This window comes from Rattus norvegicus, chromosome 5 (assembly GCF_036323735.1).
Source record: "Rattus norvegicus strain BN/NHsdMcwi chromosome 5, GRCr8, whole genome shotgun sequence".
In the NCBI taxonomy this organism is placed as follows: domain Eukaryota; kingdom Metazoa; phylum Chordata; class Mammalia; order Rodentia; family Muridae; genus Rattus; species Rattus norvegicus.
This window is the reverse complement of record NC_086023.1, coordinates 170016565-170158997: the sequence shown is the minus strand read 5'-3', so window position 1 is coordinate 170158997 and position 142433 is coordinate 170016565. Positions and strand designations below refer to the sequence as shown.

General features: G+C 53.8%; 2 protein-coding genes across 4 annotated transcripts; one reads left to right on the top strand and one right to left on the bottom strand.

The window, feature by feature from the left end:
• The first annotated feature begins 10373 nt into the window (after positions 1-10373).
• Positions 10374-32425, top strand: Arhgef16 (Rho guanine nucleotide exchange factor 16). The gene is made up of 16 exons (NM_001127591.1): positions 10374-10397; positions 17154-17263; positions 18545-19156; positions 21789-21828; positions 22676-22845; positions 24625-24681; positions 25156-25316; positions 27532-27684; positions 27786-27915; positions 28370-28444; positions 28621-28713; positions 29160-29311; positions 29601-29789; positions 30259-30332; positions 31168-31269; positions 31837-32425. The coding sequence occupies exons 3-16, from the start codon at positions 18563-18565 to the stop codon at positions 31974-31976; spliced, it is 2130 nt and encodes a 709-aa protein (NP_001121063.1). The 5' UTR covers positions 10374-10397; positions 17154-17263; positions 18545-18562; the 3' UTR covers positions 31977-32425.
• Positions 32426-37440: 5015 nt separating this feature from the next.
• On the bottom strand, positions 37441-138299 carry Megf6 (multiple EGF-like-domains 6). Of its 3 annotated transcripts, NM_022955.1 has the most exon segments (37): positions 37444-38075; positions 40462-40590; positions 41265-41393; positions 41486-41614; positions 41991-42119; positions 42271-42399; positions 43372-43500; positions 44006-44134; positions 44274-44405; positions 44500-44628; positions 44756-44884; positions 45466-45594; positions 45789-45917; positions 46254-46382; positions 46609-46737; positions 46808-46936; positions 47950-48081; positions 48194-48322; positions 48414-48545; positions 49051-49176; positions 52059-52193; positions 52285-52419; positions 53032-53160; positions 54711-54839; positions 55944-56075; positions 56314-56487; positions 56771-56893; positions 57449-57568; positions 58006-58143; positions 58305-58427; positions 59125-59247; positions 60328-60453; positions 68573-68695; positions 87585-87707; positions 126668-126777; positions 131523-131660; positions 137868-138220. In NM_022955.1, coding segments are annotated over 37 exon segments (4725 nt in total). In that variant the 5' UTR covers positions 137987-138220; the 3' UTR covers positions 37444-38007.
• Between the last annotated feature and the right edge of the window lie 4134 nt (positions 138300-142433).

Genomic DNA, 142433 nt, shown 5'->3' with positions numbered 1-142433 from the left:
CCCAGTCATGAGCCTAGACTGCAGCCCTGCTGGGGAAAAACCTCATGTCTCCCCTCCAGGCTGGACGAGGCCATTCCACAACTCCACCTATTCCAAAAGGCAAAGGGTAGAGGAGAAAGTGTGTGTTGGCGGAGGAGGCTAGAACCAGATCCCACAAATCCAAGATAGAACCAATGGCCCTGCAGAGGGGCTGGAGCCCCCATGACCTGGTGAAAGGAGTAGACCCTAGGTGGGTTTTGTAGTTCTTGTGTTCTTAGCCCACACCCCAGAAAAACAGGCGGTTATAGAAAGGCAGAGGTGGCAGCGTGGATCAGGGACCAGGCTTTACAATGTGAATTCTTCAGTCAAAGCTACCCAATGCAGTGTGCTGTGTGTGCATGACCCCAGGCTCTGCAGGGCAGTGTGCTGTGTGTGCATGACCCCAGGCTCTGCAGGGCAGTGTGCTGTGTGTGCATGACCCCAGGCTCTGCAGGGCAGTGTGCTGTGTGTGCATGACCACAAAGCTCTGTAGCACTATGAATTGAACTTGGGTCCTCTGCAAGAACAAGTGCTCTTAAGCACAACCATCTCTCCAGCCCCAAGAATTAATATTTTTAGAGCTGTTTTAGTCTTACAACAAAGTTGCCCAGAAATAAGAGAGATTTAGCTCATACCCAGGCCCCTGAACCATTCCCAGAATGGACACAAGACCTATCAGTGACTAGTTTGTCACAAACACTGCCACGATGTCACCTGTACTTACTGTAGGGTTCTGCTGCTTATGTAAGACCTGTGGACAACTGTTTCAGGGCCATCCTTTCTGGGAACCCTATAGCAATTCCTCTCCATAATTTCTGATGACACCGGTCTTTTCACTTTCTCTATGATTCCATTGTTTCAGACTGTCGCGGTGTGATGTTCACGCAGCGTGCAGCCAAGCAGCCCGGCCTCTTGCACTTAGCAGCATGCACTTAAGATCCCCTGGTATTTCCCATAGTTGGACTATGCATATCTTTTGAGCACTGAATGATATTCCACACTGTGAGAGACCACAGTTTATTCAGCCTCCTGACTGTTGAAGGACACCTCGGCTGCCTCCCATTAGGGCAATATAAATAATGATAACATAAACGCCTGAGAACTGGGGTTTACGTGGAATGGAAGTTTCCAACACCCTTGGGTAAATGACGAGGGTCACAACCGCTAGATCAAACGGTGGATGGATGCTTCCCATCATGGTTGCACAGACTGGCTCTCATCTGCAGCATGGGAGTCTCTACTGGCCCACACCCTCGCCAGCACTTGGTTTTGTCGGCTCTGACTTTGGCCATTTGGCAGCATACAAAGCTATCTCCCCGTCGGTGTGATTTTCAGTCTCCTTTTCTCCAGCGGAATGGAGCCAGTGTGAGTCACTGCAGTGTGGCTGACCCTCTCACATGGTGCTGAGTTGAAGGAGAGGGGCAATGCTATTTAGCTGACCCTCTGAAAAGGGCACACAAACGGGGCCTAGGTCCCCACCCCTAGGAACAGTGTGTGCCACCCAGTCCTGCCATAGAAAATGAGTCCAGAATTCACAGAGGTTCTAGTGTGACTACAAGGTTTGTGTCAGGTTGTCAGGGGCCTGCTGAGCCTTGGTCTTGTACCAGCCTCCCCTAGCAAGCCATCCAGCCCTCTGTGGAGGATCCCTGCGCCCCTCAACACTCAAGCTGCCCAGAAACGAATCAGAAGTCTCTTGAGAGAAACCGTGGAAAGGATAAAAAAGGGCAGAGGCGATGGGGAAGGGACAAGGGAAGAGGAAAGTGTGAAGAAGAAGACGGGAGATCGAGACCATGGGAGGAAGGAAGGGTGATCGGTTGGGCATATGATTCTGAGAAGTCGGCTCGGCAGCACCCCAGAATCGCTCACCCTTGGCTACCCATGTTCTGCTCAGATTCAGCCAGCACAGGGTTTGTGTGCAGGGATTTTTTCCATCTGGTATCATCCACAGAGTTCCAGAACAGTCCAGACGAGAACATAGACTTTATGGGTATGTGTGCAAGATGCCTAAGAACAAAGCCATATGTGAGATGGATATGTTTAATGTAGAGGGGAGAAAAGGAGAGAGGTTGAAACTGGAGAGTTGGGGCTGGAGAGATGGCTCAGCGGTTAAGAGCACTGACTGCTCTTCCAGAGGTTCTGAGTTCAAATCCCAGCAACCACATGGTGGCCCACACCCATCTGTAATGAGATCTGATGCTTCTTCTGGCCTGTCTGAAGATAGCTACAGTGTAGTCATATACATAAAATAAATAAATCTTAAAAAAAAAAAAAACAAAAACTGGAGAGTCTGGGGGGGCGGGGTTCAAAGTCACCTGCAATGCTTTTAGGGCATGGGGGAAGGAGAGGGAGGACTTTTCTCACATTTGCTTCATCGTGTTGTAAAACAGCTATAAAAATTCCCCAGTAGTCAAAAATGGCCTGCAGACCTCTCGGTTTTGTCCAGAGCCTAAGAACGCAGCCAGCCTTTTGTCACTATTTGATGTTAGCTATGCTCGCCCTCATCTGGATCCCCTTCTGTTCACATATCGACGAGATTTCCATTACTAATAGCTCCTGGGTCCGATAGAATGCCTTTTCTCCACCTATGTGAAATAGCTCACGGCCAGCCTCCTTTATTGTGAATATGGTGAATGACATTTTTTTAAGACATGGAACTACCCTTGCATTTGAAAAACAAAGCCCGACTTGATTATTATCATCTACCGCACACATCACCAGATTTGACTCATTGATATTTTGTAAAAGCCTCTATGTTCATGAAATCTATTAGCCTGCAGTTCCTTGGGGGTTCTCACGATGTGGCTAATATTGACTTTAGGGTGATAGCAGGCACGTGAAGTGTAATCTGCTTCCTGGAGTCCTTGACACATTCTATACAAGGTGAGTATTATCTCTTCCCTTGGATCGGATGTTAAGTCGGATCCGCCAGCAATGTCTTCAGGGACTGGAGGTTTCTCTGCAAAAATTGTGTGTTTGTTTCTTTGCTCTTTGAGTACAGGTGCTTGCTGACAAGCCTGACAACTGAGTTGGGGCCATAGGGCCAACATGGCGGAAGGAAAGAACTGACTCCCACAACATGTATGTTCCCCACACTAAGTAAACAAATAAATGCAATTTAACTTCTAACTCTAATTCTTCAATAGATACAATTCCATTTAGATCAATTATTTGTGCTTGGGCCCAGTTTGATGGATAGCACCTTTAGAGGGGCTTGGCCATTTTCTATAAGCTGTTGAATCTACTGTAGTGATGTAAGATCTGTAGTGATGGCTCTCTCTTTCTCTGTCTCTGTCTCTGTCTCTTTCTCTCTGTCTCTGTCCCTCCCTCCTTTCCTCCCTCCCTCCCCTCTTTTTGAGAGGTCTCGGGATATCAATTCTATTGAGCTTTTCAAATCATATCTCTGCAGTTTGTTGGCTTGTTTTTTATCTTGTAGATCAATTTCCTATCATACTAGCCTCTGATAATTTATTATTTGTTTTCTTCTACCTATTTCAGTTTTATTTTATGTTGATTTTTAAAAATCTTTGAAGATAAAAGGGTAGACCATGGATTTCAAATATGTCTTATTTCTCAAATACAAGCATTTGAAACTAAGCATTTCCTTGGAGATCCAGGTGATATGGTTCCTGTCTTGGTTGGGTTTTCTATTCTGATAAAACACCATGTGACCAAAAGCATCTTGGGGAATGGAGAGTTTAGTTTCTTTTGCAGATTATAGTCCAGGGAAGTCGGGGCTGGCCCTCAATCGGCACAGGCCCTCTCTTGCATTTGGAACTTCTGCTGTGATTCAATTTATCGTACTTCCCAGATACCGGAGTTATTTTTGTCTTTAAATTAATATTATTTACATTTTTAAAAAATACCATTATTTTTGTTTTTAAAAGCATTCTTCAAAAAAATTTAAAGCACAGAAAAAAGATTACTTAATATTTATGCACATGCTTGCGTTACCTGGAGGGCTCCTATCCCGGTGCGGATCTGAGATTACATGCAGCATTTTAGTCTGAAAAACACTCCCACCAGCTCTTGCCCAGAGGGTGTGATGAGATAACTTCTCTCAACTTCCGTCTTTAAAAAAAAAATGATATTTTTTGAAGGATATCTTCACCAGAAACAGACAACACGGATGACAAGATTGTTCTTTTCCGCGTGAGAGGTGTCCATCCTGCCCCTGGTGTGCAGACTCTGACACCCGATTGAGTTTTTTTCTCTACCCCTAATGACGCTCTGCCTGGCTTTTTATAAGTCTACCCAGCATGCATTGCTCTGAACGTCTGCTGTTCTGGGGCTCTTTGATTGGAGGATCTGTGATCTTTCCTGTTTCGATTGATGCCATCACTTGGAAAAGCCAGGAGGCACTTAGAGGCAGGCCCGTGCGCATGCGTGTGAGGATGCTTCTAGACTGGATTGACAGTGTGAGGAAGACCACTCTGGGCATGGAGGCGCCATGCGATTTACTGGGATCCCAGCGTAACAAAAGAGAAAGGGGGTTGAAGACCAGCATTCATTGCTCTCTGCTTGTGACTGTGGTTGTAATATGATGCTGCCTCGCATCCCTCCCGCCATGACTTCTCCACCATGACAAACTGTCCCCCAAAACTGTGAGCCAAAGTAGGTCCTTCGTTCCTTATGTTGCTTTTATTGGGCATTTTGTCCAGAAACAAGGACAGTAACTAATGCAATTGTAATTTGGAGTGTTTAGAAGAATGTGTGTGTGTGTGTGTGTGTGTGTGTGTGTGTGTGTGTGCCCTCAGGAACTAGAGAAGGGGATTGAGTCTCTTGGAATTGATGTTTCAAGCACCCCAACACTGGTGCTGGGACCCAAACTCAGGTCCTCTGGAAGAGCAGCAAGTGATCTTAATCGCAGAGCCATCTCTCCAGGCCCCAAATTTTGAAAGTCTTCTCATATGTATTGAAAAATATATTATTTTATACAATACATATCCATCACAGCTTTCTCTCCCTCCACTCCTCCCAGCTTCCCCCTCACCCGCCCTCTCCCCCTCTACCTCCTGTGATGGTTTGTATATGCTTCGCCCAGGGAGTGGCTCTATTAGAAGGTGTCGCCTTGTAGGAGTAGATGTGTCACTGTGGGTGTGGGCTATAAGACCCTCACTCTAGCTACCTGGAAGCCAGTCTTCTCTTAGTAGCCTTCAGATGAAGATGTAGAACTCTCAGCTCCTCCTGCTCCATGCCTTCCTGGAGGCTGCCATGTTCCCACCTTGATGATAATGGACTGAACCTCTGAACCTGTAAGCCAGCCCCAGTTAAATGTTGTCCTTATAAGAGGTGCCTTGGTCATGGTGTCTGTTCACCAAGGTTAAACCCTAAGACAGAAGTTGGTACTGGGGACTGGGGTATTGGCTGTGATAGGCCTGATTATGTTTTCGTTTGGAAGAATGTGGATTTGGGGACTTTCGATTTGGAAAGCAATTGAACGTTTTAAGTGGGACTTAATGAGCCATCCTAGTAGGATAGGATTATGGAAGACTTTGTTGCTTAGGGTGATTTGAAATGTGTAAACATGGCCCAAGAGATTTCAGTAAAGAAGAATTTCGGTATGTGGCCTAGAGACTGTTTTTGTGTTATTTTGGTGAAGAAATATGGCTGCTTTTTGCCCTTGTCTGAAAAGTCTGCCTGAGGCTAAAGTGAAGAGACTCAGATTAATTGCATTGACAAAGGAAGTCTCAGAAACGCCTATCACAGACTTTGTTCTCTGGTTAAGTCTCGTGACGAGTGTTTTAAGCAAGTGTAGCAAACTAAGAAAGGAAAAATACAAAATACATGATTTGAGTATTAAAGGGGCTCTAGGAAGTGAAACGGAGCTGAATCCTGTGTTGGAGGATATTAAATTGAATTAAGGGAGAAGTGACCTTGGGGCAAGATCCCACCCAGCTAAGTTTAGGTCCAGGCGTGATGGTACACACCTTTAATCCCAGGAGGCAAAGGGAAGCAGATCTGTGAGTTCAAGGCCTGGGACAGAGCAGGTTCTAGGTGAAGAAAAGCTTAAGTCCAGGCATAGTGTTACACTCCTGTTAATCCCAGGAGATAGACATGCAGATCTCTGAGTTCAAATCAGTCTACAGAGCAGCCAAGCTTAGGCAATGAAGGAGCTGGAGAGCAGAAAGTGATAGTGTAAAAGAACAAGGAGGGCAAGCAGCAAAACTCAGCAACTTTGGCCACGTGGCTCTGGCTTTAGAGTCAAGAATAGAAGGGACGACTGGGACAATTGATGCTTGGTCAGCTTGAGCTAAGAAATTAGTGGTGATTAACAAGAGACCAGCATCACTGAGGTGAAATCTTCAGGGAAGTGTTTTCTGAGAGCACAGAGAAGCTGTGTTCCAGAGACGGCCAAGTTTGTACCTCGTGCTGCAGCTGTCCTTGGTGATGTGTAAGAGTCACCCAGGTGGGACTGGTTTTGAAGGTATGAAGGGGTCATGGAAAGCAGCTGAGGCTGGGCACTGTGAGAGGCCAGGGAAGGCCATTGGTGGAGGTGCAGCCTCAGTTGCAGTTGATGGCCCAGGACTGAAGGGGTCATGCAAAGAAGTTGAGGCCTCACACCATGAAGAGACCCTATGAGAGGCTATTGGTGAAGCCTTCTTTTGGCAGAAGACCCCAGGGTTTTGGAGATGACAGTACCATGAATGACCACCAAGAACAGCAGCAGCAGTGGAGTGGAGTCAACCAGAGCCTAGAGTCCTACAGAGGCTAGAGCTGGAGATGTGACCCGAGTCCTTTGGAGAAGCCCAGAAGCTCGTGTGTCGATCCCAGACATTGGAACAAGAAGCCATGAGACTGAAGTTCCCTTGGAGACCTCAAGATGTTAGAGATGCCAGAGCCGTGAGCTATCTGCTGAGGGAAGCTGCTAACGGGGAGTGGAACCAGCCCAGGAGAAAGAAGTGTGTTGCAGTCAACAAAGATGAAAAGGAGTTGAGATCTGAAGACGGCTTTGACATCAGACACGGAGATGGCAGAGTTTGGAGTTTGCCCAGCTGGGTTCCTGTCTGGCTTTGGGGATTATGGTTAAGCGATTGGATAGATCTATCTCAGAAGAGACTTTGAACTTCAGACTTATAACATTGGTGAGACTGATATAGACTATGTGGCTTTGACAGTTGTAGTAAATGTATTTTTGCATCATGCTATGTTTAGGTATGGCCCCTTAGATTCATGTGTTTGAACAAGCCTACGGGGGCCAGGGAGTGGAATGTTATGGTTTATATATGCTCAGCCCAGTGAGGGGCACTATTAGGTGTGGCCTTGTTGGAGTGGGTGTGGCCTTGTTGGAATGGGTATGGCCTTGTTAGAGTGGGTGTGGCCTTGTTGGAGTGGGTGTGGCCTTGTTGGAGTGGGTGTGGCCTTGTTGGAGTAGGTGTTTCACTGTGGGCTTGGGCTTTAAGACCCTCCTTAGCTTCCTGGAAGCCAGTATTCTTTTAGCAGCTTTCAGATGAAGATGTAGAACTCTCAGCTCTGCCTGCACCATGCCTGCCTGGATGCTGCTATGTTCCTGCCTTGATGATAATGGACTGAACCTCTGAACCTGTAAGCCAGCCCCAGTGAAATGTCCTTATAAGAGGTGCCTTGGTCATGGTGTCTCTGTTCACAGCAGTAAAACCCTGACTAAGACACTCCTAAAGACTCTTCAACTTTTCAAAAATGGTGCTTGAACATTACGGTTGAGTCATAAATGTAAGATGTACATCTCTATACAAACATATACATATATACAGACAGACACACAGATGACACACATAGACACACACAACTGGGCTCAGACACACGTGCACGCACACACGCCTGACAGACAGACAGACTGAGAGGGATAGGCACACCTGGCTATTGCCAGGTAACTGTGGGGCAGAGCCTAGAAGGAATGCTAACACAGATGTGTGCGTGCACACACACCTGGGCCCCAGACGCACATGCAGGGATAGTTTCAGGCTTCTTCCTTGCCCTCCTGACCTGAGACAAAGGCATGCAAGTCTTTTCCTAAAGAGAGAAAGGTGACCTCAATTCCAGCCTAATATCCTTAAAACACCACAGTCCTCCAGGAGAAGGCTAGACTTCAACTTCTGAGTCGTCGTCGTCGTCGTCATTGTGCGTCCCCCCCCACCCCCGTCACCCTCCCCCGCCTCCAGCCCCCAGCTCCCAGCCCTGGTCTGTTTTTCTGGGGATCTTTCTCAGTGCATGCCTTGCTATGCGCATTTCTGTCAGGCGTGGCGCTGAACACCTTTGGTCCCAGCACTTTCGAGTTAGAAGCAGCCAGATCTCTATGAGTTTGAGCCAGATTGATGTGCACAATGATTCCAGGTCAGCCTGGACTACACAATGAGATCCTGCCGCTAGAAAAAAAGGGGGGGGTGTTTTTCATCTGCTGATTCTGCCTGCAGAGTCTGCATTTTTCCCTGACGTTAACTGCCATCTTTTAACTCTTTAGGAGTCAGATACTAAGGGGGCAGCGATGAAACAGTGCCAAGCAAGAGCTGACCTGCGAGATCTTGCTGGGGAGGATGAGTTTGGTGGGTGCAGTACCACATAATGGCCTCGAGGGGTCAGCAACGAGCCGCTTTTCCCAGGAGCCGTCTAGCAATGTACCACCTGAGACCAGGGGAGTTCTTCCTCCAGTGTGACTGACACCCGTTTGGGCCTGGCCCTGTGGCCAACTCATGCCCTGCCCGGGTGATATCACACCGGAAAGAGCAGAGGATGGCACAAGCAAACCACCCAGCTTCAGAGCTGAGGTCGGAGGCTGAGGGCATAGGAAGACCAGGGCACAGGTAGTAGCTAGGCAGGAGTGTGAGCAGGGCATACTCCCCACACTGTTGGCCAATAAAATGCCAACCCAGAGTCCCCGGCACCACCTGTCAGAGGACCGATGTGTGAGGTCACAGGTCTTTCCTGAAAAACAGATGACAGAGATGAGTCAGGACAGGGACTAGTACTGACTGTGTCTCAGGACCTCAGGTTACAGCCAGGTCACCAGACATCCACTGTGTCCCTGTCATACACAGCCCAGGGCTCTGCCTGAGGGAGCCACAGTAAGAGGTGGCTGTATTAACAGATAAGGTCTCCATGGACAAGCTTCTCGCCGTTTTCTCCTCTTGTTCCAGCATGGTTGAGGTTCTGCTCTGATGGCCATGCTCTGAGGTGTCTTGCAGATATCAAACCAAAATAAAATGCCAGTTGTAATGGTGTCTGCCTTTAACCCCGGCTCTCTCGGGAACCTCGAACAGCCTGGGGAGGGTGAGTCTGACTGACCATACCCGGCAGAGGCAGGATGATCAAGGGTCGGGTCATTTCAGTCCTGATCATCCTGCCTCTAAAAGGACCCAGCTCTGGGATGGGAGCTGGACGCTCCCACCCTCTGCCTCCACCCCACCCTGCTCTGTGCTCTGTTCCCCACCTCACCCCCCCCCCCCACACACACACATGATTCTTGGCCCTTGCACTCACTGTGACTCTTGCCTGCCCAACTCCTCTCTCCCTTGATCTGAGCCACCCTTGGGAGCTCAGGTTTGATGCCACTTTGGAGGGTAATGGTGCAGGCCCCATCTTCTCCCACACAAGGAGCCGGACCCCTAAAGTCCACACGGGGGACGTTGTTATGTCCTCATTCTTTTTTTTTTTTTTCTTTCTTTTCTTTTCTTTTTTCGGAGCTGGGGACCGAACCCAGGGCCTTGCGCTTGCTAGGCAAGCGCTCTACCACGGAGCTAAATCCCCAACCCCTACGCTCTCATTCTTGAGGACACTACAAAGACTTGGTATCCAATTTCCTGAGCTCAGGAGAATCACGGCTGGATCCGTGTGGCTAGCAGAATTTCCAGCCGTCAGAGTTCTCTGTAAAATGGGGTGGTAGTGGTGGATAGGGTAGACCACGAAGGGTGTTCTGGAAGATCCTGGCCAGAGCTGCCCTGAAGCAGCCGGGAGCAAAGAATGCAGTGGGTGGGGCCTTCTTTCAACAAACAGGTTCCCGCAGGCCTGGGATTTCTCCGAAGGCTTCCTGGAGGAGGCGTCTGAGCTGGGAGAGAGGCGCAGGAAGGAAACGGGCGAAGAAGCCAGAGGGAGGAGGGTAGACAGTACCCGAGGGCGGACTCCGGCCTGAACCGCCAGAGGGGTCACGTGAACGCAGGCGGACCCAGGTAGTGCAGTGACGCAGCTGGCGCGGCCAGGTGAGGCGGCGGCGGTGCTGCAGGTGCGGAGCAGCCACCAGCGGAACCCACCTGGCTGCGGCTCCGCCCGCCAGTTCGCTCGCTCGCCGGCTCGCCCGCCAGCCTGCCGCGCAGGAAGTAGAGAGGGCGGGACCGGCTGGCCCCGGGACGCAGGGACCCAGCAGCACTACAGGCTGCACCCTCCCGGCCGCCCTTCCGCGGCGCGCACAGGTGAGCCTGGGGACCGAGAGTCAGTCGAGGGGAAGACCACCTGGGGCGCCCGGAGCACCTCTGCTCCACTCTCCCTCTCCGTTCCAGCTCCTCCCGACCTCGGGGACAGCGTCGCGCCCCGCCCTCTCGCTGGGGCTGCAAGCCGGGGATCTGGAGCCTAGCTGCCTGAGCCACGGTCCAAGGGACACTTCGCAGCGGACCTGGTTAGACGCTAGAACGCAGAGAATCCTGGGAAGTCCTGGGGGGCGTGGAAGTGACTCTTCCGGGAGCTAGAAAGACGATCTGTTTAGATGGGCTCCAAACAGGAGGGGTCTGACCCCCTCTTGCCCTTTCCCCACCTTGGTGGCTAGTCCTCTAGCCAGATTCCACAGTGCCTTCCAGTGGGAGAGGGCTTCCCCGGAAAGCAGCGGGTGTCACTTACAGACTGGTCCGTGGTGGGCACCTGTCCCCAACCCCCTACCTTGGTCCCCATATCTGTAAATCAGGAGCAGAGATCTATTTTGAGGTTGAGCAAGAAAGATGAACCCTGGCATGAGCCGGGATCTGAGTTGGTAGCCGCCGAGATGAGATCTTAGCGCCCTTCACATCACGCCTGGAGCCCAGACAGGAGCTGGTGGCCCCTAAGTGGATGCTTCCGTTTGTCACTTGAGTGACCAGCCGCAGGGTCCCAGCTACCGTGTGGGGCCATTCGTGACTATATGCTGGTTTGCCCTGATAGCATTGACTTCCTATTCAGGTGTGTGGGCACCCGGCTTGAAAGTTGCTATTTGTGAATTCAGACAAGCAGCTTCAGCCTCCGGTGGTGGGCCTTGGGTGGGCCTCGGGGCCTCGGTTTATCCATCGAATTCGTTAGTTGAACGTGCCGCTGTTTTGTTCCCATAGGCTCACAGAACGCCTGGTAGAGGGAAGGGTCTTAGGGCTTCTTTGAAAAAGTAAGAACTCAGCCAGCCAGAGAACAAAAAATGGAGAGAGCTAGGTAGATGCTCCCTGACATGCCCTTCTCCAAGCACCTAAAGCCAGAAAACCCTGGTTGGTTGGTTGGGTTTTTTGTTGTTGTTTTGTTTTGTTTTTTAAAGATTTATGTATCTGAGTACATTGTATGTCGCTGTCTTCAGACACACCAGAAGAGGGCATCAGATCCCATTACAGATGGTTGTGAGCCACCATGTGGTTGCTGGGAATTGAACTCAGAACCTCTGGAAGAGCAGCCAGTGCTCTTAACTGCTGAGCCATCTCTTCAGCCCTGGTTTTTTTTTTTTTTTAAAGATGTATTCATTTTATGTGTTTAAGTGTTGTGCACATATGTATGTGCACCATGGGTGTGCCCATGGAAGTCTTAAGAGGTCATTGGATCCCCCTGGGGTTAGGATGAGTTATAAGCTAAGCATGCGGGTGCTGGGACTTGAACCCAGGTCCTCTGCACGAGCAGCTGGTGCTCTTCTCTGTTGAGCCATCTCTCCAGCCCAGTAGCAAGAAACTTGTTAGGGTTATTCCAGGATGAGTATTCAGTGTTATACTTCCCACAGGGCAGTTACTCTTCACCCCCCATGTAAAGAAACTGAGTCCAGAGGTGAGACAGTTGCAGACAGACTGTAGCCACCTAGGTATGCTACATGGAAGGTGGTAGCTGCGTTTCTGTTTGACCACCTGGTCTGGAGGTTTTGGTTTGGTTTTAGTTTTGGTTTCCAGATCCATCTGCCATTGCCTGAGTTCTTTCGATCTCTGTGGCATCTTGCTCAGGTGACTGCCCCCACACACCCCCTCCCCCACTCCCAGCATCCTGAGTCCAGAATCCTGTCATCCACATCCAGTTCCTGGTTTGAGGACAACCATCTAGGTCAAGATAGGGCCTCAGAGCTTGGCTCCTCCCCTTGTGCTCTCACCGGCTGGGGCTTGACCCAGGCAGGTTACATTCCCTCCTCTAATACCCTCCTCGGGCTTCTAACTGCCTGTGGGAGAAGTTTGGGGAGGGGCTGAAGACACAGCTGGCTAGAGGGCACCTTTTGTGGGCCCGCTTTTTTTTCAAGCTGGTGAGCTGGGCAGCGGAGGCCCTGGCCGTAGGCTCCTATCAGGTCAAGACTCTGCTGCCCCAGAGTCAGGAAGCCTGCCCTGAGCTTAGGCTACTTGGGCTTTATGGAACATGCAGGGGATGATAGGTGGGTATCTTGGGCTAAGACTGGATGCGCCAGCTAGGCGAAGAGTGGCTAGCTATGATCGGGTTTTCCCCACTTCAGCTCCGGGAGCATTTGTTCCACTTGACTGTTACCGGCTGCTTTGTGCTCTGCAGTATCCTGGCCTCTGGCCTCAGACTGCCAGTGGGTGTAATCAACAGAGATGTTACAAGTTGACTCCAGGTGGGCAAACTGCTCAGATGAGCCTCTGAGCTCAGCCCCCGCCCCGCCCCGCTACCGCCCGCCCCCGCCCCGTCCCGCCCCGCCCCGCCCCCAGTATACACCTGACAAATGGAGCTAGCTGGTGTGGGTTACAAACAAATTGCGACTCCAAGTCTCCTGCTCAGCCACGAAGGATCACCCATACACAAGGCCATCATTGTGGGTTGGCTGAGGCTGATCTTGCCAGGTAGATTGCCCAGCCTCGGAGCTGGTGATGGAGGGGCCTCCAGCAGGGCTTAAAGTCTCAGATCCAAGGTGGTTTGGGTTCCTATGACCAGCTGTAACCAGCTGCAACAGGCTCAGGCTAGGAAGAAATCAGGCTTAGGGGATTAGAAGGCAGCATAGGTACCCACAACATTTATAGGAAGCTGATCTGCCTGAAAGGGGAAGGGGGCAGTGGACCAGGTGCAGAGAGACAGAGCCATCCAGGACCACGCCCACAGCGGTCCCCTGAGCTGTCTGTCAAGATCTCACTGGGCTATAGGTTCTGAGGCCTCAGTCATGGGTCCATTTCCTGCCCACTCTGAGGAGAAACAGCTCGGAGTCACCTTCCTAAGGCACGTGGGTCTGCTGAGTGGCTCTGACCCAGTTTCTGCTCATTTTGATCAGAACCTCTGGGCAAGTTGGTTCTCACAGTGCACCAGAGCCTCTTCAGTGAGACACAAGGTGGGCCCAGGACAGAAAGTGCCAACATCTGTTCGGGAATTGAACTCCGGTGTTTGTGGGGGTACATGGAAGAAATTGTCCCTGCCTCCCAAAAGCTCAGGCTTAGGGAGGGAGTGGCCAGGTACCCAGTTAGAGCTTCTGTAGAAGGTGTCTTTGGGGGTGCTACCATGCTCCCTATCCCCTGAGCCTGGGGTGCTTTGGAAAGGGAGAAGACATGCCCCTGGCCCATAAGGAGCCTGCAAGACCTTACGTCTGGCTACTGGTGGGCAGCCATGGATGGTATTTTCCTGGAGCCCACTAGAAGAATCTGAGGCCCCTGTGTGCGAGGGTCTTGGTGAACCGAGAATAAGAAGCCAGCCAGTCTGGAGGAAAGGCTACCCCTCAGAGGCATGGGCTGGAGCAAGGAGTCTATGACACACACAACCCCACCCCACCCCCAAGGACAGAGCCTATGCTCTTGGGTCCCATGGGCCTCCCATCGGCAGCAGGAGAAGCCAAAGCAGCTTTTTGAAAGTTTCATGTCTGAGAGAGCAAGGCCAAGGGGAGACAAGACAAAGCAAGACAGGGAGTAGCCAGCTGACGCCAACACTGTGCAAAAGAGAGCGGTTAACGGGAGGTGTTGCACCTGTGAAACAAGAACAGGATGTTTGGACTGAAGTGCAGTGAGGGGTGCGAGGGTGCGAGAAAGGTGGACAGGGAAAGTAAGTAAGAAACTGGGGCCGTCGATCAATTCGTGCTACAGAAAGGAAGGACAGTGCAAGGGGTTGCCTTTAAAAAAGAAAAATAGCCAGGCCCGGTGGCCTGGTGGGCAGGGCCGGAATCCCAGCACTTGAGAGGTTCAAGCAGGAGGAGCAGAGATTCAAAAGCTGCTTGGGCTACAGAGTGGGTTTAAGACCAAGCTGGGCAACCTAGCAAGACCTCGTCTCAACCAAACCAAAATTAAATCGTCATAAGGTGAGGAGGGCCTGGGGATTTAAATAGATCAGTGGTCTGGCAGGTTTCTGGCATGGGTGCCGTCCCAGGGTCGTCTCCCTTTGGAGGTGCGGTGAGGGAAGGGAATTAAACTGTATGCAGACACGGGCAGAAAAAATAGGGACATGCTGGCTAAGAAGTCTACCTGGCACCTCAGTCAGTCAGTAGATGGAGGACCCATTTACAAGGCTGGGTAGGGTACAGAGGACAGGTCACCGTCCAAGGAAGAGAAGTCCGGAGGGTACCAAGAGGCCTTAACAACAGCAAGAAGAGTAGAGGATGCTTCCAGATTCTAGAGGGAAGTTTAAGGCTAAACCTTCCCAGCCGCCAGTCCAGAGAGGAGGAGAGAAAGCCCCCTTCTGACAGTCAAAAATCTACCCCCCCCCCCCGCCCGGCCAGGCTTGGTGGCACACACCTTTACTCCCAGCACTCAGGAGGGAGGGGAAGGCGGATAATCAGGGATGGATACACAGTGAAACCTTATCTCAAAAATTCAAAAAAAAAAAATCTGGGGCTGGAGAGATGATTCAGTAGTTAAGGTCACCCCTTCTTGCAAAGGACCTGGGTTTGGTTCCTGGCACAGACGTGGTGGTTCACAACTATCTTTACCTCCAGTTTCAGCGGCTCTTAACCACCCCTCCTCCCCCATTTCTGGTCTCTGCAGGCACTGAGCTTGCATGTGGTGCCCAGACGTGTATACATAGCATGCGTACATGTGTGCACACTCACCTAAAATAAGTAAATATTTTCCAAAAGTATTTAAAGTCATCAAAAATCCGCCCCCAACTCCTTCCTGAGACAACGCCTGGGTTTGCTTTAGAGGGTAGCTCCTGGTGGCCAGATAGCCAGAGCCAAGCCTAAGGAACACTACCCACCCACCCAACCCCCACCCTGAGCTACGAGAGCGCCTGGGAAGGCCCTGAAGTGTCATCCACACAAAGGGGCCAGACTCTCAAGGAGCATGGAGCTGAAAAACCGGACGGCGGGGGTGTGGGGGGAGGCAGAAATTAACAAGGGAGCTGGCTGGAGAAGGAGTAGGAATGGTTAACAACCAGGTCAGCCTCAGGTCCCCTGAGCGTAGAGCGTACAGCTATGCAGCCCAGCCCCCTCCAGACAGTAGTGATCAGAAGAGCTGCCTGGGGACTGGGCAGCTTTAGGATGTGTCCAGCAGGTATTTCACTGCTGTTTGACAAGACAGGTACCGGAAGTCACCAGTCCTACTCTCTGGGGTCCCAGACAGACTGTTTACCAGGCCTATGGGTGTGGGTGTGGTGCCAGCCTGGGAACAAAAGCCACTCCCAGGAATGGCTCACCCAACTGGTTCCCTTTGGGCACCTTCTGGCCCAGGAATGGACTTTGCCCTCCGCTGGGTGAGGCCACCGCCTGCCAGGGGCCACACTGTCCTGCAAGCATGAGCTCAGGAAGGATGGGTGTTTGCTGGTAGGAGAGGAGGCAAACCCTTCTGTGTGGTCTGTTCTTTCTTATTGAAAATGATCCCTGTGTAAGCGGATCGGCGGCGAGGAGTCCCGTTCTAGGCCATCCGAAGACAGCTAAGCTAACCTCTCCAGGCTTCGGTAAACCAGACAAATTTAATAAGGGCGTGGGACCCACACGTGTGTGACAGATGCCAGCTCCCGGGGGAGGCCTGGTGTGACTGGGACTTCGACTTGGAATGTCCTTAGGAATGCAACCTCCCTTGGGGTACTAGGCCCCAGCCTGCCCCTCCCTGGGGCCAGCTAGGCTCAGCTGCACACAACTTCTTGGGATAATTTTAGCCGAGAGCTAAATGCTAGAAGAACCGGGGGCTTCCGGGGGTGAGCTGCGACATGACCAGCCTCCTGGGTGCTTGCGGCTTGCTCTAGCTGTGTGGCTCAGTATGAGCAGCGTGGCCAGTCCTGCCCTGTCCCCTTCAAGGAGGGACTATGGGGCAGTCTTGGCACCGTTCTGGGGTCTGGAATGTGGGGTAGGATGGAGCTGGGTGACCTACCTGGAGCTCCAGGGTGGGTATGAGCTTCCTGAAGGCCTGAGAGTCCCTGAACCCATCCAAACAGCCCTGGTCCCCACCTGACTCAGGTCGGGTAAGGGGTTACTGTCCCTTCCCATCTAGTTCAGTCTGTCTGTCAGGCAGGGCAGGTAGGCACACCCCGCAAGCTGATCCTGGGACAGTGCCCAGGGCAAATGACAAGGGGTCATCGTGGCCAACGTGAGCCTAGATCCTCACTTGTGATGTAGGCAAGTGACGTGGGTTCCTTTAACCAAGACTCTTTATCAATTGGGCCTTGGGGTCGCGGGTTTTGATGAGATGGTCTCACTGTGTATGTGACCCAGGCTGGCCTCTAACTCAAGAGCCTCCTGCCCCAGCCTCTTTGGTGCTGAGATTTTGTGGGGTACCTCTAGGCTCAAGTCATTTCAACCTATACAGAGTTCTGAGCGCATAAAAGGCTTCCTGTGATGGCTCCTTTGTTTTTAGGGAAAAGGGGGTAGAGGGATTCTCTTTTCAAAAGGAAGTTTTCCCATGGAAACTCCCACAGAGTCTCTTGAGTGCTGGCCTGTCTTATCAGGGCAGTGTCAGACACCAGGGATGCTGTTTGGTTCAGAAAAGCTTTAGCTGCTGTCTTATGGCTCCTTGCAGCCACTTGGAGATGTTTTAATGGATGTCTGCATTTAGGAACCCGTTAGGATATCCTCAGGTGAGGACATTGTTCTTACTGAACCCATTTTACAGATTTGAAGATTGAAACCGAGAGGTGGCGTCTTTAATCATTGAGGACACCAGGTTTCCAGCCCCCCAACAGGGCAGCTCCTGACAAGTGTGGAGGACCCCCAGTCACGGAGGTAAGTGGTAGCGCTGTGGACAGTTGACCCTCAGCAGATTGGTCAGTGTCAATGACTGGTCTCCACACAATGCTTCCAGAACAGCCTTTATGCTGGTTCCTGCTGTATCCAGACCATAGCTCTGTTCACCTCAGTCTCTGGGATTCCCTGCCCAGGAGGGGCACTTCTTCCTCCCAGTCACCTCTCTCCTGTTAGCCAAAGGCAGCCGTAGACTGTGTTGTACCAAAGGAACAGAAAACGTTAGTGCTGAAGGAAATAGAACATTCTGGAAGCCACTGCTCAGGAAAGCCTGCAATTGGTAGGTTAGGGTGGCAGGCTTGGGGCAAGTCAATGCTGGAGTCAGAGACAGGCCTCTGTACATGGGCTGCTGGGATGGACCGGTGGAGTGGCTGAGGAAACACATGTCAGCGGTGGCTGTCTCCAGGCAGTGAGCCCCCACAGCCATGACACTCAGGCTCCTACTGTCTCACCTGTTCTCTGACCCAGGGTTCACCTTGGGTCTCCCAAGACCAGGATTGTGGACCCCAACTCCAGAAAGTACAAATGTGTATTGGAGAGCACAGTGAGGGTAGGCTTCGGAGCCAGCCTTGGCACTGTGGAAACTGCTTGGCCAGGAGAAGGGGAAGTAGCCAGGCTTTGCTTGGATCCTAGCTCTGCTGCTTCTGTTGTGAAAAGCCACTGAGCGGAAGGCCACGGTTGGGTGGAGAGTCCTCTCTTTCTACCGTCCATCCTGCTTGCTCTTTCTCATGTTCTCAGGGTTGGCGTTCCCTTGGCAAGAGTGCAGAGCCAGGCAGGGCCACGGTCACATCCACGGCATCTGCCACAGTCTCAGGAGACCATAGTTGAGCCAGGACCCCGTTACACATACACAAAGTGCCTATGTACAAGTAAGGGGCCCAGCCGGAATTCTGGTCCTGGTCTATGTAGCTTCTGGGCCCAGCCACAGATCTGCCCTGATTCGTACCCCTGCCCAGGACCTAGTAGTTGTATCAGGGATATCAGGGTGGTCCCTGAGGCGCATTCCAGCCACACAGCAGCAGGCCCTTCATCTCACAGAATACCTGTCTGCCTGAGGCATATAACCTCCATCCTCAGGTAAAGCCCAGCTATGCCATCTCCCAGGAGAAGGGTCCCGGTAACCAGCCACAGCGAGCCCTGTTCTCCCTGTCCTTGCCTGGGAGCTGTTAGGTGAGGATGTTAAACAGAATCAGGATTGGACACAGATAGGCTGCATGCAGAAGGCCCCTCTGAGCCTTTCACCTCTTGCTTGCCTCTCTCTAGGCCTCCTCTGTCACCAGCATGTCCCAGAGGCATTCTGACAGCTCCCTGGATGAGAAACTACTGGAGTACCGCTTCCACGCGGAGCTGCGACTCGACGCCAACGGGAACCCCGTGCCTGGACTCCCCATGGTCCGGGGTTCCTTAAAAGCCAGAGCCAACGCTGCCTTTGAGCCCGATGCCCCAGAATCCTTACAGCCGCCACCGCCTGGAGATGAGGAGCCTCGGCCCATCATCCTCAGCACACAAAGCCCTGCGGCCCTCAAGATGGGCACGCAGCAGCTCATCCCCAAGAGCTTGGCGGTGGCCAGCAAGGCCAAGACCAAGTCGCCCGCCCGCCACCAGAGCTTTGGGGCAGCTGTGCTCAGTAAGGAGGCCGCGAGGCGGACTCCTCAGCTCCTCCCAGCCCCCAGTTTCTCTCTGGATGATATGGACATGGACGCCGTCACAGGTGGGAACCTGAAACGCAACCTGAGGAACCAATCCTACAGGGCAGCCATGAAGGGCCTGGGGCCACCCAGTAGCAAGGAAGACTCAGTCCGCCTCGGCCCCAAGCTCCAGGCCCTCGCTGAGGAGGCTGCTCAGCCTCCTGCCCGGCACCCAGCCAAAAATAAGGTACGTAGGGGTCTGGCCTGACAGCAGGATGGGCAGTGTGTCTAGGGGCTCTGGGGTTCACAGGCAGGGAGCCAGCCTGGTCCTGCGTCCCTCACACTTGGCATCATGAATGGCCACTGTTACTGAGCCTTGCTGGGTACAGGCTCCTGGGCATCTTAGTTTAACGGAATCCACGCGAATCTCATTGCTGCGGCTGGAGGAGGTTGAGTCAGGTTCTTGGGACTCTACCATCCCTGTTTCCATCCAGAGTGGACAACAGAGGGAACCAGCCATTCTTGAACCCAAGCAGGGAGCCAGTCTGTCTAATGACATTTTCAGCGAGGCCAGGCTCAGGCTGCCAGTGGGATAAGGAGGGTCAGTGGGTGGCCTGCTGCTTCCCTGCCTGCCCCTGGTGGGCACAGCTCGTCCCCTAACTATCGGGTAGACCAGGCTGTTCAGAAATAATGGGGTCCTGACTCTTTGGGTCTCCAGGTATCTGTCAGACAGACAGCCACTGGGCAGGAAGGCCATGGTCAGATAGTGCCCCCCTCCAACCTCCTGCCCCCTCATCCTGCTCATTGGGGTCAGATGGGAGAATCTCTGTTTAACAGTCATTCAAGGCTTCCCAGGATATAGAACTAAGAGGCTTCTGGGCCTCTCTGCCAGGTGTTTCCCTCGGATTTGCTCAGGGACATCCCAGGCACAGGGCTCAGCCAACTTCCATGAAGGGCCTAAGATGGGCCTTTTTGGCTTTTTTTTTTCTTTTTTAAATTATATGTCTATGAGTACACTGTCGCTGTCTTCAGACACACCAGAAGAAGGCATCAGATCTCATTACAGATGGTTGTGAGCCACCATGTTGCTGGGAATTGAACTCAGGATCTCTGGAAGAGCAGGCAGTGCTCTTAACCACTGAGCCATCTCTCCAGCCCCCTTTGTGGCTTTTGGACCCCTCACAGATTCCTAACACTTCTGAGTCTCAGTTTCCCCATACCTAAGTGAAGATGGCCGCCATCTAGCTGTAGCGTGCTCCAAAGACGAGTATGTGCCCTCTGTTGCCTAGAGCTACACACAGCATCATGGGAAGAACATGCTTAGAGCTGTTTGCAGCAACATGGGAAAACTATGTTTAGAGCTGCACTTGGCATCATGGGAAGTGTACACTTAGAGCTGTATGTGGCATCATGGGAAGAGCACACTTACAACCGCATACAGCATCATGGGAAGAGCATGCTTACAGCTGCACACAGCATCATGGGAAGACCATGGGAACAGCATGCTTAGAGCTATATGCAGAATCATGGGAGAGCATGCTTAGAGCTGCACTCGGCATCATGGGAAGAGCATGCTTACTTGGGCATCAGAACGATAGCCGCCAGCACACAGCTTCTATGAAAGCCAATAATGGCCAAGGCAAGGCCTCTGTCTGTGGTGCTGGCCACCATTCTTTCTCACACATCCCGTGCCACATCTATCCACGATGCCTGGATCCGCAGGAGTGGGATCAGTGGCACCACCAGGCCTGCCAAGGTCTCACTCATCCATGGCTCAACTCAGTAATGAGTCCATCTTCAGCACCCAACCCTGAGCGTCTGCTGCCTGCCTCAGACTGGGGTGCCAACCTGGGACTGCCCCACGCCAAGAGGGCTGTGCAAGGGTGTTGAGGGCTGGCAGGTGACTGAGCAGGAGGCACAAGGATGAGAGGGCTCCCCATGGTCTCAGAACCAGGAGGGCTTAGGTAGGGACTGGGAAGGATTCAGAAGGGAAGAGAGAAGGGGTTTGGCGATGGGTGAAAAGGAGCTAAGCTAGGCTCAGCTGGGAGTGTCGCACACATAGAGACACGTACACAACACATAGAGACACACACATGGAGACACAACATACACAGAGACACTCATATGGAGACACTCAGACACATAGACATAACACACACACACACAGAGAGACACAACACAGAGACACATACATAACACATAGAGACACACACTCACACAGACACTCATACCAAGAGACACACAGACACATAGACATAACACATACACACACACAGAGACACACAGAGACATAGAGTCAGAGGCTCACACAAAGACACACAAAGACACATAGGCACACAGAGACATAGACACACACAAACATGTACACACAGATAGAGACACACAGACACATAGACACAACACACACAGAAACACACGCATACATGAATACATGTGTAAGCGGAGTGTTTTAGGCCCCAACTGGTTCTAAGGAACCAGAAGCAACTTTCTTTCCTGGAACCAGTGTGCCTCTGAAAACCTAGTGTCCCAGCCAAGAGTGGGGATTCCCTAGAGCTCAGTCCTTCCAATTCCCTCCCTCAGTTTCTGAGGCCTCAACCTATACCAGAGCCAGACTAATCAGCAGCAGTCTGCATACTTTGGTTTTCTCCAGTCCCCTGCTCTATTCCCATCATGCCCCATTGTCAGGCAACTCCTGAGCTCCAACTTTTACCCATCATGGTCTCTACTTTGTGAAGCTAACGTTTAATGAGCACTCTCGTCAGCAAAGCCCACTCCCATTGGGCACTCTCTTACCATCTGGGCTACCATAGCAACAGAAAGGAAGCTGACCCACACCTCCTTCTCTACTGACTGCTGGGGTTTCTATTTCTTGTCTGCAGAAAACTTGGAAACGCGCAAACAAGGGCTCGTTCAAAGATGGTAAGTGGTTCCTGAGGAAGCCGAGGGCTGAGTGTGGCCAGGAAGGGCCAACCTGGGGACCGCATGGGTCTGAGAAGGTGAAGTCAGACTGGGCAGGACATTGAACACAGACCCCAGTTGTTGATGTGACTAGTAGAATTCCCTTGGGTCCCTATGTGACCCAAGGACAGACCAGCTCCCCACTATCTCGAGTATCTGATGAGACCTGGGTTCGATTATAGGCATCAGGCCTCCAGAGAGGCAGACGCTCATCTCTGTTCTTGGCATGGAATATTCCCAGTCTGAGGAACGCATCCTGGGTGCTGCAGCTTATGGGGAAGTAATAGCCTGGTTTGTTGTGTCTACCTGGTCCCACCAAGGCTGTGAGGCTTAGAGCCTGAGAGGTTCCAAGACACAGTGACTCCAGTAAGAATGTCCCTCCCTCCTGGTCATCTCTGGGAAACTCCCTGTGTGGAGCTGCAGTACTGTTCGGGTCTCAGAACCATTGCAACTGCACGGGCTCAGAGGTGCCCTCAACCAGGTTGGCCCATGCCAGACTAGGCTGGTGGTATTGTTGGCTTTGGGCGGCAACCAGCATACTCAGGCCCCACCTGAGTACCCCAGCCTTCCTTCCTCTGTCAGACCAGGCATAGCTGGCCGCACAGGGCTCTGGTTGGTCCGCTTGGCCCTGACCTGCAGTGCTACATTCTACACCGGGCTGCTACACTCTTCCAGGCTGGTCTCGCACCACTGTAGGACCCAGTGGGTCACGGCGGAGCCTGCATGTTTTTGAGAACTTTGTGGGGCCTTTGGGAGGGTCATGCCACCCCCAGACCCTCCTGCAGACAGGTGGCTCTTCTCTCCCCAGACCCCCAACTTTACCAGGAGATCCGAGAGCGGGGTTTGAATACTAGTCACGAGTCTGATGATGACATACTGGACGAGCCCTCCAGCTCTGGGGGCACTCAGAGAGGGGACACCACCATTGTGGTTAAGACCTATCGCCCTGCTCAGCTCACCTGGAGCCAGCTCCCAGAGGTAAGGAGTCCCACACCCATCCTGAACACCCAAGAGGACCCAGGTACAGCAGGGGGCCCCCTGGCTTTCCTTCTCCCACCTCATGGTGGCCCAGGTCCTTAGAGGGAGTTCAAACAGATTCTAGAGCCCCAGGGATACACAGCTTACCCTCCACTAGAAGTAGAGCTGTAAAGTGAGTGTCCTCTGTCTGTGTGGCAGGAGGCCCTGCTCAGTCTGACCCAAAAGGAGCCCCTTTCCTAGGACCGTCATCTCTCTTGGGCAGGAAAGGGTCACAGAGAAACAGAGACTTAAGGAGGGTAGCCTCTCCACTCTCCCCACGTTTCCCCGCATCTGAAAATGGAGTCCTGTCCAAGCTTTGAGGGCTCAGTCAAAAGCAGGATCAGGGTGGTAGTCCCCAGCACACAGGGGCTACTGCACGAGGGATGTGGTAGCTGCCTACCACATGAGGCATGAGAGGCCTGTCCCCTGCAGCCTGTGGGTGTGGCAGGCAAAGGGATGGTAGACCTAGCTTTCCCTTCATTTCAATACAACAGAGTGTCTTTGCCTGCCTGTGGCTCATGAAGGTGCGGGACCCCAGCTGGGGAGGGCTACAGCAGGGCAGACTGTGTGCCTCACGAGTTTAAATAAACGTGCACAAGTATACATTTATTATTGTAGGTTGGTGCCAAGGCGATACATGATTGGACAGTAAAGAGTGGGTCGGGGACAAAATTTTTGTAAGGAAGGAGAGAGATCAAGATGGAGTCTACGGAGGGAGGATGGTTCTGATTTAGGTAAACTAGATTGATCTTTATTTTGTCTAGGTCAGCAGTTTGTATCTTTATCAAGTTGGCAGTGAATTTATTGGGTAGATGAATTGCGGATTGAAAAATTAACATGTAAACCTGCTTGCTAAATTACAAGTTTCTGGAACTTTGATTCTACCGGGCTAAAGAGGACAGACAGTGTGTGAAAGAAATGATTGAGAGGCAGTTGGGGCGTGCAGATCTGGTTCTGTTTCCTGCTTGGAGTGAGAACTGGCAGGGCCCGCAGAACGAGGTGTGTGTGTGTATGTGTGTGTGCGTGTAGCTTGCGGACTGTGTAGCAGAGTAGCAGCTGGGGTGAGCAGAAAACGTTCCTCAATAAATTTTAGTGCAACGTATTATCCTGCTAGGTGCTAGGAACCGGGAGCAGGGAGGAGGTGATTTCCCCCCACATCTGGGATGGGGCCCAGCACACTGTACCCCATAACATGGCCCAGTATTTCAAGCCTGACTTACCCAAGCTCGAAAGCTTCAGAGGGCCCACACATCGTTGACAGCACCTCTCTCCAGCCTGTGGGTAGGAGAGTACAAATGGATCCAGTTCTCTGTTCCGCAGACACATTGTGTCAATCCAGCCTGCCCTGGCTTGCTGTACTGCGATAGGTATGAAGGAGCCACTCTAAGGCAGTCTGGGACCACTGGCCCCACGGGTGTGCAGAGTGCAAGTGATAACAGTCTGTACCTTCCCCTGACAAGACTCTGACTCAGCTGCCCAGGTGGAGTCTGACTCACTGTTCCTCTGGACTCCCTGTCCACCTTCCTGACCTGGCCTAGGGCTCTATAGATGGAGTAGCATTATCCCAGGAAGATAAGCTGAGGCAACATAGTTGAAAGTTTCTGATGGCGGCTGCTCTGCCTGGGGCTCCTCTCTCCGTCCCTCCAGTCTGCTCTGTCCTCCTGGGGGATGGGTGGAGGTGGGGACCACTTCATCTGTAGGACCTGTGACACACAGCTCATTGGCCCATGCTCTCCTCAGGTGCTGGAGTCAGGTATCCTGGACACACTGTCAGTGGAAGAGCGGAAGAGACAGGAGGTAAGGCCACCAGGTGCGGTGTGCTGAACAGGCTACAGCCCGAGCCCTTGTCCCTAGACAGGGAGCGGGCCACACAGTGCCCTGGAAATTAGAAACAAGAGTGGTAAACCCACCATCACCACACTACGTTGGCCAGGTACAACGATGGCTGAGGGCCGAACCCCTTCACTGCCTTCTAAGTCCTCAAGCAGCATCAGGGAAGGACTAGAGTCCTGGCCAGGGATGAGGAAAATGGTTCCATGGTAGAATGTTCACCCCTGTGTTCACTCCTCCCCACTTCCCCCCAAAGCAAAGTCCTGGCCACTTCTGTGCAGCTTGAGTTGGTGAGGCAGCAAACACAGAGATGTGGACTTGTAGCCTATGTGGGCAGCCATCATGGTAGCCCTCTGAAGGAGCCCCACACCTCAGTCTCCCCTCCCTCCTAGAGCAAGCATATCCATCATTCTGAGCACCGTCTTCTGTCTTCCCCCGCAGGCCATCTTCGAGATCCTCACGTCTGAGTTCTCCTATCTGCACAGCCTGAAGATCCTGGTGAATGAATTCCTACAGTCCCAAGAGCTGAAGACCACCATGACGCAGACAGAACACCACCACCTCTTCTCCAACATCTCGGATGTGCTGGCTGCCAGTCAGAAGTGAGCTTTCCTGTCCTTCCACACCTATGTCCCCTGGGTCCTCAAAGATGCTACTTTACCCTGCCTCAAAGATGCCTTTATCCCTGCAGTGATATCAGTGAGCTCTGGGTGTGCCCTGGGTTGCACCCGTCATGGGAAGCTTGGAGCAGCCGTTGGCCTGAGAGAAGGCATAACAACCTATAAAAGCCCTGGAGGGTTGGCTGTGGGGACACCATGATAGTGGGCATCCTAGACTCTCTCTCAGGAGAAGGGGAACACTTCTCTTGTGTATAACCCCATACTACCCATGGGTATCTCTCCCCAGCCCTGGGCAGCAAGAGAACCCACAGAATCCTCACCCACTCAGCCTGGTGAAAGCCTCAAGTTGCAACCCCAGGTCATGTTCTTCCCAGCAGTGTTTGGTGGCCAAACTGGGCTCTGGTTCGAGGGCTTATAATCAGAGGAGGTCCAAGCATGCAGCTGCAGGCTGATGAGGGTGTGTGTATCTTGTATGTACGTGCAAGCACGTCTGCATGCTCTGTACATGTGCATGCATGCGTATGTATGCTTGCATACTACCAGTGGCTCTCTTGCCTCAACACCAGGCATAATGACTTCTTATATGTGTTTGCACACACTTGTGTGCATGCGACCTTGCTACTGCTTCGACCCAGGAGACCCCAGACCTCCCAATTCCTTTAGCCTTGGCTTCACTGTTTGTCCAATGAGGCTGGTGCCTGGGCCTCGGTGGGGTCAAAAAGAGTAGGTCACTGGGTGTTAGTTCACAGGCTGGGCCTTCCAAACAGGATGCTGGCTCCTGGGTGTCAGGGTCAGGCCCACTCAGCCTGCTGCTGTGGGTGCCTTCTCCCTCAGGAAGTTTCTGAGAAATTTAGACAGGGGACGGGACTGTCACATCCCTGGAGACAGAGGCTTCCTGTAAGGGATTCAGCAGCTGGCTCTGGGAATTACCCACACATGACTCATTGGAGGGGAAGGGTCCCGGGAAGTGGGTGACCCTCATGCAGATTCCTGCCCCCAGTGTGGTCCTTTGATGCTGTGCAGCCTCTTGATTGTCCAGCATGGCCATCGCTGTCCTGGGCTGCAACTCTCTAGCCTCCTCCCTAGCCGTTCACAGTGGTCTCCTCTGAGAATTGGCGCTATTTCGGGCCAGTGGTGGGAGGCTGGCCCTTGTAGACCTTTCCAGGAAACCCTAGGAATTAATTCATTTCGGCTGAGTGGACTAGCCTGCCAACTTGTGCATGGTGGGCCTGTGTCCAGGTAGCCTTATCTTCTGTTCATTTATGGGGCCATGTGCTTCTGAGCCTCCCTACTAGAGTTTCCCAAGGGCCAGTGGCTCTCAGAGTGTACTTCCTTATAGGAAATGAGATCTGAGGATCTGTCAGGTCCAAAGGGCCCATGCCCATATCCAAGCCTGGGAAAGGTCTTCTTAGACACATGGAGTTCTCCCAGCTGCCTGAGCCAGGGCCTAGAGAGTTGGACATAGCTAAGGATCGGCCACTGACCCCACACACCAGGCAGCCAAGACCTAGAGATCCTGGGCAAACCTCTGAAGTCACTTGTTCACCTTGTTACCATCCTGCCTGACTCACTGGAGTCAGGCTAGAGGTTTCTCTGGGACCTCCGCCAAGAGCACAGGCCTCTCAGCTTGTTCCCGTATGGGCTGGACTCCGTGCGCGTGGACAGTTTGTGAAACCTTGCAGGGAACCTGGCTGGCAGAACCACCTCAGTTTCAAGAGCCATCCCTAGAGAGAGGTGGCTCTCCCTGGGTCCCTTAGGGCCCCAGCATATCATAGGATTGCTTGAGCTCACACCCAGGGACACGCATAGGGGTGGGTGTTAACAAAGGCAGTATGAAGAGCTGATCTGTCACAGGGTCCCCTCAGGGTTGCGGGACAGCCCTCTGAAGGAAAATGTGACCTAGCCTACACAAGGTTCTGCCTGACCCACTAGGCACCTGCTACATACTGCCTCCGAGAGTGGCCTGTGCGGCCATTTTTGTCTATATATGTGAGTCTGTGTAGGTGTGTGCACACGCCCACCAAAACTGAGGCTTGGGGCTGGGGATTTAGCTCAGTGTTAGAGCGCTTACCTAGGAAGTGCAAGGCCCTGGGTTCGGTCCCCAGCTCCGAAAAAAGAACCAAAAAAAAAAAAAACAAAACAAAAAAAAACTGAGGCTTGGCTTCCCCAACCTCGCCTCACTTCGACGCTGCTGCAGGTTCTTTGAATCCCTGGAGCAGCGGCACAAAGCTCAGGTGTGTGTGGAGGACATCAGCGACATCTTGGAGGACCATGCCGAGAACCACTTCCACCCTTACATCGCCTACTGCTCCAACGAGGTCTATCAGCAGCGCACCCTGCAGAAGCTGTCGTGAGTGGGCCCTCTGTGCTCCCAGCCCACCCCACACAGGTCCGTCCCACCCACCCGACCTCCGCCCAAAAGTCGGAGTGACTCAGTGCCCCGTGTTGCAGGAACAGCAACACAGCCTTCCGGGAAGTTCTGAGGGAGATAGAGAAACTGCCTGCGTGTGGGGGCCTGCCCATGATCTCCTTCCTGATTCTCCCCATGCAGAGGGTGACCCGGCTGCCTCTGTTGACGGATGTGAGTACCGGGGAGGCTTGGGTGTTGCTGTTGCCGTGGGAACCCACCTGGAGGCTCCGCCTTCAGTGTTGCCTCTCTGACCTCTTTCCTCACACTCCCAGATCTGTCACTGGGTAATTACAACTCAGGCGGTGTGATTAATCTTGCTCACATGGCGGTCGCTCACATGATACTGTAGCCTGCAGACACACACTTAGGCATGTACACGTACACCCCGCACCCTACAGAAAGAGTGCTTCTGGGTCCCACACTGTGATTCCCCAGAATGGCAGGGGCAATATGTGTGGTACCAGCTCTCCTTGCCTGGCTTGGCCCCAGAGGTTCAGAGGCCACCTGTGGGCTGAGGACATACTGGTGGGCCCCAACAGGACCCTCTCTCACACTTCCAGATTCTGCCCCACATAGGGCCTTCCTGGGAGGGGCTCGGGTGCTTCCCAACTACTCTCTCCTCCAGACACTCTGCCTGAAGACACAAGGCCATCCCGAACGGTATAAAGCCGCCAGCCGCGCCCTGAAGGCCATCAGCAAGGTAAGGCAGCTTCTCTGACATGAGAGACCCTGGGTGGGGCAGGTCTGTGGTGCTGAGAGGAAAAGGGACTAGATCCAGGGAAGGAGGGGAGGCACCCTGAGGACTAATCCCTGTAAACTCAACCCTGGCACCCTGTGGACCAATCCGTGTAAACTAAACCCCGCTCCCGCATACAGCTGGTGAAACAATGTAACGAGGGGGCCCACAAAATGGAGCGCACAGAGCAGATGTACACACTGCACATGCAGCTGGACTTCGGTAAGGTCAAGGTAGGTGCCCCGCCAACCCCACACCTCACTCTGCAGTCTACTTCTTAGGAGTCACAGGCTAGTGCAAGAGGCCTTGCGGGGAGTTGGGGAGGGTGGGGTCTGCAGGGGGAGGGAGGGCAGCTAGGGCTGTTGATCTTCTTGGGCCTTGGACTCCATGTAGGAAATGAGGCCTAAGCATCCCTGACTAAGAGCCTCTCCAGGACTGTCCCGGCCCCCAGCTTAGGCAGAACATTCCACAAATGCCCAGAAAATCAGGGCTGGCCCCGGCTGTCCTGTTATAGGTAGAACACAGTACCTTTGGGACAACTCAGTGGCCATCCATTAAGGTTCCGTCCTAACAGGGACAACAATCTCAATTCAGGGAGGCAGGGACTATCTCTGCCACACTACCCCCACCTCACTGTGCCCATTTCCTTCATCTGTCTGTCTGTCCGCTCTATCCCCAGTCCCTCCCACTCATCTCTGCCTCTCGCTGGTTACTGAAACGTGGAGAGCTCCTCCTCTTGGAAGAATCCAGTATCTTTAGGAAAATTGCTAGCCGACCCACGTGCTACCTGTTCCTATTCAATGACGTCCTGGTTGTCACCAAGAAGAAAAGGTAGGCACTGTTCTGCGGGTGTCAGGCTAGAGAACGGCTGGGATTTAGGACGAATGGAGAGCGGCTCTGAACCCCTCCGACCTTGGCATTCAGTGCCATACCTCAGTTGATCTGAGGTGGCTAGGGACTCTATCAGGTCTCCGCCTTCTGCAGGCTGGGGTTTCCCTCCTTGGCCTCGGAAGCTCCCGACAGTTCCGTCTCCAGGCCCAGGAGACAAGCATTAGGAGCACTTTTGTGGTCAACCGACCCTGGCAGAAAAGGCCCTGATGAGTCTCCTGTGCCCCCACAGTGAGGAAAGTTACTTGGTCCAAGACTACGCGCAGCTAGACCACGTGCAGGTCAGGAAGGTGGAACCCTCGGAGCTCCCACTGCCAGGAGGCAGCAGCCGCAGCTCTTCCGTGCCCTACCCTTTCCAAGTGAACCTGCTACACAACAGCGAGGGCCGCCAGGAGCAGATACTGCTGTCTTCTGACTCCGCGTAAGATACGGGGCCTACCTGGAGAGGAGCGCATGCGCAGGGGTGGGACATGCCGAGCTGTTTTCTGAGGGCTTTACTAGTCGGCCAGGCAGGGCCGGTAAGCAAAACGCAGCAAAGAAATGAATGGCTGTACTGTCCAGTAATCAGAGAGGAAGCTTCAAGCAGAAAAAGGGACGGCCGTGCACGTTACTGATGGGCGCATTGTGGAGGTAGCGCTTTGGTCTAGACCCCAAGGGAGGGAGGCAATGGGGCAGCAAACACAGAGGAACAGTGTTCAGCCAGAGCACACCAGGCAAAGGCCCCCAGGCAGGAGCATCCTGCTATCAGGCACCAACATTGATGCCAGGGGCTGAAGCACAGCAAACCTCAGGACAGTAGGCGAGGTCAGAACAGGCAGTGATCATAGAGCAGGGGCTCATGGACCCCGAGAAGGAAGGAGGGCATCAACTACACTCTCTGTGCCCTCCAGGAGTGACCGGGCCCGGTGGATCACAGCACTCAGCTACAAGGAGAGACAGTGGCAGGGCATCAGCAACAAAGGAGGTGAGTGTGGGTTACACCACAGCCTGAGGTCCAAGGAACCATCTAGAACAAGACTGGGCCATCACAATGTCACCTCTGCTCCTGGGTGTACTCTTAAGGGGGAGAAGTCTATCTGTGGGTACCAGGTGCCTAGCCTTGGAAGGCCAGTTATCGTCCTAGGGAAGCTGTCCATCTTGTGCTGGGACAGCTGGTGCCCTGCGTCTACAGGAGGACTGCAGCGGGAGGGCTGCAGCGGGAGGAGTACTGCGGGGGTTGAGGGATGACTGCCTCAGGAGGAGTGCTGCGGGAGGACTGCAGCAGGAGGAGTACCACAGGGGTTGAGGGAGGACTGTAGCAGGAGGAGTACCATGGGAGGACTAATGGAGGAGGAGTACTACCACGGGAGGAGTACCACAGGGGTTGTGGGAAGAGTACCATGGGAGGACTGCAGTGGGAGGAGTACTGAGGGAGGAGTGCCATGGGGGTTGAAAGAGGACTGCAGCAGGACTGCCACAGAGGAGTACCATGGGAGGACTGCAATGGAAGGACTGCAGCAGGAGGAGTACCGTGGGGGTTGAAGGATGACTGCCTCAGGAGGAGTGCTATGGGAGGACTGCAATGGGAGGACTACCACGGGAGGAGTACCACCACGAGAGGAGTACCACCATGGGAGGAGTACCATAGGGGTTATGGGAAGAGTACCATGGGAGGACTGTAGCGGAGGGAATACTGAGGGAGGAGGGGTTGAGGGAGGACTGCCAAGGGAGCACTGCTCCGGGAAGAGTACCGTGGGAGGATCACTGCCTTCCCAGGGCAATAGAGTACTCTTGGCCTAGCTCTCTCCATTTCCCCCCAGAACTGCCCCAGGTGGAGGTCACCAAGGCATACTTTGCCAAGCAGGCTGATGAGATCACACTGCAACAGGCAGACGTCGTCCTGGTCCTGCAGGAAGAGGATGGTGAGTGTGGGTGGGGCCACACCTGACACGGCTGCAGAGTGTAGGTTGGCATAAGGACCTGATTTGGGGTGTGGCGGCACACGGCCGGTGGCATCCCATTGCCGGAGAAGCAGAGACATGCAAGTCTTAAGGGACCCTTCATCAGCCAGCCTAGCACCATTGGCAAGCTCCAATGGTGACAGAAACGGTCTCAAAAGACAGAGTGGACTGTACCTGAGGAATCGACCACAGGTGCACATGTGTGTGAATCCACACGCATCCTCCACACATATACACCACAGTCAGTTTCTCCAAAGGGAGGAACCACTACAGACAGGTACTGAAACCATGGGATCAAAATGAGTTCATCACTCTGGTCCCTAAGTGAAGCAAACAGATGTCTACTCCCCGAGTGGTGCAGTCCCCAACCCCCTCAGGAGCCCGTGTGGCCTTGAGCAAGGCCCTCCCTCCTTGGTCAGGAGTCAGGAGAGGTGGTCAGTTCCAACCATCACCCACACCCTAAAGCCCTCGAGAGCAGAGGCAGAGACGAGAAGGCTCCCTCTCTCATATCTTCCTGTCTGCATTCAGGCTGGCTTTATGGTGAGCGGCTTCGGGACGGAGAGACCGGCTGGTTTCCCGAGAGCTTTGCTCACTGCATCACCAGCCGTGTGGCCGTGGAAGGCAATGTGCGCAGGATGGAGCGGCTGCGGGTGGAGACAGATGTGTAGCTGGACAGCTCGGAAGCCAAGCTGTGGCAGACACACCTTCAATCCTCCAACCAGCAAGCCGAGCGGTCCTGCCTGCCCCCAGGAGTGGGCGGGGTTCATCATGGGACGCAGATCCTTCTCATGGGCTCACGGTTGAGTGCAGAACACTGAACTTGTATACATTCGCTTGCCTAAACACCTCTGAGGCAAGCTCCAGGGGCCCACATTCTGGAAAGAGCCTTAGCCTGGCCTCTCACTGGACACCTGAGCTACACCAGCTAACAGTGATACAGGACTGTTGCCTTCATTGAAGACACCATAGGGCCACCTGACAGCTGCACCCCTCCATCCCAGGTGGGACCAAAAGGGGCCGGTGCTCTGAGAGGACAGTGCTGGTGACAGGTGACCTGAGGTACCAGCAGGGATGTTGTGATTTACAGAGTTCAATAACATTAAAATATTTCTTTTAAGATTTTGTTTTACATGTGAGCCACCTGTCCCAGTGAAATCCAAGGAGACTGGTCTCATGTCTGTCCTAAGCTCTGGTGTCTACCACCCACAGCAAGGCTCTACTTGTGTGGTCAGGGATGGTGACAGCCAGACCTTGCCAGCTTAGCCTGGACCGGGCTCGACCTTGCTACAGAAGTGACAGGTACAGGTGAATCTCCCCTCAGTGCAAGGCACAGACAGTGATGACCCTCAGGCCTGGGGAAGAGCTGTGCACCCCGACATCTAGGGCCAGCCCCTCCCCATGGCCCAAGGCAGCCAGAAGAGCCCCAGGCTCAGCCTGACAGGAGTCCTCAGCAGGACAAGTCCTCACCCACTCACAAAAGTCTTTGCTTTGAAAGGAAGGCCAGGCCAGGCCAGAGTTCAGTGAGTAGGCATGGCTGAGTTGACGCTCTTGGGGGGGGGGGGGTAGTACCTACCACCTCCTTCAACCTGAAAGAGATAAAAATCTCCATCTTCCTCACCCCCGTGCCATGTTTTCTTAGAGCTGCTGTGTGTGTGCGCATGTGTATGACAGCACACCGGTGGCTGGGGAGGGGTGTGTGTGTGCGCACGCAGATGCTGTGTGTACGCTGATGGGTGCCTGTGGCAGAAGCCAAGGCTCCCTGGTGTAAACCCACTTCCTGTGGCCTCTGGTTTGTTCCCTCTACTGACCCCCGAGGAGGAACAGGTCAAGGAGAAGCAGGCTGGCTATCACCAGGCACACTCAGTGGCTACAGATAGGTAGACTGGAAGGCTGAGGCTCTGACTCTGAAACCATTGTTACTACAGCCACCTGGGGCAGGTGACCCGCAAGTGGTGATGCCGAGGGACAAAGACAGTGCAGCCCCTGGGGGAGGGTGGCCAAGGCTAGCAGACAGTGGGCAGTAGGCAGACATCTCATACTAGCAGGTTATCTGGTATAGGCCCAGGTCAGGAAACCTTCTCCCAGTGACGGACAGCACCAGCCTCCTCCCCAGTTGCAGACAGCACATTCTCTGTGTTGTGGTGATACATTTCCACACTCCTCTCCAATATGGGGGTCATATGGGATACCCTTCCCACCTACTCAACTGGGGAGACTCTCCACCCCTCCTGTCCATCCGGGCTGCAGGGATTGCATATCACAGACTAAGAAGACCCCCTACCCACTCAGGGTCAGGTGCTTGCAGGAGGCCATCAAGGCTTCTAATATCCTAGCCATCTCTAGAGAGGCCTGTGCCCTGGTTGGGGATAAGTAGGACCAGATCAGGACCCCCGGGTGTCCTGAGCCACCTGCAGTGACTTTGCCAGTCATGGGTGCTTTGACGACTGCTGGCCTGAGAGAGTGGAAGACCAGAGCGCTGGCCCTTCATCTCAGCAAACCACGGTGCCCAGCCTGATATGAGCAGTGTATTGCGGGGTAGGACCTGAGGGGACACCTTCGCTTTCTGAGGAGACCAGAGTAAGAGGCATGTGATGCACAGAGATGGTTTGAATGCTGTAGACTATTTCCAGAGACAGGCCAGGCCTCTAGCCTTTCCTCCAGGGAGTGTGGGAAATGGTCCGGCCATAAAGGTGTGCGTACAACTTCATCTTCAGCCTCAGGACTGCTGTTCCCCCCTGCACATCAGTCCTTCAAGTCCTTCCAGAACATTCCTGACTCTGCCCTGCTCCCTAACTCCTATCACCAGCGTACACAGGGCAAGGGTGTGTTTCTCTTTCAGGCCTCCTGGTGGCTACGAGAGGCACTAACATGCGGGCCTAGACCCCAGGAGCCCGGCATTCCTGCCTCACTTAAGACTCTGGCTTTGAGGGGTTGGGAATTTAGCTCAGTGGTAGAGCGCTTGCAAGCGCAAGGCCCTGGGTTCGGTCCCCAGCTCCAAAAAAAAAAGAAAAAAAAAAAAAAAAAAAAGAAAAAGAAAAAGAAAGAAAAAAAAAAGAAAAGACTCTGGCTTTGACCCCAAGAAAGTGAAGCTATAGTCAGGACTCCCACGCCCTTAGCCAGTTAGTGTGTAGGAGCTCTCGTTCCTGGACTTCTAACCTCTGCTTGTCCAATGACAGCTGCCACCTGACCCTAATGCCTCACCTGTCCCCAATGCCCTACCTGTCCCCAATGCTGTACCTATGCTGGGCCTCTGAATAAAGGCTGAAGTCAACTCCGTTCAGTTTAGCAATTATTCCTTCAATCACGCCACAGTGACCCACTATCTCTCTTTTTTTTTTTTTTTACTTTTTAAGAATATATGTTATGTGAAGAGGTGGGGCGCTTTGCCTAAATGCCTGGTACCCTGCTGAAGCCAGAAGAGGGTGTCAGAGCCTCTGGGACTGGGGTTGTGGAGGGTTGTGGTCCCCCATGTAATTGCCTCGGCAATTACTGAACCCAGGACCTCTGAGCGTCTACAAGAGCAGCGTGTGCTCTTAATGGCGGAGCCAGCTCTTCCGTGTCCTATATTTCCCCCATGTGGGTCCTGGGCCCAAACTCAAGTCACCAAGCACCGTTACCCACACTACCCACTGAGCCATCTCATCAGCCCTCAAGTTCCTTTAACCTCTACTTACACCGACCCTAGCATTTTTTTTCTTTTCCCAATTTGTGCCCACATTCCTGCTGCAAAGGTACTAGCACACAGCTGCCCGCCACATTCTTTGTTAAGTCTCTGCACTGTCTGTAGCTGCTTCTCCCTAATTCTTCCCACTTCACATTTAAAAACACATCAGTCCGGTCAGGCACGTGGCGCATGTCTGTAAGTAATCCCAGCACTTGGGAAGCAGAGACAGGACCTGAGTCCAAGGTTTACATAGCAAACTGGATTAGCCAGGGCTAACAGCAAGGCCTCTCTCAACCAATCATCAATCAATTAGGCAATCAACCAACCATGGTTCGATGGGCTTGTTAATCTTCAAATATCGGCTTTCTTACCCGTCGCTAGTGATAAGAGCATCTGCCTAGTGTGTGAAGGGCCTGAGTTGGATCCCTCCCCTTTATACACATGTGTGTGTATGTGTGTGCGCCCATGTGTGTGTTCATGCATGCCTATGTGTGTATGTGTATGCATGAATGTGTATATATGCCTGTGCATGCAAGTGTGTGTGTCCATGTGTGTGTGTCCATGTGTGTTCATACATGTGTACATGTATATTTGTGTGTGCATGTTCATGCATGTGTATATATGCGTGCATGTGTTCTCATGTGTGCATTGTGTTCATGCATGTGTACATGAGTGTGTGCCTGTGCATGTGCATCCATGTGTGCATGTGTGTGTGTGTGTGTGTGTGTGTGTGTAGCTACAGTGATTTGCACCTTGACAACAGTAAAACTCCTTCCTCATGGGCTGAAGAGATTTCCCAGTGGTTAGAGCAATACTACACTTCCAGAGGACCTGCAGTCAATTCTCAGCGCCCATATCAGGCAGCTCATACCCTGTAATTCCAGTTTCATGGGATCTGATGCCTCTGGCCTCCACAGGGAGCCTTGCGCGAGTGTGTGTGTGTGCGCGCGCGCGCGCGCACACACACACACACACACACACACACACACACACACACACACACACCCTTCCCAGATCTTCTTGCTATGGTTGTATTTCTACCCAGCTGAGTCTTACAGGATAGATCCTGTGACTTTCTTTTTTAAAAAATGTAATTACATGATTTGTTGGGGAGTATATATGAGGAGGTCGGAAGACAACCGATGGAAGTCACCACGGGGGAAACAAACTCATGTTTTTAGGCTTGGTGGCAAGGGCCTTACCCCCCTGAACCACCTTGCCAGCCAAGATCATATGACTCTAAGCAAAGTCTGCTTTTTCTTTCCCTGTTTCTCTCTCCCTTCCTGTTCCTGGTGGACCCTGGTCCTCAGGAGGGCTAAAGTGGGCCATTCCATCTGTTACTTCTGCTGGCTACAACTGCTGCCTCCCAGCCTGTCACTCACAGCACCAGTGATACCCTGTCTCCAACTTCCCTTGCGCCTACCCTGTGGTGAGCCAGTCTGAGTTTGACCTGTGGTTTAGAAGGACAATTTCAGTTCTCCTCATGATGGCCATGTAGGAAATGTGCTGTGAGCTTTCCCATGGCTCCCTCCTGGCCTCTTCCTAGGAATATTTCCAAATTAGACAATGGGTGAAACTGTGGGTATGGTGATAGTTTAGCTGGGCATAAAAACCGTTTGGTTTTTCAATACCGGTGACAACATCTCCATTTCCTGGCTGTCAGCCTTTCCCTTGTAGAATTTCTGGCCAGTCTTGGTTCATAATCCCTTTGGGAAACTTTAGAATTCCTCCTCTGCTCCCATACTGCCTGCTTCACATTCACACAAAACTCTTCCCCATTCCATTCTCTGCTCTGCCGTCCCTCTGCCTTTACTCAAGTATCTGTACAGTGACCAACTGACCTGCTCCCACTACTGACCATCCCACTGAAACCCTTGAAGTGTCCCTGGAGGTTTCAGCTACCTTGGATGCAGCGGGAGAGGGAGGAGGCAGCCACCACCCAAATCCAAAACAAGGGGCTTCTTTGGGTGGAGCAGAGGCTCAGGTCTAAATCCAGCTCTCCTCTGATTTCTGCTGTTCTCAGGGCCCTTCAGCCAACCCTCCTGCAGGGTTCTGTGCTCTGAGCTACAGTTTGAGGTATCAGCCTCAATCCACAGGGAGCCCCAGCTCCTATGATGCTGTCTGCCCATCACCCTATTAAGGTGAGGGCAGGCTGTTCAGGTTAAGCATGAATTTCCTTCCACACCAGGCCTGCCCTGCTCCCAGTAGAACATTCTCCCTTAGTCTCTGGACAAGCCACCTTCTAGGTCTCAGAGGTCTCTCAGGCACCAGTGTGTTCTCTGGGACAATTCACCTTGACCAGTCACTGCCTCATGCCTCAGAGCCAGAAGCCAGGAAGAACCCCAATGTAACCAGAGTGGCACTCCCGCCATTAGAGAGGGGATACAGGAGGTTCCCATCCAAGAGCCCTCATGCCAGCTGCTCTTGGAAAGACCCACAGAGTCTACAGAAAGCACAGAAACGCAGGCCATGAGGACACCACTGTGCCTTTAACTCACTGGGTTTTACAAAACCCTTAATCCCACTTGCTGGCAAAGCCCCCCACCCCACCCCAAAGCCTTCTGCCTGAGTTCTGAGATCAGGCAGCTTCCAGCTGACCAGGGTCATAACGGCATGTGGAATTGCCCATAAATACCTTACATAAATACAGACTGGACTACATTTCCAGGTAAACAGTTGGCTGGCCGCAGCAGTCCATGGCTTAGCACCAGAAGGACCTAGCAGGCAGGTGGGGCCTTGCTTATCCCCACCCCAGATCCCTGAAGAGAGCCAGGATTCCACAGCGCAGCCTGCAGGGTCCCCATGTAAACAGCGGCCTGAGGCCCAGTCCACTTCCCTGGATTCCTTATGTTCAAAGGAGGCCTTCTTCCCCATGACCACAGAGCCCTGATGTGTGGCTGCGTCCACAGAGATCCATGGCTTTCCAGGAGAGGCATGGACTCAGATGTCCCACCTGCGTCTTCTCAGTCTCCAGCAGAGGCCTGGGTCCCTTGGGCTGGAACACAGTAGTGGACATCTGTGGGTGTTCCTCTGATTTAGTGCTTCATGGCCCTGCTGCTGGGGTGCTGGGGTGCTGGTCTGCTAGAGGATATCTGTGTGGGCACTGAGGACATGTGAAGAAAAAAAGGGTCAGCAACCAGGTGGGGTGGGAACAGCCACCCTCCAGGCTGACATTGTCTTCTTCACTCATCAACGAAGCCTGGTTAAGGCAGTAGCCTATACCCCCACGCCCCATGGTCCAGCCCCATCTCCAAGGTTCAGGTTCGGAAGGTATAGGGAAGCAGAAATGTTCACCCTCGTATGGGTCTCCTCCTCCGGTCTTAACCAAAGAGCAGCCCCTGGGCAAGCACCTATTGTCTAAACTCTGGGCTGGGAATGGGCTCCCAGGGATCTGCGTGACAGATAGCTGCCCCCAGTAATGGGGCAGTAAGGCCTCAGTCACCTACACTCACAGGAACCAGCACAACCTTCTCCATCCTACTATAAGCAGTGGGAGTGGGGGTTGAGGTCTGAGCAGCTCCGATCCTGCCAACTTCCAAGAGGGGTGGGAGCAGGGCTCTGAGGCTGGTGGGAAAGGCTTCATCAAAGGTTAATCTAATGCCACCCCAGGGAAAATGGCTGGCCCAGGAATCCCAATGGCCACAGTACCCTCCCCACAGTCCTATTTTCAGAGACGTGCTAAATGTCTATGCTCAATGCACGTGGGATACCCTAGGGTGTAGTACCACATTTGACCACCGGGGGTCACTGTGGGTAGCATTATGTACCCAGGCACCAGTCAGCAAACTACACCCTAACCCCAAACAGCTCCCTTGCATAGTGGCTGTTAACAGTTTGAGGCCGTGACCACCTTGGAGAGCCTAAAAGTAATTCACTTATACACAGTATGCAGTCTACACTGGGGGTCGCCAAGCTGAGGACTCCTGAGTCTGGGTCCTCACCTCTACCATGACCCACACTGTAGAGAACCATAGCTAGCCTCCCTCCTCCCTCTGCAGAGATCCTTCTCAACACCTTCAGCAGACCATGGAGAGCCAACAAGAGAGCCAATAAGGGCTTGGGCTATCCGCAGGGGTGTGGTATTCCCAGCTCTGCCTTGCAGGTGGGAGGTACAGTGCTGCAGAGCCTTGGGGACAATGAGGGTCGAGGAAATACTGTCTCAGCTCTGCATGTGGATACACACAGGCACAAGTACATAATAAGTCATAAGTACACACATGGACTGGAGCATACGTGCCTGGCACAGGCATCCACAGGTAACACATGCATTTGAATTCAACCCAGTACACATACCTGGTGCATAGACATCACTGGAACATGCATATGTTCATGATGCACAAAAAAATGTTGGCACACACATAGACCTGAAGTCATGTACACATGGAGCATACACATACCTAAAGCACGCATATGCCTGAAGAATGTATACATGGGAAACATACCCAGAAAATGCATAACTGAAGCCCATGCACAACCCATAGAACATGTACCGTGAGCACACACCAGGAATATGCATATCTGCTCTGAGGGACTGTAAGGTATGGAGGTTGGGGTACTGCACCCCTGTGGATAGCCTAAGCCCTTATGGTATCTCTTGTTGGCTCCCCTGGCCCAGTTTGCTGAGGTTTTGGGAAGGATCATGCATGTACCAAGAGGATATGTGTATACACATCTGGAGTGCACACACACCTGGAGTAGGCACACACCTGGAGCATGCACACACCTGGAGTACACACATATCTGGAGTACACGCACACACCCGGAGTAAACACATACACCTGAGTGTGCACACACCTGGAGTGCACACACCTGGAGTATGCACACCTGGAGTGGACACACCTGGAATGTACAAATATCTGGAGTGCACACATACCTGGCGTACACACACACCTGGAGAATGCACACACCCGGAGTGCACACATACATACCTAAAGTGCACTTACACCTGGAGTGCACACACACCTTGAGTGCACACACCAGCAGGACACATATCCAGAGCGCGCGTGCGCGCGCGCACACACACACACACACACACACACACTCATAGTGCATGCATAGTTGCCCCACATGCTTGTGTCACTGCTCTGATGTGCTGGCACATGTGCACATGAAATAGCTCACACCACAGGGATGTACATGCATATACTGGCTAACATACATCTTTGCTCACAGATACGTGGGCATGCATGCATTCATCACCCCCATACTGAATGAATCACCCAGTCAGGCCTGCATATGGATCTGTGTCATCTGCAGTATCACTCTGGAGAAAGCATTGATGCTCTAGGCTGGCAGTGCAACCCGTTCCTGCCCATGAGAAGTGGCTTGAGGCCTACTCATCACCACGGGAGCTGTGTGGACTCTGGGTGCCAGGAAGGGATGGCCAAGTTTCTCACTGATCTGACTCCACCACTTGGTATTGGGACAAGAGGGTGGATGCCTGGCCAGAGATGGGAGTCTTCGACTCCTCCCATGGGGACCTGACTCACCTTCCCGGCAAGTGGGTCCCATGTAGCTGTCCACACAGTGGCACTGCCCACTGATGGGGTCGCAGTCGGCCCCACCCCCGCAATCACAGCGCAGGGCGCAGCCCGGCCCAAAGCGGCCCCTTCTGCAATCTGTATAGGCAGGAGGTAGGAGAGAGAAACGTAAGCACCATCACGTCTGCCTGGACCTGCGTAGAAAGCTCAGGTGGGATGATGTCCTATGGGGAAGGAGCAGAGGAGACCGTGGGCCTCAGTTTCCCCTGAAGAGGATGACAGTTCCTATTAAAAGTATCTGTGCTCTACAACCTTGAGCTCCTAAATGGAGGAGCACTAGTCCACACGTATCCCTGCCTGGGGCCTGAGTTGGTAAAGCAGTAGCCACAGCTGCTGTCCCCAGGGCTGGATGAATCAAAAAGTCACTAGGTCAGTTTTGCGACCCCAGTGCGACAGCCCCCATCCTCAGGCAGTCTGGTCTGAAAGGGTAATGGCAGCGACTGTTAGGTCAGGAACATATTTCTACCTCACTGGGGCCATTCTTGTAATAGCCAGACAGAGTCCCAAGACTCTAAGCTACCGCAGAGCAGGACCCTAGCCTTGGCAGCCCTGGTGGATGTCTATGCTTGTTCTGTATCCTGTTCTGGTCACTGCCACGGCCCTCAGAGGTTGCAGGATGAAGCAGAGATTACAGGAGGGCACAGTGCCTAGTCCGAGGCCTGGCATACATGCAGTCAACCCACAGGATTGATATTTGCTATTGGGGTACACCAACCCCCACGTCCCGTCCTAGGAAGGACCCCCACACTCACCCAGGTCACATGCGGCTCCTGTCCGCCCAGGCGGGCAAAGGCAGAGGCCGCTGATGGGATCACAGGGCACACCCGTGTGGCAGTTACACTGCTGCAGGCAGCCATCTCCAAAAGAGCCTGACTCACACCCTAGTAGAGGCAGTGGGATCAGTGTTCCCGTCCCCCAAATTAACCAAGACAGGAAAGGGTATAGGGGTCTGGTGGGGGCCGGGAACACTCACCCTTCTCACAGAACTGGCCATGGAAGCCAGCAGGGCAGAGGCACTGGCCACTGACAGGGTCACAGGGGGCTCCCTGTTGACACTCACAAACTCTCTGGCAACCAGGTCCATGGAAGCCGGAGGGGCAAGCTGGAGAAGGATCCTGGTTAGGCCAAGTCAAAGGCAGCAGAAACCCCTCATTTTCCCGCAGTGGGCAAAGGACCAAATTCCAAGAGCTGAGAGAGGCCCTTTCCTGTGTGTCCTAGCCTCCCTCCCTCCCTCCCTCCCCACTGTAGCTCCAGCATGCCAACCAGGGCTCACAAGGTAGAGGCATCAGAAGGAGCTGGCATGGGAGCCCATCTCTTCCTGTCCTGTGTGACCCTAAGCAGGCACCTCCAGCCTCAGAACCTGGTCATCCCATCACTATCTCTCCCCCATGAACAAGGCCTGAGAAGATGGCCACTGTTCTCATGAGCCAGGACCAGCCTAGATAGTACACACAAGGGAAGGGGACAACCCCACTCACAGTGTTCACAAGCTTGACCGTAGAAGCCAGGGCCACAGAGGCAAGCGCCCGTGGTAGGCTCACAGCTGCCATTGTTCTGACAGAAACACTCCAGGAGGCAGGCAGCACCATAGCGCCCAGCAGGGCAGGCTGTGCAGGGATGGGACAAAAGGATTCTTAGGTATTCCCCGACCTGCTGCCTCTACACAGACCCACAGACCCCCAAACTCTGCCTCCTCCTCAGGGTCCAGAGCAAGGCTCTCCCTGTTCAATATTCAGTCCAGCTGCCCCTTACACTCACCGTGCTCACAGTGAGGCCCCATCCAGCCCAGGGGGCAGGAACAGCTGCCGTTGGTAGCATGACACAGGCCCCCATTCCTGCAGGCACACTTGAGTTCACAGCCCTTGCCAAACCGGTCCTGGGGACAGCCTAGGGGCAGATGGCAGGCGAACTGAGGACTCTGGTCAGGGTTGTACATGTACACAGACTGATGTTCATTCGACAAATGCTTCCTGAGCTGCCTGGAGCTGGTTTTTCCTTCCATCACAGAATCCATCCTTCATTCAGAATCCTGGGCAGCCAGCATGAGGTCTGATCTGAGGGTCCCTCTAAGATAACCCTGTCTTCAGGGGACTGTAAGTAAGCACCCGCACAGCCAGCAAGGAGTCAGGAAGGCTTCCATCACACTTCCTCGGGGCTGAGAATGTGTGCCCGGGAGACGTGTACCCAGGACCAGGCATGGCCAGCCGTGTTTACTCAGAGGTGGCTTGCTGACTACTTTACACGCTGCTGTCTTTTCAAAGAGTGAGGTGGGACCTGGGGACATCCTGGCTTCAGCCTGGCCTTGGACTTCTAGTTTTTGACTACACCAGTCCTAGGCTGAGAACAAGGGTTCCTAGAACAGCCTTTGTGAGGACTACAGGAGGAGCCTCTAGTGTGCCCTTGGGACCGGGCACACTGACAGGAGCATGGGTCATGATCACTGTCCCCTGGTCTACCCATGTGCCACTACCCCACCTCTACTGGGGTCCCTGGGGCTGGAGAAAAGGACCAGAAAATGTCCTTCCCAGAAGACATCGCTATCAGACTCGGGAGGGGTTCCACTGGCCACAGAAATGAGAATAGGCCACGAAATAAACCAGCTCTCAAGAGTGCTGAGTGGGTGGGGACCCAGTTGGCATGGGATGGCCAGTTTGCCAGCAGGGCAGACTGTCCACGTGGTAAGGGACTGATCCCCAGCCCCAAGGTTTCCAGGGAATTCACAGTGGCTGCGAGTATAAATGTGTCCCTGAGGAATGGGCACACCCCCTCCCGTGGTGAGCTCACTTCAGCAGCCTGCTCCATAGCTCGATGACACATCTGTGAGCTATGCACACGCTCAGCCCCCCAGCAGACACTCACCATGCTCACAGCGGACCCCCGTCTTCCCGGGAGAACAGATGCAAGCCCCCGACACCGGGTCGCATGCCGCCCCTTGCCTGCATGCACACACGTGGGCACAGCTGGGGCCAAAGCGACCCTGTGGACAGGCTGTGGAGAGGGGCAGATGAGTCGTTGCTTCTGCTTTGACCACACCCGTCCTAGGCTGTACTGGCCCCAGTGACAGGACAATAGAGACAGGGGTCAAACCACCAACTCCCGGCATCACCCATCTTCCTCCATGAATAGGTTCTGCTGGGAGCTGGGCCCCAGGCCACCTCTACAGAGACACACTGCCACAACACTCCAGCTCTTCCTCGATTCCAAATTGGAAAGGTCCCATGTGACCCAGGGGAAAGTCCCTTTCCTGGACAGGATGCTTAGACACGGGATTGTGCTCAGGTATCTGGGACAGAGCTAGCCAGAAGCCGGGGCCCTCTGTGGTCACACCTATGCCTTCCCAGAGCCCTCAGTGCCACTCTAGCTTAGATCAGCAATGGGGGACTCGAGAATTAGGGAAGCAGATGGGCAGGGGGCTGTGCTTCTATAGGCTGGCCCCACTCCCTTCCCTAGAATTCAGCAATACACTACCCAGCCCTGCAACCCGGGTCCTCACCAAGGCTGCAGTCGGCCCCAAGGAACCCAGCAGGACAGTAGCAGGCTCCCGTGGCTGGGTCGCAGGTCCCACCATTGAGACACTTACAAATGTGTTCACAGCCCGGCCCATAGCGCCCAGATGGGCATCCTGCAGGGAGAGAGAGGGTCTGCTACACAAGCTGGATGCGGACTCGAACATGCAGCACCCCTGAGCAGGCCAACCTTGGGAGCTGCCCCCTTCCCCTTGCATATCAGTGTCAGACAGAACCCCAGATCCCCGGACTCACTTTGCAGACAGCCGGTGCCATGGTAACCAGCGGCACACGTGCAGACCCCTGAAGCAGGGTCGCAGGCCCAGGTCTCACCAGGACACTGGCACAGGTGCTCACAGTCCTTTCCAAAGGTGCCAGGCTGACAAGCTAAGTATAGATCAGATAGGGTCAGGTCTGGCTTAACCCTCAGGGATCCCCCAGTTGTCCCTCACCACAAAACAGAAGTTAGGGGAGCACCTACCCTGCTCACAGCTAAGCCCAGTAAAGCCGGGTGGACAGCGGCACTCCCCAGTGACATGGTGGCAGGAGGCATTGGGTGGGCAGAGGCAACGCTGAGCACAGGCCTCTCCAAACCATCCGCGTGGACAGGCTGTGGGAAGCGTAGAATGGGGTGAGTTTTCTGGGAACTGAACAGAGGGGAGCCCTGAGGTGCTTATGCAGCACCAACTTCCTCCCAGCGCCCTCCCAACGGTCCATGAACGGTTATCTCTGCTTACCCTGCTCACAGTGTGGGCCCCTCCATCCTGGAGGACAGAAGCAGGCCCCTGTGACATGGTGGCAGGAGGCACCTTTCCGGCAAGCACAGTGTTCCTCACAGTGAACCCCAAACGTGCCACTGACGCAGGCTGTAGCATGAGAGACAGAAGGCTTGAGATTACAAATCCAGGGCCTCTGCCTCTCTGGAGGGCGAAGGAGAGGCAGGGAAGAGGCACTGGATTGCCCTGAGGCCCTCCTGACTTGGCTTCCCGGCATCAGCAGCCCCAGGCTTGGTTCTGAGCCAAGGGTTCTCTAGGCTGGGTCTGAAAACCGCAGTAGCTATGCAGAAGGGGGAACGGAGAGGGGAAGACTCAGAGAGGACAGATGGGTAGTATACAATCCAGTGTCCACTTGTCCAGACGCTGAGGGGGTTTGAGGCCTGGAGGGAGAACAAGGACCATGGGCACAAAAGCCACAGCCTGGGCAGCCTCTTGTGATCATAGAGCCTTGGGCGGTACAGGCTTCAAATCCAGAGACCACGGCTTTCTCGCTGAAGCCTCTCTCCAAAGTAGAAGCCAACCAGCCAATCAGAATAGCCTCTTAGGTCCAGCAGGAAGGCCCTGAACCCATTTAACTGTGGGCTACTTGGTGAGAACCAGCCCCGGTCCATATCTTCAGTAAAACTGGGTCACCCATGGCAGAACCTCCCAGCTTCCCGGACCCCACTCACAGCTCTGACACTTGTCCCCAGTCCAGCCAGCTGGGCAGAGGCAGTGGCCGGTAAGCCGGTCACATATGCCCCCGTGAAGGCAACTGCAGTTGAGCTGACAACCGGCTGCATAGTGTCCAGGAAGGCACTCTGCAAAAGCAGGGGTAGCGGTGAGGGTCTGTCTAACTTTCTGGGCTAGGGCTTTGCCCAGGAGATACCAGCTCCACCATCCTGCACCTTGGGTGGAAGGGAAAACACTACAGCCACCCCCCTAGGATGCTGCCCCTTTGACAGGATGTCCTTCTGTCCTGAAGGATGTCTACCACCCAGGCTAGATAGCTCACCGTTCTCACAGGCCAAGCCGGTCCAACCCTCTGGGCACGTGCACTGGCCCAAGATGGGGTCACATCTCCCTCCGTTGCGGCAAAGACAGGAATGCTGACAGTTCTTGCCATACAGGCCAGGAGGGCAGGCTGAGGCCCAGAAAGCAGAAGCAAGCCTCAGCATCCGGCCAGCAGAGACCTTTGCAGTCCCGTAAGTTTCCACACATCCCCAGAGCCCAACCTGACTTTCCAGTTGGAGCCTTACCAGGCCGGCTCTATGATGCCAGAGCCCAGGCTTGTCCTAGACCCACCAACTTAGCCTTAGGGGCATGACATTAAAGGTCACGGTCAAGCTCCTTTCTAAAAGCCATGCTGACCGATGAACGCGCTCTACCTACCCACCCATACTATGCACACACGTCCCTCATGGACCTACTGAGAGGCCATTACCCAGGACTGGACCCTGAACTCCCACGCAAGACTTACCCTGCAGGCAGGTGGGTCCCATCCAGCCAGGGGCACAGTGGCATTGCCCTGTGACAGAGTCACAGGAGGCCCCATTGAAACAGGTACAAATCTGGCTGCAGTTAAGCCCGAAGGTGAGGGGTGGGCAACCTGCAATAGGAGAGGAGCCGTCAGGAACAGAGCCAGGGGACTGAGTAGATCTGCCAGTGTTTCAGGGCCACCTCTCAGCAGAGCAACCATAAGAGCGGTGGACACTTGGGACCTCATGGACAAAGTGATGTTTTCAGTCAGATGCCAGGAAGGGGCCCCCAGGGGTGTTCCCTCCAGTGAAGGACCCATGCTCCCCACAGTACCCAGGATGAGCCCCCTTACATACTCTGGGCACAGCGTGGGCCCCAGCGGCCAGCTGGGCAGATGCATGAGCCGGTGACAGCATCACAGGGTGCCCCGGCAGAGCAGTTGCAGGCACTGTCACAGTCTAACCCAAAGAAGCCAGCAGGACAGGCTACAGACAGAGGTGGCAATCACAAGAGGCTCAGAGCCAGAGATCCTTGCCCAGCCTGCACTCAGCTTACCATGTTCACAGAAGCTTCCCCTCCAGCCGGCTGGGCAGGTACAGGCCCCACTGACATGGTCACAGGCAGCCCCATGCTCACATCTGCACTTCTGCTCACAGCTGGGCCCATAGTATCCCTGGCGACACGCTGAGACACAAAGGCCAGTCTCGTGTCAGATTGGGACAGCAAATCTGGCCAGAGCCCCTGACGAAGAAGGCCCTCCCAACACTGGGGATGCCTGGCCTTACCACACACTCTCCCTACCCTTTCCTGAGATGGGAGGTTAAGAGTCCCAGCCCTTGTCTTTGGGATTCCAGTACGATCTCACCTAGGGCTGTCTCTAAGGCCAGTTACCCTGACCCACTCACAGCCCACATGCAAGTCTTGGAAGCATACAGGGGCCTAGGGACCCCCTGCTCCTCCTCCCTGGCTGGGACAGTGTAGGCAGAATGTTTTGTGCACTGTGTACAGATTATCCTTGTATCGTTCAAATGCTGGTTTCTCCACCCCTATATCTTAGTGCAATCCGGATGTGGTATTGTAGTGCTTACTCTAAGTCTCTCCTGTTTCAAGTTTGTGTAAACACTGCTCCTGTTTATTTGAACAATAAAAGCTGATCAGGGCTGGGCAGAAGAGAGAATAGATTCCAGCATTGAGAGGGAGGGAGAGAGGGAAGTGGGGGGGGTGATTCTCCATGATGTGGGGGTTAAGAAGACGTCATGGAAAAACACACGGTGCAGAAAGAGTCAAATCAATACTAAAATGAAAAGTATCTCTGGGATTTTGGCTGGAAGTAGCCAGATTAGTTTAGAGGATTAGACCAGATCAATGACTGGCCAGTTCCTGTGCCATAAAGCTTATCAAATAAATCTTATAGGCTCTGTCTCATTTATTAGGGAGTTAGCCGGGATAGAGAAAAGACTAACACTTTCAAAAATGAATTCGCAGGACCTCCCTGGCTTCCCATCTGCTACTTCAGGTGAGCCTTAAGTCCCACTGACTGGTGGGAAACAGTACATGCACTAAGCTTGTGCGTGCGTGTGTGTGTGTGTGTGTGTGTGTGTGTGTGTGTGTGTGTGTGTGTGTGTGTGTGTTTACATGCATGTTCATGCCTATGCACACACTGAGAGAGGAGGTACAAGTGCCAGGCCAGTACTCACACTGCTCACACCGTGGACCTTCATAGCCGGCCTCACACAGGCAGAGGCCACTGACGGCGTCACAATTCCCATGGCCCGCACTGCAGTTGCAAGGGTGGATGCAGTCGGGCCCCCAGTGTCCACTGTCACAGGCTGCAACAGAGACCAGCATCACCCTGTGCAATCTGCACAGCCACGTCAGAACACAGGGCATCGGGGAATAGGGTCAAGGAGGTCGGGATCAGTGGACAAAGGACCTACATACCTCTCTGGCAGCTGAGGCCAGTCCACCCGGGGGCACAGCTACAGCGTCCGGTGGTTGGGTCACAATGCCCATCGTTGGCACAAGCACACCTTATCTGGCAGCCAGTCCCGTACCAGCCTGCTGAGCAAGCTGTTGGTGGTAAAGAGGGTGAGCTTAGCAGCCTGGTGTGCCCGCCCAGGGCCGCAGGCTGAGGCCGAGGCCAGACGCGAGTTATACTTACTGTCCTGGCAGCGGCTACCAACAAAGCCAGGGAGACACAGGCAGGTTCCAGTCTCAGGGTTGCAGCTGGCTCCGTGCTCACATGCGGGGCAGATCTCTTGACAGCCGAGCCCCCAACGGCCCTCGGGACAATCTAGAGCCCACACCCAGGGTTAGTTATTCTTTTCATAGCGCCCTAGCCGGCACACTGAACATACCGCTGAAGCTCCCTCTTGCCACAACCGGAAACAGACCACTGTTGCCGCAAAAGACTGCCCAGGAAAGAGGCAGCCTTCAAAGCCCCAGGGCTGTGGGGCACCCACCCATACATAAGTACACCCAACCCCAGGAATAGCTCAACAGCAAAAAGAGCCTGGTACAGATACAAATGCTCCATGCAGGGAGCGGATGGTCCAGGAGGGTACAGTGCAAAGCCACAGCTCTGCAGAGCAGCTGCAGACACCTCCCGTATCCCAGCTTGTCCCAGGATGAATCCCCGAAGAAACTATGAAGGAACCTAACACTTCAGGGTCAGGGCTAAAGTCCTAAATGGTGTGACCACCCAGATCTTGGACCAGAGGTCCCTAAATATGGTCCGGGATGGTATTTTCAAATGCAGTCCAGGGCTGGGGCTGCCTGGGCATGTAGCTGCCACTCACCAGCTCCACAGTCCTCCCCAGTCTTCCCTGGTGGGCACAGACACTCCCCTGTGACTCGGTGACAAGGCGCTCCAACGCAGGAACAGGAACCTGAGCAGTTCACACCAAATGTTCCCACCGGGCACTCTGTATCGGGGAACAGGTGGCTTCAGGCACTCTGCATGCAATTGCCAAGGCTAGGAACTTTCTCTACAGCTCCAGGAAGACCCGAACAGGTTATGAGGATAGAAACATGGTGGGGTTGGAGTTTGGGAGAGATCAGTCTGGACCATAGGCAGGGCAGCAGAGGGCCAGGCAGCCTGTCTTGTCTACCAGAAGCTAAGGTCATCTAGGACCCTGGAGAGCTCCCAGGAGCAAGGGATCACTCTTGCCCCTGGGTAGTCCTCCCAGGGGACCACCTCTAGCCAAGTCAACCAAAATGTGCCAGTCCAGTCCCCTCCCTTCACACCCAGCTCCATGGCCCCAGAGCTGTAGTCACTGCTGGCAGGATTAGGTTAGGAAGTGGTAACTGGTCCATACACGGATTAAGGAAGGACCCCAGATGTCTGGACCCTCACACTCTGCAACTCAAGTCACAACAAGGAATACAGCAGGGCAGGAATCAGGGTGTCCTGGACAGGAATGAACCCAAGAATGTATATGGCCACTCCCTGGTACCTGCTATGGCTCTGGGCACCAAAAAGCCTCACTTGGTAAAGCACCTCTGTGCTCCCTGTAAGAGCCATGCTCTCAGGGCTGGAGGAGAAGAGAGCATGAAAATGGAGTAGGAACTTAGGATGCATGGAAGGCATCCTGCCTGCTTAGTCTCTGCCCACTCTACCCTTCCCTGGAATGAAACGGCAGGCCTGATGCAAAGGTCCAGCAGGCAAGCAGCCATCACCAGGGATCGGGCACAACATGTGTGCATGCTTTAGGTGCCTGAGTATAACACACATGCATGCAAACACATATACACACATGCACACACGCGCTCATGCACACATACATGTGCACACACATGTGTGCATACACCACAGACATACACACATGCACATGCACACACACCACACACATGCACACACACACATTTGCACATGCATGCACAAGGGGCAAACACACAGCACAGACCAGGGAAAGAGCTCAACGCTGATGGTGAGGTGGTCCCTCAGAGCCTCGGGAGCTCTCCCCACTAACTGAGCATGGCCTGGTACCCAGGGCAGCAATACTTTCCAGACCTAATAACAAGAGGAGCCATTTCTGTAAAAGTCTGTATGTCACTTCCTGTGGTATGACCTCAGGGCACTGGAGGCTTTAATAAGTAAAGAAAGAAAAGGGGGTTCCTTTTGGTTTCAGTACAGGGGCCGACCCGAGGACTGGTGGGAAGGAGACTCCCCTGCACACCAGGCCTGAGATGTGGCAGGGAATCTGGAAAAGGAAGACATAGGCTTGAGGGGAAGAAAAGTGTGTGTATGTACAAAGGCACATGAATGTGTGACTGTGTGTGTGTGCATGTGTGTGTGCATGTGTATATGCGTGTGCATATATTTGTATGTGTGTGTGTTGTGTGAGTGTGTGTACATGTGTGTGCATGTGTATGTGTGGGTGAGTGTATATGTGCATGTGTCTATGTGTGCATGTATGTATGTGTGTATATGTATATGTATGTGTGGGGTGTGGGTATGTGAGTGTATGTACATGTATATGTGCATGTGCATGTGCGTGTACGTGTGTGTGTGTGTATGCGCGTGTGTGCGTGTTCTGGGTGGCTCTCTTAGGAGCCTCAGTCCTGTCCACTCCCCAGATGCTTGTACAAATAAGGACACTCAGAGCAGGTGAACAAAGCCTGAGACCATAGAGTCCTGAGAGGAGGTCAGGTCTGGAGATTCTAGACAGAGTTAGAAGCCCTGTGTATTCTCTCTCTTGTGTCATAGAGACCTGAGAGCCCTCACCAGGTCTCATCTCACAGATGGGATTCTGCCAAGCTGACCTATGACCCTGGCTGGTGATGCTGGGGACTTCTCTGCCTTTTTCCCCGACAGGGAAGGAAAAGGAGGGGGTGGCTGGTGGCTCCTGCATTCCTCTCCAACCTTGCCCACCCTAAACTGGTCACACTCTGGCCCTGAAGCCCCCTTTCCATCTGACCAATGGGTATAGACAGCCAATGCCAAGAGACGCTCACCCCTCCCAGCCTGTTGGCAGTGGCTATACTGACCCAAATACACACACCAGGGCCCTTTGCCCCCTCCCCCCCAGGGACCTGTGACTACATGGCTGTATCTCCCCCTGGAAAAGAAGCTTTAAGCCAAACGTCTGAGTGTCTAGCCTAGCATCCCACACGTTACACAGCCTTAGCCTCACTTCAAGGATCCTAGCCCTCAGTACCCCGTCACATGTCCCCTGCCAGTATAGACCACAGCACCTTATTCTCCCTCCTGGTCCTCTAGAGCAAGCTCTCAGCCCATATGTGCTGGGCTGCCAACCAATCAGGATGTGATTTACCAAGCCACCTGCTCCCCAGCCCTGCCTCGTGCCTCCCAGTGACACCTAAGGACCCATGTCACAAATGTACCCTCTGGTCTTGAGGCCCATTCTTCTACCTGCTAATCGTCATTGTCGGGGCTCTGCGCCCACTCATACACCCAGGACTGCAAGTGCACAGGCAGAGTAGGACTCTCTGAAGCATCCCTGCCCCAGCAACCACTCTGCTCCTCCTCACACCTCCCGTCCTCTGGCTCCCTTCTCATCCATCTTGCCCCAGACTCCAGCACAGAGCTTTCCCAGGAACTTCAGTGAGGCCAGTCGTGAACAGTCCTTCCACAGAAGTGCTGGCCCTGAACCAGGCAGGCAGACCAGCTCCTTCCTTTAGCACCTCTACGACAGTCTGGGAACAACACTACCACTGAGCTAACAGTAGGTAAAGGGGCCATTTACACCCAGGCACTGGACCGGCAGCTTTTAGCCATGCACTTTCAAAGCTTCCTGGTACAAGGAACCCCAATCACCGGAACCCCCAGGGGACAGTCACGCACCTTGGCCACAGTCTTCCCCCTGGTAGCCAGGAGGACACTGAGTCCGACACTCGCCACTCACAGGGTCACAGGCCACACCTGGCTGGCAGGTGCAACGGTGTCTGCAGCCTGGTCCAAAGAAGCCTGACTCACACTCTGCAGAGCGAGAGGCAAGACAGAATTGTGAGATGGCCATGAGGTTCTCAATGGCCTTGGGACACCCCCACCCACCCACCTAGAGACTCACCTGCCTGGCAGCGCTCACCCTGGAAGCCGGCCTTGCAGGAGCAGCTACCGTCCTTCGGGTTGCAAGACCTTGTGTGTGACTGCTCGCAAAGGCAGTCCTCAGAACAGCCTGGCCCGAAGGCCCAGGGAGGACAGGCTGAGGACACAGAGCCGTAAGGAGCCTGCCTGCTACAGCACCCACCCCAGCCAGCTGGAGCCAGCAAGGGTGAGAAGGGTATGCTGCTGTAGCCAAGTCCCTTTCCAGAACCTTCTAGGAATCCTGCCATATATATCTGTTCGTGGCCCGGAGACCTAGGGCTATCCCTAGGGTCTGCACAGCTGACATGCTATCCCTAGGTCGTACGACTTTCCAGCTAAGACAAACCTGATTTCTCCTCTCAAGAAACTCTTTCACAGATATCCAACACTACCATCGCCCCCTCTTTCTGCGCTAATCCACCGTTTCCTTCCTTCCCTGAGAGTCAGTGTACCCAGAGATGTGAACTCTGCCAGGGGCTGGGGAGTTGGTTTTGTTGCACAAGCCAAGAGTGTCCCAGAAGCTCCCTAGGAAGTCTTGTCCTGTTTGCCTGCACTGCCAGATGAAAGCTAGGAGTCACGCCAGCCTAGGGTCAGTGCATCTGATATACCTGGAGGCCAGCACGGGAGTGATATAGGACTCTATATAGCTGATCTATAACCCCAAGCCAACCCATCCACAGAGGCTGCCACGGTGCTCCCCGTTCACAGAGACAGATGTAGAGGAACTCACCAAGGTGGCAGAAACGACCATAGAGCCCTGGGTCACAGAGGCAGGCCCCATAGAGGCGGTGGCACCGGCCCCGGTTAGCACAGTGGCATTTCTTACGGCAATGTTTGCCGTAGAAGCCCTTGGGGCAGCCTGTGGGGGACAGTTTAGTGAGAATTGAAGACAGAAGTTGGCCCACCCAGACATGGTCCTCAGATGAAGGGACGCTTTCAAGGCCTAATACCCGGGACAGGAGATGGGAGCAGCCATGCCCAGTGGGCACAAGCTCAACCTCCTGAGGAGGCCTGTTGGTTGGGCTGGCCAGTCCCGCAGAGCCAGCAGCACTGTGCACACTCACCAGCACGCAAAGCTCTAAGTATCCTGACCTCTGTCCCACACAGAAGGCTGAGCCCAACCCCCCCCACCCTCAGGGAACATTGCAAAACCTCACCTGGTCAGGACCACACCCAAGCCCGGGAGGCCTCAGGGCTAAGGCTGCCCTTGACCCTCTGGCTCTGCCCTGCCCCATGTCCCTACCAAAAGGGACATAGATAATTGAATCCTTAAACACTGCCACATCCTGATCTCCAGGCTCTTGAGAAAAGAGCACCCCATTGCCCAAGGGGGCTCTCCAAATACAATGACAGAAAACATCCTTAGCTTGCAGGAAGGAAGCCCCGAGACAGAGAGAGGAAGGCAGTGAAGAGGTATGAGCAGATAAGGTCACAAGAAGAATGTGAGCCCAAAGTAAGGGACACCTAGGGTCTGAGAAACCAACACAAGGTCCCCAAGAAGTCTCCACCTCCAAAATCTGCCTGTCTCTCCCCAGAGGCCCCCCTCAACTCACTACACCGGTATATTTATTTCACTCACTGAGGTATGTGGTGGCTCTCCCCCCAGGACTGCAGAAGAAAAGTATCTGGGAAGTGACATAAGTTCAGGTCCTACACCTGCTAATGTCCCTGAGGCAGTCTGGAGCCTGTCCTACCAAGAGATGGTAGGTGGTAGGTAGGTGGGTAGGTAGGTGTCATGTGGCTGCCTGGCCGCCCTATTGTCCTCACACTACCCTGGGGCCTGTGGGCTTGGTTCTATAGACTGTACCCTCTTGCTCAAACAGGGTGGGGTTTTCAACCTGTGGATTATGACCCCTTTGGAGGTCAAACGACCTTTCCACAGGGGTCACCTAAGATCACCTGCATATCGGATATTTATATTGTGATTCGAAACAGTAGCAGATTACAGCTATGAAGGAGCACTGGAAATAAATCTACGGTTGCAGCATGAGGAAGGTTGAGAAGCACTGACCTAACAGGAGCAGTTAAAATGGTTGAATAAAGTTCTGGACACCCAGAGATAAAGCCATTGCCCCTGAGAAGTTTATTCCCATGAACAGTGTGGAAGCTACAGCTAGACAGGAAGTTAAGCATCACCCCATGCAGCCACCAGCAAGGACAGAATTCCTTCTACAAATCCCAGCTGGCCACCACCCAGATCTGCTTGAATGCTCCCAATCCGAAGGGCTCACCCATGGAGTTGAGCCTCAACCTTCTATGTGTAAATCCCAGGAAATGGGCACACAGCCCCCTAAGGCTCTTTGTCCCCTTTCAGGCACAGCCTAAAGCCCTGGAGCAAGAATCAGAGTCTGCACCAAACTCCATATTACCTCCCTTTCTTTAGAGTTCCCAGAGGGGGGTTACACGCACCATCCTCACAGTGGGCTCCACTGACGCCTGGAGGACAGCGGCAGGCTCCCAACACCGGGTCACAGGTCCCACCATTCTGACAGGTGCAGGGAGAGCTACAATTCTTCCCAAAGGTGTCTGGAGGACAAGCTACAGGGGACAACAGGGAGACACCAGGATTACCAACCAGTAAGAACTCAGGTCCTCCTGGTACTGAAGACGGCCATTTTAAACAGCCTGGAACAGGAAATGATACTATCTGTACCTCTCATCCCCAACCACACTCAGGGCAGACATCACTAATCAATGGCTACATCATGACATCTAACACTCACACCCCCTGACCCTTTAAATCAGATGGCCTATTTCAGGTGATCCTCACATCCTGAAGGGCCTGCCTGGTGCCATCCTGGTCAGGAGGCCTTGGAAGGGATAAGGAACAGTGATGGATCCATTTCCAGGGTGCTTCAGCTACTAAGTTGTCCTATCAGATGGTTTCAGAGTCCCCACTACCTGTAGGAGAGAAGCCCGCCCACCGGTTCTCCTCCATAGTTGCCTCCAAAAGTCTTATCAATTTGTTGACCTGTCATTAGATTCCTGGAGACTGACTGGGTGCATCACGCAGTCCAGCCCCTCTGGTTCCCAGAGTGCACCATGTCTAGTGCAAGGGGTAGGGGTGGGGGTGGGGGTGGGGCACAGTCAGCAGACACTTATCAAAGGGAAGGAAGGACTGATAAGATAATGAATGGATAGGATTAATGGGATGGATGAGTAGGTGTGCAGACATATGGTTGGGTGGGTGGGTAGACAGAAAGATGGATAGACAGACAGATGTATATGTGGGTGGGTAGACAGGTGGGTGGGTAGACAGACAGATGGATGATAGGGTGGGTAGATAGATGGATAGATGGGTACATGAATGTGTAGAGGGATGGATGGGTGGGTGGATGAATGGATGGATGGACGAATAGATGGACAGATGATGGATGGATGGGTAGGTAAACAGATGGGTGGGTGGGTACATGGATGGTTGGGCGTGGAGACAGATGGAGGATGGATGGGTGTGTGCATGGGTAGGTAAATGGGCAGGTAGATGGATAGACAGATGGGTGGGTGGATAGACAGATGAACAGAAGGGTGGGCAAACATACTCAGATTCTTCTCCCCAGAGCTAGGCAGGGGGAAGCATACAGAATGGATGCTCACAGCTCTTGGGGTTCACAGACTCTGCCTAGACCCCACCAGCAGCCTCACTCTCATTGCAGATGATTCCAGTCCAGCCCTCTGGGCAGTCACAGCCGTCCTGGCCCGGGAAGCAAGTCCCCCCATTCCTGCAGTCATCGCAGGTTAGGCTGCAGTCATGGCCGAAGGAGTGATCCAAGCAGACTGCAGGAAGACAGGAAGAGGAACTAACCTCAGGCCCTTGGGTCAAAGAGGAGAGAGCAAGCCTCTAAGTTCTAAGATACAGGATCCCCACCCTGGGAGCTAGGGGCCGGTTGAGTCCTGGAATCGCTTACACATTGTGAGGGGTAGGCCCTTCTGGGACCCCTTAACATCGTAGGGCGGCCTAGCTCAGGAGCTGCCCTCCCCAAGGGGAAAAGCCAAGGGCCGGCTCATGTCTCACCAAACTTCTCAGTGAGCGTGTGTTCTCCACGCAACTCCGCTGCCGCCGCCTCCTCCTCAGCCCCATAATCATCCTGGAAGAGTCGGGGCAGCTCATCCCTCAGCACCGCAATGTGGGGCAGGGGCCGCACAAAGGGCAGCCGGCCATCCAGGTCCACCACAGATTCTTCTAGGGCTGGGGGAAGGACACACAGGCCTCTCAGCCTCTGCTGCCCACTTACTCAGCAACAATACTGCCTTAGGTCTCAGCCCTTCTCTTTCCTTGTTATCGAGAAACGGGATGCCCCGAGACCCCCCTAACACTGTGCCCTACCTATCTATCACTTACGTGACCAGCCCTACAGCAGGAGACAGGACCACATGGGGCCCACAAGGCGGAAAGCCAGCTAGACTGCAGGACAGTGCGGGTGACTGGGAACAGCCACCCAGAAGGTAGTGGTGCCTAAGGGGAAGCTCACAAGTGCAGCCCCTGCGGTCCTCATCCAACCGGTAACCGGCCTCACAGAAGCACTGGAAGGAGCCCGCCAGATTAGAACAGTGGTGTTCGCAGCCACCGTGACCAGAGGCGCACTCGTCAACATCTGCAAACAAACAAGGCTGCTGGGGTTGTGCTCCCATGGCTGGAAACCTGGAGGACCCTTCCTGTCCTGCCTGCCAAATGACAAAGTCCTGAGTTCATCCCTCTAAGTAGCTGGTAACACTACCACCACCCCACCCCACCCCAGCCACAGTGACTGCTTTGGGAGTCTTGCCCCTCGAGAGTGAAGGGACAGCGGACATCTGCCACAGGAGAGCCATTTAAGGAATGTCCCAACTCAGTGAGGGGAGACTATAGGCCAGAGGGAGAGAGGGAGGGAAGGAGGAAGGGGCAACGGTGTGTGTGATTTAAGGAATAGGACTGTGTACAAATGTACGCTCCTGGCGCTATGTGAGACTGGCTAGCTGTATGTACGGCTTGTGTGTAGTATGTCAGATCATAAGCAAGTTTACATGTGGCCAGGATGGGTGTGCCTGAGCATTCAGTAGGCACTTAATCAATGTCCACAAGCGGGAAGCAGGTGGATCCCGCGTCCGTCTCAACAGGGCCAAGGCTGACCCCCTAACCACCCAGCTGCTTCCGCACGGCATGCGCTCACCCTCACAGCCACAGCCGTCCGTGTTGAGCCGGTAGCCAGCGAAACAGCTGCACTCATACCCACCAGGGGTGTTGGCACATGCCTGCTGGCAGCACGGAGAGTTGGCGCAGTCGTCGATGTCTGTGGGGCACACGCAGGAGACACATACACCCTCCCGCAATCCACACAGCAACCACTCAGGCACGCCCGCCCCCTTGTGTACGTGTCTGTACGCGATCCTACCCGACCACGTGTGAGCCTGTACACAATCACTGGCACACTGCATACAGTCATGCATACAGCCACAGAACCACACACAGGAACAGTTCCATGGACACCTCTCCCCCTCCCCCTTACCCCCTCCCCTCCCCCCATGCCAACCCAAGCACTCAGACTCCTTCTGAGTTGTGATGCAGACTCTTGTCAGCTCCCCTGCTGCTCCTGCTAAGCCCAGGCAGTCAAGAGCAGCAGAGAGAGGAGAACTTCCAAGCCATGGCACCAAACAAGTCCAAGACTTGCTGTAGCAGCAAGCCCTGGGGATGGAGGGGCAGGGCAGCCTGGAAGGAACCGGCTCGCACCGATACAGGTCTTCTGGTCTTCATCCAACTCGTAACCACGAGGGCAGGTGCACAGGGGCCCAGTGCTGGTGTGGCTACAGCCGTGGGAGCACCCACCGTTGCCAGCCTCACAGCTGTTCACAATCTCCATCTCGATCCCTGTGAGGACATCGCCGCTGGGATGAGGGGTTAGCATTCCCTCAGCAGACCCTGGGAGGGAACCCACGCCCAGGGCTGCCCAATTGAACCTGACTTTAGGGTCTTGGGGAGCCACATTAATGTCCCAAGCGTCCCCAGTCCACTCCTCACTGCCTACTCACGGTAACACTGCCGGCCATCGGCGCCCAGTTCATAGCCTGCGTGGCACACACACTTAAAGGATCCCTGAGTGTTGAGGCAGCCATGAGCACACTGGGCCAGCCCCAAAGCACATTCATCCACATCTGCAAGGGAGAAACAGGGAAGGGGTGTTAGGGGCTCCCGACAGTGGGAACGTGGTGGTGGCTGATGTCCCTGGGCACATTAACAGCTTCCTGGCTTGCATGACAGCATGCTGTCCCAATACCTGCCAGGCACAGACAGGGGACGGAAGAGACCGAAGTTGTGTTTCATATTGAGGGGTCTTTTCTCTTTCTTTGTTTTTAAATGTACGTGAGTACACTGTAGCTGTCTTCAGATACACCACAAGAGGGCATCGGATCCCATCACACCTGGCTGTGAGCCACCATTGTGGCTGCTGGGAACTGAACTCAGGACCTCTGGAAGAACAGTCACTGCTCTTAACCGCTGAGCCATCTCTCCAGCCCTGTTGTACAAATGGGTGTGTAGCTACTCACTTCCCCACTGACTCGCTGGGATACTTTCTGGGGTGTATAGGTGGCCCTTTTCCCCTCCCCCTTGCTTATCTCTCCTGCCCCCTAAAGGACTGGGTGCTGGTTGGACAATATAGGAAGTATGTCTAAGGCAGAAATCCGAGTTCTCTCCCTTCTGCAGAAACACTGCTGGGTTGTAGACAGCTCCTTGGGTGCCTCCCTCCCTCCCACCCACTGTCAAGGAGAGGAGACTAGTCATCACTCTCGGTCACCCAAAGACCCATCCAACAGGTGCCTCAGGGATGCTGGGCTAGACAAAGCATGCTACCTTCACAGGTTTTGCGGTCTGCAGCAAGCTGGTAACCGGGGTGGCAGCCACAGTGGGCAAGGCCCCGGAGTTCCTGGCATATATGCATACAGCCACCATTGCCTTCTGCACACGGGCTTCTCCCTGGACACCAGAGCCAGAGGGGTGGAGGCAGAGAAAAGAGATGGGGAAGGGGACTCTGACAGACTCAGAATCCCCCCCACACACCAGTGCAGGAATTCCTCTCAGCTCCAGCTTGTGCCATGGTCCCCCAGTTGTAGGCAGCTCTGAGTTCCCCCAATTAGTCTCCATAGCCAAGATTGTGGCTTCGAAGGCTCTACCAGAACAGAGTCAGTACCCCACTACACCCACAACTTTCAAGTGTCATGGCTCCCGAAGAATGGGCACCATGTTAGGAAGTGAGGCCTAGCTTAAGGCCATCCGGCAAGGAGGTGGCCAGCCCAAGTCAGCTCTGATTGTGAGCCTGGCCTGCACCTCCCAGAGCTCTTGCTTTGAGATACAGTGTTGAAACAGACACTGAGACTGGGAGCCCCAAACCTTATGATTCCCCAATCCTCTGACCCAAGGATCCCTCCCATATGGTCAGCCAAGCCTATGAACCCCCAAGGCCTGGTGCCCCTCTCAACCCTGTAACTCTCTCAGCCCTGTGAAACTCTCACCATTTTTATCTTCTAGCCCCACGGCTCCAGCTCTGTGATTCCCTCCATCCCTGAACTCCTGACAGTCCCAGCTGTGTAACCTACTCAGCCCTCTGTCCCCCTAATTCTGTGATCTCCCAGTCCTGAGACCCCATGCCATTCCACCCACGTGGCTGGCCTTGGCCCCCTCACATTGACACTTGCTTCCTACTGTGCTGGGGGACACCTGATGTGTCCCACTTCCACATCTGGGGGAGGGGACTGTGATCCTGCCCCACAAACTCCTTCAGCAAAGTCTTTTTCTCTTAGGCAAGCCCAGAGTCCCAGAGCATGCTGGCCTGGCTATCTCCTCCATCCAGACCCCAGACAGACATCTAGGGAACCACGGTGCTATTTGCATCCTGAGCCTCCTGCTCTGAAGACCTGAAATCCCATAGCACTCACCAGGCCTGCAGCTCAGGCCCCCAGCAGCCCTCACCTCCCTCCTCCCACCAGGCATCCTCACATCAGCTTCTTCCCTGGATCCTGGAGCCCCTCATTCGTTCTCCAGCTACACAATACTTACGCACACAGCGCCTGCCATCCTCTTGCAGCTGGTACTGGGGCCGGCACTGGCAGCGGTGCTGTGTCACTGTGAGCTGTACACACTGGTGCTGGCAGCCACCGTTTCCCAGAGTGCAGGAGCTGATGGCTGGGGACATGAAGAAATGAATAATTTAGATCAGACCAAGAGTACAGATCCTTGTTCCCAGACAAGCAGGGCCAATGATGATGGGTTCCCACATGAAACTGCACCAGCCTCCCCTTTGTTCTCAGTTCCCAGAAAGCCTGACTTTGCTTCCCCAACCGCCTACAGTACAGTGGATCTCTCTCTGTGTCTCTCTCTGTGTCTCTCTCTGTGTCTCTGTCTCTGTCTCTCTTTCTGTCTGTCTCTCTCTGTCTCTCTGTCTCTCCCTCCCTCTGTCTCTGTCTTTCTCTGTCTCTGTCTCTCTGTCTCTGTCTCTCTCTGTCTGTCTCTCTGTCTCTGTCTCTCTTCCTCCCTCCCTCTCTGTTTCTGTCTCTCTCTGTCTCTGTCTCTCTGCTTCTCTCTGTCTGTCCCTCTCTCTCTGTCTCTCTCCCTCCCTGTCTCTCTCTCTGTCTGTCTCTGTCTCTCTCTGTCTGTCTCTGTCTCTGTCTGTCTGTCTCTGTCTCTGTCTGTCTCTCTGTCTCTGTCTCTGTCTCTCTCTCTGTGTCTGTCTCTGTCTATCTGTCTGTCTGTCTGTCTGTCTGTCTCTCTCTCTCTCTCTCTCTCTCTCTCTCTCTCTCTGAATCCTCTAGACACAGCTCACTTAAGGACTGGATACAAGGCAGATCATCCCACCTTGACGGAAGCCCAGCGTTCCCCAGCACAAAACTTGAAACAGCCAAAGGCTGTTGAGAAGTAGATGGCTCGCTCCCTCACAGCAGGCTAGGAGGCAAGGCAAGATCTACCCTACCATCTTGGTCCTCCAGCCAGGACAAAAGGGCAGGTGTGGAGCCTCTACAAATAGGTGCCATCTCACCTCACAGGCCAGGCAGGCCACACCTCACACCCTACCAGAGTGTCCAGACTTCCCAGCATCCATAGGTCCTCAGTGAGACCATGTCCCAGAGGGCAGCACCCTGTCCCTCCTTATTGGACTGCTGCTGAGGTTAGAGGGGATGGGCTGGCCTGGTAGGTGCCTGAGCACTCCATGGATGAGATCCTTCACAACCTCAACTGCCCTGGGAGACGGGAGAGATGCTCTGCCTGGCGAGGCATGGAGGATGAACACAGAGCTTTCGCTGGCAGTGGCAGCCAGCTCCTGGTATGGATTTGGTTATGATGGAGTCTCTGGCAATGGCCTTGTGGTTAAAGGAAGTTAGCCCTAAACTCTGGAGGGAAGCCGCAAGAATGCTGTCCCTGGCCTGGGAGGTAAGGCTGTCTGCCCGCAGGCCTGAGCCCAGAGCTGTGTCAGCGAACCTGAGATCCATCACTAAAGTACTGTGGGTAGCGATGCTCAGACCTAAGATGCTACCTGGATATGAGGACACTGTCAACTTTAAGCAGTACAGTCCCTGGCCTAGCTTGGAGATATGGTTAATGACTGCCTAGGAGTTGGGGTCTGACACTGCTGGGGTCAGCATCGCAAGGCCCAGGTGCTGGCAGCTGCACGGACCTCGTGAGATGCCTCAGGGATTTGAGAAGGCTGGGCTTCCTTCAAAGCTAGCTCGCTTAAAAGCCACATTGCTCATACAACAGCTCTCCTCACATGAAGCACAGCCAGAGGAGCACGTGGAAGCCCCCCCCCCTTCTCTGGGGTGAAGCCAGCCGTGGGGAGGCAGTGACTGATCTCCTGGACACTCAGGGCCGCTGATAAAAGCTTCAAGGGAGAAGCTGCAGCAATTCCCTACAGAGCTGAGGCAAGCCCGACAAACTGAGCTCTTCCCCATCTCTGCTCTGACCCCTAAACTGGCTGTAAGCCATGCTGACCCCAGGCCTGGCTGACCTCACCTGAGTCAGCTGTTCAGCCACCAGCCCTCCCTCCTGAGGCGTCTGGGCCCATGCATGTGGCCTCAGCTGGCCCCACATTCCTGGGGGCTCTGTTTACTCGTGCTCACCACACCAACTGCGTCCCTATTCGGGACACGTAATAGGAACCAGAAGCCCCATCTGGCAGGGCCGGGTAGGCACAGGGGGGCATGATGTCTCAGCATCTCGGCAGGAAGCACCGTCCACCAGGAGGGAAAGGTACCTCATCTCCAAAGCAGCCATGCGGAGCCCACCAAGGCTGGCATTAAAGGCTTGGAATTCCAGTGCAGCTTCACACCCTCAGAACCACCCCCCCCCCCAGCCCTTCGCTCCACAGGACTGTGTCTGCCCAGATGCTCCCAAGCTGTGCACACCAGGGCGCCGGGCCAGCATCACCCAGCACATCCTTTATGGATTCCCGGAAAGCTGAGCCAGGCAGATTTTTCTCCTCTCTGTGCTGGACTTCACAGCTCCAGGGTCTGTGTCTCCAGGCTCCTCAAGTTACTGAGGCACAGCTGTAAGACACACACTCAGGACCTCAGCCAAGACCAAGGCCAGAGGCTCCCATCTGGTTGTGGTGCTAGAAATCAGACCCAAGGTCAGACATGAGCAAAGCTGAGTGAGTGACCTTTGGGGCAGAGGTCAGGGACTGAGTGACCTTTGGAGCAGAGGTCAGGGATTGACCTCCCTGCAGGGAGTATGGGTACATACATACTCATAAACCAAATGCCTCAGCCAGAGTTGGTGAGACACTTAAAATCACCGTACTGGATATATAGGCAGGAGGATTGAGAACCTCGGGCCATCTCAAGCAACAGGGCAAGAGAGGTCTGGCTCCACAGTATCCCCTTTTACCCCCGCACTCGGCGGGGGGGGGGGGGGTCTGTGATCTGTATACAAGCCTGCAGGACCCAATGGTCCTGCCCCAAAATCCATCCCCCAATTCCCAAGGCATCACTTAGGCCTCTGCCCACTTCCAGATCAGGCAGAAATGACTATAGTATTAATGTCTGTGTGTTCCTCCACCACCTCCGCCCCTACCCCTTATATCTGCACCCACCCTGCCCCACCCCGCCCAACTCAGGCCTTGCCCCGCCCCATCCCACTTCCTCCTCTCCCCGCCCCTGCCCCGCCCCATCCCACCCTCTCCCCACCACAGCCCCGCCCCTGCCCCTTTCCCCATGCCTGTCTGGCCCGGTCAAGTCACAGGCTGAACCCCTCTGATACGACAATGTTCAGAGGCTGGGTCCCGTGCCTTAATTAAGGTTGGAAGTGGCCCCACAGATGGGGCTCTGACCGCACCAGGGACCAGAAGGTCTGACACCTTGCTTTTGGACTTGCAAACACAGCGGGGCTGCGGCTCCACTCACGGCCAGCAGGAGTCGCACTACTCAGGGTAGGGCGTGAAGTGCAGCGCTCTGAGGGAAGAACCCGTTTGGTGGAGGAAAAGCCCGGACCTCATAGAAAATACATTTCCCATAGGACAGAGGGCTGCTTGCACCAGCCTGTTGAACATTCTTGGGTGTATGGCACCCCCAACAAAGGGCGTTCGTCCAGTCTCAGGAAGCAGCACCTATACTCCAACCTTAGATCTCGAGCCCAGGCCTCAGAGCTTGGCATCAGGAACATCCAAGGGTCATGCAGTTGGCTGCATGTCGGGTAGGAGAGATGAGACACCCACACTGGGCCTTGGGGTGGCTTCAGGCTGCAGACTATAAGCTCACCACTATGTATGGACCATAGAGCTAGGTTCGCCTCCAGCCAAGCCAAGCAACCTCCAGATCACCCTGGAGGTTGGGGCAGGCTGGAGTCCTCCTAAGCGTTTACCAAAATACTGGTGGGTTACGTAGATGGCAGATAGATCCCTAAGCAGGACCACTCCATATCAAAAGCAGTGTCGGCCTTGTTGGTATTGCAGCTAGCCCCTACCCCCTTCAAGCTGGCACCACTGACACCCACCAAGTATGCCCCCTGTAGCATGCCATCTCTCTGCATTGTGGCTGCCTAACCTCCGCTGCTGGGTTCTGCACCCAGTCCAGGGTTTGTACTCTGTTTCCCGGCGTACTGGGTTGGGAAGAGACACCCAGTAGGGGCTACTTTACCTCAGTACCCTTGTCCCAATCTCAGCCTGTTTCCCCAGGCCAAGTGGAAGCAGTCCTTGCCCTGCGGAGAGCCAGGGTAGGATCATGAGACAGAGGAAGGGACTGACCATAGCAGCTGCTTTCTCTCTTCCCACCTCTCCCTCAGGCCAGGCCTCCTCAGGCTCCTCAGGGCTGGGAACCTGACCCCTTGTGCAAGGTGACCCCTGCCAGGTTTTGGAAGGACTGGGAAACACGGGCAGGGCTGCATCCACGGCTCCGTGGGGATGAGTTTTGCAGAAGAACCCGGCAATCTGCACATTTGAGCTGCTTGTGGCTTTGGCCCCAGACCAAGCACACTGCCAAGCAGCAGTCTCCAGGGTCCAAACAGCTTTCTTTGAGGCTTCTCCTCCAAAAAGGAGCCTTGAGGACAGACTGGACCCTGTAAAGTCCTTTACTGTCCCAAAGCCTGGAGAGTGATGACTCTGTGTACCGCAGGTGTATACAAGTAGGGACAGCCCAAGGGCAAGGCTGGGCAGCTTTCCTTCAGTCATGTGACTTTCCTTCAGTCATGTGACACTGGCGGCGGGACTACCGTGGGTATGTATTGGCAGCAGAGGCCCCCCCCCCCCCGCCAATGGTGTCCACCCAGAGCCAACAGGTGTAAGATAAAGAGAAGAGAGGCCTCTTTTGTCATGGGGCTAAGCCAGCAACAGCCACGGTCCCTTAGACTGGCTCCATTTGTCTTTCAACCCAGAGGCCATAAAGAAGTTTCTGCACACAAGACCAGTGCCCAGGTCATACTGAAAGCCACTCGGCAAGCACATGCCCCTCAGAGCACCCCTCGGAGAAGGAGGGCTCCCCTTGTGCTGTTACGATACCCTGAGGCTGCCCCCACCCCCACCCCCAGAGCTCTGCAAAATGTCACGGGAAAGCAGGAACAACACTCCTGGACCATCAGCCAAACCACCACCCTGGGCAGGGCCTACTTTCCATGGCTAAGGAAAGAAGGAATTGGCTCTGGCCCAAGTACAGAAAAATCTAAGCAGCCTCAGGCCTGATTGTCCGTCCCCCTGTCCCCACCTCAGAAGTGAAGGGAAGACAGAGCACCCCAGGAGAATACATCCCAAATCATGGGTGGGGCACGCTGTTCCCACGGGAGTGTTAGTCAGGACAGAGGACAATGTTCTTACTATAGTGGGTTGGTAGCTTAGTCCTCAAAATTCTCATTTTTGTGAGCAGGGGAGGGAGGGCTCAGCAGTTAAAAGCACTGGCTGCTCTGGCAGAGGACCTGGCTTTGGTTCCCAGCATCCACTTGGCAGTTCACAAACATCTGTAACTCCTGGTCTAAGGGTTCCAACGCCCTCTTCTGGCCTGGAGGGGTGCCCGGCTTATGCATAGTGTGCACACTTACAAACACACACTCATACACATAAAACAAAATTTAAAGAGAAAATGGGAGCAGGGATCTTTCTGGTTTTTTATTTCTGTGCTTGGAGTGTTTGGTGCAGGGTGTGGTGGTTCATGCCTGAAATCCTGACACTTGGGAGGTGGGGGCTGGAGGAACGGAAGTTCAATGGCAGCTCTGCCTACAAAGTAAGTTCAGGTCTGGTGACACCTTAGGAGAAAAGAAAGGAAGACAGGGAGGGAGGGAGGGAGGGAGGGAGGGAGGGAGGGAGGGAGGGAGGGAGGGAAAGAAAGAGGGTGAATGGATGGAAGGAAGGAAGAGAGGGAGGGAGAGAGGGAAGAAGAGAGGGTGGGAGGAAGAGAGAGAGGGAAAGGGAGGAAGAGAGGGAGGGAAGAGGGGAGGGAGAAAGGGGGGAGGAAGGGAGAGAGGGAGGGAAGGAGGGAGGGAGGGAGAGAGGGGAAGAGGGTGGATAGATGGAATGAAGGGAGAGAGGGAGAGAGGGAGGGAGAGAGGGAAGGAGGGAGGGAGAGAGGGAAGGGGGGAGGGAGGGAGGGAGAGAAGGAGGGAGGGAGGGAGAGAGAGAGGGAAGGGAAGAGAGGGAGGGAGGATCAAAGGGAGGAAGACGCGGCACCAGAACTTACACATTTCCTATCCTGGTCTACCTTACCTGGCCTTGGAGGTGAATTCATGGCATGACCTCCATGGGGTCCTCCACAGGGCCCAAGACAAATACCACCACCCTGGCTCCCTCAGGCAACCTCCTCAGCCACACCCAGTGCTGCTCAGCCTCCTCCATCCCAAGCCAGCATCTCAGGGCAACCACAGCCAAAGCAGTTCCCACAGCGACTGGAAGGGCCACGGGATAGGGGTTGAGGGACACACAGGGGCTCCTAAAGGAAGCTCTCAGGAGGCCCTTCAATGTCTCTGGAACCTTCTCAGCCCCACCACCACCAACACCAGGGAAGGCAGTATCTGGTGGATCCAAACTGACACATCTAGGCTCGTCTCACACACACACACACACACACACACACACACACACACACACACACACACACACAAATTCATCACCCACAGCCAGATGGGAGGAACACAGAGAGTCGGCCGAGGATACAGGATGAGTAGGGACCATAGCCTCAGGGAACACTGGGAAATGTGTCTGTCACAGGCACAGCATGGGAACAGATAATGCTCAGGGCTTCCCAGAAGACCACCAGACACTTGCAGGGAGAGCAAGGTGTCCCTAAGGCAGAGGTCATCAGAGAAGAAAAGCCACCGTGCCTGGAGGAACCAATGGGGAGAGTTTGCACACTAGCATCTCTCAACAGAGACAGGGGCCATTATCCTGCTGTCCCCAGACAGAGTAAGCCAGGAGGCCATGATCTTAGGAAGCTTCCGTGTAAATCCCTTGCTGAAAATTGCAGTTTACAAAAGAGAGAGAGAAAGAGAGAGATCCTCTGAGGCGCCACATCCAACCAATATCCATCAAGTCAGGTAGGAGGGGTCAGGAGGCAGGCATGGGCATGTGGAAAGCGCAGAAGCCCTGAGAACCCATCCATTTAAACAGTGCTTGGGAGGAACAGTCACAGGAACAGTAAAGACCATCAGCTGCAAACACATGCCATGAGCCCATCCTTCTGGGGCCCCAAGGGTGCAGAATCTAGCATATCTGTCTCCAGCATAGCAATGGATGGTGTGGGCACAGGACAGAGGCAGGGGAAAAGGATATTCCTCCAGGGTTTCCTGAGGCCGGCAGCTCAGTACCTCTGAGCCGTACCACCGGTCACTCCGGGTCTAAGAAGCATCCCTCCTCTCTAACTGTTATGACGCATGTCGCCTTGTTTCTTGATCCTCTCAAGACTTTTCAGTGAGAGTAACAATAGAAGAGTGTTCTAGTCCTGGAGCCAGCAGCAGGGGGTCATCACTCACACCAACCTCCAGGGTCACCTTTCTATAAGGAGTACCCTGACTGGCAAGGGTGCCTAAGACTAAAGAACCCAAGCTACAGACTCCCAGAAGAGTCAGCAAGCAGGCACTGGGTTCTGGTATCACAGTTACCATGCCCAAAACACATGGCAACATTTCTGCATCTGCTTCTGCATCTGCTTCTCACTCGGGCAACTGCCTGGCTCCTGGAGTGGAGAGGACAGAGGCTGGGACATGTGGGTAATGGGGTGCAACCCCCTCCTCTGGGGGTTGGCACATTGCCAGCCAAGACCAGGCTGTTCAGAACTGGCCCAATCTGTCAGGGTCTCCAAAGTAAAAAGTAGGGGTGCCTTCCCCCAACCCCAGAACAACATAGAAACAGAGGGAGGGATCCCACTGTGTCTTACTCAGGGTGCCTGTCCCCAGGCCCAGAGTGCACTATGAAGCGTCCTTTGTCTAACCTGTGTGTTTCTTCAGCTCTAACCTGTCCTTGAGAGGCGGCTAAGCCCTTCCCACATGGCTAAGTCTCAACCTTCCTCCCTACCACCCAAGAGCAACCCAAGGGAGTCCACCACCCCATGTCTTGGTGGTAGCCCAGCTAGACCTGGTCTCCATCTCTTAACAAGACTCAGCGTGGTTACAGAACATGTACAGCCTGGGGACACAAGGACCTGGGGGGTTCAGCAAAGGGTGCAGTTAGGACTCCCAGGCAGCCATGCTCTGCAGGAAGGAGCTAATGAGTGCCAGTGCCAGCCTACTCAGGCCTAACTGGGCCCCTTCTGCAGATAGGAGTACATTCTAGACAGTGAGTTTCACCAAAGGATCAGAGCCCTGGCAGGTGACACTTATGCAGGCAGGTGACACTTACCCAGGCAGGTCCTGCCATCTGTGTGGAGCCGGAAGCCAGGTTTGCATTCACAGAGGTAAGAACCGGGGGTGTTCACACACCTGTGTTGACAACCACCATTGTGTGCTCGACATTCATCCACATCTAGACAGAGAAAGTGGAGTTACACGGGCTAGGCACACACTGGGACAGCAGACGACGCACGAACTCAAGACCTTCTCAGACTATCTATTTCCCTCATGACCCCAGATGTAGTCAGTGCCCATCTTCCATGGCTGGCATGCTCTGATAGAAGAGCTACCAGAGGAAAATTCAGCACGGGCCATTGTCTTCTTTATACCAAGGGCACACAACCCCAAGGGTAGGGCCAGTCCCGGGAGGGCTCCTAGGAGGAGATTCAGGGTCAAGCATGGACTCAAAGCATGGACAGTGTCTCTCTGTCCAGGCAACAGCCTCCTTTCTGTTTCTCAGTGCTTCCTGGGACCCGTCTACTAGGAGTGTACCCCTCACTCTGTGGTGCCCCTTCCAGGAGGATTTTCTGAAGTTTCTATGGTGAGGGCCACCAGGTATCTCTGATCAAAAAAATGGGGGTGTGGCAAAGAGCTGACTGTCTGGGTGACAAAGGGCTCACCTGGAGCTACATGAGGGTGACCTGCTCTGTGTATCTGTCACAAGAGGCAGAAAAACAAGGACACAGCCCCTGCTCCTGTTTTACAAGGCCAAGGTCACGTGGGTCCTGAGCTGATGTGAGAACACAGGCATCTGACATACTCGGGGAGACAGAAGAGCTGGGGCATGATGGGGGTTTCAGGCCCCACACTAGAGGAGTTGGGGTAACAACACCCATCTCAGGGGGTCCAGAGAGGAGTGGTTCCTGAGCTCAAATCCCATTACAGGAGCACACACAGCTCAGTGGAGGTAATGTCAGGGACTTTCTCAGCCAGCTGGTCTGTAAAATCCCTGACAGTCTGGGCATTCATGGGTGTCACTCCTGTGCCCCAACACTGAGTGAGGATACTTAAGGGTAATGACTGAGCCACTCTCTGCACCCTGGCAAGGGATTTTAAATCCTCCTGGGCCAGTCGGTGGAAAGTAATCAACCTGCAGGCAGCTGCGTGCTCAGGGGCCCTGCTGAGCACAAAGAAGGTAGCTTGTGAAGAAGCCCTGGGTTTGGGGCAAGTGTTTCTCACCAGGACCCCTCTGTTAGCCCTCCGTACCCAGACATGCCAGCTACGGTCTCCCTGATCACACACCCATGCTAGCTCTCCACTGTCCATTGAGACAGGGACAGTCACCAGCCCCGCTCTGTGTGCAGCCGACTCCCCACAAGGGTGCCTGATCACTATTACACACCTGCCATGCACAGATAGGGCCTTTATCACTGTCCCCTGAGTACCTCTTAGGAGGGGCTGGCACACTGACTCCAGCTTCAATCGCTTCCTGGGTGTAAAGATGCTTCCTGGACATGGAGGGTGTATGACTGTGGGGGCGATAGCTTTTAACAGTGTGGGACGGAGCTGCGTATCATCACTACGGTTCTCAGCAGCCGTCCCTACCCCCCCCCCCACACCCCACACCGGCACCACCACCCTCTAGAGCCAGTGTCTGGACACAGTAGGCCCATTCTAGGATGAAGGTTTGCCTGAAGCCCTGACAGGCTGGTGTCTTCTGAACAGAGACAAACCCTTTTACAGAAATGATTGGCACCCTGAAAGCAGGGCAGGAAGGACCCTGGGACCTAAACCCTGCTCGCTTCAACACAAAGTGGGCCACAGGGCGGCAGCACAGAGCCATACTCATCGTGGAGGACCTCTGAGGAACTTGCTGAGCCTGCAGCTGGAGCTTTGGCCGTGACCTGAGGAGCCACAGGTTCAGCAGCCCTCAAAGTTAGCATGGTAGGCTAGAGGTTCCCACCCAGAACACTACACAGCAAGATAAAAACTGCAGACAGGACTGAGCAAAGGACCTTGACTCGGGAGAGTGTTCCGGGCTATCTGGAGGGTCAGAAAGAGAGCAAGGAGTGTTAAGGTCTGCTGCCTCGGCACTTAGGAGGCCGAGACAGGAAAATCATGAGTTCCAGGCCAGCCTGTGCTACACAGTATCACCCTGTCTCAAAAATTAAGGACAATAATAATCGACAAGGAAAGTCAGAATAGGAGGGTGGAGCAGGTATCAGAGACTAGAAGACATAGTGTGGCTGGCATTGAGGATGGAGGACTGGCGGTGAGCCCAGGGTATGCTTGACCTCTGCCCTGGAGATTTCAGAGGTTGACCCAGGTTTGCTCTCTGTTTACACATCACTTCTAGCCTCTTTGGACTCCCATTTCCAGAGCCAGCACATAGTCTGGCGGTGGTGGTGGTGGTGGTGGTGGTGATGGTGGTGGTGGTGGTTGAAGATGGGGTCTCACATAGCCAAGGCCAGCCTCAAACTCACTATGTAGCCAAGGATAGCCCTGAACTTCTAATCCCCTGCCTCCGCCTCCTGAGTGCTGGGATTGCAGACATGCACCACTGCATCTCGTTTTTAATGCAGTGCTGGGCTGCAGGCCTTTGCCTGTCGGGCAAGCATTCTCCCAACTGAGTTACACCCCCCAGGCTGGGTCTGCATTGTTTTAAGGCTCCGTGTGGAGACTGATCATGAGAAAACCAATACAGGGTACAGACAGCTCTGTTGTTTGATTCAGGTCTCGGGAGCTGCTGTTCCGTGAGACCACAGCTCCACATGACTCAGTAGTGCCCTGCTGGAGGTCACCTGCATGGCCAGGCTCGCAGTAGCTTTCTGTCCCCTGGCATGCACAGAGGCTAAGTTCCCTGGAATTTCTTATCCCACAGGCCTGTGCCCCAGGACTATGCTAGACCTCCCACACATAGACAGTGCAGCTGGGGTCACACTGCAGTGGGACCATCCTGAGACGCCTCTGTAGCCCGGACACCCTCCTGCTAACCCAATAAGAACAGGCCTAAGCACCTACCAGCGGGACCCGGGAGTTGAATGGAACCTGCTTGTTCAAGGGACTACTTCTGGTGGCAGGCAAACCCACTGATTTCCTACTGAATTCCCAGGAGTACCAGAGAAGGGCCATCAGCTGGGGGATCAGGGGAGGTCATTTTAAGTAGTTCTACCCCACTCTGCTGTTGCCAGGCACTGGGGACTTGGCAGCCTCGGGGCAGGATAAGCTGCACATGCTAGCACTGCTGTACCAACCTGGGCCAGTTCCCTTGGGAGCTGGGAAAGCCTGTAAGGACCTGCTTGGCTGAGCCTGGTGGTGCTTTTGGGGAGGCACTAAGAATGCTATCGGGACAGACCAGGGGTACCAATCCTTACCCAACCCACCAGTTCCTAGCCCATCAGCACCTAACAGTCAGAGCTAGACAGCCACCAAATGTTGCCTCTGCGGAAACCACCTCAGAGTTTCTTTCCAAGCTCCACCATGGCTTCCAGAAAACACAAGGACCTCCAGGACCTTGCCAGCAAGCCCAACTCACTCTGCCAGGGGCCAAATGAGAGTTCTCTGTTGCCACAAACAAGACACCAGGTTCTCACTCTGATAGCCTGCTTCCTCCCGCTGCCCCTGGGAAAGCCTCAAAGCAAGGACTGGGCTCCAAGCTCTCCAAAGCCTGGACATCTCCTGATGCTATGCAGGCTCTCAAGGGCCACTCACAAGGCAGTGACATACCAGTCTGACTTGGGAAGGACCACTGAGCAAGAGGTCTGCTTGGAGCAGGCTATTGACCCTCGGGTCAGGCGACGCAGAGCCTCGAGGCTGACAGCATCTGGATTTTCCTTGGTGGGACTCTCCACGGGGACACACTACAATCCCGAGTCACATTCCTGAGGGTACCAGCTCCGAGCTCTGTATAGCCACGTGGAGGGAGGCTGGCTCAGACGAATCAAATCCCAGATCTCGGGGTGAACTAAATAAAAGGACTCCCATCCCAGCGGCTACTGGAGTCTTAAGCCCAGAGTCTCTAAGTGTTCTGCTGGCTGGAACTGAAAGGCTTGTTGGGAACATGATAACACCTACCACACTCACGCAGGCACCCCAAAACGTCCAACTTCTAGGGGCGTGGTCCCTGAGCACCTCTCTCCAGCCTGCCTTCCCACCTGACTCTAGAGTAGCTGCTGATACAGAGGAGGCGACATAGGAAGCTTAGAGCGAAAAGCAGGAATGTTTGCCTCCTCCAGTCAAGTGACCTCCCTGTTCTTTGTTCAGGATACATCTGGGCACTGTCTCAGCAGCAGTGACCGCTTGCTGGGAACTTCTGGTCCTGCTCTCTCCAACCCTGTGTGTGCTGGGTACCTGACACTGACAGCACTTGCTGCTCAACCACAGGACCTGGATTTGATTCCCAGCACCCACATGGGGCTCACAACTATATGTAACTTGGCTCCCGAGCATCTGACACCCTCTTCTGGCCCCTGAGGTCACTGCATATACAAACACATACATGCATGCAGACAAAACAAGCCCATCATATGCATGTAACATAAATAAATAAATTAGGGAGAGAGAGAGAGAGAGAGAGAGAGAGAGAGAGAGAGAGAGAGAGAGAAGAGAAGAGAATGCAAAGGAATCATGCTAGGGTGGGACATCCTGATCCCACCCACCCCTGCTCCTGGGGTGCCCACCTGGCCTCTGGTCACTGGCGCTCACAGGATAGCCGGTCTGGCTCAAGTGGCATGGGTAGCAGTTCCTCCATAGATAGCGGTAGTGAGTGCTGGTGACACCCACCAGACTGCCCAGAAGCCACCAGAGCCTTGCCAGCCCGCCCCAGCCCCGGGACACCTCCATGCTGGGTCTGTAAAGCAGCAAGCAGCCTGAGTTCAGGGATCTTGTTCAGGGCTCCAGCTCCAGGCTCCAGTGCACATCCAGCGCAGACACAGACAGTGGGACACACTCCAACTCTGAGGCACTAAAGCTGTGTGCCGGCAGGCAGCAGCTCTGGGTCTGGCAAGCCCCGCCCCCTTTGCCTTTACAGTCTCAGCTTTCCCTCCACCCCTTGCAGGTAAAGGCCAAATCCTCAGACTCCAGAGGGAGCCACCCCCGCTCCCAGCCCCGCCCCAACCCCCCAGGGGGGCCATGCTGGTCCTGCCGCCCGCCAGCCGCCCCTTGAATTCCTACTGGCGCACTCACAATCAAATCAAGATCCGCACAAAACCGCAAGCACATACATCCACATCCACAGACACGTGTGTGTACACAGCACACACACCCGTCCAAATGCATACAGAAGACATACACACAGATATGCAACTTCAGACAGAGAGGCACACACAAACGTGCATGGACACAGTCGCAGTGTCCTGGCCAACACTGAAGAGAAATCAAAGTGGAGAATGAAGCCATCCTGGCGAGGCTGGGAGGCCCTGCTGAGGAGGCTTGGTGGGGAGTGAGAGGAGGCGGGGCAGGAGGAGGCGGGGCAGTGTGAGGCCCTGGTACAAAGCCGGAATCCTAGGCATGGAGACGCTACCACCATCCCCCTTGCCCTCTGAGCCCCATCTCTTCTACCATCCACTGGGCTCCAAGAGGAGAGCCTAGAAAGAATCCCAGCTTCCCTCAGCACCAAGAGAGCTAGAGTGCAGTATAGATAAGCTAGGGGGCTACAGCCCTTTACACAGGTGAGAGTCCGCAGAAGATGCCTTCTCTAATTCTAAGAAGCCACATGTTCAGACCCTTAACCAGGAGCCCTGTAGCTCATCTTGCATGAGAGCCAAGTCTGGGATTCCAGCTTGAGCCTGCACCTTTTCTGATACACCCTCTCAATCACAGACTCCCTCCCTTTTCCCAGACCCTGCCTAAGGAGATGTGCCCAGCCAGCAAGCTGGAACTTGGATAAGATAGGATGCTTGGTCACCATGTAATCCCTGTTGGGAAGGTACTCCAGCTCTAAGCTGAGTCCCTGAACCAGAGTGGAAGGGCAGGACACCTGTCTATGCATACTCCCAAGCCCTTCTAGGCAGCCCACAAAGGAGGCAGCAGTGACATCCTAAGAGCATAATCTGCTCTGCTGGAAGCTACCTGTGTCTCTGTGTGAACACTACAGACAGTGAGCATAAGGCTCTGTTAGCCTAGCTGCCGGGAAGGAAGAGGGTTCATGCTCCCTGGGTCACCAGACTACGGGTTGGAAACATGCATGGTCCATCCTCTGACCCACTGGTCACATAAGGCAAAGAGAAGTTCCTGCTGGCCAGCAATCTGGAGCCTCCAGGAGAGGCAGCCTTGCAAGCCCACAATATCCCACCTGCCCTGTCCTGTCTGGAATCTGGGGCCCAGCCTACCATATCACCAACCTGCTGGGGCATGACAGCATAGACATGCCTGTCTGGGATCTGCTGGTCTGCGGGGTAAGCCCCCCTCTCCTGCCTTCCCTGAGTGGCACACCTCAAAGACTACAAACCCTCGCCTTGGGGTACTTCCAGAAACCTCCCCAAAAAGCAGGCTGTGGGCAGGGCTTGGATGGCAGGCAACTCTCGTAGTATGGCCCTGCTTGCTGTTCAACATGTACCCCCTTTACCAATGGAGATGTGAGGTTCCCAACCTGTATTCTGGAACCCACTGACTTCTGGAAGGTAGGGTGCTAGCTGAGTCAGAGCAGCACGGGATGAGGTACCCATCTCACTTAGAGAAACAGGACTCTCTAAGTCAAGTCATTTCACCAGTGAGTAATGAGCCAGGGCTTCCTCTGCTGGCACCCTTTGGGCTGAAGATTAGGTCAAGCAGCAGGCCAGGTGACACTAATTCCTGCTTAGGCAAAACACACTCTGACATCTCCCAAACCCATGCCCTGGAAGTAGGCCACCACTTACCTGGTGGGTTTTTGCTTGTTTGGTTGTTTTTTTTGTTTTGTTTTGTTTTACATGCACAAGTGTGTGTATGCCCACCCACACACACATGTGTGTATACATTTGAAACAAGCTACAGTTATCTGGAAAAAGGAACTTCAATTGAGAAAATGCCTCCATCAGATTGGCCTTCAGGCAAGCCTTTAATTAGGCATTTTCTTGATTAATGATTGATGTAGGAGGGCTCAGCTCAGCATGGATAGTACTACTCTGGTGGTCCTGGGCAGTATAAAAAGGCAAACACAGCAAGCCAGCAAGGGGCTATTATGTAGCAGTTTCCTAGAGATTGAAACACTCTATCCTGGAGAGACACTCCTAAGGATAGAAAGTAACAACTAAAAGGAGCTTCAGGAAGTCCCTGAAACTGATCAGATTTACTAAGCCCCTCCCTCCAAAGGGTAAATAAGACTGCTGAGAGTCACTCTCAGACAAGCTTCCTGGAAGGGTAGCTTAGGCCAACTGGAAAGGTACTTGAAAAGCATACTCTCCAACCGGTTGAACTGCCTGCAGGCTATGCAGCTTTTGTGAGCTGTCACCCATGCTGGGGTGGGCTTTTGCGATGCAGCTATCTTTGAGACATTTTTTGCAATCCCTCATCTATATTCCTGTAAGTAGCCCCCAATAAAATTTTTCTGTTTACCAACTTGGACCTTGATGGCAACTGTACTTTAGTTTGTTGTGAGCTCTCCTATCTGTAGACACTATGCAGGCGGCATCTCCTCAGGAAGTCTGTCACACAGCAACAGCTCTCCTCCACAGTCTCTGCTTCAGTTCCTGCCTCCAGATTTCTGTCCTGAGATCCTGCTCAGACTTCCTTCTGTCATCAAATATGTCCTGAGAGTTGTAAGCTGAAGTAAACCTTTTTTTCCCCAGCATGCTTTGGTCATGGTGGTTTGAAAAAGCGATGTCCCGCTCTCTTGTTCTTTGCTTCCACTCTCTCCCTATTCTCTCCCCGCCTCTCTCTCCACGTGCTCATGGCCAACTTCTACTTCTCTTCTCTTCTCTTCTCCTCTCCTCTCCTCTCCTCTCTCTCTCTCTCTCTCTCTCTCTCTCTCTCTCTCTCTCTCTCTGTATGTCTTTCTCTGCCTCTATTACCCTCCCAACTCCCCTCCCCATGCCCTGAATAAGCTTTATTCTATACTATACCGTTGTGTGGGAAGGAATGCCTCTGCATGGGCCTGAGGAGGCACCCCCTTCCCCATATCTCACCACACATCCACCAAAACACATCCCCTCTAAAAATTAAAAGAAAAGAAAAGAGATGTTCTCAGGCATTTGAATCCTTGGTCCCCAGTGGGTGGTTGTTTGGAGAGGATTGGGAGGTAATGGCCTTGCTGGAAACTGTATCACTGTGGGTGAGACTAAGGGTTTTCAAATGTTGCCACTTCAAGTTAGCATTCTTGGCTTCCTGTTCTTGATCTGGTTGTGAGCTCTCAGCTGCTGCTAGGGCACCATGCCTAGTTGTCTTCCCTATGCCCCATCCCTGCCATGACACCTCAGTTTCCTCCTCTATAATATAGAGTGACAGTGGCAGCACGTCCCTTCTGTGGGTGAAGGGTGGAGGTCAGGCTTGGACCCTTTAATAATGCCAAACCCTAATGCTAAACATTGTCAGTGGTAGTGTCCAGAGCTGGTCCTTGAAGAACCTGTCCTTCCCCATCACACCTAAGGATCCAGACAGACTGGACTGAGATGATCCCCAGCCATATCCATCAGTAGCCACGCGCTCACTGACCACCAGTGGCCTCTCATCCACACACCCTCAGCTACTGACTTCAGCTCCTACTGTGGCCCAAATGGAGACATTCATTCCCATGTCTTGCATCTGTATAGCCTGACCCAAATTGCAGCCTGGGGACAGGCAAAGCCACCCTACTGTCCCCACCATCTCCCTCGCTGTCATTAAACATATCCAGACATAGGACTTTGGGGTCTGGATGCTGTTTGGGAAATGCCTTCCCAATGCAAACCCGCTGTGGCTCTGCTTGTGGAATGTCTGTGTCAGCAACAGGGGCCACTCCCACCTCCAGCCAGCCCAGCTCCCTCCCCAAACCATCAGCCACCAGTCTTCTCTGTCTTAATCCCCCCACCCCCAAATGCCACTATGACTCCCCCAAACAACACTGTTTCCTTCGAAGCTTGGATACCCTCACCATTAATCTTTCCCTGTGGCTGGCCCAACTCAGATATCAAATACCCAAGTGCATGTTACTGAATCCCAAAGAGATGAACAGTACCCCTCGCCCCAAGGCTGAGCGCAGCGTAGTACTGGGTGAGGTATAGCTGTATAAGAGCATGATGGCTGAGGGTGTAGGGGTCTCTTTAACACCTCCTCCAGGATCCTAGGAACTCAGAGATGACTCCAAGCGACCAGGCTTTCTCCCTCTACGACACCCACCCATGTTCCCACTTGGCAGCATCCTATAGGAGCAGCTCTGGGTGGAACTGCTTGTGTAGACCTCGTGAAGGACCAAGCCAGTAACCAAATCCATGGCAGGCAGGGGAGGGTATAAACAATAAGAGGAAGCACAGACCTTTAGAGACAGTCCTAATGAGATCTAAATCTGATGCCCTAAGCCACCCCGTGGTGGGAGAGGTACTTGGTTGGGTAGCCATGGTGCCCATAAGTATCTTCATGTGCCTACTGTGAGAGCCAGTCCAGGCATGCTCCCGAGTGGACCTTAAGAGAGCTGGGGGGAAGGTCTTCCAGCCCATGCAGACAGAGCAGCAGCATGGACTGCCAGCCAGGTACATCCCCATACTAACTGCATCTCCAGCTGCAGGGAGAAGGGCCAGGAAGAGGCTTGGGACAGTTATCTTTAATTGTCAATATGACTCAACCCAGAATTATCCGAGAAGAGTCCCGAGGAAGGACCGTCAGAGTTGACCGGCCTGTGGGCATGTCTGTGAAGGGCTATCTTAATTGAATTCATCGCAGTAGGAAGACTCAGTCTGGTGTGGGAGGTGCCACCTCCTATACAGTGAGGCCCCAGTGGCATGAGTGGAGAGACTGAGCCCAACGTGTTTGCAAGATTTTTTCTCTCTACTTTTGACTATGGACGTGCTGGAACCGGCTACTAGGACTTCTCTCAGCGACGGCCTGCAACCTGGAATGTTCTGTTAAACAAACCCTTCCCCCCATAACTTGCTTTTTATCAGCGTAGTTTACCCAAGCAGGAGAAAGGAAACCAGAACAGGGCTGGAACCTGCATGGGATCAAGACCTGAGCCTCTCTAACCCAGAGGACCCCCCCTTTATCCCTGAACCCACTCCTAGACCGGACATGCACCTGCTGGCTGTTCCTGACCCTTCACCTCCAGAGGAGGTCAGTCTGCCGGCTGCAGCCAAATACAGCTCAACCCACTTCCCTACAGAGCCCAGACTCCGAAGCATTCTTCCCAACCCCTCTCCTACTGTGCTATGCGGAGGTCATTTCTAGAGCAGAGTGTGCCAAGGCCCCCGCCCAGCCTCAGAGCACACAGGGTCTGGCTGAGCCTCCTGGAATCACTCTGAACCAGTTTTCTGGTAAATCCATTACCAGTCCCTGCTCCTCACCCAAGCCAAGGAAGAAAAATGAATCCAGCTGCCTTTCCTGCCTGCAGCCATTCCTGGCAGGACCAGGTGGAAATAAGGGAGACAGGCCCCTCCCCTTGGCAATGGAGGGCCTCCTGGGAGAGCAGTTCTGACCCATGGCCTCCTCCAGAGGCCATACATCCCAAGGAACTCCAGACCCACATGAAGACCCCAAACGCCAAGAGGCACTGCACTTCAAGGGCCTGACAAGAGCCACCCAGGGACCTCAGATCAAATACCTCCAGTGTGTGTGATCACATTCTCAGTGGCTGCCTGTTGTTGTGTCTCTCTCTGTCCCTGTGGTTTTGTGGGACCCAGAACATCCTGATGGGTTACACTACCAAAGACACATTCTCACCCTAGGGGCGGTCGGCCATCTCCCGGGGCCCAAGGGAGAGCAGTGACCACAAGACAGATCCGAGTGTCACATTATACTCAGAGAAGGGGACAAACTGGCTCTAGTGACTAGGGAAGCTTCCTGGGGGAGGGAGGCCTGAAGTGGCCTTTGGAGAAGGTATTTTCAGGACTACAAAGCTACCTTGTCAGAGAATGTGAGCAGGCAGGTGGAGGTTGCTAGGCGATGGGGAAGAAGGGCCCTGGATACCAGGCAGCCAAGGTGAGAGACATAGACAATGACTGGATCCCAGGGCCAGGGATCCCAGGATCACATCAAGGTAGAAGGAACCAGGAGACTGTGGCTTGGGACCAGCAACCTGTCATCTATCTCCATGGCCCAGACCAGCCCCCCTGGCCATTCTTCCCTCCACCTGCTGGATGCTACGGCAAAGGTTAGCAGCCAGCTTTTGCTGGCCACCTGCAGGAGGCCCCAAATGCCACTGCCCCACAATACCCATAGGAATCTACTTGGTCGTTAATTCTTGTGGCGTATATGCTGCCTAGACTCTAAGGAACAGTCTGCATCCACATAAGATTCATAACAGTGACTTCTGACTCAGCAGGGTTTCCACTACTCAAATCCTTACACTGGGCCTGAGGTGGTGCATGGGTCTTCTCATAGCAGCTGATCATAGACATCTTCCCCATTCCCCTTGTCCCCCAAACTGACTCTGTCTAGAATGGTAAAGGTCTCTAGGGTCTGAAGTCTGATGGTTCAATGGAGTTGGGAACCCAACTACACAGCAGGGTGTGAAGGCGGGGCAGTGAAATTGAGAGGGGTGGGCGGGGCTTAAGACTCACTTCCCAGGGTGCTGTAGGGAAGACACAGAATGGGGCAGGGAAAATATCCCATGAGGCCCTGGGTGGTAGGTGTAGCCTTCATTCAAACCAATGCACTGAGAGAAACAGTAGCTAGAAGGCACGGCTGTACAGGGACAAGGTAGGCCACAGGCCACGGGACAAGTAGAGATTGGTCCAGTATAGAAATAGAGGCAAGAGACAAAAATGGAGACGAGATACTGCTGAGACTAAGTATAGGTTCCCTCTGCCCTCCATCCTGCCCCTGCCCCTACTCCTGTACTGCCCTTCTCCCTGACTCCCTCGCCCCAACTCATGTACCGCCCCCCACCCCCCACCACCCAACCCCGGTCCTTGCCCCCACTCCTGTACTACTCCCTCCTCTTTCCTGCCCCTCCACCTGTACCACTTCACCCCACCCCCGCTGCACCGCCCACACCCTTGCCCTTGAACCCACTGCCCCACGCTGCACCGCCCCCACGCCCACGCCACGCCCACGCCACGCCCCCACCCCATCCCTGTCCCTCACTCCCCTCTCCCTCCCTGGTCTTGAGGTGCAGGTCCTGTAACCAGGCCTCTATGCTCTGCCATCTGCTAACCAGGAGAGCCCAGTCTGTCAGCTTCACTCCCAGGAGACATGAGGGAATGAGTTGTTCTAGGTCGCACAAGACATGACCACTCTTCAAGGCAGTTTTAGTATCCCTGTTATCCACCAAATACTCATCAATTAAGGAGGAGACCTAAACCACTAGAGAGTAAAGCCTCAGAGGTACCAGGAGGACAGAAGAGAAGGATTGCCTGCATTGTCCCTTTCTCCAGCCCAGAAGATTCCTAGTCCCATGTAGAAGCTTCCAGAACCAAGGAAAGATCTTCCCTACGTCAACTGATGGTCATTTTCTCAGCTCAAGGGCTTACCATCCCGTGGGATACTGGCCAGGATTCCTACACCTCTTTGAGGCCCTCCATTCTACTGTCTGCTTCCTTTCCCTAGGCTTAGTTTGAAAACACAGCTGCTTGTAATTGGGGGGGGGGGCTGTTTTTAGAAAACAGTCCCTATAGCCCCAAGCTGGCCTCAAAAGTAAAGGAAGGTGACTTTGAACTTCTGGTACTCCCCCTGCATTCCCTCCTGAGTCTGAGATTGTAGGTATAAACAATCAGGACATCAGGGCAGTCTTGGGGATGGAACCCAAGTCTCTGTGTATGTTAGGCAAGTGCTTTTAGCCCCAACCCTGGAACCTGGGGACTCTGAGTCATGCTGTCTTAAGTCAGCACTCAGGGGTGGGGGTGCGGGTGGGGGTGTGGGGTGGGGTGGGGTGGGGGGGATGCTTTCAAACCTTCATGACCCTCATGTCTAACTCTATTCTGCAGGTCTGCCTGAGCCCACAAGGACTTATGCCAAGAAGGGGGTTGGTGTTCACCAGAGGCTACCAGCTGCCTGTGCTGGCGTCCTCCAGATATGCCCCAGGGCCTTTGATGTTGGGGAGGTGGGACAGGCCTCTCCCACTGTTGCCATCGGGCTGGCAAGGCACTGACCTTAAAGGCTATTATTTTCTTGCCTTGGCCCCAATCAGGGGTTTACCTGCCAGTTTGCTCGCTGGAGGAATGGGTGTGAGCCAACATAGGAAATAAGAGCTTTCAACTCTCAGCACCTCTGATGGAGGAAGGCCTGGCCACGGGCATCTCTGGAAAACCTGCCACTGGCCTGGAAGGATCGAATTTGTAATTGGGTTTTCCGGCCATATCCAGACGACACCGGACTAGGAAAGCCCTAGTTCTGGCGCCAGAAAGAAGGGTGTGACTCTGTGGCCGGAAGCCCAGGTTCATGGCTGACCCTAGAGCCCACAGGTGTGTGGCCCCATCGCCAGCCTCGAGTTCTGTCTGTGCGGCAGGCCGCTCTCGCCACTATAGCTGAGTTCCTCATCTGACGCACAAGGAACTGACTAATCACTAATCACAACTAACTAATCACTAACTTAATTAGATATTAAGCCAGGACAGGGGCTGGCATCTGGTGAGGCCCGCTCCTCCTTGTCGGCACTCGGGTCTTCCTTAGAGGGTAGATGGGGCGTCAGGCTTTAAGCTCTCTTATAATCGCCTCTCTTCATGCTACCACACCGCAAATTGCATGTAACATCCGTCCGAGTTCACAGAGGACATTGGTAGACACAAATGCCAGTTGTGTGCCAGGTACTGCTACCAGAAAGATGGGGAAGGAACACACGTCTCTTGTGTTCCCAAAGGCCTGGGAGAATGGAGGGATTGCAGTGGGAGAAGGGGCCACGCAAGCGGCCAGCTGGGCCGAGAACAGGGCCCTGCAGTCGCCAGTCAGCCCTGGGATCACCATCCCTGCTTGGGACCCAGCAGCCACTACTGATCCTCTCTGTCCTCAAGCTCGGCTCTTTGACAGTGGGTGAAGCTTGGGGGGGCTTTTCCTTAACATCTGCCTCCTTGGAAAGGAGCCTCCTTAGAATGATCACAGGGTCCCAGCATTGTGAGTGTAGGGTCACGGTTCTCCCTGTCCTCCCTGTCTGCTGAGGCCAGGCCACCCCAAGAAGTACAAGATCCACAGGTATTAGAGACTTGGGGAAGACTCTGCAGTAACACTGCTTCCTGGGGTCCAGACACTGCCTAGCAAGAGAGCCAGAGAAAGCTCTACAGGCACAGACACACAGCCACCCCAGGGGTCAGTCACAAGAATGGGGTCTAAAGGAACACTGCTGGTCCTCCCTTATGGATCAGTATAAACTGGCCTGGGTCCCTGCTGTGAACCTTTATCGGAGCTGCAATTCACTTCCCACGTTCCTTCCTCTCCCTAGGGATAAAGAGGACCTGGCGATGAAGCGATGAAGCTCTCGGGCAACAAGCCTGCATCAGTGGGTGTGACAGACATGGGACTGGAGCCACTGTGACAGCTGAGAGCGGGTGAGACAAGCTTCTTGGGAACCCTGATTTGGGGGAGCCTCCTTGGGGACAATGACATAGTGTCCATGAAGAGTTGGAGACTGCGAGCTTCTCACGAACATTCCAAAGCGATCTCAGCTCCACTCTTAAAATCCTACAGCTGGGGGAGATGACAGGAGCCTGGGTCTTCATCAGGCTAAGCCTCCCTGCTACGGGGCATCTCTTGCAGAGTCCCAACCCCGCATGGGAAGGCAGGCCTGGAGACCTGAATCAGGAAGGGCTACCAAGCACCCCCCACCCCCTACCCCCACCCCATACTCCCATGAGAAGCCCCAGCCTCCATCCTGACAGCACTAAGAGAGAATAATTAATTCGCCCTGTTACAGCATCACAAGAGCCTTCAGGCCAGTGTAAGGACTGGACCCATTTTACAGATAGGAATGTTTTAGAAATGAACTCCAAGCCAGAGGGCAGCCGAGGCAGGAAGCCAGGTAAGGTAAACTATGGCCTCGGAGCTTGCCTGAATTTGACAGGAGCCCCAGGCCTGATGAAAGACCTGCCCCCCATTAGAACCTAGGTATAGAGAAGGCAGAGGACTGTGATCACCCAGGACACAGGCCAGCCTTCCAAGGCAGTGCTGGTAAGCAAGCAGAATCTCTCCCCCCATGATCTGCCTCTAAAGCTGGCCTGGTGGTTGGCAGGAGGGATGCTGGTCCTGGTTTCTGAGCATTTCCTGAATCCTCTAACGACTCACGAGCCAAGAGTCCTATGTGTCATGCTTTGCTGACAGAAGCCCAGGTTCAGACACACACCTTCCTGAGGGCTTAGGGAGATGCTCAACCCTCACTGGCACCAAAGGAGAGCACTGGAGTGGCTTTGCCAATGCAAGACATACAGAAAGGAACCTTTTTGGGTCTGGAAAGATGGTTCAGTTGTGTTTGCCTCATCAGTGTGAAGACCAGGCAGGGTGGCCTCCATGAGTAGTCACAGATCTGGGAAGGGGGAAATGGGGAGACTCTTGGGGCTTACTGGCTGCTGGCCTACTTGGTGAACTCCAAACCAGTGAGAAACCCTGTGTCCCAAAAGGAAGTAGACAAGTATCTAGGAACACCACCACAGGTTGCACGCACGCGCACACACACACACACACACACACACACACACACACATATACAAACACACACATGCAAACACACACACACACACACACACACACACACACACACACACACACACACACACCAAACAAATGAAATAAGTTTCATTGAAAAGCCTGATAGGTCTACCCTACACAAGCCTGGGCCCACCTGTTCAGAAGGACTAGTCCAGAGCAGAGACCAGATGCCACCCAGCAACACAGAGGCAGTGGATAATATTACTATGGCCACCCAGTCTAGCTGAGTGGATTTGGCCCTGGCTCTGGCAGAGCCTCCTAGAACATGACATATACCAGCCTGGACCAGCTCTCAGGGCCAGCCAGGGCCAAGACACCTCCAGGCAGGCTCCCTTGCCGGTTCTGTTTCACGGCGACAAATCATCCCTCTTGGTAGTTTCTGAGCTCACCCTGCCATCCACTCTGCACACACCTCCCTGCATGAGCAAGCCAGGCAGTCCTCCCCTCCTGGGACTTGTTCATTTCCTGCAAGTCCATGCTCACACGCGCAGGCAGCTTGCGCCCCACGAGCTGTGCTGCCTCGTGTTTGCCAGAGGAGGCTGGGCTGGCAGGGGACACAGAAAGAGCTCAGCAGGCTCCTGGCTCTCAGCAGCCCCTTGGCCATGAGGTGACTTAGACCTCCAATCATCTGAAACTCGAAGAACTGGGGCATGAACCGGGGCAGGGGGTGGGGAGGCAGGGAAGAGGCAGGAAGAGGAGAGAAGGCAGTTGCTGCTGGAATGCAAGGTTTGAGGCCCATCCATGTCTGAGACACCATTCCGCCTCTGCCTAAGACTTGGTTCTTTGGCCATGCCCCCTGTCTCTGCCCACCTCTGCCAGATTGCAAAGACCTGGGCTACCGTTAGAGACCCCAAACAGAGACGCCAATGCCTCACACCGTAACACAGAAACAGGCCTAGAGGCACAGGCCTGCAATTCCAGCTTCTCTGGAGGCTGAGGCAAGAAGATCCCAAGTTCAAGGCCTGCCTGGGCCACAGAGCAAGGTCAGGAGGAGCCTGGGAAATTCAGTCAGACCCTGTCTCAAAGGCAGCTGCCGGTAAGGCTTAGTGGTAGAGAGCTTGCCTTGTACAAACAAGGCCCAAGTTCAGCATCCCCCGTGGATGGATAGCTTAGGCCTTAGGTCATTACCCTCTCTTGCCTTCTGTTACCTCATCCCTGGGGGCACGCAAGTGGGAGCCGGTCTGAATAGCTTGCTGGCATTGTGCTCAGCTCCCAAATGTCCATGTCCCACTCAGAACAGGCATCAACACAGCACACCAGGTCCAGAGCACATGCTACAAACTCCGGGCTTCTGGGAGGAAGATGATGGGACACGCCCTCTAAGCATACCTGAGATCATCCCTCTCCCAGACAGGGTGGGTGTAAATGGGATGAGAAGATAGCAAGTCTTCTCTGGGGCTCCTTAGGTCTTTGGGGGCGGGGGTCACCCTTTCCGATGGCTTAACAATACCTGTCTAGAACCCCACCTTTGTACAGAGCTCCCACCCAATCCACTCTCCCGGGCTATAGGAAATATGGGGGTCAGCAGAGCCAGGTTCTGATCCACTGCATCAAATGACCAGAGTCGGGAATGCTAGACAGAGAGGCCCCCGGGTGGTAGGAAGTACCTGCCTACTCCAAGCACCGTGGTGGCGTCCCGATGCTGAGGGCTTTGACCTACAATCTGATGTCCGTGTGAGGGGCTTCTGAGATGATTTCATGGCTATGATGAGCCTTCCGTGCAGGCTCTGGAAAGACCCTAGGCATGGCACCCCACTGCCCAGCCCCAGCCCCGGCAGATACTCTGGGAATCTGCCCTTGGGTAATTGCTGCCCGACAGGCGCAGACATCATCAGGCCGGGCACTGGTCAGCCCTACTGATGACTGCCACATACTCCAGAAGACAGACCAGAGGAATGCTGGGAGTCTGCATTGCCCAGCAGAGGCGTTGGCATGGTTTTCTGTATGCCACTCAAGAATGTCCCCAGACTCCCAGATACGGTGAGGCTCTGGGAAGAGTAGACAGCCACGTCAGACCAGCCCCCACCTGGGAAGCCATGGGGCTGGAGAGACTGATTCCACCTTGGGTGTGAAAGAAGCCAAGCCAAGGGGCAGGTGGCACTCGGGGCAGAAAAATAAACAACACTTGATTAGAGGAACTGGCTCACCGGAAGTGGCCCAGGGCCAGGCCTGTATCAGTCTTTCAGTTTGCTCCTTAAACCAGCTTAGCCGTCACCCCGTCCATTCAGAGGGAGATACCGCAGGCTTATAGTGACAAGGGAAGCTATCTGGGCTCTGTGACATGGGGACCAGTCAATCTCCCTAGGACATCTATAGGACACAGTGAGAGACTCTAACCCACAAAGGTCTTGAGCATTCGCTATGCACAGCCATGTCGCGGATACAAGAACGGGGTTGCAAGCTGCTTCCCAGGGCTGACTTACTAAGCCAGTTCAAAGCAGGAGCCATCTTTAATGCTTGGTTAACCCAAAATGCAAATCTCTGCTGGCAAGGTGACCTGCAAGCAGAGGGATGGGCTCTGGGGGCATCCACAGGGACCGGCTGCACAGGCATGGAAACACAGACACAATACTCATTAAACAATTGTCTGTCCTACCTCCCTTTAGGCTAGACATGTGGAGGGACAGCCAGAGGGCTGGGGCATGACACTAGTGTTTCAGCAACATTCCCCACCTCCAACCTCCTGCTGGTTACAGGAACAAGTTAGAAAGGAGAACATGGGAATCTATCCTCTAGAATGCCTCATGCAGAGCAGACACCCCCGCCTCAACGCCTCTCCAGACCCCAAGTCCGGCGGTCCAGGCCCCGACTTGTAGGCAGATGGCTCACAGATGGGCAGCTGAATAGCTGGAGATGGTGTGACATTTAGCTGAGGACATTCTAAGACGCAGACAGTGACCATCTGATACAGAGAGCAGAGGGCAGCCTGTCGACCCAGACCCTGACCACTGATGGCCTCAAACGCTCCAAGAGACTCAGCTGTTCAAACCAGCCCTGGGCTGAGATGTGAGGGCAGCCAGAGAATGCAGAAAAGGGAGGGGGGACTAAAGGGCTGGGGACAGGAGGGCCCCCTCAGCCCCCCTCCCTGCTCAGTTCCCTGAGTCTCTCCAGGATCTACTTCTGTCTGGTCTTGATTTTGCTGACAGACTGCCAGAACTGCTGGGGCGGAGTCACGGGGGCCGGTTCAGAGCTGGCAAGCTGCTTCCAGCCCCAGGCCTCTGACAGGCAAGGCTCCTATCAGTGTCACAGGGATGCGGGCCCTTCCCCCAGAGGGTCTTAGCTCCTAGTCCTAACTTGAGCTTGTCCCTGGCTCCCACCACCCACTTTGTCTAACAGACACGTCTTACCTTGGCAGGTTTTGCCGTCACCCTGCAGCTGGTAGCCGGGTGGGCAGCGGCAGTAAAAGCCACCCACAGTGTTACAGCATGGGCCCTCGCAACCCCCGTTGGCACTGGCGCATTCGTCCACATCTGCGGGGAGAAACGCAGATACGCACTTGGCCACGGAAACACGGTGTCCCCAAGGGATGGGAAGGAGGCATCAGTCAACAGGACAGACCCCATAGAGGGAGAGGAACAGACCCACAGTCACTCCACCACCCCCCACTCCACCACCCAAGCACCAGGGAAGCGGCTCTCCTAGCATCCAGGGAAACAGGTCTTCAGGACAGTATCTGAGCAGCCCCTTGAAGGAGATCTGACCTTCAGGAGCAGCTACAACCAGCCGTGTTGGCCCCAGAGCATCCTGTAGGCTCCAGGAAGGCCACCTGTGCAGCATTAGGTTTTCCTAAGAAACCAGCTTCCCTTTGCTCTGAAGCTAGGTGACCCCACACGATCCCTCTTCACGGAACCCTGACCATGGACTCAACACCCTGGTCACACCGTGACAGCTTTGGTCTTCCTTTTATGTTGTGATCGGGCAGAGCTGTGTCAGGTTAGGGAAGGCAGTGAGCATACAGCAGAGTTAGAGGACCATTACTGCCAGGGCCTGAGACCACAGCTCCTTTCCCTCTGATCAGCTCTTACGGGTACAGAGCACAGATGACCGCTCTGAGACAGCATCTGCGTAGCTGAGATTGAGGACTCCTAACAGGCTCAGACTTACATGGGAGAAACAGTGCTCCAGCCGCCGCCCGGTCTGGCCAGCCTGGGACTGCAGGGACCTTATTTATGAATGTGTAGACTTATCATGTGTTGAGTCAGTATTTGTGCCTCTGCCCACCCACCTGGTCATACCACCTCATCTGAGTCCAGGGAAGCTGGCCCTCCAGTGTCCCCAAACACAATCAACCTTAAGGCAGACTTAGGACAAGGGGAATCCTAACATGTCACAGGTACACATAGATAAGCCTTTATTCTACCTGACGTGTCCTGTTGCTAGGAGAGGAGCCAAACCCTTACCGACTACAGCAACACAGGAAGCTGGAAGAACCAGGTATGGGTACTCTCAGGTCTGAGATGGCCCAAAGCTTATCCAGTGGTTCCAGTATCTCGTCAGAAGGGTTCCTAGGAGAACCTCTCCCAGCTAAGCTAAGGGCCTCAGAGACACCGGCCGTCGCCTGAGGATGGTGGTGGCCAAAGGACACTGGCCGGCTGCCTCTGGATTCTTGGAACGCAGCCACCAGTCTAGCCCTGCGAAGCCAACGGTGGGAATTTCCTAGGAATTCCTGAGGAGTTACAGAGTCTCGGCAGAGGTCATGGCTGGGATGCCTAGGGTCCCCTGTCTGCTGGCCTGAGGAGACAGCACAAAAGCCTGGCTGGAGAGCCAGGGTATGAGCTAAAAAACCAGCTTAGGCCTGTCCTGTCATTCAGACCACTGAGTGGGAAACTAGAAGGGAAGCTGAGGGATCACGGGGACGACTTGAGGATCAGGGTCACAGTCAAAGAAGGTTCTCTCATAGTAATGTATGGATCCAGGTTAGGAAACCTCACAAAACCATATGTAGGCACCAGAGTAAGGATGCCCACTACAGCTCAGAACCTCAGGGGTCTTGAAAAACAAAAAAGCAAAACAAAATAAATAAAATAAAAGCAAAACACCCAAACAATATGAGCTCCAGAACACTCACCCTTACTCTCCCTCCCAGGTTTTGTCACAACCAGGAACCAGTGGAGCAGGGCAGAGTGGTCAGGTCCCTGGCTGAACACCCTCTATGCACACGGCCAAGGCCAGTTGGCCATCTGGACAGTGATGGAGACATTTCAGAGGTGGGGATGGCCAAGGAAGGTCTCCACACTACATTTGAAGTTCACAGTAAACTGCTCAGTAGAGAGAGCCCGTCACTCGTGTATAAACTGCCTCATCCCTGCATATGCTCAAGCCCTCTCCAGTGCACAAAACACCTGTGGGCACGTCCCATTTGTCACCTGGGAGTGCTGGTCTGCAAAGACAGGATCCCCAAGCTTTGGGAATGAGCCTTGAAACCTTCTCAAGTCAGTGCAGCTGGGAGGCTGTGACACTCATGCATACGTGGTGGCCTGGAGCAAGAACCCTCACAGCTGAATCCACCACTGGAGCCAGACCTAGTGCCTAGCACAGAGGTCCACCAAGTAGCTGCCCTTGCAGTCTGGGCTGGCATCACTCCGATGTTGATCTTGGGGGGCTAAAGATCATCATTTCAAGACAATATATGCAACCGCTGTGCATCTTTTAAAAAAAAAAATCCCCCGGGCCTTGGCATCCTTGAGTTCAGGAGGATGTTCCCCTACCACTGATGACTCACTAAGACACCTCCAAGGTTCACTAGGACACCCCATGGCTTACTAGGATGTCCCTGCAATGGGTCACCAGAACACCCCCAGGGGAGACCTTCACACTCCTCTTTGCAATGCCTAGCTGTCCGGCTGTCCCCATGTCAATCTGTCCTTGGAGCAGCAACCTAAGGATTCCTGAGAAGCCAACCCCAGGGGCTACACACCATGCTGCTCTAGTAGCATGAGACAGTCACGCTGCAGAAAAGAGATGGCAGGAGGGAGCTGGGGACAAAAACAAAGGGGCGGTGGTGTCACAGCTGGAGGAATACACCAGGTGCCACTGAAGCCTAAACCCAGATGGGTGATTTTTTTTTTTTTTTTTTAAGATTTAGAGACAGATCTTTATTTTAAACTCTGCTCTACCAAATTAGCATTTCCCACCAACTCGGGGAGCAGAGACCTTCACAGGCTTCACGGTCTTTTGTTTAGGGGCTGCCTTTGTGGGGGCCTTGGCAGCCAACATGGCTGTCTTCTTTGATATCTGCTTAGCCTTTTTTTTTTTTTTTTTTGCTTCCTTGGCAGCCCTGATAGCCTGCTCTCAGTGAGCTTTCCTGACTCCTGGTTTCTGAGTCCTCTTGGCCATTATATCTGCCCAGTGATGGCTCGCTGGAATTCGACCGCACGGTGGGTTCTTTTCTCTGGACCTTCTTCCTGCTGTACTTTCTATGCAGGACAATCCAGTCATCCAGGATCCCTCTGGGAAAGGAATGGGGACTCACATTCTGCATTAAGAAACTGAAAAACCTTCCGTAGATCCTGACTTAGTGCTGCCCCTGTCCCGGGTAGATCTTGTACCCGCTGAAAACGCACGGCACCGCCGCTTGATCTTCATGGTGGTAGACGGTGATTTTCATAATGTGAAGGTCACCTCAGTTTAAACAGAAAAGGAAATGATCCTCATACTGGGTACCTCCATTGCTTCTTGGATTCTCATGCAAAGGGAAAAGTGGGGCGTGGACCCCTCTGCAGCTCGGACCTCACTGTGGAGACTCCATGAATGAGTACCAAGCCACGTGGACACCTCAGCATCTCAGTGCTCGCCCTGAAGAGGCTGGCACACCCTCACCTGCCCATCCGTCAACATATGATGCTCCCGGGTATGGTGGTGAGGTTCTGAGATTGGCTGCCAGGACCAGGATCTGAGGGTCCTTCCAGACCTCAGGAGCGACACAGATGTGCATGTGCAGGACTCTCTCACACAGCAATCCCACCAAGCAGAGCCAAGGCTGTGGCAGGTGCCCGACAGACTCAGTCCTGCCGAACCTGGGCACAGCCTCCAAAGATGGCGAGACGCCGTGGAAACTTCTACAGGGGCCCGAGGCAAAGAAGAGAGCACGTTTCTAATAAGCACGGAGCACAGACAAACAGCCAAGGCCAATGCAGACCCCAGGGGACGGACTGCATGCTTGGCGCACTAGGCCATCATTAATCATCAAAGATGGTGGTTGGGAGAGACGGGGGGGACCAGCAGGAGGTGTGATGTGGGGGAACTCCTCTCCCCCTGGAGAAGTTGTTCTACCAAAAAACACTAAGAAAAGTATGAACACAGTCCCTGAGGCGGACATCTCTATCCACCCCTTAGGCCCCAACAGCAGCTGTGTAATAGATGGGCCTCTGGCAAGCCAGATTGGAATCCTTCCCTGGGGATATATGCCCCCATGCCCGGCTCCCCTTTCCTCTGTCAAGGTTAGCTTTCAACCTGTCATGCTAGCCCCAAAGGGTCTTCAGCAAACAGCACACGGAGGACCCGAGACTGCTGCTTCTCCCTCCTCACACATTCCACGGCCACACAGGATCAAGACAACGTTCACACAGTGTCCTGTAAGAAGACCAAGAACGGCTAGGGAGAATTGGTTGAGGGCAGAGGCTAGAAACTTGGAAGAAGGGGAGGTGTTGCCCCCCCCCACACACACACACAGGAGAAGCAGCCAAGTGGAGACGGTCCCTGCCCAGAGTCGCTATCTGGGAAACTGCGTCTTATAAGGTTTATCCTCCCTTCCCACTCCGCAACAGATGTAGGCTCCAAGAGCTAAGAGCTGGGGCAAGCGACATGCCACCGGTCTGTGCTGGACTCCAAGATGGACATCACCACAAGGTTACAACCCAGGAAACTTCCTCTGCACTGTAGTACCGTGGCTCGGTCCTACACACCCCACTTTACCAGTGGGAAAACGGCCTCCGTAGCACCTCACCCCACAAACCCAAACCTGGTCACAAAGGTGCCGATGACCGTGGCTTCATCTGTCCCTCCCTCTGCCCCAAGCAGCTAGCTGTCTTCTCCAGGCTCCAGGCTCTAAGCAGATAACTAGTGACCAGGACCCAGAGGCCTATGGGAACAAGATAGCATAAAAGTACCTGGGGCTGGGCCTGATGCCTGGGGGACAATGTGACCACAGTCTAGAATACATCTAGATGGAGCAGGGAAACCTGAAAAGGTGACCTGAGAGACTCCTGAAAAAACAGGAGAGCCTCAGTCGGGGAGAGCAGCCTCATCCGTCTAGCCCTGCCCCCCAGGAACCCCACAATTACTTTGCACCCCAAGCCAGGCAGCATTCAACAGCCCCCCACCAGTGGAGCTGCTCCCCTTTAAGCCCAGACAGTGGATGGAATCCAAACCCTCCTCACAACTCAGGCTTGGTCCAAGGATGGGTGTCCAGACGGCCCTGAGGACTGGCAGCAAGGCCCACCTAGCTGGCATGCTGGACTAGAGAATACAGTCTCTTCCAAAGGTACACAGGAGGGCCAACATGCACCCTGCTGGACTCTTAGGGCCTTAAGACTAGGGTTAACACACACACACACACACACACACACACACACACACACACACAAACCTTGATCAAGAGACTCATAGCCCAGAGGACCTTCCGCCTAGGCATAGCCTGCCCTTGGCTACTCTCACTCGGACCTCTGTAGATAACCTGATGACCTCATAGCTAGCCTTTTGGCATATCAGTACACCCATTCTAGAAATCTTGAGGAACAGAAAAGGGGGAGGGCTCAGCCAAAGGATGCCCCCCTCCAACATACACACATACACACACACACACACACACACACACACACACACACACACACACACACTGGCTTGTGAAGAATCGCTTCCCAGATCAGGAGGCCTTGCTATACAGAACATGTTCCGGGGCACCCAAAGGGGCTGCCCACGCCCACTGGATAGGGGGAAGACAGCCAGGGCCTCAACTTGTGAGCCTGTGGGGACAATGATAATACCCGATCCCTTCTGCCCACCTCAGGCCTCAGGCTGCTTGTCAGGAGCCAGGATTTATGAGGCCCTGCCTGTTCATGAGGCCAATAATCCCCTCTTCCTATAGCCAGGTGTCACCCAGACAGGCCGGGGCTGCTCCCTGAGTCTTAGCCAAGAGCTGATGCAGGCCAGCTGGACCAGAGTCAGCTACCCAGAGCTCCCGGGGGAAAGGCGAGGGGCTGCAGGTACAAGGGACTTCAGAAAGAACCCTAGGCCTGGGAGGCCTGGAAAAGCACCTCCCGTAGGAGGGGGTGGGCAGCCTCTCTGCTGTGCCAACTGAGAAACAATCTCGGGGACACCCCCTCCTCCGCCAACAACACTCCAGGAGGCTCCGATCTGAGGAGGATGCATTAGCTGGGCCTCTTTCCCACCTCCTTAGGAATGTTCTTCCTTAGGAATGTTCCACCTCTGAGTCTGGATGGGCCCCCTTCCCTCGGGGCAGCGGGACAATTGGGAACCTCTGTGTAAGCTTGCTCTGCAGGGCCAACATGCCCGCTCAACACTCCAGGCTGAACAAGCTCAGAGGTGTTGTTCAGGGTGGGGCTGAGCACCCGTGTGTCCCCCTCCACTCCCCATGGCCAGGAAGCCACTGTGCCTCCTTTCCTGTGTACCCTGCCAAACGCCACAGCAGGTGTCTGGCCTCAGGGATCAAAGAAACGGATCTTTTTAGGAAGAAGGTGGATGCAGGAAATGACAGTGACTGGGTAGTTAGCACCGTTGCTCAGCTGGTGACAAGAGAGGGCTGCTTTCAGGGGTGGCCGTCTGCGGAAGATCAGACATCAGACAATGAGGTAGGGTCTGGGGTGTTAGTCCAGCCAGATTGGAAGGGATGTGCATGGCAAATTCACGTCAGCAGGCGGAGGCTGAGGCAGTCTGGGCCAGAGGTTAGTAGTGATCCACACTGGGTCAGGTGGGGACTTCAAGGTACCCTGGAACTGGAGACACAGGTTCCATTGCTGCTGTCACAAAGTGCTCTTGAAGTGGCTTAGAGGTTAAGAGCACTGACTGCTCTCGCCGAGGACCCACGTTGGTTCTCAGCACTGATGTGGTCCCTGTAACTCCAGTTCCAGTGAACGCAACACCCTCTTCTACCCTCCACAGACATGGGCACATACACGCATGCATGCAAAACACTCATATAAATAAAATTTAAAATTCGATTCAAAATACTCCTAACCAGGTAGAGTAAACAGTGATTCTGTTCTCTCTCGCCTCTAACAGTCAAGGAGCCAACATTCCAACACTCAGCCAAATCAGGGCATGGGTTAGCGCCACGTTTCCTCTAGATCTCAGGCAGGTTTTTCCCAGCTCCTGTTCCCGCCACATCTTCCCAGCCTCTGCCTCCCAGGCCACACAACTTCCTCTCCGTGCCTAATCTCCATTCCTCCATTAAGCACCCTTGTAACGGCACACAGGTCCCTTGGGGAATCCTGGCCAGTTTCTCCCTCTCAAGATCGAAATTGATTACATCTTCCAAACCTCTGTCCTAAAGCCAGGGCTCCAAAATCAGCTAGGAATAGTAGGTACTGGCTTGGGGACTGCGGTTCCAAACCCCTTGGTTTGTTTGTGCTTCCTCAGAGCACAAATTGGATGGGCAGACCCCAAACTCTGCTAAGGCTTTCCTATATACTCCTTCAAAAGCAGGAGGGACCTAGGGCCATTCTCAAAACTATAGCCAAGGCACAGCAATGGGACGTTCATTCAACTAGGATCACTCAAGACATGACCTGTAGCTGTCTTCTGCTACTCTGTGGGTCTTTCTTTTCTCCACCCCTTTTCCTACTCTTTCAACCCCAAACACTGGATAAGAGAGAAAAAAAGAAAAGAGATCCCCGAATAAAGTCAAGGGTCGGAAAGGGGCAACATTACTGTTATACTGCTTCCTGTTGATTAGGGGTGTTGAGTTCCTTGGGGCAGGTTTGATCTTTGACGTCAGTATATCCAATTTCTTCTTGTTTCTTCTTTGTGTACAACTACTTAACAAACAGTGATCAATAACTACCAACAACCCATAGCCTCTTGGGACCCTAGCCTTTAAACACCCTTAGAAAAGTTCCCAGAATTCCAAAGGTCACACGGTCGCAGAAACCATCTGCAGCTGGCAAAATCACACCCCTGCTAGAGCATGAGGTAAATCATGGTCAGCTGCTGTGGACAGTCTGAAGCGGCCCCGTGTCCCCACACCTGTGGTTAAAACAAAAACACATACTATGTCTGTGCTTTTATAAACCAAAATTCCAGAATTGTCACTACCAGCCCCCTACCCACTTGGTCAGCCACCAAGCTACCTCTCAACTTGTCCCCCAAGCTGCTTCCAGGACCTGTAGGAAGCAGCCACTGTGGTCCCCTGGAGTCAAGGCCATCTGCTTGTACCCACATGAACGTCGGCGCAGGGTCCTGGACACCATAACACCTACATACACCAGGCCCAAGTCCTCTCTTGAACCTTGAACATTTCACGCCAAGGATGGTGTTTCATCATTACTGAGAAACTGGGGTTCCCTGGGCAAGAGTTCTGAACAGGCTTGAGCTCCAGGGGGACTATGGTGGTCCTCAAATCTTCATGATCCTTCACTCATTATCTCATCTTAAAATACAGGAACACAGAACAAGAAGACATAGTCAGACCACTAGAGTAAATCTATACAGACCAAAATCAGGAGCCACCGCAGCCCCATGGTCCTACCCAGGCCCAAGATAACCAGAAACAAGACTCAGATCATCATACCTGGTTGCAAGGGGACCCGGGAACTGTGGTAGGTCCCAGCAGCTGAGTCTCTTAGGAAAAGGTGGGGCCCTCACAGGGCTGCCTAGAACCCTCTCAACACCCTGGCTCTCAGGCCAGACACATGTCTTGGCTTGTGCCTCTGTTCCCCCTGGGGCTGCACTCAAGGTTATGCAGCGTGACTCTCAAGGAAGTGTCTGCTAGGTGGAGTGACGGGGAATAGGACAAGCCTCCCTGTACCTCTGTCAAGGAGACAGTAGTCACCAAGTGTGGGTACCCGCTGCTCACAGGAAACCTGCCTAAAATGTTCCCATCACCACCTGGGGAAGAGCCTGGCCCGTCCACTCCAGGTCTGCAGTTAGCATGCTAGCCCTCTGGGACTGACCCGTAATCCTAGAACCACATAGACCAAAGTCTTAACCAGCTGAGGCTGATCTCCAAGTCCAGCCAGGCCCAGCCTGTTACAAGTCACTGAGAGACAGAGATTTTGGCTGTATGTGCAGGCTGACAGCCTGTGCTCTGCCCTTCCAATTCTGACGGAGAAGAGGTTAGAGTGGCCTGTCCCGTATAACCAGAGCCTTATGTGAGACCCACAACCTTGACCCCATGAGCTCCCCGGAGGCAGGAAGTACCACTTTGGTTTTTATGAAGCACAGACAGTAACTGTTACATCCAAGACTTCATAGGGTAGGACTCAGCATTCTGTTACCCCTCCCAGAGGCAGCCTGCACCCCACCCCACCCTCCACCTACCCATGCAGTCTCACACTAGCCTCCTGCCTGCCATTCCAACAGTAAAAGCCCAGGAAGGGGGGAACTCTTAAGTCCTGGAACAGCCTGTGGGTCCAGCAAGAAACACTGTGTAGCAAGGGCCCGAGGGGCCAGCCTTCATCCTGCTTGGGTGCTTGGGTGGGGTACCACACACAATGGTTCTGGAGGCAGGGAGGCACCAGTCAAACTGCAGCAAGGCAGATAGGTTATGTGCAGGGCTCCAAAAATGTAAATGACCTGAGCTCGGCATACAGACAGAGCATCACACACAACTGCTCTCCTTGTGTTTTCCAGTGTTGGTTACTGCAGTGCTGGCTGGCCCCTGCCTGAGACAGTCGCCTCCCATCCCTGAGGCCTATAAACACGATGGTGCATCATCTCAGCAGGGCCGAGTGAAGTTAAACAGCCTACCCTCCAAGTTGTGAGAGGTCCTGTGAGTGGGACAGGAGGCAGGCAATGGGGTTAGAGCCAGGCATGGCACCCTGAGTCCGGGGACAGATAAAGGGACTGAATATCCATGTATAGGAGACCCCGGGAAGCTACACAAGGCCAGGTGTGACTTCCCCAAGGCCTCCAGGCCAGCCCTCAGATTCGGTGAGGGAACTTGTGCTGTAGAACCTCCGACCCCGCCCACCCCCACCCACTCCACTTGTGCCAGTCTGAACGGTAACAGAAAAGCTGATGTTGTCAGTAGGTGTGGATTGCCTTTAAAACAGAAGAACGGGAGCCAGAACTGGAGGAGCCTCTGCTCCGGGCTGGAGCTTGCCCTTGGCTCTCAGATCAGGAGAGGGAACAGTGCCCAGCAGAGCCGCTGTTGTAGCAAGCCTGGTTTCCACCATCTGCTTACCTTCCAGGGTAGTTATCGCTTTTCAGGAGTCCTGCCAGCCTGGGACAGCTACAACATTCCAGACTGATTCCCAGTGGACCCCGCCCCACCTTAACACAAACTAGTGGGAGGAGAGGCCGTCCAGTCCCTGTCATTCACTCTATCCAGATGCCTGGTGTCAGGAGAGCGAGGTGAGTTAAGCAAAGAATCTTGGGATGGCAAGAAGGCACTCAGGCAGTGCAGCCAAAGGGAAGAGCCTAGAGGGGCCTATGGGGGATGTCTTTTGGAAGGGGCATCCTTGGAGCAGAAATGGTTCAGAAGAAGCCAGTTCAGGCAGCTGTCCCAAGCATAGGGCAGCTGCTCCAGGGTGATCCAGTGCCTGCGTTTGTATAAGGATGCACACAAGTGAATGCTTCCCATTCTCTCAGAAAGCCAAGTGTACCATTGGAAGACACAGCAAAGATCCCTTCTAGTGGGAGGAGTGCTTCTACCGTGTGATTGGGTTTCTTCCCTAAGTGCTGGTTTTGATAGGTGAGTCCAAGGCCTATATTTGCTGGGATCCTCTGCTTTAGTCCTGAGGTATTGTGGGAGAAGTGTGTGTGTATGTGTGTGTGTGTGTGTGTGTGCACTCGCGTGTTCGTGTGTGTGCATGTGTATTTGTGTGTGTGCATGTTTGTGTACATGTGTGTTTGTGTCTGTTTGTGTGTGCGCATGCACATGTGCATGTGCATGTTTGTGTGCATGTGTGTTTGTGTGTGCATGTGTGTACATGTGTGTTTATGTCTATGTTTGTGTGCACGTGTGTGCGTGTTTGTGTGCGTGCGTGTGTGTGTGTGTGTGTGTGTGTGTGTGTGTGGCCTCACTGGATAGCAACCCAGCTCTCTAGCTTCACAATGCCACCTGGTAGCAACGCCACCCTGCTCAGCTTCCGACCTTTCACCTGAGCCTGTGCAGGAGATACCCCTTTCCAAATACCTCAGAAGAGCCCCCTTCACCATCCCTCCTGCACATGGAGGTGGTAACTCATCTCACTGCATGGTGATGCTTGAGACCCCAGAAGGAAAGCATCGGATGCTAACAGCATGTGTGCACAAGACAGAGGCATCCAGTCCATCCTAAAATAAGCTTCAGAGCGTAGAGAAGCCACTAATGAACCCTCCTCACCCTGGGTGGCTCTGCAGCAGATGATCGGCCTCACGCCACCGCCACAGTCTGCTCAGATACAGTGAGCTGGCACCTCAGCGTATGGGACCCTTCTTTATAAACACGCAGGCATCTGGGATGCCCACGGCCGCACACCAAACAGCTTGTGGAAGGGTGGAGACAGTCAGAGACCGAAGCAGTCTAGTCCATCCTCAGAGAACACAAGCAATAAGCAGCACCCTAAGCAACAAGCGGAAAAGCACAAAAGGGCCTTTTACAGGGGTCGGGGTGGGGCACTTTTCTCAGAGGACCTGAGTTCAATTCCCAGCACCGACAGCAAGGAGCTCACAGCCATTTGTAGGTCCAGCCTCAGGGAAAGGCAATGACTGTGGTATGTGTGTGTGTGTATATGTGGGTGGGTACATGCACACGTGCACACACCCACATATACACAAGTGAATGCCACAGCATGCGTGTGGAAGTCCCAGGAAAGTCTTAGGGATCTGTGTTCTCCTTCTGTTTTTGGGTCTAGGGACATGTTGACAAGCGTGAACCCTCTCGTCCACGGGATGGTCCTGTTTCCTTTCTCTTTCTTTTTCATCTTTTTTTCTTTTGTTGGGACAGTTTGGGGTTCGCAGAAAACTTTAGGAAGGGCAAGGTCCTTTTATGTCTCCTTACCCAGCTCCCCGTGATTCCCTTCTCAGTTTTGAGAATTACTGTTGTTACTCTATATTTATGGGTAGCGGGCTGCAGGCATATCTGTGCAACACATGTGTGCCTGGTGCCCAGAGAGGCCAGAGGAGGATGCTGGATACTCTGGGGCTGGAGTTACCATGTGGATACTGAGACTTAAAGCTGGCTCCTCTGGAAGAGCAGCCGTGCTGTCAGCCGCTGAGCCGTCTCTCCAGCTCTATTCCTTCCTTATTAATGTCACATCGGGGTGCGTCTGTGCAGAGGGCAGCATACCACCGTCACCCCAAACTCATGTCACATCGGGACTCACACCAGGAGCCCCACATTCCAGGACGTTGAACAGGAAGAAACACAGGTCCTCCGCTGAGGTGACAACAGCTTATTGTCAGCGCCCTCCACATCTCCTGCCTCCAAGCCCTCTCTTCCTGGTCCCCAGAAATCTTCTCACATTACAATTCTGTTTGTTTATTTCATGTGCGTGTCTGTGTGTGAACACTCAGGCCACAGTGCTCAGGTGGGAGTCAGAGGACAGCTTGCAGGACTCGGGTCTCTCCTTCCACCTCGTGGCTCCCTCCCGGGGATGAAACTCAGGTCATCACCTGCCCAAGCTCTGGCTGCTTTAACTTCTCCCCCTTCCAGAATGTCAGAAGTCATTAGCACAAGTATGTAGCCAGTTCAGTTCACTTCAGTGAACCATGCACAGTTGATGAGCCAGGGGTTTAATGATACTTTCCAACAGGAAGCTGGGGATGGAAAGAAGGCTGGGAGCCAACACACACACACACACACACACACACACACACACTCACACAGATACACACACTCACACACACATACACACACACTCACACAGATACACACACAGACACACACACATACACACACTCACACACACATATACACACACTCACACACACATACACACATACACATACTCACATACACATACACACACATACACATACACACACAGACACACACACTCACACAGATACACACAGAGACACACACATACACACACTCACACACACATATACACACACTCACACAGACACACACACATGCATACACAGACACACACAGACACACACACTCACACACATATACACACAGACACACACACATACACACATACACACACAGACACACACATACACACATACACACAAAGACACACATACATACACACATATAAACACACTCACACAGACACACACACACAGACACACACATACACACACACTCACACACATATACACACAGACACACACACACGTATATACACATACACACATACATGCACACAGAGACACATACACACACAGACACATAGACACACATATCACACACACATACACATGTACCTACATACCTCATGCATGCACACACCATGGTAACATCATACACACTAACATACCACACACATGCCACACACACATACAAATCAGACACATACAACACATACAGACAAACACACCCCATGCATGGCCTCTAGGACAACTTGGAGACAAGACATAGTGGCCCAGAAATAGCCAGTAAGGCCCTGCTCACCTGCCCAAACATCCAAGATCATTGGGTAATCTCTTTGGAAAAGCCACAGGCCTCCCACTGTGGCAGCCACAGGAGCAGCTAGGCAACAGCTCTGCTTGAGACAGGGAGGCTCCTCAACAGCTGGTTTCTCTCCCCGAGCCCCAGTGCCCTCAGGCCCACGCCTGTTCACAGTTCCAGGGTCTCTGGAAGGCAGGGCAAAAACCCAGCCCCGCAGTTCCAGGCATAAAGATGGCTCTGGGTGACATTCCTCAGAGGCTGCTAGAAGGGAAGGCCTTGTCCAGCAAGAGAGACAAACCTCACAGGGAACGGTAAGGTTGTGTGCAGTGGAGAGCACCACTGACTCTGGCCATGGGTCATGGAAGGTGCTTCCAACCTCCAGCTCAACATGGAGGGCAGCAGAGGGAGGACCACATTGCCCTCTAATGGAGCCTGAAGGCTGAGGAGCAACTCAGGGTTTCCCCTCAGCCAGGAGCTGAGGCCCAAGAAGAATGAGGGGAGACGTCATGGAAAGTCAGACACATTGGTGACAGGATGGGACAGGACCCAAAGTCTCCCATAGTCCTGAGACAGCTCAGGAGGGAGAGCCTCCAGACAGGGCCAGAAAGACTCCTGCTTCCTCCTTCCCTCAGCCCAGGACTCAGCCATCCAGGCACTTGGCAGAGGCGTTAGGAATCGTCGTGACCATGCGGCCACCTCACAGAAGGTGAGGCTGGGCCCCAGAAGGCTAGGTAGGGTGCATCTAGATTCTGCATGGAATAGATAATGCCCCTGGGTGCCCAGGGAAAGAGCCTCCACTTCCAGACCCCTGCAGCTGTGGAACCATGACCAAAACCAGGGGAGAGCACAGGCTCCTCAGGAGGCCTTCCCACCCCGCATTCTCCCCCAAACTGTCAGGTTCCCTGTTTACATAACCAGCATCCAAAAGTGTAAGAATGGGCTTGAATTTTTTTTCTTTCTTTTCCATTTGTTTCCCAGAAAACAAGACAAGATGTAAAAGGCTCAGAAGAAGCCAAGAACATTCCTCAGATCCCCCAAACGTCCAGGTCTTCACTCCCCGTCGTGACCGTGACTCCGGATTTTTCATTTCTCTGCCAGAAGGGCGGACTGTAACAGGGAGATCAACACCAAGCTAGCAGCACCCCTGGGGGGCAGCCAGGCATGATGGGAGCCCGTTTCCTACACGTGCCTCTGCCTCTACCTTGCTGTCTGTCCCGGTCTCCCCTTGTCACTCTGCAGGTTTGGAAGATCTCAACCCATGTTCCTCCCCACACACACAGTCTGGTGACCAACTATGACCAGCTTAGTTTCTGGGCCAAGAACTGGAGGGTCTGGGGAGCTCTTCATTCTCCTTTGGCCCCCTCCAGCAGAGCTCAGAATCCTGCCAGGGATAGGGCTGGGCCTGGCTGGGAACCTACCCTGGGTGTCAGACTTAGTCAGAGTTGGCCAGCTGGCCACTTACACTCCCCCGGTTTATGAGGGAGGGCTGCACACATGCTATCCTCTGGCCAAACTTGCCCTGTCCAGCACACATGGCCAGATCAGCAGCTCCTCCGTGCACTTGCTCCAGAGAAGGGCACTCTCTATACCCAGGAGCCCAGGACTTGGCTGAAGGCCTCTCCAGAGAGCCCACCCACACCTAATGGGGAAGCCACCCTCATCTGGTGATCCCACACCTTTCTTGGTCTCCCTGTCTGCTGACTAACCCTGATAGCATAGTCAGTATTGGCCCCAGGCTGGCTGAGTGTCTCTGTGATTGGCCTGTCCCATCTGCCCTCCTGCAGGACACAGGTCCCTGTGGACAGGTCACATCTCACACCTGTAGTAGAGCCATCCCTCTGACGTGTCAGGTGCACATAAAGGCCAACAGACACTTGTTAAGAGAATGCTTGTTGAAGGCAGGGAGGCTGAACCTGGATTTTAGTCTATATAGGATCTGATTTGGGCATAAGTTCTAAAAAAAGAAAAAAAAACACACTACAGGTGAATTGGAACTAAGAGTCGAGCCAGTGAGTGACATATTTGCTATGCAAGCATAAGGGCTGAAGCTCAAGTCCCCAGTGGTCATGTCAGCCCATCAGAAGACAGAGACAGAAGCCGTACTGGTGAGTGACCCTGCCTTAATGAGTAAGTGGAGGGTAATAGAGCAAGGCTTACGGAGTCATCTTCGAACCTGCAGGAACACAACCTACAACCCCCCTCCACACACAGACACATACACACATGCATGCACACATGCACATACATGCAGATACACAAAGAGATACAAACACACATGTACATACACACATGTACACACATGCACACATGGGCACACATGCAGATGCACACATGCATACACATGCAGATACACACACAGAGATAGGCACACACGCAGGTACATATATACACACTCAGACACACACAGATACACACGCACATATATGCAGATGCACACACAGAAACACACATGCACATGCATGCACACAGATGCACACACATATACATGCAAATACATACACATACACACATGTACCTATACATGTACATGCGTGCACACACAGACACACACAGATGCACACGCATAGACACACATGCACACAGAAACAAACATACACACACATGCATGCAGATACATACCCAGATACATACATACATGTACACACACACACACACAAAGAAAAGAGGAGGGGAAAGGAACTAAGAGGTAGAGAGGTTGGGGAGTGAGGGTTGTCCATTCTTCATGAGGCTACCTGGAGACAGGGTTTGAGCAGAGCAGACTCAGGCTGCACTGCCTGTGGGAAGGGAGGGCTGTGGCCCTGCCCATTCTGCTGAGCCTTGTACCCTGATGACTTGAGTCCTCTTCCTCGGGGCAATTCCCTGCCTCACCTGTTCACACATCCCCCAGCTAGCTTGTTCCTTCCCAAACCCTCCCCAGTTCAAGAAAGCTTCCGAAAACCTCCACACCCACACCACTGCCCTCACTGCCCCTCTCTACACCCTGGGCTCATCACCAATGGGGACTTACTTTCCCTGCCCCCATCACACTAGGTTTTATTTCTGTGTCCTGGACTACTGTCACCATAGACAAATCTAGCATCAGCCTCAACCCTAGCTACCATTTCCCCAGGTAACTCTACTGCTTCTCCCTGGACCTTCTGCTTCCCCACCCTCAGGCCCCCAAAACCAGAGGGAACCCCCAAAACAGGACTTTGTACCTTACTGTACCCTACGCCTGACAGACCTGTGACCAGCCCCTCCCCACCATGTTAGGCACAGACTCTTTGTCCTGATCACGACTGCTCTCATGACCCTAAATCCTAGGCAGCCATGAGCCTGCATTGACCTCTCATAGCCACCAGGGGGCACCAGCACACCACCCTGAATAAAAGGCACCAAAGCCAGGGGGACCCTTCAGAAGAGGATCTGTGAACCTCTAAATCTGCCCAGCGCTGGACCCAGCTTGGCTAAGGGCTCCTCTCTCAAGTCTTCCTGCCACCTAGAGAAAGGTCTTGAAGAGAAGCCAGGTGCGTCAGCTCTTGGGACAAGGGACTAGGGGCCAGCATCCCTAAGGAGAGCAGGCTTACTTTGGAAGTTCTAGACTCTTCCTCCAGAGGCAGAGAAGGCATCAACCAGGACAACCACAGGCACCAAGTCCTGTCCAGTGCAGTCCCCGGTCACCATGAGGCTATCTGAGCATCCAGGCCACGGGGGCTACACGAACCAAGGTCCTTTGAGAGGCTGCCCACTGGACACAGTGATTGAAAAAAAATCCCTTGGTCTCTCTCTGTATGGCCACAAGTACACAAACAGGTATTCCCACTCCGTAGAGCACACCCCTTCTCATTTCTGGGTGTTACCACACACAGCCACATGCCACCACGATCATGCCCATTAGCCATGGGTTCATAGGGGATGTAGTTAAGGTATGTCTTCCCAGACCTATCCCTCACCCCCGCCCAGCAAATTCTAGGTCTCACCCTGCATCCTGCATTCCTCCATCTCTGGCTTACAGACCCAGAAGCTCACAGGAAATAGCAACTGGTCAGGGCCAGGTTCCAATCCTCAGCACCTGACAGGCCCTGATCTGAATGAAGGTCTGATGGGGAGATCCTGAGTTGGCAAGGCCAGGAGGTGAGGGATGTTCCTACCACAGACTCCAGAAAAGCCTGCAGCCAAGCTTTCTCCACACACAGAATCCAAATGACTCAGATGAGCGTGCAGAACCGGGAGACAGAATACAGGGGGTTACAGACAGGGTGGAGACGTTTGTCCAAGCCCTGACCACTGTCCACACCAGCCCTGCAACTCAGCCAAGGGGAAGCAGGCCACCAGCTCAGCCCTGCACACATTCCCAGACACGAGGTGATGGACACTGACATCCTCTAAAGAGCTGTGTTTATGTCATTGCTGGAACATAACATAAACATCATCTCCATTTACAGAGTGGACGGGAGAATCTTACAGAAATCCTGAATGCCCCAGGATCCATGGGACGCCTGGCACACTGACCCCTGGCACTCTGACCCCTGGCACTCTGACCCCTGGCACGCTGACCCTGTTTTTTTTTTTTTGTTTTTTTTTTTTTTTGGAGCTAGGGACCGAACCCAGGGCCTTGCACTTGCTAGGCAAGCGCTCTACCACTGAGCTAAATCCCCAACCCCACGCTGACCCTGTTTTACAGGGTCACTTAACACCTATACAACTCTGTGTGATCCCACACAGAGTTCAATGGAGAGGCAGTGGGGGTTCTTCCTCTGCAGGAGCTGCAGAGAGGCTTTCCTATGTGCCCATGGATCACATTGTTCTGAGTACCACGTAGGTAGGGAGAGCCGTTCCTAGTGCCATACGCTCTCAGCTACACCTCCTAACTGAGGAGCAGCGTGCCTTCACCGTACCCTGCCTGCAATGGCCTCTCATCACCAAGGGAGACCCAGACACCACCCAGAAGCCATGCAGCCACAGAGGACTAGAGTAGACAAGCCGGCTACGGCATACACAGGAAGGCTCTCAAGAATGGGGATGCCGGGGTTGGGGATTTAGCTCAGTGGTAGAGCGCTTGCCTAGGAAGCACAAGGCCCTGGGTTCGGTCCCCAGCTCCGAAAAAAAGAACCAAAAAAAAAAAAAAAAAAAAAAAGAATGGGGATGCCCCTGGGAAACGGAGATGACTCAAGGCCCCGCAGCCAATCGGGGAATAAGGAACGCCGTTAAGAATAAAGTGGTATTGCAATCTGGATGGAGCCTGGGGGATGGGCACCCAGTAGTAGACAGGAGTCCACCATGAAAGCAGACAGACAGCCTCAATGGACCACTGATGTGTGTCAGGCCCTTTTACTGGGTGGGTGATTGGCCCACCCAGTAAACAAGAGGACCCAGTCAACAACAAGGACCCTGCCTGCCCTGTGCACAGTCAGTCCAAGGCACAGCCCAGACACAAAGGGAGGTGTCTTAGGACATGTAGCCACTTCCTCTCCCTGTGAGGAAGCGACTGTCCTGGGGTGCGTCTCCAAACACATCGGGGTAGAAAGGAGATGATGTCATTCTCACTGGCCTGCGGCCAGACCACACCTTTCCCTTTTCCTCGGCAGCAGTTTGGAAGAATCCTTGAGGGTTGGACACAGACTGCTGGGTGAACGAGGCCTTCTCAGGGGAGCCTAGAGGAAAAGGCAGGCCAAGTAGGTATAAGATAGGGGTTGAGGAAATGAACCCAGGAACCTGAGGGCCTGGGCTGAAGGAAGACACTGGACCCAGGGCTGCCAAAACGCATCTTGGATTCTCTCCACATTGGGGTTCAGCACCCAACAGCACCCACTGTCTACAAGTCTTCTGAGATGTCCAGTTAACCGAGTGACTGTGGGCTTGCAGGCCTCTCCGCCTCAGGGTTCCCATGTAGCAAGCACACTGCAGTTCCTCCTGAGAGCGGAGGATCCCTGACCCTGGTGGGTAGGGGAGTGGGCATATCCATTCAGGAAACAAGACCATGCTCATCACTCCAACCTGGCCTCGGAGGCTGGTGTTACTGAAACCTAGTGCCCAGTGCAAGAAGCTTATCTAAGGACAGCGCCTCCCTTCTGAGATCAGAGTCAGCCAGTAGAGGCCTCCACTCCCAGATTCAGGGGCCCACGAGCCTGCCATGGAGGACCAACCTCCCCACTGCTCTTGGCTCCAGAGAGATGCTGGCCTGAGCATGACCTAGCCAGCAGCTCCCTCGAGGTCAGCCCTGATTGGACGCTAACCATTTACGCAACCATCAGCACCCCAGTGTCTACTCCTCCTCCCACGGTACCTGTCCTGCTATCAGTTGGCCCAGATCCTCATGACGGTGTACAGGCCTGGCACCACTGGGCACAGAGGGCAGGGCCTTGCCCTGGAATGCTTAGGGCTAAGACCCAAAAGCAGATTCGGGAAGCCGCTGCCAGCCAGCTCCCCCACCTGCAGATTCCTGGTTAATTATCCTGCTGGAACAGGATACACGGACCCCGGGAATCTTGAAGATGAGCCATCAGCAGATTTCCCAGAGTCTGCCTCTCCAGCCAGTGCTGGCTGGGAATGGCCATGGCCAGGTAGAGAGGGTAAGTCAAGACGCAAGCAACCTTTGTTGTTTGAGCAGGCACGGAACCAGCTTCCAGGACGCTCTTGGAAACCTGTGTCTTCCGGCTGGAAGAAGCCAGAACCCCCTGCCTCTAGAAAGAATCTTTTTTTTTTTTTTTTTAAAGATTTATTTATTTATTATATATAAGTACACTGTAGCTGTCTTCAGATACACCAGAAGAGGGCATCAGATCTCTTTACAGATGGTTGTGAGCCACCATGTGGTTGCTGGGAATTGAACTCATGACCTCTGGAAGAGCAGTCGGGTGCTCTTAACCACTGAGCCATCTCTCCAGCCCTCTAGAAAGAATCTTAAACACACCCCCATCTCAGGCTAGGCCCCTTGGCGGTCTGTGGAGACTGTGATTCTTTCCCACCCAGAACACCCCACAGCTGTGAGCCCCCCAGGTCCATCCAACACTTTAAATCACCTGGGACTGGCTACCATGGACCAGCCTACGGGATCAGCTGATCCTGGGGTCCGGTGTAGCAGACATGGAGATACCTGGGCTGACAGACTAAGCTTAGGGGTTGGTGGTCCCTGTGTCACAGGTCAGGCAAGGCATCCAGAAAGGGACCTCAGAGCCACATAACAGGGACCTGGCAAGATGGGTCCACAGTGCCCAGCAAGCAGCCCAGGCTGGGAAGGAGGTGGTGCTCCTCTGTTGACCTCTGAAGCCGCCCACCCTCGCCCTGTGGTCAGACACTAGACTTGTTGCTTACTGTCCAACTGACTCCCGGACAGCTCTTTCCCAGGGGGGGAAACTGAGGCACAGTTGTCCCACCTTCCCAAATGTTAGGTGAGGTTTAACAGGTGAACCCCCTGGGGACTCCACACCAACAGGGACACTGGTGTTCACCGTACCCAGTGGCAGTCAAGAGGGCTCTGGCAACTGCACACATTTGCATTCCCTGGAACCTGGGGATGGAGGTGCTGAAGCCGGCTCCCTCCACGTGCCATACCAGGCAGGGTGAACCAGTCTGCCGCATTCCGGACACGAGGCACAAGTTCAATGAGCCACATAGGTGCTGCCTTTCAAGCCCACCCGCTCCTAGCCACAGGATCAAGGGCTTTCTCCTCAGAGGCCCTACTTGGCTCTGTCCCACAGCAGATCCAAACAGGCTCCACGTTAACTGACCACTGCTCAGCCCATACTTGATCTCCGTGGATGAGGAGGCCTTGCACGCACAGCCCAGGAAGGCAGGCTGAGGCCGGGAGCACTCTAGGAACGTCTAAGCTGTCTGCTCCAACGGCCTGTAGCACACAGGGAAATAGACAGGCTTTCTCCTCAGGTTTTAGGCTCACAGCTGAGTGTGCAGGGTGCAAAGCCCCTCTCTGCCTTGCTTGATCCACATCAGTTGACCAACTCCAGCAGACTAGCCTGGAGCTCCCAGCTCACGGAAGCTGCTGCCCACAGCCACTCACAGGTCTCCTGTGTAACGGACAGGGTTGGCCCCAGGCTTACTACTGAGTGGCCTCAGAGAGAGTCCTGAGTCTCTCTGATCAGGCAAGCTCAAGAGTCAGTGCATGCAGCTTCCTCCTGCGGCAGCCACAGGCTGCATCTATCTTGCTTACTCTTTAGGAATACACAACACAAACGGGCAAATGAGGCCAGCTCCTCTTGCTATCACTGGTTCCTGAGAATCCCTGAGTAACGAGAACATCGTGTTCAGGTCTGTCCGAGCAGCAGGCTGAGCAGCCTGGATGGCAGCCCTCTGTGTTGAGCACCACACATTCCAGGGGGGACTCGTGTTCCCAGTAACAGTGAGATTTATGTTTCATGGGGACCTTCTAGCAATGTCTGTTTGGCTTGAAGACGGAGAGGCCCTGGAAAGAGCAGTGCAGCCCACCAGGTAGGAGCACAGGAGGGAGCATGCAGATTGCAGAGTGAGCCATCACTACATCCCAAGATGCTGTCCCCAGGTTCGTCCTAATCAGTACCCAGGAAGTGAGAGAAAGCTACAACCACAGCCCTAGGCTGGCTTCTTCAGACTGACCCCGCTGCTCCTGTAACCATTGGTGCCTGTAATGTGGCTCCTTCAGTCCCTCCTGATGGGTTGCTTCCCACACAGGCCATGTCCACCTCAGAGGCAGATCTTGTGTCCTGTGAGCTTCCCAGAAGCTCTTAGAGGCTTGCCCTTCGACATCCCTTTACCAGCTGAAGAAAGGCAGAGCTGTGAGGGCATGAGGCTCAGGAAAGAGAAGAGGCCACCCACAGAGGGTAGAGGTTCTCCATCTTGTGCCTGGGCAACCACCCCTCCCCCACCCTTCAACTTAGTCCAGCCTTTCTTCTGCTCAGAATTTAAAAGCCCCCAGCCCTTATCCCAACCAGTGGGAGGTGTTAAATTGGCTCTGCGGCTTGACAGGTGGGCAGAATAACTCCACAGACACAATGGCTTCCAGGAAACCACTTACCAGTGGCCTAGGCACAGGCATGGTCCCTTAGCCTCCCAGGGATCCGCACCATACAGAGCTCCTGGCCACGGGGTCCTCTCACAATCTGGGTTCCATGACCCCAACCTTGCAGACAGACATGGGGATGGAATACCAGCCATTGTAGATCCCAAGCAACATAGGCACCCCTTGTGTGACACAGTATCTGCCTGCCACCCATGCACACACGGTATGATCAGGACGGAGGCACGCCAGGACTCGGTCCTGCATCTGGACAGTGTCTCCATGGTGCCTCAGACAGGGTCCTGTGACTGAAGCAGGGAAAGGACTAAATGAAAGGATTCAAAACACTGAGAGCTTTTCACATGTCCAGTCTGATAGGAGTGTCCTGAGACGGCCCAAGAAAACCAGGAGACTCGAACCTGGGGCAGCACCGAAACCCAACGGCCTCATATGTCCTTAAAGATGGAGCCTCCTGTTACTGCACCTGGACACTGTCAATCACGTGCATGAGACGCCAACCACCAGGCTGCCAAGGCCCAGACCAGGCAGCTTGAAAGCAGCATGTCTGGGAGTCGGCCTCTCACGGTGTCTGTTGTAATTATGTCATTAGAAGACCACCCATCTCTAAAGCCAGCCCTGGGAGACAATCACTCCAGACAAAGACAAACATGCTTTGTCAGGAACAGAGGGGAGGGGGCAAGCCTGGTTATTACTGAAACACTGGGAAAACATGACCTGTCCTCTGCTGACGCTGGGAAAGGTAGGATTTATGCAGAGGATCTGGTGGGGCTGAGCATAGCAGAGGGCCCGGAGCAGCCATATCTGTCTAGACCACTGTTCCCGTAAGCAAGGCCAGAGTGGGCCAAGTCAGAGACACCCACTCCTCTCTCTTCTCCACCTGGGACAGAGATGGTCTTGACCTATCGAGTCAGCAGGGCCACCACAGGCCACCAGCAATGGCTAATGCAGAAAGTGGGGCCTCAGGGATTTCAGGGAGTCATGGTCTTTGGGAGGGGCATGGAGTGCCAGCAGGCAGATTAAAATCAGAGGTGAGGCCATTCTGTCTATCTGGGAAGGGCAGCTGGAGGCTGGGCAGAGAGAAGGGTTCTGAGGGCCATCCCACGGGGAGAGGAGACCACAGCAGGCTTCGGGAATGGAATGTCTTTTCTTACTCACGGCCCTCAATGACCCGGACCTGAGGGTGGGTTGATGAAGGGTGAAGCCAAGAGGCATCTGGGCCCAGAACCCCCAACACCAGGGATCGGGAGCCACGTAACCTCCTGCGATAACCAGCACATTCCTCTGGTTCTATAATGACATGAACCACCTGTCAGAGGTTCCTGGACAGCCCATTGGCAGTGTTGCTCAGAGGGGAGGGTGTCAGTCCCTCTCAGGCAGCTATCACAGAGCTCTCTTGGCCAGAGATAAAATGTCTCTGGTTATCTCTGCTCTGAGAGGCCTGGCCCTCAGCGCGGAGCAGGCACAGAACACAAAAGGCTACACACACCCTGGAGGCTGGAGAGCTAGATCCTCTCAGAATGTGTAGGGTTCTCCAGGGTTGTCCCCAGGTGATGGGATCCGGGAACAAACAAAAAGAGTGCGCCTAGGTGTCCTCGTCACTAAGCTAGCTCTAACTACAAACAAGGGTTTGGCTGAACCCAGAGACAACGTAAGGATCAGCAAAGAGAACCTGGAATTACAGCCCATGCTGGGTCACCGGGTCACCGTAGTTACCGGCCTCAGTACAATGACCCCGTGGCAGGTGCTTAATGGAAAGAGCTTCAGTGACAGCCAGGGCAGGCCACTTGCATGTAAGAGAGGGAGGGACAAGGAAGGAGCTGTCCAGAGAAGCAAGGTCACTCCCTTCCCACCCTCCCCACCAGCCAGAGTCCCAGGGCAGCCACACCCGGGCCTCTGACTCAGGCTGGTGGCCAAAAGCAGCCCTGGGTGGCATCTGGACCTGAAGTAAGGGGTCAGTCTCCCCCCCCCTGAGACAGTGGAGGCATTGAGGGCATCTGGCAGGGTGGCTTTCCTTCTATTAATCAATTATCCCAGTTTAGAACCAGGCGCCCTTGAGCCACAGCCCACAGCCCAGGGCTCAATGGCCGCCCAAGACCTTCCCGGCCAAGCATCAAGTCTCCTTACCCCAGGGCAGCCTCTCGGGCCCCTCTAGTTCTCAGTCCTGGCACAGTGACAGAACCCCATTAGCTACCACAGAGACCACAGAGGAGTGACCTCCACCCACCCATCCACCCACACACCAGCTTCCCATCTCGTGACTCCGGAGAATCTCTCCCCAGTCCCTCAGTCCTCCTCGCAACTCCACTGCCCCTACCCCTCACGCTCTGAAAATTCACCCTGACCCCCGTCCCATTCCAAACCTTCCCAGGCCTCAGGCCCACCTCTACCTAGAAGCTCTATAGGCCATCCAAGTTCTGCTGGATGGCATTGCCGTCCCGACCTGGCCTCCCCAACATCCCAGAGACCGACCCTCTGAATCAGCCCATCCTTCATGGGAGAGGAAACCGAGGCCAAGGGGATCCCCAGAGAAAAAGCTCATCCGCCAAGAACAAGCCTGGCCTTGGGTCACAAAAGTCCATGGTTCCAATGGCTCCATAGGGCCGGCCACAATGGAGACAAGAGAGGGACAGTTGTCACCGTGCCACCAACTCCCAGGCTGAGCACAAGTTTTTGCCTGTCTTTTCCCTATCCAATGCCAGCCGTGCAAACACAGGTGGGCAGACACTGGGGTAGATGGAGGTGGTGCCAAGTCACCCACATAGAACAGACCCCACATGGCGATGACTCTGGGTGGGGAGACCAAGTGTGCATGGCTAGTCTGGTGGAACGGAGCCTCTGACTGACCCCAAAGCTCTGCAAAAGGGCAGGACATCATCTGGCTCTCCTCCCCCGCTTTCCTCATAGGACTGACCAAAGTGGCACAGAAGACAGAAGTCCTGGGGTCCTTCCTGAGGGAGAGGCAGCAGGCACCAGGTATGGTCACTCCAGCCATTCGTCCTTCAGTGTCACACTTTTTACCATAGCCAAAGTCCTTCTCACAGTGACCCTGCTTCCTGACCTCCACCGGGCCGGCCCCAGGCTCCACCTGTGCTGGCTGCTGACCGTCCCCTGCAGGACCGCAGTGACATCCCAAAGGCTGGGTGATGCTGGTCAAACGCATGCTAAAGGCGGCATGGGCCAACTGTGCCACTGATGGCAGCTACGATCGTGGAGAGAATCTGCTGCCCAGGGCCTGTGTCTCGTCTGCTGAGGTTGTCCCTCTGCTGCGGGCTGTGCCCAAGGCCTGTCTCTCCAACTCCACAGGCCTGCTTTGTGCTCCGGGGGCCTCCTGGGCTTCTGCAGACAGGCTTCCTGGCAGCCAGCATGTGGAACAATACGGCCAGGGCTGACTTGTGATGGGGGCGGGGAGGATGGCAAGAGGGAGGGAGGAGGAGGCAGAGGGTGAAGCTCTTGGGGGCCCCCCATTCCTTACGCTGCCCACGGGCACCACAAAGACCCTTCTTCCTCCATCCGCTCATTCGAAAGAGGAATTTGGGGGAACCAGAAAAATACAGCTTTTGTTTTCAAAACTGGAACCAATTATAATTTAGAGGTTAGTTAAATATCCCCAACTATGTTTGAGTCCAGGTCTGTAGTACCCAAATCCAGCTTTTGGAAGAGAGCAGGCAGAGACTGTGGGATTGGGTAGGGGTACGAAGCTGTCCCCAAAGCAGCTCAGAACTCACGCACCTGGCCCTGCCTGCTCAACCCTCATCCCTACAGGGCCCGTTCTGTACCGAGCACATTCAGGCCTCTATATCCAGCCCAGCACACTGCAGCTGGCACACCAGGCCCAACGGCTCTCATTCTGCACAGCTCGGTTTCACACAGCCAGCCGTCTCCAGCCCTATCACAGGGCACTTAACAACCGTCATCGTCAGCAGAGAGGGGTGACCACAAGAGATCGAACCTGTCAACTGTTGGTGTCCCCCTCCTGGAAAGGGCCAGGATGGGTCACTGGATCCTGATCTGAGAGCCTAGCCACTCCCTCCTGTGCCTCTCAGTCGTCTGCGTGCTATTCTGGCCTCAGTTGTGCTGAAGGAGTACACAGACTGGAAGGTTAACTGAGTGGAGGCATGCTAGCTAAACAACTCTAGGGAAGCTGTCCTCTGTGCTGGGTAAGAGCTTTCTGCAATATGGCTGCTTTGGTGCTGCCCACATCCCCCCTGAGTAACCTCTCACCCATTAGCCCAATAAACCCACTGTTTCCCCAAGCTGCATTTGACTTTGAGAATTACACTTCGGTTTGCCAGTGGGGGAGGCTGGAAGGAGGAGATAGGCGTTTATTCATCTCTTCCCAGAGAAGGAATTCTCACAAGCACTCCATTCTACCTACACAGCCTTGCACACCCAGACCTACCACCCAATTCTGCACACCCAATCCTGCACACCCAACCCTGCATACCCAACCCTGCACACCAATCCTGCACTCCATTCTACCTACCCAGCTGTGCATACCCAAATCTACAACCCAATTCTGCACACCCGATTCTGCACACCCAACCCTGTACGCCCAACCATGCACACCCAACTCTGCCCTCTGGCTGGACAATATGAGTTTTGGGATTACAGCTACAGAGCCTACCAGTGAGGCCCATGTCTCTCAGCGCCCCCTTTCCCATCAGCCTCAAACAGGCTGCAAAGGAGCTGGAAGAATCCACTAGAAAAGGCCACACCAAGAAGAGTCATCCCAACCCCATCCACATTCCTCTATCCACAGGCTACACACAGCCAGACCTGGTGCCTCAAAAAGGCTCAAGTCACCAAGCTGGCACACAGCAGCCACCATTCAAGCAAAGAGCACTGGTGCATGCCGCCATGGAGAAAAGGAAGGACTATGCAGAGGGATGCAGAAATACTGGCGTCCCTCCACATGTACAGCCCAGCTCCAGGAGCCTGTCTATGATCTGCTCTCTAGCCCTGGAGGGAAAGGAAGGGGCAGGCCCTGGATGCAGAAAAGCCCCCAACTCTTTAAGCCCTGGGAGACTGTCATGGCCTATGGCTAGTCAGCCCACCAGTCCTATGTCACACACAGTAACTCAAAATGTCCCCCAGTCATGGCCATACTGATCACAGCTAAATAGGACTTGTAGGTGGAACAAAATCCTAACTCATCTCTACAAGGTACCAAAGACAAGCCAAAGTCTGCTGTGATGTTTATATATGCCTGGCCCAGAGCATGGCACTTTTAGAAGGTGTGGCTTTGTTGAAGATGTGTCACTATAGGTGTGGCTTTAAGACCCTCGTCCTAGCTGCTTCGGAGCCAGTCTTCTCCTGTTTGCCTTCAGAACAAGATGCAGAACTCTCAGCTCCTCCTGCACCATGCCTGCCTGGATGCTGCCATGTTCCTGCCTTGATGATAATGGACTGCACCTCTGAACCTGTAAGCCAGCCTCAATTAAATATTGTCCTTATAAGAGTTGCCTTGGTCATGGTGTCTGCTCACAGCAGTAAAACCCTAACTAAGACACCTGCCATGCCTCTATGATCCATACATGGAAGTCTCCCTTGGCCATGAGGCTACTGAGTTACACATCTGTCAGAGACATCTAGGAGAAGCTATGGCAAGCAAGTGAGTTTTCTGGAGATGGCCCACTGTTTCACATGGCTGTGACAGGTGAGCTCTGCGAATGCAGGGTTCTTAGAGACTTCATCCCAGAATGACTTCTTGCTGCTGATATGCCTTTCTTGTCACTATTACATAGCCCAATGATTCCTGAGCATTTAGGCCACCCTATTGGGCAGATTTCCTGCAGAACCAATATGAAGATGTACTTTCATGTAATAATGCTATTTAAGCAAATTGATGATTTCATAATTCCTGATAATGGATTTTATAGAATTCCTTTATTGATACAAGTAATCCCAACCCCCCCCCCCATAGAATAAAATCTGCAAATAGAGCTCTGTAAATCTTCATATGTCAAGGGCTAATTTGCACTAGGGAAAAGAAGCAGGCTTGGAATGAATTTATGATCAAGGGAAACATTCCTTCTAGGTTAGGAACAAGTCCACTATCTGGTAACTTAAGGCCATAAACTGGAAGTGGACAACTTATTCTAGGTGCAAGGACAGGTAATAAAATATTGAATAGTCTATCTATACAAGACTTCAAAATAACGAGACACAAGGCGGATGATTTGTCTGTCAACAAAAACCGAGTTAAGACATAAAAATTATTGTTTAAACTTATAGTGAACTTACAAAGTTAGTAACAGATAATGAATGTTATCTGTTTAGTCGGGTATCAGTCTTAACGGAAAGACATGTAAACAATTCTGCTGTTAACTCGTCAAGCCTTATTGATTTATGACATTGATTTATAAACTTACTATGAACTTATGAAGGTAAAGGTGTTTAGAAAACCATGTAATCAATTATCCCAAGAAAGTATAAATACTAAGAACAACAGAAAAGAGGTGATTTTTGCCCTCCTGTTCAGTCAAGTATGAATGTCTCAGTGTGTATCTGAACTTTCTCTCTTTTCTCTCCTTTCTTCTCTTTGCTTTTCTCTCTGGGTCAGGAAGAGTTAAGGAACTCTAAGCCTCTCACCTGGCCAGCTAGAGGCCTGAGTCAAAGGGAAAGGAACTCAAGTAACTAAGCTTTTTTCTTTTCCTCTGCAACTATCAGCGGGAGTTAAATTGCCACAGGTCATCAGCCTTTGGCCCTCGGTCCACACTATGTCCCACCTCAGTACCTGAATGCTTGGGCTGGTCCCCAGCACACATCAGAAAAACAGCATTGAACGGGGTAGAGAATAAAATCTGTGGCTCCATAATCTTTACACTAGAGTATCAGTCTGGACTTGCAATTTCATGAAGCAGGAGGCCTAATATCCTGAGACCTCCATCCCAAAAGAGTCAAGGTGGCCACCCTTGGGTGGAAAACAGGTGCCAGCCAGACACTTGACTCCTTGGTCTCTGTTCAGGGGACAGGAAGGCCTGTCACATTAGCTCTAGTGACCAGCACCCAACAGCAGTCAGTTTTAGAGTAGGAGTCAGGGAACATGGCCTGCCCCTCTCTCCCTCCCCCTCCACCCCCTCTCTTGGATGCTAAGGCAGGTAGTGTCTTCCTGTTTCCTTCAGGCTGAGCCCAGCTCCATATTAAGGGCCTGTTGCCTACACTGTGTCCTCAAGAGTCCCTTGTCTCCCTCCCAGGCCTTTTCCCACTCCCTCCCCCAAAGAAGCATCTAATTCTGGAACAAAGAGAAAAAGAAATGGCTTCTAAACACTCCAACCAGACTCACTGCCTTGTCTTTGTGGGCATCACTAGGCAGTCCTTGCCAAAAGACACGACCTATAAAAAGTAGAGACCTCTATCCAGTGTACTGCAAGTTCAAGTGTGCTAAGTTCAAGTGTGCTCTCCCCCTCACCTCCCCCTCTTTCTCCCCCTCTCTCCTTCTCACTGTCCCTACCTCTCTCCCCTTTCCCTTTTCCTCCCCTCTCCCCCTCTCCCCCTCCCTCTTTCCCTCTCTTCCTCCCCCTTTCCTCTCTCTCTCCCTCCCCTTCCCTTCTCCCTTACCCCTCTGTGTGTGTGTATATATGTGCTGTGTGTGTTCTGTGTGTAGTGTGTGCTGTTTGTATGTGTGTAGGGTATGTGTATTGTATGGTGTGTAGGGTGTGTGTGTGTGTGCTGTGTGTATGTGGTGTGGTGTGTGTGTGGTGTATAGTGTATGTGTGTGCTATATGTGTGGGGATGTGTGTGTATGTGTATGTGGGTGTATGTGTGTATGTGTGTGTATGTGCGGTGTGTATGTGTGTGTTGTATGTATGTGTATATGTGTGGGGGTGTGGGGCGTGCGTGTGCGGGTGTTTGTATGTGTGTTATATATGTGTGATGTGTGTGGTATGTGTGGTGTGTGGTGTGTATGTTGATTTAGCTCAGTGACAGCGTATTTTCTCAGCAAGCATAAGGCTCTGGACGAAGTCCCCAGCATGGGCAGAGGAGGAGGTGGTGGAGAAGGGACCATCAGGTAGGCACTGTTGACCACAGATTACAGAAACGGAACACAGCATCAAGTATAGTGACACGCCGTGCGTCATGATCACTATGAAAACACCAACCAATCTGCTGAACACTGGGCTGGGCTGTGGCAGGAAGCCTGTCTGGAGGGCCTCCTCCTAGCTGCTGACTGAGAAGAGACCCTTGAGAACTCCCTCAGAGTCTGAAATGCAAGGTCAGGTGGAGGGACTTAAGATCACGTCCTCTGATGCCCAAGCAGGTGGAGGGACATTCTGAGTCCCCTGTAGTTCTGGGATCACTCTGGCTGATCCCAATTCCACCCCTGCTGACTCCATCATCGGGACTGCTGACACCTGAAACTTGCTGGGGCTGGTCTTGATCACATACTCCACCTACAGCCTCCTCTCTACCAGGAACCTTATACATAAGGAACCCACTTCAGATGCCCCGTGCTGTGTACTGCGGCTCTGGATCTCCAGGGAAGGGCTGGGCAGGAATCACAGTGTGCTAAGCCAAGCCCTCAGATGGGCCACAGAAGACAGAGGCGGGAGCATCCCCCTGCCCTCTGACCTCTACCTAGGGTCAAGCCACCCGCCAAAGCCCTCACAGTGAGGCCATACCAAGCTGGAGAGCCTGAGTTCTGTCAACAGGAAGGACGAGAGGAAGCTCTAGGGACACACACGTCATAAGGTAGAAGCCTACAGACCTCCGGCCCACCCAGCTACCCAACAGCATGATAGAGCAAAGATAGATAACATAACCCGAGCCTCCCGAAACGAAGGGCTCCATCTGACACTCAGGACCACGCTGGGCTCCAGGCGGCTGGTGTCTGTCTCCTCCTGATGGCATGGCCTGTGTACCCCACCATGTGCCTGCAGACCCCAGAGTGAGACTCATCTTCCCTGTCAGGCCATAGTCTCAGACTCCAAGCACAGTCACCATCAGTAGCTCCTGGAAGGGCTCGGGAGGATGACTCAACAGTGTAGCCCTTGCCTGGTATGTACAAGGTTGGGAGTTCCTTCCCCAGAGTGACAAACAGCTAACCTGACTAAGTGGATAAGTGAATGAAGTTCCTTCTCGCACCACCCTGCCTGCCTGAAGCATGAGGGAAATCCCTCATACCTCGGATAACAATGAGAGACCCCCATGTAGATGTCAAGCAGCTCTGAAGAGGCTCCCGGCTCTCACAGCTTGTCAAGGAAGCTCCTTTTCCTCCTACTGGGTTGCCCCATCCAGCCTTGATGTGGCTGTAAGTGCCTGGTCTTACTGTAACTTGTTATGGGAAGCCTGCTCCTTTCTGAGGGGAGGCAGAGAGAGGGGTCTGGGGGAGAGGGAAGGGGGCAGGGAGGAACTTGGGGAAGGGGAAGGAAGGGAAACTACATGGGATATAATATATGAGAGAAAGATTTTAAAACAAAATCTGCATCTAACCAAACTGTAAAACCTAAAATGGATGGATAAATTTCTTGATTAAATAAATAATTCTTTTTAAAAAAAAAAGTTAAAAAAAAAAAAAGTTGCCGTGGTTGTGGTGTCTCTTCACAGCGTTGGAATGCCAACTAAGATAGGAAGTGTGATAGAACACGCATATGCGTGCGAGCGTATGCCATACAAGTGGGCACACAGTTACACAGGCAGGAGTGGGTGAGGCATCTCAGTGTACACGAATCTGTGCAAGGCAGAACACGGCTGGTTCACCAGAGTGGACTGCAGTCTGGGTACATATGCATGGGAATCGTGCCATGGGAACCTAATAGGGGTGGGGGGTGGGGCCAGGGTGTGACTCTTGCCATGGGAACCTAACTGGGACTCTATGGTCATGCGACCCAAGCTACTTCAAGGAAATAACAAGAGAAGGTCACAGTGGCACAGCATGACCCTGTGGGCTCTGAGAGCAGCTCCAACATCCATGTGGAGGAGGAAGGGAAGCCCAGGTCCTGGGAGTTGGTATATCCAATTCCCACACTGGGGTGCAGCCAGAACGGAAACACAGAAGAAAAAGCAGCAGCTGAAGCAGGAAGCAGACGGGAGCTGGGGTCCAAGAGACCTTCCTGCGGCTCCTCCTGCATATCCCTGACAAGCCATCCAGAGAGACCTGGAAGTCCCAGGAGAAGACCTGCAGGAGCCACCTGCCTGACACACCAACAGCTGGACACCAAGCCCAGGCCTCATGCCTAGACATCCAACTGTCAGTGCCACACTGCTGGGACACCCAGGTGGTGAACAGGGTCAGGGTCTCAGTGCCTCCCGGTCCCCATAGTGACAAGTGCCTCCACCTGCCACAGATCTCAGAAAATGCCTGACTTTTTTCCGGACAGCCCTGCATGTCACCCTCTCTAGCACCAAGAAGGCAGCAATGGCCATGGAAGGCCAGGAAGCAAGGACGTCTGAGTGGTCACATTACAGTGTTCTCCAGACTACAGTTGCCAGGGCAGAGTCAAGAGCCTGAGTTCTCTTCCTGTGTACATAGGAACCAGGGTATGAGAGGCCCTGGGCGTCCAGCTTCTCGGAGATGGAGTAGGTCTGAGTTCCCATTTGCCCAGCTGCCTCTCTCTCCCTTGGCTACTCTGACCATATCCCAGCTCAATGCTAGAAAAAGAGTTCCTGCCCAGGCCCTACCTCAGTCCTCCACAGCTGTCTAGGCTCCCTCCAACCCCCACCACCCTGTTCCATTCTGCCCAGCGGTTGAGGCCCTGCACTATGTGGTCTGTTAAATGGAACTTTGTAGCTGGTCTTTGCTACTTTGTGGGTCCTGGACCCCAGATCATGGTTACCAGCTGTGAAGGCCAGTCATGCAAACTTGGCACAATCCAAAATCACCCTGGTAAGAGAGCCTGAGTGAGGAATTGTCTGGATCGTGTTGGTGGGGGTTTGGGGGGTGGTAGGGGTATGCCAATGAGAGATTTCCTTGATCCGGTTAACTGAGATCCACCCAGAATGTGGGCTGCATTAAAGTATTTCATGGACAAAATATAAGTCATAGCTGAGCATTGACAAGCATGTATGCACTCATATTCTCTCTGTCTGTCTCTCTGTCTGCCTTTCTGTCTGTCTCTCTGTCCCTGTCTCTTTGTTTCTTTGTGTCTGTCTGTCTCTGTCTGTTTCTCTGTCTGTCTTTTTCTCTGTCTCTCTGTTTCTCTCTGTCTCTCTTTCTGTCCCTCTGTCTCTCTGTCTGTCTCCTGTGTCTCTGTCTCTGTCTCTCTCTCTCTCTGTTTCTCTCTCTGTGTCCCTCTGTCTGTCTCTGTCTCTCTGTCTTTGTCTCTGTCTGTCTCTGGCTCTATCTCTCTGTCTGTCTCTGTCTCTCTGTCTTTGTCTCTGTCTGTCTCTATCTCTCTGCCTGTCCCTCTGTCTCTGTCTCTATCTGTCTCTCTCTCTCTCTGTCTCTCTCTCTGTCTCTCTCTTGCTCTCTCTCTCTCCTCTCTCCTCTCTCTCTCTGTCCCTCTGTCTGTCTCTGTCTCTCTGTTCTCACTCTCACTCCACTCTTTGCCATGCATGTAACTCATTGCTTCAGTGAACTGCCTGCCAGACTTCTCTACAGTGATGGACTGCAGTCTGGAGTTGAGAGCTGAATGAACCCTGTCTTACACAGGTTTCTATTGCTGTGATAAAACACCACACCCAAAACAACCTGGGAAGGGAAAGAATTGTTGCAGCTTACAGCAGGCTCACACAGGCGAGGTGTGTGGCCCCTGCTAGCACGGATCTGCTTTCTTATATAACCCAGAAGCACCTGCCCAGGGTGGCACGGCCCACAGTGAACTGGCCACTCCCACATCAATCATGACTCAAGAAAATGCTCCCCCTCCCCAGACTGGCTGACAGGTCAGTCTGATGGAAGCATTTTCTCAATTGAGGCCCTCTCTTCCTAGATGACACTCTTGGCTTGTGTCAAGTTGATAAAAAACAAAACAAAACAAAACAAAACCCTGAACCAGCACAAACCCTTTATCCCCTAAGCTAATTTTGTTTTTTACCATTTTATCAGTGAAACTAAGACTAGTATGGTCGTCACTATAGATGCCAAGGTGCCATAGCTGCTGCCACAGACAGCCACAAGGAGTCCCTTCCCTCCACCACCCTGACGCCATTCTGTTAACTTCGGCCTCATTCCTTGGTTCTGGAACTCCTACACAGGTCCACACAAGGCCACCTGCACACACAGGCTACCATGGATCTGGGCAGAGCTGTCCTAACCCCTAGCTTCATCCTGCTCCTGATCTGCCAACATACTTCTCACTGGAGAGAACCCCTTGCCCTCCCAGGAGGCTGTGTGCCCCATTCCTCTCTTCGTCTGTTCCACAACTGTGGAGTGTCGTGCCCACACTGGTGCTCACTGATACACGCATTGAGGCACTGTGCTGCCTTAATACGGTGCTTCTCTTTCTGAAGACAGCCCTTGTCTTCAGTTTGGGGTACCCTATAGTAGGGAATCTGTAATACATATCCTACAAAGAGCTGAAGGTCCAGAGGCATAACTCGATGAGTACAGTGCTTGTCTAGCTACAAGGCTTGACTCTCGACACCACATAAACAGGGCATGGTGATGCATGACTTTGATCCAGCACTCAGGAGCCAGAGGCAGGCATATCTCTGTGAGTTCAAGGCCAGCGTGGTCTGCATGGTGAATTCCTGGCCAGCCAAAGCTATAGATTGATACTCTGTTTCAGAGCAAGAGAGGGAGAGAGAATGAGGGAGGGAGAGGAGGAGAGAGCCCAAGGTTACAGATGGATACTCTGTCTCAGAGGTGTGCCTGAGAGAAAGAGAGAGACAGAGACAGAGAGAGAGAGACAGAGAGACACAGAGAGAGACAGAGACAGACAGACACAGAGAGAATGACAGAGGGAGAGACAGAGAGACAGAGACAGAGACAGACAGACAGAGACAGGGACAGCAAGAGCAGCACAAGCTGATTAGATACCTTGCAGAGTTCTTTCACAGTGCCCTTCATACCCCCTGGACCTGAGGCAGCCTAACATTTGGCCTCCTCAGCCCTGTGAGGCAACACTCCCCAAGCTGAGCTGGGTGAGGATCACCTTGGATGTAAGCGGGGGTCTAAGCTAGTGCCTCATCCCACCAGGTCTCTTAGGGAGTGGACACAGAGGTATGGGGATTGATTAAGGACAGGCACCTCGTTGGCTGTGTACAGAGTCCCCTCCTTCGGAGGAAGGGGGGGGGAGTCCTAACATAGACCCCCGAGCATCTATGGCTTAGCAGTTAGGAGGGTCCGAGCAAAAGTTGTCACCTACTTGGGATAAGAGTGGAATTCAGAGAAACAGGAAGCAGAAGGCAGAACAGCAAAAGGGGGTGCGGCCCAGCTGCACCCACGTCATGGGGCCACAAGGGCTCTCTCGGGAAGCCTGGTAATTGGCCCCAACACCCCACCCAGCACTTTTTCTTTCTGGTCACCTCCCAGCCACAATCCCATAAATGGTCCTGGGAGAAATCACAACCCGATTAGCGGCTTCCTGCCATTCTCTGGTCCCCATCCCTCTATCAACCCTACACAAACACCGTGAGGCTCAATGACCCACAGGCTGACACCGTCCTCCTACAATTTCCAGGTCGCATGAAGAAGGAAACTTCACAATGGCTGGGGAGGGGTTAGAGTTAGCAGCCAGGGCACTGCCCTTCCCACTGGAGGGAGCTAGAGGTGAGAGAGGAATGGGAGGTGTACCCCAGCCCTTGAAATAAATGTGAATCTACCTTTCCTGCATGAGGACTTCTGACCCCAATTAGTTCTCACTGTTCCCCATGGCATGCTGACTGGGAGGGAGCTGAGGGCAGGGGCTTATCTCCACAGCTGACTACAGGGACCTAGACCCTCTAAGGGCTCCAGGTCCTGACAGCATCCAGAGACTTACACTCTAAGGCAGAAGCCCTCTCCACCTGCACCCATCCTGGCCTCTCACTCTCAGCAGTGAGAAGCAAAAACAAAGATGGAAGGAGGCTTCCTAGCATCGGTCCCTAGGCCACAGGATGGAGAAACACAGAGCCGGACGGCTGTGGGGAACTTCTGAAAGTATCTGAGTTCCACAGACCTCACTAAGAAGGGAGGAGCTACCCTAAACAGCTAAGCCATTCCAGCAGGTAATCCCCAGGCCCTAGAGGTCACGGCTTGACATGGATCTACCTGAACCTTTAGCAAAGTGACCCCGTAGGCAATCGTCCCCACTGACAACAGGTATCTATCTGGTCATCCTTTAATAATAGCTGAACACGGGTTGGGGATTTGGCTCAGTGGTAGAGCGCTTGCCTAGCAAGTGCAAGGCCCTGGGTTCGGTCCCCAGCTCCGGAAAAAAAAAAGAAAAGAAAAAAAAAATAGCTAAACACTGCTTGAGCTCCTCCTGTATATCACCCAGTAGTGCTCATTACACCCGTGGTTCTGAGACTAGCATTGTCGTACCTGTCTCACTAGCCCAAGTCAAGGCCTTGGGGGCTTGTGACACACCCCCACAGGTCACAGGGCATGGAGGGAACTAAGCCAGGGCTCCCTGACTCCGTTGCCTGGCTCCTACAGGGTAGGCACCACTTGTCCCACATTCCTGCCTGGTCCAATGCCTCCACACGCAGGCCTACAGAGAGGCACGAGGGCATGGCTCACAGCATGATGCCAGCTCCAGAAGGACAGCTTTGAGAGGGAAACTCAAACTGGATATGGGACACAGACCATGACCAAACCCCCTGCCTGCCCTGCCAACCAGCCACTCCTGGGATACCCCTTACTATCCAGTTCCAACTCTACACCCCCCTCCCACATTAACCATCTGCTTACTCTCAGCCTCTTCACCAGGCCATGGGCGCCCCAAGGCTGGCACTGTCCCTAAGATCCCCACCCCCACCGAGCACCAGCACTGAGTAACAGCCTGAGAAAATGGCGGTCAAAGGAAGGAGTATTTGGCCACCAGGGGGCGTGCTGGGACTCCAGACCCTAGGGAGGGGACAGGCCCAGGTGGAGCCCTATACCAGCCCCTCAAGGATGGGAACCAGACGGTGATAAACAAGGAAGACAAAGAGTATCCGGATACAGAGATGCTGGATCATAGGCTCTGCCTGCCGGGACCATTAAACAAACAAGGAACTAAGAGAGTCCTCCGTTGAAAACAAGCTTCAAAACAACTAAGTGAAGATCAGGCTCTGGATGGAGATACTGCAGTAGCTCAAAGGCAGTGGGACAGCAGAACCCAACTGGTCTCCGGTAGTGGCCCAGGGGAGGTGTCAGCCTCACCAGTGCTAGGGACGCTGCTACAGGCCAGGAGGTACAAGCCACCTGAGCTCTCCAAGCTTCCACATGTGCGTGACGGCCTGGCTCATTCACAGACAATCAGCCAGACTCAGGACAGAGCATGTTTATGGCCACGCTGCCACACTGCCACAAATGACCCCCTTCCCCTGTCATAATGACCTCATTGACTACAAAAGCCAGTACCTGTACCCTGACTCCACCACACAGTAGGGAGACAGCCAGCCTGTGCAGATGGGTCGAGCCCAGCTTGGCCTGCCTCTGCCTACCCTCACCCTGAGATGTTCACCAGACCCCAGGTTATGACTCAGAGGAGACACAGGGCTACAGGCTGCCCTGCTCTCCTTGCCCACCCCACCAGCCTACTCAGAGTGAGCTCCACTCACCTCCCACCCAGCCATGCTCTATGCTCCCCTATTGTCTTAGTCTATTATTGGTGCCTCCTCTGTCAGGCCCACGGGACCCCACCTCAAAGCAGAAACTCGGGGAACTTCAATACCTGTGTCCCATACAAGCCACAGGAAGCAGGGGACACGGCAGACAGAAGAAAGGGAGATGCTGGTGTTGTGACAGAACACCCCAACCTGAGGGAGTGCTGGCCAGCAGCCCAGTCTTGTCACCTCCAAGCTGGCCTCCTGTCCTCTTCCCTCTGCTCCCTTCCAGAGAGTGACTCACTTCCCTCCTGGAAAAAGATCAGCAAGCATCCCTTCTCGGGTCCCTATTTCTCACTGGAGTTGACCTCAGGACAAGGTGCTAAGTTTCTAACGGTGGGGACGTGAGGGAGCCGGAATCCCATCACACTTAACCTTCGGTGTGGAGAGTGTGATTCCCAGACACACCAGTGACTTCAGAAATGATCATCCAGAGGAACTCCATTCTTGCCTGCCAGCCACCTGTCCCATACCTGCAGGCCACCTGTCCCCACATCACCTGACAGACACCTGTCCCCACATCCACCTGACAGACACCTGTCCCTACACCCACTGACAACCACCTGTCCCCACATCCACCTGCCAGACACCTGTCCTCACATCCACCTGCCAGCCACCTGTCTCCATATCCACTGACAACCACCTGTCCCATACCTGCAAGCCAAGGTCTCTCCAGCAGCTGCTACAGCCATGCTCCCTGGCCAGGAGCCTGTTCCTTTGTCCCTGGTATGGTTAGATGTTCGGGTCTGCCTTCTTCCCTCCTAAGGCAGCACCCAGTCAGCTCTGCCTCTCCCAGGTTCTACCAGACTATGCTGGGACTCCACTGTCCCTTTTCTGTCTGAACTCTGCTCCAACAGTCTTGGGAAAACAGAGCTGTGGTACTGGAGGTCCCTGGGTATTTCTCATGTGACTGGAGGCAGAGGCTAGGCATACAGAAGCCATGGGCCAGCACCCAGAGAAGCAAGGAAAGATAGGTGGATGTTCCTCGTGACACATGCCTCTGTTCAGAGTCTGCCCGGTACCGGTTGAGAGAGATTGACACTCACCTGAGAGGCAGCCTTCCTGGCCAGGCTTCTGGCTCCAGCCAGGGCAGCACCTGAACACCGTTCGGGCCTCTGTGGCATATACCTGCCTGTAGCTCATATAGTACACAGTCCTAGAACAGAAGAGACAGGATGTGTCGGTCATTATGGCGTCAGCGCTTGCTCGAGATCTCAGAGCACCCCAAAGATGGCTGCCTGCCAACGCAAGGTGATCAGGCTGAGGTGCCCAGGGAACTGGGACCCCACACACCAGTGCCTGGCTCCTTCTGTCTGCCTTCTTTACAGGGTGGCTCTTGACAGCCAATAGGACTACTGGAGACTCCATTCTTCCCACCCTTGCCTGCCTCAGCCTCCTTCCCTCGCTCCAGGGATGACCAGTAAGATGGATGGCTGCCGTTGCTGGATGTCAGCTCTGTCCAGTCTGGTCCCTCTGTCTGTCACTTCTGATACTAGGTTTAAACACCGACTCCCCCAAATCCATGCCTGCCTGTAGTGGGACTTGCCTAGGGAACAAAACCCATTTAACTCATCATCCGTTAAGATGAGGACTCACAGAGTTAGTGAATGGCACCCTGAGAATACAAGGAAAGCATGTGGGGATGAGGCAGCCGCTGACACCCCAAGATAGACATGACAGGACAGCCAAGGGCACAGAGACAGCTGTTCCCTCAGAACCTCAGCCCTATACTGGGACTCCCAACTTTAAAAAACTTGTCCTTTAAATTTTTATTTTGTGTGTGGGTACATATGTGGAGACAGTGTTAGGCGCCATTTGCTTTTTAAATATTTATTTATTTACTTATTTTATATATAAGTACACTGTAGCTGTCTTCTGGCACACCAGAAGAGGGCATCAGATCTCATTACAGATGGTTGTGAGCCACCATGTGGTTGCAGGGAATTGAACTCAGGACCTCCGGAAGAGCAGTCAGTGCTCTCAACCACTGAGCCATCTCTCTAGCCCATTGGGTGTCTTCTTAATGTTACTTTTTTCCACCTTTTGAAGCAGTTTCTCACTGAACCTGGAGCTCACCAATTGCCTTGCCTGGCTGGCCAGCAAGCCCCAGGGACCCACCTGACCTTGTCTCCTCAGCACTGGGTTGCAGGTTGCAAAGCTATGCCTGCCTAGTATTTTTTTATGTGGGTTCTGGGGATTCTGAGCACAAGTTTCTAAGGCTTGAATGGCACGTACTTTACCAGCTGAGCCCTCTCTCAAGGACCCTCCAGAGCTGGTTTTGGGCCACCTGATTTGTCAGCATTTGTCACAACAGCTCTAGAAAAGGAACACAGATCTCACAGCTCTGTACATGCCCCTGGGCTCCATGATTCCAAAACCTCCACGGTTATAGAGACAGACTACAAAGGAGGGACAAGACTACAAAGGAGGGACAGACTACAAAGGACAGACAAAGAGACCAGAGACAGTGTGGTGGTGGTGGTGGGAAAACAGGTAGAATAGTGTGACTCCTGCCTCCCCCACCAGCCTCCTTCCTGCAGGGTCAACAGCCACAGAAGCTAGGCCAACAGTCACAGGTCAAGGGCCCTCGAGGCCCCGGGGGAATGGTCAGGTGGCTCAGGCTGTATCTCCAGGTGACAAACTTTTTGGGACCAGCACAGCGGATAGTCATGTGGCCCTAGGCTCTGCCTAATAAACAGGCCTGAGGCCACTTCCCCGAAGCACAGACTCTCCACACAGAAACTCTGGGAGTGCCTTACAAAATACCACCTTGGCAGGACATGAAACCACTTGCCCGGACAGAAACCGACCCCGGCGTGAACAATATTTGGCAGTGACAAAGCACTTGAGCCTGGACATCGTAAATATTTATCCCCTTGCCTGGGTTGCAGACAGGGCTGGGCTACGTGCGTCTCCCCCCTCCCTCCACTCCTCCACAAGGCCCCGGAGGGAAAAGATTCTTGGAGAGGCCAGGCAGCCATGAAAACCAAGCCTAACTCACCTTCAGATGGCACCAGCTCACACAGAGGCTGCTGAGACCCTGTCAGAATGGAAACTTTGGGGGCCATGTTGGAATGGAGGTTTCCGGGGCCAGGTCAGATTTGAGGCTGCTGCAGCCATGTTGGAATGAAGGCCCATGAGTCTGGGCTTTCCAAGAGGGGTGCAGGCCCTGTGATTTGAGTGCCAGCTCCTTCCATTCCTTCTCCCTTCCTTCCTTCCTCTGGGTGACTCCTCCGTCACCCCTCAAAGGACCTCTCTATGTAGCTTAGAGGGTTCCCAGCCTGGTGACCTGCATGTCTGTCTGACCTGTCAGGAAAGACTCTCTCACACTGAGACCCTTGAACTCCCTCTGGCTTCACAGGCAAAAGCACAGCCTCACCTGTCGCAGGTGAGGCCACACAAACGACATCAAACGACTGTTACCTAAAGACAGAAGATGGTGGCAGAGGGCCACAAGGGTCACCTTAGCCTCACCCAGGTCAATACAGATGGGGAAACTGAGGCCAGAAAATGTTCTCAATCTAGCCAAGCGAATTCATTCTGAGGGGGCTGGGATTCCAGTGCATCCTGGGATGTCTGCCCCCCCACCCCCCCACAAGAGCTTAAGAAAAGGGTTCCCCCCAAAAAACAAAACAAAAACCTAGGGGCTAGGGGAAAGGCTCTGTGGGTGAGAACAGATACTGTGAAGGCAACAGGACATAATGTCAAACCTCCAACGTGAATATTAACGGCTGGGCACGGCTACCCATGCATGTGAGCCCAGCACTGGAGGAAGAAGTTAGCTATGCAGCGAGTTTCCATCTCCGTTAATAGGTCCCAGAGAAAGGGATAAAGACAGACAGAAACAGAGGAATCCTCTACAACAGCATGGTCACCTCATGCTCAAAACCTGACTTTATAATGTACAGTGATGTTCCTTGGGCTTGGGTACCACCGGAGCCCACTGATGACCCCACAGGTGGCTGAATTCAGCACTTGGCCAGAGCCCACTGCACCCAACCCCCTTGCTGTTAGACTTGACAGTGACACATTATCTGACCTCATTCCAGTATAAACACCTGGGACACTCGGGCCAAGCTCAGGGTACATCCCAAAGCGTGCTCCGTTCATGAGCCTAGGAAGAGAGACAAGACCCCAGGGTTCTGGGTGGAGATGGAGACCCGGATATGGTGGGGCTTTTCCAGTGGGGGGGGAACAATGTCCCATTGGGTCAGGCACTCCGGAAAAGGGAGGGTGGTCTTGGGTGCTTAAGAGGGATGAGCTGGAGGCAACACAGAGGGACAGCTGTCCAGATGAGGATTGGGGGAACTTCCCAGTGCTTGGGAAAGACAGCGAGAAAGACCTCAAGGCCTCAAGCATGCCTGAGTTTGCTATACATGGGGAGCTGAGGTGGGCCTCATTGGCGTGTGTACTTTCTGACCTCCATCGTTGGGCCTGTCATCCTCTATAGACACACAGGCAAATGACTCAGGGTCACCTCAGAGCAGGATGGGCGAAGGAGGAAAACAGGCTGTGTCCAACAAAGAGGATGCCCTCTGTCGGAGCTTCGTGCCCTCCCCCAACCTGGAGCTTAGAACCGGAAATGCCACATGGCACCCCCTACCACCACCTGGGGCTGAACTTCTGTGTTTCAGGCCAGTGGGTGGGTGAGCTGGGTAAGGATGATGGGGGAATCCCAGAACTTGGACACAAGCCATCTTGAGATATCCAGAAAACCCTGACTCAGACGCTATGTCAAATAACCATCTTCTATGCCTACCCACCAGTGCTCTGCCCCTCACACACACAGAGAGCCAGGGAAGGGTGGCCCTCCTAGATAGTAGGTCATCAGCCACTCTGGACCCTCTGCCAGCCTATGTCACAGACCCTCCAGTCACAGAGCCCAGGAGCTTCCAGCCATAGGGCCCAAGGGCTTCCGGCCACTGTGCCTTTCACCAGCTATGGGCAGGGCAGCGCAGCTCGGAGGAGCACACCCCACTTCGTAAACATGTACACACATGACCACGTGAAGGTTAGAAGGAGGGGTATAAAATGTTGACCTCTGAGAATGGGAGGCTGCTCCTTCCCCTTGGTCTCCTGACCCACAAGCCTGTCATTCCATGGGGGCAGAAACAGGCTGTGCTCTGCAGACCTGGGCAGCCCCACCCAGGTCACCCCTCACCCCTCAGAGGTAAGTACCACCTCCAGACATTGCCATGGGTGTCCCTGGCAAGGACTTTTTCCATCACTATCCTACACAAACCCTAACTGGCAGCAAATGCACGCTAATGCTTACACAGACCCTAGAGCCCCTAGGTCAGGCAGAGCAGGCCCAGGTGGGTACCCTATGAACCCCAGACCCAACAAGAGGAGCAGGGCTGAGACGTCCTGCTGGGCACAGTGCTTTTCTTGTCAGGGTTGCAGCCAACTCTACCACTTCCTTGATGCCCAGTCCAACGTCTCCACTCTGCACTGCTCTCCTGCTGCCCAGCTTCCCCTCAGGTAGGCCCTGCAGAGAACAGCTATGCAAAGGCACTCCTTAAGTTTGATTTTTTAAATAAAACATTGAGCAATACATTTCCACAAACTTGGGCACTAAGCCCAGGGGTCAGCTGGTTGAGTAGGAATCTCCAGCTGGAACCTAAGCTGGGCTGAGCTGGGACTCTACCTTTTGGCCAATCAGCACTTGTGTCCTGAGGGTCTGACCACCATGAGGGCTCCTCCCCACCCTCAAAAGCGACCCAGCCTGCCTGAGCAGGCCTGCTAGAGTCTGGGGGTTGGGTGGTGGTGGTAAAAGACCATGTCCTCAGTGAAGGGAACCAGGTGGAAGCGAGGTAGGGCCCCCATCCTAGCTGCCTGACCCTCGGCTGCTGCTGCTAGCCGAGAACTGGTCCCCATTAGGTCAGGATCTCCGCCGCATACCTGCGCTCTTGGCCAATACACCACGCCTGCTGTGCGCAGCCTGTCCTCCTCCACACAGGCACTATGCGACTGAAGGCTTGCACACAAGGCTGGCGGTGGCCCACCAGGGTCAGCTTCTGTTCTGCACACACGTGGGGCCTGGGGAAAAAAAGGACAACAGTCAACTTCTCTGCTGCCAACAGCCATGTCTCTGCGTCTATACTAGGTATACAAGTATCCCACACTAGACCACAGCACATTGCCCACCTAGCATCCACTCTGGACTCCAGGACAAGGGGACCAAGAAGGAATGAAGGGCCACAGTATCTTCCACCAGGATCCTAAGCTGCACAAGGCACTGTCCCTAAGAATCTTTAAGGAAGGCAGAATCTGCTGTCCCCTGTGGACAGCCCAGGAGCTCAGGGTAGAGGGGACCTGCAGGCCTTGTTGGGGCTCAGGCTTGTCCCCAAGTCCCAGGTTCCAGAACACCCTCCCTTACTCTTGCTACCTCAGTGTCTCCATGGCATCCTCAGACTACATAGGGGGATGTGGATGTGACCCAGAAGTAGGCGTGAGGGACAAGCAAGTAAAGAAAAAAAATGAAAAATCTGGCCACTAGCCACACCCAGGGCAGTGATTCTTTTTATGTTTCTGCCCTCGACTCAGCACAGAAACCAGCTTAGGGGAACGCAGTGCCAACGGTGGGTGGCCTAAGACAGCCCTCCAGTCCCACCAAGTAGACAGAAGGCTCAACCCAGTGGCAATCTGAGGATGTACAGCAAGACTTGTACACAAGACTCAGGCTCACTCAAGCCCGAGCCCCGAGGGACCAGAGGATACAAAGGCAAGTTGTGGGACAGAAGGCAAGACCCATGACTTTGGACCAGGCCTGGGATTCAGGTGAGAACCCCCTGCATGGCCCAAGGAATAAAAGGGAACATTCGGCCTGCATGACTAGGCTCTGAGCTCAGTCCCCAGCACAAAGGGCTACCAGGTACACTCATACAGACCAGAGCCGCTTTCCAATCTGGTGGGTTCTACAGAATGGCAGTCCTCTGCACACAGCCCTCCTCTGTCTCTCTCTTCAGGGCACAAGGTAAGCAGGGGCCACCATTCTTCCCACCCCAGCCTGAGGTCCCTGCTCCATCAGGAGACAGGGATACATCCTTGGCTTTGCCCCTGGCCTCTGCCTCCACCCCATACTCCTACATGGCCTCACTGTTCTCAGTGTCTGCTGGGTGCTGTCCAAAGTTCAGCGCTTAAGAGACCCAGACCACCCTAACCAGCAGCTCTGGCCCCAGACCAGCCGCCCCCAGACGGATCCTCTGACCCAGAGGCCTTTTATTTTCGCTCTTTCCCTGGCTCTGCTGGGTGGGAAGCCACCCCCGCAGGGAAGTGCGTGGACCAACTGCAGACAAGATGAAAGTGCAAGGCAAGCACCAGGGGCTCCCAGCCCTGAGCAGGTCTGCACCTGCCCAGCATGCAGCCAGGTCATCTAAACCTCATTTCCCATCAGTCACAGCATAGCCATAGGCACGGGGCTGCCATAACTCATCCCAAGACCTCCAGCGCGGGCCAGTCCCCATATACCTCCCCCAGTCTTCCAAACTTCCCATCTAGGGCTGAAGCTAGCCATGAGGTGAATGCAGGGCAAGGACTCTCAGGTCCCAGGATGAAACAGTGGGATCTGGGGTACGCTGTGAACCCCACATGTGCACCTAACTGTGGATGTGTTCTCTGTGGCCAGGCGGGAGCCCAGAAGCGACTGAGCAGTTGTGAAGTTCCAGAACCAGATGGAAAAGGTTTATTGCCACCTCAAAGAGACAGTGCCTCAGGGGACAGATCCCCACCCCCAACCCTCCGCCTTGCTAATAATGCCAGGTACCCTCTAGGCATCACCCCATGGGGTGCCCCTTTCATCACCGAAAGAAGGTAAGGTGACAGTGACCCCCTGAATTGTTTTATGATCATCTGGTAATCAGACAGGCAGCTGGACCCAAGACCCCGCCTCTTCCTGACCTCTGCTGTACCTCTCAGATGGCTAAGAGTACTGAATCCAGACTTCCAGAGGCCTTGTGAGCCAAGGGTCCCAGGCTAAGAATATAGGGGCAAGGCCAGGGCAGGGTTTTGCCCCAGCCGGTAGTCCCCACACAGGGAAAGCCCTCCTCAGCCTTCCCTGGCCTGGGTCCTGGCCTCACTTTTGATCCTTGTGGCTTCTACTTCTTGTGTCCACAGGAGACTGTCCTCTATGGGACCCCTGAACATATGGAAGTTCCTCTGAGCACATACACACACACACACACACACACACACACACACACAGAGAGAGAGAGACAGAGAGACAGAGAGACAGAGAGACAGAGAGACAGAGAGAGAGACAGAGAGACAGAGACAGAGAGACAGAGAGAGACAGAGACAGAGAGAGACAGAGACAGAGAGACAGAGAGACAGAGAGAGAGACAGAGAGACAGAGACAGAGAGAGACAGAGAGAGAGAGAGAGACCTGCCCCCTGGCTAGTGGCGAGATGTAGCTGATTGGAGCCAACAGAAGATGAGGCCTAAGAGACAGGACGGTAGTCTCTGTTTCCCTAGCTACTTAGAACTCTCCCTGCCAGGTGGTAACTTCTCCACTGTGGCCACAGAGCAGCTGTTCACCCCCTCTCTCTGGTCCCATCCCTGGTCACACCTCAGGCTGGTGTGAGGATATCTGTGACATATAGAGAATGTCACTGGCTCCAACCATGTGACGAGGGTCTATGGGAATCCACAGACAGGAGACCAACCTAGAGGCTTCAAAGCTCTTACAAGGGCTCAACAGGGTGGTTACTTGGCATAAACAAAGTGTTGGGGTGGCACGTGCTGGACCCAGTGCCTCTGCTAGGAAGTGTGGGCAGACATACACAGTGGAGGATGGGGAACTCTAGGGGAAGGGAAGCTAAGGGAGAGGCAGAAAGACAGCAGCCAGGCTCAGGCCCCGGAAGAATGCAACAAAGTCTCAATCTTTTCATCAGGTCAAAGTATCTTTCTGTTCCTTGCAGCAGCAGCACGCAGCTTCCCAACAAGGTAGGAAAAGGCCAAGCCCAAGCCACAAGGTGAACCCAGTGCCGTCAGAGGGAGGGGACCTCAGCCCAGCTGCAGAGCCATCTGCTGAAGGGAGGAGTGGGGCTCCAGGAAGCGGGCAGTCTTGGCAGGAGCTAGAGTCCTGGGATGCTCCTGGCAATGATGCCCTTCACCAAGGTGTGGAAGTGGGAGGCATACTGTTTCTATAGCTTCAGCTTTCTTCGCCTCCCTCGTGGCTCACCTCTGAGCATGTTTCCCTGGTCTAGGTACAGTTGGCACACTGGAAAGTGTCAGGCTTTGGGGATAGAAGCCCAGTGGTTGGGGCGCAGCCACACTCTCAAAAGGCAGCTCGGAGACCCTCAGGTGCCTTCTGCCAGGCCCAAGATCAGTACAGGATGCTCGGCAGACACGCAGTCCTTCCCCTGCTCCATCCCCCAACCCCGCTGTTCCACAAACACAGCACCACCTCTCTTTTGGGGTATCTGGCCATCCACAATCTCAACCTCCTCTTTAGGGAACTAACTTTGTTTGTGTGTGTGTGTGTGTGTGTGTGTGTGTGTGTGTGTGTGCAGGTGTGTGTTTGTGTGTGTGTGTGTGTGTGTGCAGGTGTGTGTTTGTGTGTGTGTGTGTGTGTGCAGGTGTGTGTTTGTGTGTGTGTGTGTGTGTGTGTGTGTGCAGGTGTGTGTTTGTGTGTGTGTGTGTGTGTGCGCGCGCGCTCAAAGGAACTTCCATATGTTCAGGGGTCCCAGAGAGTTAGAGATTAACTGGCAGAAGCCTCAGTCGCAGAGAATGTGGTTGTTTAAGTCCTTGGGGCCAGTATGCCCAAAGAGCGCCTTACAAGATGGAACTTGAGTTGTGGGGGGGGGGGGTAGGGCTACTACCTGCCTGGGTAGTAGGAGAGGGTCAACATCATTAACTGATTCCAAATCCCTGGCACTGGGTTTCTTAGCATAGCTGCCCAAAGTGGGCTCCAGACTGGGAGAAGCCCCGTGCTGCAAAACTGTGTATGGACATGTGGCTGGCGTGGCCTCAGGCTGAGCTGGTCGGGGCTTCAACACACAGGCAACCCTCCTCTCCATCCTCAATGGGGCTGCAAGAAGCCTTAAGCAGTCTTGCCAACCCTAAACTGTTTGGCAATCATCCCCATCCCCATCCCCAGCTGAAGCAGGCAAGTCATACCTCCTCCAAGCTGAAAAGTCACTTTGAGGTAAAATCGAACAGGTGGCCATGTTCCACCCACTGTCTCTGAGCACCCACAGTCAGCAGCAGCCAGAGAATCACCCACACTCTTCCAGCAGAATCATGAAGGTCTACAGGGCACTGGACTGGGAGTGAGAGCTGCCCTACCCCTAAAGCCCACAGAGGCCTATGGCTTGCACACCAACTGTAGGGGGGTATGGGCAGGAGGACAAAGTACTATGAAGACTCTGTAGTTTATCAGATCAGGAAAACTGGCCAAGGAGGTGCCACAGCTGTGCCAGGCCCTGCCATCTCATCGCAACTCCCCAGGAGAGAAAGGCAGCAAGGCAGAGAGGATCAGCCAAAAACAAGTATTTCTAGGGACCTGGCTGCCTTCCCGGCACCCCTCCCCTGCTCCTCTGAGTTTCAGGGAGCTAAGGAGCAAACCTGCAAGTCACCTCTGAAACCTGGTCCTCGTGGTTTCCATCTGCTGTGTGTTCAGCAAATTAAATGGCTTCTCCTACAAAGCCCAGGGAGATACAGCCACTGGTCTGGCCAAATGAAACTGCTTCACTGGCCCAGCCAGCTAGAGGCCACGTGCAGATGCCCAAGAGATGTAAGCCTGGGGAAGGGAGCCAGGGGGTTTGCCCAACCTGGAACCCAGACCCAATCTGAGAGCAGAGGCTTATTGGGACACCAAAGGGCCAGCAAGTGAGTGCATAGAGACAGAGACGCAGGAAGAAGGGGAGGCAGTCTCTGGAAATTGCATCAAGAAGAAGGGACAGGCTCTCTCTCCCACTACCCACTCACAACTTAATTCCAACAGCGTTTTTAACAGCTAAAGGCTTCCTGGGCCCAGGTGAGCAGGACACAGGCAGCCAGCTCTTGGCTCCACTCCATCAGGAGAGGACAGAGCTTGGTGGGGAACCCATAAACGGCGAGCAACAGTTTCCACACGTGCCAGATTACATCCACCCACCTGGAACCTCAGGAAACCTGTGTCTGCAGCCCCTCTCAACCACGGAGGGGATGGATGGGCAGGTTGGCAGTCCTAGCCCACCGTGCTAATTGCAATAATAATTCCAGGGCTGAAGCTCCCTTTGGGCAAACTCAGGAGACATAGGTTGCTTCTGTTCGTGGGTGAGAGGACCCCAACTCAGATCCCACTTTCCTTTGTAATGGCCACAAAGACTAAAGCAAGACCCAGGGAGGAGGTTCCGAGGGCACCTGTCACATTAGGAAGCTTGTCCTCTTATTCCCCAGGGAACCACGGTTGTCCTCACTGCCGGGTACAGGGTGGATCCATCAGTGCCAGCCAGCCCTGGACAGAAGCAGCAAGTCTGTGGGTGAAAAGGTGCCCGAACTGGCAGAAAGGAAGCCCCAACGCTGGCCTGAAGGGTCCCTCGTCCACTCCCCAGGCTGCCCCAGCAGTCTTGCCAAGTTTGTAAGACTCCACCTTGCACCCTGCGGGGAAGGGCCGGTGGGGGCGGCAGGCCTCTCATCCGTACACCTCATCCACTTGGTCTCACTTCGCACCAGTTTTCCTTTGAGGCCAACAGAGAGATCGCTTTGCAGTTTAAGAGAGACCGCTAACCGGCCTGTTGGGGAATCATCTTTCAAAATTAAATCCGTCGCCGCTGGCTCCCTGACCCTCTCTTCCTGCCCATTCTAGTACTGAATTCCTTCTCCCGAGGCCCCAGAGCGCACGTGTTTAACACACAAAACAGTTCTGGCAGCCCCCTCTGGGCACCCCCCCCGCCCCTGCGCAGGCCCCCAGACCCCAGGAGACCAGCTTGAGGAGGAAGTGGGACCAGGCTGCTTCCTCTCGGCCGCCTCCAAGCCGGCTCCCCAGCTGGACCCTGCGCCGCAGGGGCTTGGATTCCTCACCACTCCAGAGTTCGGCATCCGTCTAAGTCTGCAGGACCCTTACTGAAGAGGCGGGAATCCGGAGGCTATGCGCCCTGCGGCAGACTCGAGGGCCCCAAATCCAATCCGGGACCCCCGGTCTAGACCATCCCCTCCTCAGTTAAAGCAAAGAGTCCATTGTTCTGTGGCCCCAGGGACAAAGCCCCGAGCTCTGTCCGGGTCAGCATCGCCGCCAGGAGCCTCGCGACTCGCGCTACTCACATGCTCGGCTGCAGCGGGCGCGGGGTTAGCGGCGGGGAGGCTGCAGGCATTGCGGGGAGCAGCAGCAGCGCCAGGGCCACCACGCGCCAAGCCGCCCTCGCCTCCGCCCGGACAGGCATAGTGCGCGCGGTCGCGCTCCCACTCAATCTTCGGCTCTTGGACTCACAGGCGGCCCTTGTGGCCGGGAGACCCTGTCTTCACGCGCGCCATACCCCGGAGGACAGCGGAGCACCGCAACCCAGCCGTGCCAGGTGCGGGACGCGAGGTTCCCACAGGTGCGGATGGAGCAGTTGCCCGGAGCTCCGAGACTTTCGCGCTCTGCTTGGCGCGGCCAGACACTTGCCTGGAGTGATGGAGAGCAAACTCGGAGCGGGACGCCCCAGACGTCAGGCCCGCCCGCCGCACGCCCCCCGTCCCGACCCCAGCCTCCTCCGGACCCCGCTCCCTCCCCCTTTCGGCCCCACCCCCAGCCCAGGCCACGCCCGTTCCGCCTTCGGCCCCGCCCAGACCATTCCAATAGGGAGAGCCCACTTCCAGCCCCGCTTCAGCCCCTCCCCTCTCCCGCTCCTGGTCCAAGCTTTAAGACCAAGTTCTCCTCCCAGTACTTTTCCCAGCAGCTTTCCAGCTTCACTTGCGCACCATCTCCCTGCGGACCTCCAACCGACAGGTCTGACCCCATCCAAGTGAACGATCCTATCTGGTCTGTGCGGCCCACACCTCGTAAACACCACTCTATCCTGATCCGGGACCTCTCCAAGCGCACCTTCTCGCAGTGGCGCTGCAGTCACCTTCCCTTGGCTCCCCCATCGGCGCCCCACCATCACTGCCCTGCCAGAAGCAGGGAGGGATTGAGGAGCGGGGAGGGCAGCCTCTGGATGCTCTGGGACAGTAGCGGGGTGGAGTGGGCGTGTAGGTCCCACCAGGCACCTGCACTGGGGTCTAAAAGGAGAGGTAACTCCCTGCTCCCGGTATTTGTCGTTCTTTAAGCCTGGTTTTGGTTTGATGTGACTTTCTCCGCGGCTATGGGCAGACTGACCAGCGCTAGACGTGGCATCTCTGATGCAGGACTTAGCACACACTCAGAGGGGCTCTTTGTGAAGTTGAGCCGGGAGAGTCCCCCGAGGGCACAGCAGCGGACCTCACTGGTTGCAGATAGTTGTGTGAGGATCAGCCGCTGCTTATCCTGCTGGAGAGGTGTGCCTACCTTTACATTATGGGTAGACCCAGCCTGCCCTCTTTCGAAGACTTCCCTCCTCCACCGTTCCCAGAGGAGTGAGGTAGTTGTTCCAGCCTCCTCTATCCCAGAAGCAAGTGGTTGAGGGGTCCTCTGATGTCCGGCGGGGAGGGGGGAGGGGGCTGGAAGGACCGCTGCAAAAGTTCCCATTTCGGAAGACTGGGTTAGGGTTAGGGTTAGGGTTAGGGTTAGGGTTAGGGTTAGGGTTAGGGTCACAGTACTGAGCAGGTGATGTCAGCTCAGACCTGCTGCTGGGGAACCACGGGGCAAGGAAGGGAGCAGAGCCCCCCACCTCAGTTTAGAAGGCTCAGGCTACCGATCTGAGCAGTAAACATAGAGGAGCCTGGCTTCAGGGTAAATAGAGAGGGGTGGGGAGGAGGGAGGAACAGACAGACAGATACTGGGTGGCAATGGGTCCTGGAACTTGCTACCTGATGCCCCAAACAGGACCCTAGTTTGCCCTGCACTGTTCTGCTGGATCTCGCCCTTCTGCCCAAACCCACCACCAGACAGACCCTCTCTGGATCTCAGAAGCTGACCCAAGCCCTCTGGGTGACTCCCAAGTGTCTGCACCCAAGAATTCATTCCATATCCCACCTCAGCCAGGGGCCCCCACTGTGGGAAGTACAAGGTTGTGTCTCTCTGAGCCAGGAACTGTGCACCAGGCCCATATGTTTATGCTTGTCCCTTTGTACCTCTCTCTCCTGGAGCTGGCTCGTGTGAATACTTGTGTGCGTGAGGGGATGGAGACCTGAAGAAGCTCACCACCTCCTCTGTGGAACCGTATCCCAGGACCAGGGTCTGGGGGTGAGTGGGTGAAAGATAATTCTGCCTCACAATCTTCTCTGGGGACTTTACTGAAGAAAGGCAATACAAAGTGAAACGACTTGCCAATTTCACAAAGGTATGTGGCCTCATACATGAATTCCTAAGCCCCTTCAATGTGAGGGTTTCCCTGGATCAAAGCTTTACTGACCCTGGGTTATTCTATCTCTGCCCATACCCTGTCCAGGCACCAGCTTCTCTCCCAGGTGAAGAGTCTTGACAGGTGTCAGGCAGACAGGAAATGAGGAACTTCCTGGTGGAGTCCTGTGGTTAAGAGGGCAGGTGTGTCCTTTCCCAGCTGTCACTTAAGGTGTGTGTGGGGGAGTACACATGGGCAAGGTGGCATCTATCCACTATCCCCAGACAGAGTCCTTGCTCTCAGTCAGGTGTAGGTAGATGAAGCATGGAGTTCATATCTCCAGGCATCTGTCACATAGACAGATGTTAGCTGGAATCTCATCCCAGCCCCAGAAAGACCCCTTTCCTTGTCCAGTCTGAGCATATGTGATGGTTGAGGATCTGATTGCCCAACACAACGGTGGAGCAGAGAGAACACTTACAGTCTGTCATTTTAAAAGTAATCAGGGGGCTGGGGATTTAGCTCAGTGGTAGAGCGCTTACCTAGGAAGCACAAGGCCCTGGGTTCGGTCCCCAGCTCCGAAAAAAAGAACCAAAAAAAAAAAAAAAAAAGTAATCAGGACCTGGGGATGTAACTCAGTTGGTAGAGTGCTTGCCCAGCATGCATGATTTCCTGAGTCCTATCTCCAGCATCCTGGGGAAGTAGGGCAGGATGAGTAGAAGTTCAGTGCTGTCCTGGGCTAGATGAGACCTTGTCTCAAAAACAAACACCCCACAAAACTGGAAATCAAACTGCAATGTATTTAAAACAGTTCTATAACTCACAACAAACATGTCTTTTACAGCTAACAAATTAAATGTAACAGTCTTCAAAAATTAGCTACCTTGTTGCCTTTTCATGATGAAAGGACAGCTGGTGGGACCTAATTATTTCAAATTGAGTCATGGGCTAGAGTGACAGTCACATGGTTAAGGAGGCCGTACAGTTCCATGAGGTGTGCACTCAGTATGTCTCTCCATCACTCAGAAATAAGTACAGGGGTGAGGCAAGGGGTGGGGGTGGGGAAGGGGCATGCTCCAGGTTCATCAAGTAGTTACATGATAAGGTCCTTATGTAAACATGTGTGTGAAAATAAATAAAGCACTTGGCTCAGGAAGGTGGCTGTGTGCTCCATTGTTGAATATTTCTCTCATGCGGAGTCCATCCCTGTGCCTTCTGTTCAGAGAGAGGATGAACTGCTAGCCAGTCACCTGGATACTACTGATAACCGTATTTTCTCCTAGCCCAACACAAACAGCGCCTGCTTCAGAGTATTTCCAGTGACTACATCCAGAATTATTGTACCAGTTGTCCTTCTTTGCTGGAACAAGATAGAGCAAGAGCTGGCCACTGAGACACTCTTGATAGTTCTGGGCAGTGCCTTTGCGAATCTGTATCCATAGGTCCGTGAAGTTCGTTCCTTGCTTTCCCCTGCAAATACTGCAAATACTTTTTAATTTTTTACTAGACTCATTCATTTATTGGGCATCACATGTGCCACTGTGCATGTGTGGGGATCGGAGGACAAGTTGACGGAGCTGTTCCTTTTCCTCTATGGTGTGTGCCACGGGAGTCAAACTCAGGTCATTAGGCTTGTCAACAGTCACCTTTACCTGCTGAGCCATCTCGTTGGTCTTATAATGGTAATTCTTGGTCATTATTCCAAATTAATTTAGAGGTTAACCTATTCAGTTCCTGTCAAGTTACATTGGAATTAAGCTGCAGCTGCCTTAAATGTGTTGTTAGGAACGACAGGATATCTGCAGTTAACTGGACTGTTGGCATGGCGCCCTCTTGTGGGCATTGGACATATTGACGACCACAGTGCTGGCTTCGGGAGGAGGGTGGACCTTCAGGTCCAGCATTAATTGACTAGGCCATGTGTCACATTCCACTTTAGGGTCTGATCAACCCATTCTGATAAAGAGCAGATTCTCCCTTGGGTCTGGAAAAACAAATCAATGGTTAAGAGAGCTCTCCCAGAGGACCTGGGTTTGATTCCCCGAACCCACATGGCCACTCATAATGCTTTGTAACTCTAATTCCTAGGGATCCAATGTCCCCTTCTGAGCCTCTGTGGCCATCGGACACCATGTGGAACACAAATCGATTCATAAAGCAAAACACTAACACACACAGATACACACACACAGATACACACACAGACACACACAGACACACACAGAGATTCTCTCTCTCCCTCTCCCTCTCTCTCCCTCTCTCTCCCTCTCTCTCCCTCTCTCTCCCTCTCTCTCCCTCTCTCTCCCTCCCTCTCTCTCCCTCTCCCTCCCTCTCCCTCTCTCCCTCTCCCTCCCTCTCTCTCTCTCTCTCTCTCTCTCTCTCTCTCTCTCTCTCTCCATCTCTTTTGAGACAGGCTGTCCTGGAACTC

Bases quoted from the DNA above. Each gene is read 5' to 3' on its own strand.
- Arhgef16 (NM_001127591.1), top strand. From the start codon at position 18,563: ATGTCCCAGAGGCATTCTGACAGCTCCCTGGATGAGAAACTACTGGAG. The intron at 25,317-27,531 runs GTGAGCTTTCCT...ACGCTGCTGCAG, and splicing joins GTGCTGGCTGCCAGTCAGAA to GTTCTTTGAATCCCTGGAGC. The intron at 27,685-27,785 runs GTGAGTGGGCCC...CCCGTGTTGCAG, and splicing joins CGCACCCTGCAGAAGCTGTC to GAACAGCAACACAGCCTTCC.
- Megf6 (XM_039110728.1), bottom strand. From the start codon at position 137,986: ATGCCTGTCCGGGCGGAGGCGAGGGCGGCTTGGCGCGTGGTGGCCCTG. The intron at 54,840-55,943 runs GTGAGGCTGCTG...TGTCCCCTGTAG, and splicing joins TGGAATCATCTGCAATGAGA to CTTGTCCTCCAGACACCTTT. The intron at 43,501-44,005 runs GTGAGGACCCGG...CCCTCTCCACAG, and splicing joins TGGGGCCGACTGCAGCCTTG to CCTGTCCACAGGGTCGCTTT.